The sequence below is a fragment of the Salvia hispanica genome, chromosome 1 (genome assembly GCF_029641045.1).
Source record: "Salvia hispanica isolate PSC_SH4W2 chromosome 1, Shi_PSC_v1, whole genome shotgun sequence".
NCBI lineage: Eukaryota > Viridiplantae > Streptophyta > Magnoliopsida > Lamiales > Lamiaceae > Salvia > Salvia hispanica.
The window spans coordinates 43,968,912-44,112,724 of record NC_142692.1 but is presented as its reverse complement, the minus strand read 5'-3'; the positions used below and the strand labels follow the sequence as shown (position 1 = coordinate 44,112,724).

Below are 143,813 nucleotides of genomic sequence, written 5' to 3'. Positions count from 1 at the left end.
GATAAATTGGACGACAAGATTGATTTTTTGTGTGGAAGACTCCTTTTTGCCCACCATGACTTCCTCTAAATCAGCTGTCGTTTTAGTGTTAGGAAGCAATTTAATTTTTTGTGTGGAAGAATCCTTTTTGCCTCATCTATTGTTGAATTCTGCCGCCAACTTGAAAGGTTTCAAAATGAAATGAATGAAATCCTCAATTGTTAAATCTGCCGCAAAGTTGAAATTTCCAGAATTGAATGAATGGATTTGCCGCCAAGTTAAATTCAAGTTTATTTTGCTTCACATAATTTTACGCTTTACGTAATTTATGAATTTATGGTTTTTCACACTTTAATTAAATTAACAATCAAATGGGTCTTTACAATTATGTTTTCTGAATAAGTCATTAACTTAGAAAATGACAAAATCATATCCTAATTTTCAAAAATTTTAATCCAGCATATTATTAATTTAAAAAAAATTTGTTGAAATTGTCAATATTTTTAATTGTATATTTTGAGAATTTTTCATATTTCTCTCTCTTGCTTAAAACTTCCATTTATATTTTCTCTTTCTACCTTCATTTTCCTATCTTACTTTATTTCTCTCTCATACTTAAAACACCCACCAACCTTTTCTCTTTCTACTTAAACATCTTAAACAAGATTGCATAAAATCCCGTGCCGTCCCAGAAAGGGGTCATCTTCCCTGGGACGGAGGGAGTAGTATAGTGGGTTGAGGTTTTTGAAGGGACAGAGTGCACCCAACGACCCCTTTCTGATAAGTTTCATGATCTTCTAGCCTCTGAAGTCTAGTCGAATCCTCTGGACCTGTTAGATCGAGTGACACATATCACGCCGCACCTGCACTGCACTCTAGGCCTCTCTCAGTTACTTTTGCAACATCTTGCTTCGACTAATCTACTTTGAACATTATTAAAACATTATGAGGTTCCGAGCACAACATCCACATCAAGTCTTTCGACAGTAATGTAAACTTGCAAGTGACAACCTCCTTATAGTGATCAAACACTAACAATAAAATCATGTCAAGTAGTGTCCACCTTTGAGCATCACACTACTTACACAAAAACTGAATAATTGTCACGTATTTATCACCAAAAGTATGTGTGTATCTCATGCCAAATATTAATCTTCCTTTGAACCGACTAATATTCGTATTAAAATACACACATCAATAAAGGAACATGGGATGTACCAAAATTATTGTATTTAAAACTTTAATTGAATTCTCAAAAGAATTCTTAATTCCCAATTAATTAGTTAATTGAGATAACGTGCAAAATAAAAAATTGCACGATCAATTGAATCATTTATTCACATATTCCATATAACTTATGCATAAATTTTTGCCAAGAGGAAATTCACCAACATAAATACATTAAACAAAATATATACACCACCATATAATATATATGCAGAAACAATTTTCCACAAAATTTCCATATAGTTGATGAAACAACAATTGTCAATTTTCATATAGTTGATGAAACAACAATTCTCAATTACCATTTATATAGGGATATGACAATATTTAATACTCCACATAACAAAGGAAAGAATCGATTTGTATAATATTTTAATAAGACCATATTGAAAAGATTTGCACATAATTGAATACTGAATCTCGGCCATTCCAAAACCACAACAAAACATGTCTTGGAACGCGTGCAAAGCAATATCACATGAAGAATTCCCACAAATTCTGAATTCGCAAGCACAGAGCAATCAACAATTGAGAAAATATAATCCATCATGCTCTACTGTAATTTAGAGTAAAACTCTTTTACAAACTAATAAGACATGATAGGCGTGAAAATCATAGTCCATAAAAACAATCAAGAGATTGCGGCGGCTGTATTCATTAATCAAAATAAAATTTGATACGGATGCGCAACACAAGATCACATAATACATCCAATCAAAAATTCGCGATAAGGTTGAATTTTCAATTCATCGGCAAGACAGTTAAAATAAATCCACCGAAACACAAGTCCTAGTTTTCCTTTTCTCAATTATCAGATAATCATCAATAGAGTCACATACCACTTGTTGTAATAATTGAGTGAACAAATACATAAAGCTCTCTATAAAAATTAACCGAGAACGACGGAGAAGGAGCATAAACTGTAGAGCGGAAGCGTACTTTGATCCATAACGAATTGAAACGCAGAATTGCTTTGCAGCAGCTATGGATATTCCAAACGAACGAATTGAAACACAGAATTGCTTTGCAGCGGCTATGGATCTTCCAAACGATCCAGAGACGTCCTTCACATTAGTCTGCTAAGTATTTACAGATATATTGAACGTTCTTCTGACGTCTGGGGATCCTAGCTTATATTTATATTAAATATGAACCCCTTTATTTTCTATTTGATCCCTCATCAAATAGAAAATCTCATATGGTATATACACTTATTTCCATAACAAAATAAATACACTTTAGCCCAAACTTTAATCTTTATTGGATCACTTTAAATTGACAACTGAAAGATAGCCATACACATTAAATTAGTCATGTGGAAGCCCAAAAATTCTAACACGTGGTTCTCTTTCTTGATCGCTCATGTCCGCCGCTAGGCCTTCCGCTTCCCGTTCATCGCCGCCGCTCACCACCCTGCGTCCTCCTCCCGCTTCTTCCTCTCGCCTCAACTCACGACGCCTCTCATTTTCCAATCCCAAGTCTAATTTTTGTGTTTCTGATAGAACCTTGTTCTGCCGGGATTGAACACACACGTTTGTAAAGAGAACGAAAGGAAGAAAAGCCCTAGTTGAGGTGCTAGGAGGCGATTTCCGCCAGAACCGGGAATGAGAATAGAAGTTTATTTCATATTTCTCAATGCATAAAAGAGTACATAGACCTCTAATTTATAGAATACTAACTAGACTCAATAAAAATAAAGATTGCATAAAAATAACTAACTAAAATAGAAGATATGCTAAAATAAAATAAAATCAAAAAGATATGTTGGAGATCTTGAGGGAGATATATTTGACGAGATTCACAAGATCGAAGGCCCTATCAACTCTCCCACCGTTGAAAACCACCTTGCCTTCAAGGTGGGTCATGAATTACGAACATAGCAACACCGTGTCACCGCAGTGGGAAGCAGCCACCCCAGATTCAACAACACTATATGTAACTTGGATGGTTTCAACCCCCTTGAAAACACTCGGGTCAGATATGCGAGCTCCGTTGTCTCCACCAAATCGAAGAGTAGCACAACTCCATTCGCCATCCCCATGATATGACACCTCCATTGGCTTGGAATCCATCAAATCCAAGGGTATATTCTCCACCTCAAGAGTCAGCGGAAAAGATGATAGAACTGACAATGTGTCAATTTGCTCACTCAATTCCTCAAAATTTAACATACCCTCCTCCACTTCAAGTATAGTGCTGGAGTCCAAAATGAGAGCACCTTCATATATTAGCCCAACGGAAACAACATTGGCGTAAGTAGCCTTGGAAGATAACTCTTGATCCATGAGGGATGTGCCTAAAGCATTGCTATTATCAAACACCCATACCACAGTTTCTATGGGAACATCTTCCAAGGATCTCGGGGTGATGGAAAAATTCTGAGGAAGCACCGCAGTAACTGAAACTTTGCTGGCCATTCAGGAACCCATCAGTCTCCAACTTGTGGTAAAGCTTCCATCCAAACCTATCGCAGCATTGCACGGAGGGATCAAACGACCATCAGAGGAGAGTTTTTGCTTAAACTCCTCAAACTCCTTGGAGGTTGCATGGACTTCCCCATCTAAGTCTGCTACAACAGCAATCCGGCTTCTCTCCTCTTCAGACTTGAAACCATCTTTAATGATTACATTATTTCCAACCTCATCCAAATCAACACCCTGGCTGTATGTCCTTCATCTCCATCAACAACTTTATTTTTTGCACAAGGAAAACATGGATCATTATCAATTCCTCCAACATCATTCTCCCCACCCAAACTCACATCTTGAAACTGTGCCGTAGAGTCAGGAACGAAAGAAATAGTGGTCTCTGGGCTTACATAATCTCTATCGGCCTCTGATTCGTAACCTTCTTTACCATGATTCAAAGCAGTTTCATCACCTCCACTTGCTTCATCACAGCAAGCGAATTTCTGCTTCCGAAGAAGACGAGGATTGAGTGGAATCTTGCTGGCCAAAGCTTTCTCGCCTCCGACGAATGACGACAGTTGCATGTCCACTGAAACTTGCTTCAGGTTAGTAGCTTTATTGCGCGGTGGGATTGTGCGACCATCGCCGACAATCTCTGGGAGATGATGTCGCGTTATTGGCTGTTGGCCCGAGGCAACAAAAGGAGCAACACCATCATCAGGAATGACATCGTTGCTAGGAACATCTGGATACATAATCTCATTCGAAGATGGCGCAAAGTGGCGACGAAGCGCTGCTGCGTCACCTGAAAGTCCTTAAGTATAACGTACCTCTTCCTTCAAATTACCATTGCCATCTTTGCAATTCTGGAGCTGCATTGCAACGTCCATGCCCAAATATGCCAATAAAATATTGGAGACTTGGAACCATCAACGCACGAGAAGGAATCAACATCCCTTATCTCATTAACTGCAAACGATGCAGTTTGCTGCTCAAACTTAAAGGGAACAAGGGTCACAATATCATCTCCAGATTTAGTCTTGTTCGAGCTATTTGTATCCAAGCTCCCATAAAGTATAACCTCTTTATTGTCGTACGGTTCGGTAGTCGTCTCTAGTTGCTTTACCTCATCTACTAGCTTTACCTCATCCACTTGTAACAGTCATGTAGCAAATTTTGGAGAAAAATGGTGATGAAAGGCTACCACAAACTCCTGCCAAGATGCCACCGGGTTGTTCTTCTCAAAGTAATGAAACCATTCGAGCGCCGGAGAATCTATTAACAAAGACACCAAGTATATGCGATCTGATTCTTCAATTAAGGAGTAATCAAAATACCTTTGAATACCATTCGATCCACCCAGCGGGATCGATTCCTGAAAAACGAGGTACCTTAACACCAAGCAATAATTCCTGGCGTTTTATGGCCTCGCGCAATTGCTGCATCATGATGCCGAGGTCTTGCATGATGGACTCATGGGCAACGCCATTCAAATCCTCCGCAGGTTGCCTGGTTGTCATGTTGAGTATGAACGGGGGAAGAAAACCGAATGAAAGCACCAATTTGATAGAACCTTATTCTATCGGGATTGAACACACACGTTTGTAAAGAGAACGAAAGGAAGAAAAACCCTAGTTGAGGTGCTAGGAGGCGATTTCCGCCAGAACCGGGAATGAGAATAGAAGATTATTTCATATTTTTCAATGCATAAAAGAGTACATAGACCTCTAATTTATAGAATACTAACTAGACTCAATAAAAATAAAGATTTCATAAAAATAACTAACTAAAATAGAAGATATGCTAAAATAAAATAAAATCAAAAAGATATGTTGGAGATCTTGAGGGAGATATATTTGACGAGATTCACAAGATCGAAGGCCCTATCAGTTTCCCCCACGGATTTTATGTGAACTGCGGATTTTAGGGGAACTGTTTATCAGTCCGACGTTGAATCTGTTCCGGCGAGTTTCCTCAGTTTGATAAAATTCCGAATTATGTATCACATCTTTGTAAGTTTTTTTTTTCACTTTAACTGAACGAGAATTTCGTTTAGATTTTAGGGAGAAACATCAATTTGAAGCTTAGTTGTTACGATTTCACGATCAGCGAGAAACTTCCGCATTGAATTACTCTTATTACTTATTGAATTGAGATATTGTAGGGATCAGATTAGTCTAGATTCACTAATTACCAAGATCTCTTTATTCTTGTACAAGAGAGCTCAGCCACACTCTCAACCACGTGGCTGATATTACAAGATCTTGTATAGAATGGAAAGTATATAAGTGATTGGAACCCTAACTATTACCAGGTTCTCAACTGTAAGTGTAACCCTAGCTGGCTTCACCAATTACTTCAGAACCTGCACACTCAAAGAAACAGATCAGTAACATCACACAAGATCCTTTCGGATCAAAGAATAGCTGAACAAAGAACCCAGAATAGATCGAAGAACTTTGGCTCAGAACCTGCCAAAACCACACAGATATATTCGACCAGAACAAGATCCAAGGGAGCACAGAAGGATCGGTTAGAGTCCACCCTCACACCACCAACACCTTCACCAGACAGTCCCCTCACACCAGATCAAGTTCTATCGAACACACCTCGAAGTAGAACACTCAATCTCCACCAAACCCTAGTTTTCTCCATGACACAAGCAATCGAAGGGATTGCTTTCCCAGCTCACTCAGAAGGTTAATCTCTCAAGGAAACCGAGATGAACCACACCTAACCAACAGAGAACTCATCGGAGAAGAGAGGGAAATGAGAGAGCAGCACATCGAGAGAGAGAGAGAGAGGGGAGAGAGAGAGATAGAAAGTGAATAATAAGAAAACCAACAGGCTCACTCTCACATATCTAGAAGAACCCTACAGCCAACGGTGTAGAAGTATGAGCCGGGTGAAGGGGACACATGGCAACATCTGGTGCAAGGAGTTAAGTCATTGGGCTCAGCCCAAGTAATTCAATTCGGGCTCAAATAAAATAATAGCCCAAATAGAAGTCCACCATATATCCAACAGATATGATTATTCTCGTTTCCCAGCTTATTGGCTAGTGGGGAATTTATCAACTTGTTTACTCTATTGCTGATGTTTTTAGGTTGATTATTTGATGCAGTACACTGGGGGAGCTAGGATGCGCCCCATCACTATTCTCACTGCATAGAACAGTGGCAGGAACACGGTTGACGTCTCGTCTGGCTGATAATGTCCGAGCTTTCTGTGAGCTGTCCCATGGTACCCTCTGCCGTTCTTGTCAGGATCGCTAATAGTAGTTTCTTTGTGAGTCTAATGCTACTGTCGTTAGGATTGTGCTGCTGGGTAGATGCCTTGTGGATAAACTGAAACTTTCTGTTGCTCTAGCTAGTTACCCAGCCGATGGTTCTATATGTGAATGTTTGTGAACCAAAGGATGTAGTTACGATTTGTTTCATGTTACGTTGAACAATTAGGATGTATTATTAGTCACAGGGAATCGAACGATGGTAAGATTAGCTGATATTTCATTGAAACTCTAAAATAATCATCTTATCTACCACCTTGAGTTACTTTTCATTTTAGGATATCCCTCTTTAAATTACACGTTTTTAAAAAAATAAATACATCACTATATAAATTCTCAGGGTCAGAAAAATATACGCAACACTTGAGTATTTATCGTACTCTTCAACTAAGAAAATTTGTATCCGCCACCGAGGCCCAAAAGAAAATTTGTACTCCCTCCGTCCCACTTTAGGAGTTCCGGTTGAATTCGGCACGAGTTTTAAAAAATATAAATGAAAGTTGGTGAAAAATGATAGTGGAATGTGGGTCCTACTTTTTTTATATTAATTTTATAATAAAATGTGAGTGAAAAAAGGTTAGTGGAATGTGGGGCCTAATATCATTTATGAAATATTCCAACTAGGACTTCTAAAATGGGACACTCAAAAATGGTAAACCGGGACTCCTAAAGTAGGAGGGAGGGAGTATATCGCAATGCTCTCACAGTTTCAATTGATAAATTAGACTTTTCAACATAAAGCCCATTCAATGAGAAATTGTTAAATTAAACTCTTGAGCACAAAGCCCATTCAATATGTACATTAACCGAAACGAGAAAAGCCCATTCAATATCTACTTAGCCTAAATAAAAAGAGACGCCTCTCTCTCTCTCTCTCAATCTCAATCTCAATCTCAATCTCAATCGGCGCCTCCTTCTCTCTCTCTCAATCGGCGGCTTCCGGTGAGCTCCGGCAGTTCTCTTTTTTAGTTTATTTAATATGATTCAAGTATTCTAATTTTGTTTCTGAGTTGGTATTTGTAGATCTTTCCATCAATAATTTCACACAAATCTATTTTTGACAGATTTATGAAAAAGTGCAGATTAGGGCAAACGAATCGTTTAACCTTGTATTTTGATTATGAAAAGTATCAAAGATTTCATTTTTTTTTATCCAATGCTTGTTTTGTAATGGTTTACACTATTAAAGATTTGATTTTTTTTTTTGGTGATAGTGTATTCTAATTTGTGCTTATTGCCAAGCCTGTTTCCTTTTCTTGTGTAGATTTGATTGACTCAATTGCATCCCTTTCTTGTGTAGATTTGATTGACTCAATTGCATCCCTTTCTTGTGTAGATTTGATTGACTCAATTGCATCCCTTTCTTGTGTAGATTTGATTGACTCAATTGGCATAATGAGTAAAATTGCCAAAAAGAATCGTTTATCTGTAACAAAAGAAACGAAACTGAGAGATAATTTGTTTGCAAATCTACCGGATGAGATTATGATAGAGATCTTACGAAGACTCGCCATTAGGAGCGTTATGACGTGCAAGTGTGTTCTTAAATCATGGCGCCATCTAATTGAGGGGGATGGCTTTGGGATGTCGTATACTCCGAAACCAGGCCTGTTTTTTGTGTATGGAGACATGGAAATGCGGTACGTTGTCTGTGATGAGGCCTTAAAGCCACTTTTCCGATTCGGTTCGCCTTCTCATTATCAATTTTCTACTGCTCACTATCGTGTTATGGTTGCTTCAGCTAATGGTTTGCTTTCAGTCTGGGATCAATGGGATAACATTCTATTTATATGCAATCCAATGACTCGTGAGCATGTCGAGCTCCCTCCTCTATCTAAGCACGATATAAGTTATTCCTTTTGGGGATTTGGAGTGAGCAAAACAAGTGGCCAATATAAGATTGTATACATTGATAAAGATAGTTGTTGGGTATACACTCTAGGAACAGGGTCGTGGAGAAGCATTGAAGCAATTGATCCATGCATTTTTTTGCTGGGTTTTGATAGTGCTGCATTTTTTAATGGAAATCTTCACTGATTGACATATGATTCGAAACACAATCGTTTTATTTGTTGCTTTGATTTGGAAACTGAGCTCTTTACCTGTTTTTCTCTTCCTCGTGAGTTTAATTGTGATGCATATATCTTCAAGCGGATATATATTTTTGAGGGTCGGCTATGCTTATGTGGTATTTTAGATTTGCGCCATATCGTTATTTGGATGATGAACATCTATGGAGATGATAATTCTTGGATAAAGGAATATAGCTTTGATGTGCCCGCAGAATATTCAAGAATGCGCGGGCTCAAAGTCTTGGTGAATGGTGAATTGTTGATCACAATACCAGGTTTTCATATGTGCACAACTCGTGATTGGCTATTTTTCATCAACCCCAAAAACACTGAAGCTCCGGTGGCATATAAGACATATGGTTTGGAACAAAAATATTCATCCAATATTGCTGCTTATACCCCAAGCTTAGTTTCGCTCACCACCATGGGTTGTCATAACGTTCAGCCATTAAATTTTTTGTACTATTAGTTAAACATATAATAGTTTGTACTTATGTATTTTTAGTTATATGATTCTTATTTTTGCATAAATCGTAAACTTCTTTGCTATATAAAATTTGTCATCGTTTATTATTTAACAATTTTCCACATTATATTAGAATGGTTGTGATTGTTAGCTAACAAAAATTGCATCTTGTATTTTGTTAGTTTTTCATTCTTCTGTAATCTGTACTCCATATATCTTACTACTGCCCTACTTTCTGTTAGCAGTATTTCTTGATCCTTTCATTATTGTTTTTAATAGCAACTTTATATATTTGTCCCATTTATAATTTCAATTTTAACTCAGTTTGTCTAAGGACATCAATTTTCATAGGTTCCAATTATATTAATATAAACTTTGATTAAGTTTATTTTACAGTCTAATTTTGAAAAAAAAAAAAATTCAATCATGGTTCGGACTTTGAAAATATGTTCAACAATGTCAAATTTTTGCTAAACTTTTGGTTGTTTTTATAATAAGATTTGTTCGATTATGCAAAAATTTTATACTCCATCTGTTCCATGTTAATAGAGTTATTTTTGTTTTTTGAGAAGTTCCATATTAATTGAGTCATTTCTATTTTTGGCAAAAAGTAATTCTCCGTTTTACTTTATTTTGTTGCATTTTGACTTACGGCTGTTTTAGACTTTTTTTAGTATTGCATTTGCATTTTTGCAGCACTGTAACGCCCACAAAAATATGATTTACTACAAAGTCTAAAATGGATAAACTAATATTTTTTGCTAAAGTAAATAATTTGATACGATGTTTAATGGAGTAGTTTCCATATTTGGAATTATTTAAATGTCTGCATGTAGAACACCAACTTTCAAACCGGTATAGGTGGAGCCTCTCCCTCCTTACTGAGGCCAGACCATACATGTTCGAAACAGAGACAAACACAAATTTTAAAAACCTCAAACTTGGAGCCTTCCTCTTCTTCCATCTCGACCACATCATCGTCATTGATTTCGACCTCGTTGTGGCCGCACTTATACAGGCAATACAACACTTCTCTTAACGATGGTAATCGAGAGAGGCGATATTCTTAGGGCAATTCATATCGGGAATGCTTTGGGAGAAGAAGATGTTTTTGTATTTCAGTGATTGATTTTACAATGTAATTGACACCTTATTATATAGGTGTAAAAGTAGACTATCTATGGTAAATACAATCAATCTATTCTAGGAATATATGTAATTGTATCAACCAATTATTTTTGCAATCAATCTGCAATCTTTTCTCCTTTTGATATGTCTTGACACTCCCCCTCAAGTTGAGCAATGGTATCTCCGATGCTTAACTTGCCCAATACCTCTTTGAAGACTTTTGGGTGAACGGCTTTGGTTAGTATGTCTGCAAGTTGTTCCTCCGAGCGGACATAGGGGAATTCAATAATGCCTCCTTCCAGTTTTTCTTTGATGAAGTGCCGATCAACTTCCACATGTTTGGTTCTGTCGTGCTGTACTGGATTTTCTGAGATACTAATGGCTGCCTTGTTGTCGCAAAACAACTGGCTCTTCCGGGTAGGTGGAAAACCAATTTCTGTGAGCAATCTTCTTAGCCATAGGATTTCCATGAGTCCACTTTTCATTCCTCGGAATTCAGCCTCGGCGCTAGATAGAGCTACAACCTTTTGTTTCTTGCTCCTCCAAGTAACCAGGTTTCCCCCGATGAAAGTAAAGTAACCTCCCGTAGATTTTCTATCCACCGGATTGCTTGCCCAGTCAGCGTCAGTGTATCCATCAATTTCCAAGTCTTCTCTCTTTGCGAGGAATACTCCATAGCCTACAGTACCTTTCAAATAGCGTACGATCCTCAATGCGGCCTCCATGTGATCAGCTTGAGGTTGGTGCATGAACTGACTCACAATACCCACGGCATAAGTGATGTCGGGTCTAGTATGTGAGAGATAGATGAGTTTTCCTACAAGCCGTTGGTACCTTTCCCTTTCTGCAAGCTCTGCTCCTTCCTCTATTTTCAAACCATGGTTGGGAACCATTGGAGTGTCAGCGGGTTTGCATTCGAGGAGACCTGTTTCTGCCAACAAGTCTAGGACATACTTCTTTTGCCTTAGGAATATTCCGTGTCTGGATCTCAACACTTCTATCCCCAAGAAGTATTTCAGTGCTCCCAAGTCCTTCATCTCGAATTCTTTGAACAGATTTTCCTTCAACCTCTGGATTTCTTCTACATCGTCACCAGTAATAATCATGTCATCAACGTAGATAATCAGACATGTTACCTTGTTGTCTCTCCTTTTTGTGAAGAGCGTGTGGTCTGACTGGCTTTGTTGGAATCCATGCTTGAACATTGCTTGGCAGAATCTTCCGAACCAGATCCGTGGAGACTGCTTCAAACCATATAATGTTTTTCGTAGGCGACAAACTTCTCCTCCTCCAAATTCTTCGGAGAATCCTGGTGGGACCTCCATGTACACTTCCTTGGTCTTTTCTAGCTCTCCATGGAGGAAGGCGTTCGTCACGTCAAACTGGTGTAGTGGCCAGTCTTTGCACACTGCTACAGATAGTAGTGCTCGAACAGTATCCATCTTTGCAACTGGGGAGAATGTCTCTTCATAATCCACTCCATACACTTGAGTATATCCTTTTGCCACGAGTCTCGCCTTGTATCTCTCGATTGAACCATCTGTTCTCCATTTTATGGTGAATATCCACCGACATCCAACTGGCTTCTTTCCCTTTGGCAGCGTACATTTCTCCCATGTACCATTCTTTACTAGGGCATCTATCTCCTTCTTCATGGCTTCTCTCCAGTGTTTATGTTTGTTGGCTTCCTCAAATGACTGTGGAATATCTTCTTCCTCATATAGGGCGGCTTCAAAGGCCCGATCCATTTCTGATAGGTGACCTTGAGCAATATTAGATACTGCGTATTTTGCCTTTCTCCCTTTCCAGTCTGGTGAGTATCGTCGAGGCGGGATTCCTCTTGTCATCCTGTGGGGCAGTTCAAATGGCTCTCCGGTGTCTCCACTTCTTCCACTAATTTCACACTCCTCATTATTGCCCCTATCAAGATTAGTATGTTCCAAGGGCATATTATCAAGATCTGAACCGTTTACCTCAGGAATCGAAGGCGGGGTTGACGGCTGGTCAGTGTCACTTTGTTCTTCGTTCTGTATTATAGGACTTGACGGCCCGGCGATGCCGCTAACTTCCTCAGGAGGACCAACGTCTGTGACAGGGCTTGACTGTGGCTCTCCCCCCAATTGGTGGTTTTCAATATCTGGTAGCCAATCTAGGAGGTCATTATTTGGACTATTGTCTGAAAGTTGTGTCTCCCCCTGACAACTGGATTGGCCGTAGAAGTATTCTCCTTCCACAAAGTCACAATTCATGGTGGTATGTATCTTACGGGTTTTTGGGTCATAGCATCGGTAACCTTTTTGACTTTTGCCATAGCCAAGGAAGACACATTTGAGGGCGCATGGATCAAATTTGGAACGTTCATGTTTAGGAATGTGGACAAAGACCGAGCAGCCGAAAACTTTAGGCTCAAGAGATAGAGAAGATGGGATTTCGAAGTGTTGAGAAAAGGTATCTAGAGGAGTTTTAAAGTTAAGGATTCCGGTAGGTAGGCGATTTATGAGGTAGACTGCTGTAGCTATAGCTTCAGGCCAAAAGGATTTTGGTATTTTGGATTCAATCAAAAGGGCTCGGGTAATTTCAAGGATGTAACGGTTCTTTCTTTCGGCGACCCCATTTTGTTCCGGAGTGTAAGCACAAGAGGTTTGGTGGACTAGGCCCTTTACCCGAAAAAAGTCTTGCATTTTTTTGTTGACAAATTCCCCCCCCCCCCCCCCCCCCATTGTCTGATCTAAGGATCTGGATTGTGTGGTTATACTGAGTTTGAATAAGGTTATAGAAATCTACGAACTTATCAAACACATCATTTTTATTTTTCAAAAAATAGATCCATGTCATGCGAGAGTAATCATCAATAAACAACACAAAGTAACGGAAACCTTGTCCCCCAGTGATCGGAGCAGGACCCCAAACATCAGAATGTATTAAAGCAAAATGAGATTTCATTCTTGTATTGATCATCTTAAACGAATGTCTATGGTTTTTGGCCAACACACAAGTATCACAATGAAAAGAGTTCAAAGAAGTAGCTAAATCAGGAAAAAGTAGGCGCAAATATCCTAGAGATGGGTGCCCTAACCGACGATGCCAAAGCCAAGCCTGTCTGTCTGTCGGTCCGGGAGTCAGCATCATCGCAGTACTCTGTTGGGCTATCTCATCCACATAATACAGCCCGCATCGCTCAGTGCCACGCCCAACTATCGTCCCCGTCTTGATATCCTGCAACATGCAAAATTGAGGTTGCATTAGTAATTTACAATTTAGCTCTTTAGTCACATGGCTAATGGATAGCAGCTTATGAGATAATGATGGAACATAAAGACAATTGGAGAGGCATAGTGTGGGCGAAATATTTATTGTGCCTGCCCCATAACTTGTGCTAGGTCCCCACTGGCGGTTGGACATAGGATTTTTTGGAAGTAGAGATGGATACAAAATCTGAGGCTTCAAACGAAATTGTATCTGTGGCCCCACAGTCAAAAATCCAGTGAGGGTCTTTTGGGCCTGAAATGGATGTCGAGGAACAAGCTAAGGCGTCGAAGGAGTTTCGACAGGGTATAGAGGGCTGATATTCGACACTTATAGAGGGCTGGGGTGTAATGTGCAAAGTTTTTGCAAGTTGGGGTTTAAACTGGAATTTTGTAGAAGTTTGGGGTGGGGTTTGGGAGGATGGTTTATGATTGGGGCTAATATGGGATTTGTGAGAATTTGGGGGTGGAAATTTAGGGGATATTTTGGATCGGTGGTGGGTTCGGGATTTTGGGTTTTGTTGGGGCGGGTTTGTAATTTTAGAAAGATGGGAGTATTTATTTCGGTTTTTAGAAACCGAAACCCTAGCCGCCTCCCCTCTTTCGTCTGTGGGAACCCTAGCTTCACCTGCCGACCCTATTCCGCCGCTCCCTTCGCCGGTGGAGTCTCCGATTGATGATATTTTACCTTATGTCCATGTCCTCGCTACTGAGACAGATGCAATTGTGGGTTTCTCCTCGGTTTTGATCTCAACGCCGCTGCTGTTGCCTCTGCTGCCGCCCGCCGGATTTTCGGTGTAGGTGGCGCGTTCGAGAGCAACTGCTGCAGAGGCTCTTCCCCCTCCGTTGCTGCCGCCGTTTCGGCCTGCATTTCGGGCTTGCCTTGTCTTCTTCATCTCTTCCCACCACTCCGGGAAACCGTGGATGTGGAAACAAGTATCCCTGGTGTGTTTCTTCCCTCCACAATGGCTTCAAACTAATTTACTCTTATCTTCGTCCCTCCGATGGCTGGGGTTTCTCGGTGGTTGGAGGTGTTGTGAAATCGGTGCTCTGCTCCTGTCGAATACAGCGAGGCCTACTCCGATTCCAGATTCCTTGGTTTCTGGGTTGAGTAGCTTCTCGTTGACGGACTCCCGTCTGACTAATCCGTATGCTTTCCTTGCTGTTGGAATTGGATCCATGTTGAGGATCTCCCTCTTAATTTTGCCGTATCTGTGGTCATCTAATGCCCATACGAACTGGTACAATCTGTGCCTTTGTGTGTTCTGGTTGTATTTTTCGATGCTGGACGGAGTGTCCATCGGGTTTGGATCCCTGGTGTCGATTGAAATCCAGAGATCTTGAAGTTTCTGCCATAGATTCTCCAGTGATAATTCTCCTTGTTTGATGCTGTATGCTTGTCGATGCAGGTCTGAAATTTGGAATTGGTCGGCGCCGCTTCCATACGTCGTGGCCAGACTATCCCACAAGTCGTAGGCCGTTTCGTATTGGGAGACCTCGTTGACGAGGCTGGCGTCGATATTGTTGATGATCCAGTTGAAGCAGCAATCATCCCTCTGCTGCCATCGGTTGTAATTGGGGTCTGTCGGTGGGGGAGCGTCTGGAACTCCAATTATGTGAGAGGCCAGACCTTTTCCACGGATTCCCCTCATCATCAGTTTCGCCCATAAGGGATAGTTATCCCCGTTGAGTTTTTCTGCTAGACGCACCTCGCCTAGTGATTCAATAGATGAAGGCTGCTGGTTTGGGTTCTTTTGAGACATGCTTAGTCTCATAAATTCAGCAAATTGTTCTGGTGAAAGTGTTACGGGTTGGTTGTTCTTTGGAGGGTTATCAGATTCGGAATCTGACATTTTTGTTGGTTGTGTTTTGCAGGTTTCAAAAGGCCGGGGAAGGTATTCGAGACACTGATGATACTTTTCTGAGTCTCACGCTCGAATAAACCTGCTTTGATACCATCTTAACGATGGTAATCGAGAGAGGCGATATTCTTAGGGCAATTCATATCGGGAATGCTTTGGGAGAAGAAGATGTTTTTGTATTTCAGTGATTGATTTTACAATGTAATTGACACCTTATTATATAGGTGTAAAAGTAGACTATCTATGGTAAATACAATCAATCTATTCTAGGAATATATGTAATTGTATCAACCAATTATTTTTGCAATCAATCTACAATCTTTTCTCCTTTTGATATGTCTTGACAACTTCAATTGCTGATAGCGATCCAAAGATGGCATAGAGGAAAGGGCTGGCTGCGTAGCCGGAGCAGACCAACGAAGCGAAGCTGGGAGAGCGGAGGAGCATGACGTGGGAGAGGGCGAGGCGCATTGTGGTTGGATGGGTGGTGAGTGGGCTATTTTGCGCCTCATCGTACTTGATCACTTGAAGGAATGTAGTCAGTTTGTGGAAGGATTCTGTGAATTCCGACATTGGAATTGCTACTTGCTATATTGCTAATATGATTCTGTGAATTCAGTTTGTGGAAGGATTCTCGGATATATATATACAGAGTGATTCAGTTTGTCAAACATTTGAAATTTCTTCTGAGTTTTCTCCCACCTCCGATGTGATGTGATTCGTAGTCCCAATATTTTGTGCATTAATAATTAATACTCCCACCGTTATTTTTCTATTTCGGCAAGTTTCTTCATAGTTGAGTCATTTCTATATATGGTAACTTTTTTATCTTTCTTACTTTACTCTCTCTACTTTATTCACTTTATACTTTATTTTCTCTACTTTTTCCTCTCTCTTACTTTTTTATCTATTTATTTAACACACTCAATATTCCTTTCTAAAACTCCGTGCCGAATGTTATGGCGAAACGGAGGGAGTACTATATGGAGTCCAACTTTCACAATTAGCCTAAATTTTGTGCATTAATAGTATATGTAGTCCAACTTTGTGGAAGGAGTCTGTTAATCAACAAAATGATGGGATATATCAATATATATACACACATGACACATGGTTTGGTTGATATTAGTAATTTCAACGGTTTGGTCTGGCGGGAAATTTCTAAGACAAGGGTATATTTAATTTCGAACGGTTTGGTTAGGCGTGAAATTTCTTAGTCAAGGGTATATTAGCAATTACCTACATTGTCAGTGCTCCCAAATTTATTATTGTCAAACAATGAAATTTCTTATGAGTTTCCTCTCACAGTCGATGTGATGTGATACGTAGTCGACGGATTTTGGAGTTGGAGGATATGTGCATACTGATATGCGATACTATGTAATATGGATTATGTTATATGATTCATTGCTTCTTTGAAAATTCTTGGGTTTTCTCATTTGACCAATTATTTTTGGTTATTCAAGACTCATACGTCATCATTTTTTTTTTCCCATGTTAGACTATAAATATTAATTTATACTATTCATCATTTTAATTATAAATTAAAATAAGATAAACAAGTATATAACAAAATAAATCCTAAAAATTTAAAATACAAGAAAGGAAAAACTAATGCATCCTTAAGTGACACCAAGGGCGGCAATCATATCATTACGAAGATGTGAAGGATAATGTGAGGAATAAATAGGTAGTAGTATTTATAAAGATCATTGGAGTTGTTACTTGCTATATAATATGGAGCACTCAATCAACAAAAAATAGATATATCATATACTCTCTTTATTACATTAAAATAAAATATTTTTATTTAGAAATTGTCCCACTAAAAATGAAATATTTACTAAAATTAAAATATCATCATATTTAATTTTTTCCAATCTTATTTTATTATTTTTATACTTAACTTACAAAGTAATAGTACTAGATAGAATTCTGTGCCAAAAATAAATTTAATGGTCCAGGGGAAATATACCCCCTTCGTCTAGAAAAATTATGAGTATCATTTTGCACCATCCACTAAAATTATACTAATTTCTAAATATAAAAAGATTAAATAATTAAATACTACACTTAGTCTATTTTTTGGCACAAAGAAAACGTTTTTATAATCGAAAGTTGGAGGATGAAAGGCGTGGTGGCCCATGGCCGTTATTGTTTACATGGGGCAGTTGGAGTGGTGGGGAGGGAGTAGTATTAATTACTCCCTTCGTCCCAAGAAAGATGACCCCTTTTTTGGACGGCACGGGATTTTATGCAACTTTATTTTGTGTGTTAGGTGGAGAGAGTAAAGTAAGAGAGAGGGAATAAAATAGAGATAAAGGGGTTTCCATAAGCAATGGGTCATCTTGATTGGGACAAACCAAAAAGAAAAGTGGGTCATCTTCAATGGGACGGAGGGAGTACCATATAATCTTACGGCTAAATGTCAAAAACGAAATCTGCTTTCAAACCTAGTGTCTCATTAAAAATGAAACGTTTTGCTTTTATGGTTGTCCCATTAAAAATGAAACGTCTCCGAAATAACTCTATCTCTACTTTTTCATCTCTCTCATTTTATTCTCTCTTCATTAACTCACAAAATAACACTACATAAAATTCCGTGTCAATTTTCAAATATTTCATTTTAAGTGGGATGGAGAGAGTACTGTCTTGTTGTGTTGAACATGCTTCTTAAATTTCTTAGATTGTCTCATGCGACCAAATATTGTTAGTTATTTAGACTAAAAATAACCGCACTAGAAAATGTCTAAAGACTAAAACAGCCGTAAGTCAATATGCAACACCAAAAGTCAGACGGCATACCGCCAATTAAAATTCTCTGGTGGCTTAAATGATGTTTAAAGATGACGACGCACACGCACCCATGAACTTTTGATTTCATCATCCATCCATTCTATAAAAAATCATGTGACCTATATATTGTTAATTGCCAGCTGAATCAAAAAAAATGTGAAATATTTTTTAAAAAAATAATCCATCCACTGACGAAGATCAGAATTCTAAGGCTGCCAGAATATTTTTGAAAACAATTCATTTACCTTAAATAATGAACACAAATTTAATCGTTCATTGCCTGCCGAATCAAAAAAAATGTGAAATTCTCCTTTGTCACAGCCAAATTATGAAGTTTTAAAAATCTCAATTATCAGATAATGATGATTTTTCATGGCAAATGTGATGGAGTATCTATACACATGTAAATTTTGTCGACGTACCTGCCTTTTTCTTTAACATAGTTCATGTTTAGGAAGAAAGTCCTCTCAGTCGCTTAAATCATTAACTCGTCTTTTCAATTTGGTCTTAAATAGCATGTGGAAAAGTCTTTTTTAAGAGAGGATAATATGCTAATTAGACTTTTAAAAAATAAATCAACTTAAATAAAAATATAAAATGCATACATCCTTTATGGTGTTCATTTTATATTCTCGTTCATCCTTAGGCATTAACTACATCAGGATATTTTATTAATCCCGATAATTAATTCAAAACACTAAGTTCCTTGAATTAATTATTCGGGTAAATAAATAAATCGAAGATTAATTGGTCGTCTTAGATTTAAGTAATCGACCCATCACGTTAATTAGTTGGAACCATGAAATTTGCCCAACAATTAATTCCTCCAGTCATTTACTACTGCTTGAAAAGAAAGCCACCAATCCTGGCAGCCCAAACTAGGATAATTAGCCCATCATCCGCACTGCGCGCTATCTCTCTTCATGCGCTCCTCCGTCCTTCTCTCGGCCTATGTCCCTACACTGAATCTCCCTCGGCGCCGTCGCTTGTTGCTGCGTGCGGGAACCAACGCAGAAATAGACATTGATAGGAGCTACTATTTTTCACTCAACTTTACTCCTCCCTCTCTAGAAATGGATAAAATTTGAATAACACTTATTTTAATGTACAATCTATACAATATAGGGAGTTTTGGGATATTTAGGGAAATATCCTTTTAAAATTGATGTTATTATTTAAATAAAACTATACGATTAATGGATATTAATTGAAGTTAGTGGGGAGTTATTTAAAGCTAATAAGGAGTTAATGAGTGGTTATTATCTATAGTAATTTATTTATATTTACCAATTAAGAAAACAAGTGTTCGATATAAGGAACGGAGATCTTACAGGATCAGCCCATTTTGCAGCTATGGCCTCTGATATCTTCCTCTTCTGGGATTGGTACTCTTCTGGGATTGGTACTTGAAGATAGCCGTTGGGTCTGCGATGGTTGGAGGTTTAATGGAGCTTTTCATGATCAAAACTGGTTTTTGTGTGAGATCCCTCCTTCTCCCTTCCATCTTTTGTTTTCCCACTCACACCAACACACACATGCATTAATTTTGTATATTTGGTCAGGAAGATGTTGGAATTATTGATTTTCTTTCTGATAGAACGAGAGGTTCTATCGATGCAAAAAGAGTACGCGTACGACGGAGATTGATCGGAAAATATGATAAACACACCTAGTTGAAGTTCTAGGGTTTTCGGAACAAGAATGAGAATAGAAATTTATTTCATATTTCTCAATGATAATTATGCTAAACAAATGACTAATTTATAGAATCTAAATTACTCAATAACATAAATATAAAAAGATACGGACTAAGGATTTGTGATTGATGCACAAAATCCCTAGAGACTTAGATAAGAGATATCTGTGATATCGTTGGGATTTGGTAGGGTGTGAATCTAGGGTTGTTTCATCCTTGCTGGGCTGGGCTGCTTGAGATTGTTGTCGACGGGCTGATAGGGTGAGCATGGTTGGATGGACTCGAGTCCGAGTCCCTATCACTTTCCCTAGTCTATTGTTGGTGATTTGGATACCTTTTAAATTAGGCTAACGTAAAAGAACGTGAAAAGATAAGAAGGTGTCCATGCTTTGATTATGCTTCCAGAGTTTAATCTTGAACATGAAATTGTTGTAATGATGCACTATTGGCGTATTGTGCTCAAGTTTGGACCATCAATTTCTCACGGCATTTCTCCCATCCACGACTCTTTCCTTCCATTGAACCGGCATTTGCATGTCAATAATCTCTTCATTCTATTATGTTAGTATTGGTTTTAAATTTTAATTCTTATGATTTTCGTTTTCATTTGGATTTGATTGGTTCCAATAAGAAAAAAAAAATCGAATCTTTATTAAAAAAATTCGCTCTTCAGAATTGGATGCTACTGAGATCACCAAACGAAGCAGAATGAGTTTTCCAGATCCCACACAATCACCAAATCAGTTCGTATCACCGTTGTATTCCGGCGGCGACGCTGCCACATACTGGCCGTCGTTCTGGGCCGGCTCCGACTATTACCAAATGTAGCAGCATCCTGACAATGGTGGTTAAATCTTAAATGTTCAGTTAGTGTATCACATCTTATGCTTTGATCTACGGATGATCATTTTAATACATATTGTTGTTTTTTTATTTTATTGTAGTTTTAGGTGGGGCGGACAGCTTTAAAATGACAAACGAGTTATTTTACCTATGTGTTCTGTTGAAAGTTGATTTTAATTTTTAAGTTAACGTAGTGTATAAAGAAATTTTAAAAATAATGAATAATTATCGATTGTTTAAATTCTTTATTGTGATAGAAATTTATCTTCCTATTCCATGATTTAATGTTTATACATTATATTATGTGATTTTTTCCAAATTTATTTTGCTTCAATGTTGATTTGTATAGATTTTTTATTCTCATATAACTTAAATTGTTGGCCATATTGTTCATTGTTAATATTAATTCTAATTTTGTTTAATTTGTATTAAAAATATATTAATCTGTGCATAGTAGTTAGTATAATAAAAAAGAAATAGAAAGAAAGAGTGAATAAAATATTATCAGTGTAGAATATGGCATAGGAAAAAATTTCCTTAAATAAAATATAGTTCATCTCCATTTTTGAAAAATATAAATTATTGAAATGATATCAGTCTTAATGCACAATTGATCAAATAAAAAAGAAAAATATTAAAAGAGCAAACAAAGTATTAATGGACCGTGGAATTCGTTTCCTAAAATATAAAATTTTAAAAAATTCTATTTTTAAGGGATGACTAAAATAGAAATAACCTATTGTACTATTTTTAAGAGATAATATAAAAATTAAAAAATTTATCTAGTACGAAAGAACAAAAAACGGGTTATTAGGGGGCTTAAGCCCTTTAGAGGACTCCACGTCCGGCCATGGCTGCGTGTGGCGGTGGCCACCGCTGCTGCCTCCCCTCGTCGACTCCTCTGCACCGCCAGAGCGCCTCCACTAGAACAGTCGCCGCCGAAACGTGCTCACAAGATAAGTCCTCCACTTTTGTAACTTTCATAGCCACAGGACTAGTATCTCACCATTTTGGTGAACTTGAGCCTTTTTTCTTGATATTATAAGACTTGGGGGTGAAATTAAGTTGTTGGTTTTCTTTTTCTGGATTGCATAGAAGATATAATTGTGACATTGATACCATAGATTTGGTTATACTCTGTTTTAGTTTTCTTGTGTATTTTTGACAGCTTGCGGTTGCGGACAAGCTATGGGGTGGGGTTAATTAGCTAGGGCTGGTTGTCATTTTGAAATTCTATTTTCATGAGATCCAATGACCAATATTATTATTTTTTTATATGATGAATGCAAAAAATGAAACTTGGAGTGTTTGGGTTGGTACCTGATGCAGGGAAGCTACTCTCCCACTCTTCTTCTCAAAAAAACGAAAAAAGATTGATAGTTATGTGAAAATTTCGTGCTTCTATGGTAGTGCATGTATATGTATATACACGTATATATACATAGTGGAGATTGGATCTGAGCATAAATAAAGTTTTCCGGAAAAACTTGCTAGGGGAAAGATGGCATTCCAAAGTTGGTTTCTCAATCGAGTATCTCAGTGGGTAAGACAAAACCCGATGAAGTGGTAATGGGTGCATGATACGAGTACAGTTGAGAGAGAACGGCAGAGCGAGGATGAAGATGCGGAGGTGGCAGAAGTGGTTCAGGTCAAGGCAGTTGCACGAGGAAGGCCGATGGAGAAGAGTCCGAGACCGAGGAGGCAAGCGCGCACTCCGGCGCGCTATAAAGACTTCGTGTCTTATGAAGAAGTGTCTGTTTTAGTTTATTTGCTTTAGTTTATTTTATTGTTATATTCTTTATTTTTGATAAATTAAGTATTTTGGATAAATTAGATTTGTTAGGTTGAGTTGAGCGATTTATAAGCTCCATTGTGGGTTTTCTTTGTTGGTTCTTTCCCGGAATGCATAAGAGAGTTGAACCAACCCTAGGTTCCTTAGTCTATAAATATGGGAGCATTATTCATTAATAATATCAGAGAAATTTCCCCAAAGTTATCTTCTTTTTTCCGTTATTTTCCTTTTATCGTTCTTGAACAAACCCTAGCTAGGGTTTGCCTTGGTTGCTCGACGGAACCGATTCCGCGAACGGACCTAAAACTCCCCGTTACGAGTTATCATCGTAACATCTGGTACTTCATTGTCGTACTCATGACGATCGAGAAACCGAGTGCAAGCGCGACGGAGCAGTCGACTCTGACGTCCGAAAGTCTGCCTCCGCCGTCGTTGACGGTGCTGTCATCGCAGCTGGAACGGCTGTTGTGGGCCTACTTGAGTCCAGATTGGTGGCAACTGATCGCGACACTTTGGAGACCCTAGCGATCTCGCGCCCCATGCCAGCCCCACCCTTTTCTTGGCCGCCCTCCACTCAATTATTGACGACGTTGCCACAACCACGGCCTGTGACATCCGTCGTGCTCCCACAGCCCTTCGTACCGCAGCCAACATCTCAGTATGTCGCCGGTTTTAACATTCCAAGGTTGACTATTCCGAAGCCTATACCGATGATCCGGCCGGAGGTGAGAACTTCACCAGAATCACTACGCCTAATCGGCACCAACCAGCCGTGGTCGTCCGATCGCCAGCAGTACCGGCCTCCAGTTCCACAACTTCAGATGGTCAAACCAAATTCTTGTTGGGGCCCTCCGCCGCCGCGTGTGCAATTTGGGAGCAGCCACCATGACCGGGATAACTCGAAGGTCCGTTTGGACCCTCCACACTTCGATGGGTCAGACACGAACAATTGGATTCGCAGCATTCAATACTACTTTGACCATGTCGGTATGCCGGACAATCAGCGCCTCTACTACGTCATTCCACTGTTTGATCCTCCGGTGGCCGACTGGATTTGAAGCTACTGTTCGAGCCATGACCAGGTTTCGTGGTTTGATTTCTTAGATGATGTGCGTAGACGTTTTGATCCGACATGTTACCAAAGCCATATTGGCCTCATGTCGAGATTGACACAAACAGGGTCCTTTACGGATTACCAAACAGCCTTTGAGGCATTACAGGACAAGGTTGTGGGGATTCCAGACCACATACTTTTGGAGCTTTACATTGCAGGGTTACGCCAACCGTTGCAAGGCGAGATTCAGCTGCACCAACCGGCCTCATTAGCCTCGGCTTTCGCCTTAGCCAAACATTTGATAGCTTGCAGGCCCGAGCAATTTGAACCTCCTCCGCCTTAGCCGCGTCGACAGTGGATCAACCGCGATAACAGAACGGGTGGCAGCTCTGGTGCCCAGACACCTACCACGGTTTCCACAACTTCACAACCTGGAACTAAACCAGCCGGAACTTCATCTCGGCAAGGTGATTTGTCCAAATTACCGATCGTGCGGATTTCAGCGGCAGAGAAGGCTGATCGCACGCGCCGGGGCGTTTGCTGGTACTGCGAGGAGAAATGGGTGCCATCACATATCTGTAAGAGCAGGTTTCTGGCCTACATGGGAGCCGATGATGATGAGGATGATGAGTCACCGCCGGACAGCAGCACGCTAGAGGACGGCGTTATTTCCGACGATCTGTCGCATATTCGGGCATTGGATAGTCACACGAGGGCGAAGGCAATGACGTTGGAGGGTACGATTGCTTCCTCAAAGGTGACGGTGCTGGTAGATATTGGTAGCACGCACGATTTCCTACATCCGCGAGTGGCGGAACGGTTACACCTGCCTCTGATTAAGATTCGGCCATTTAGAGTATATGTAGGGAATGGCGAGTCGATCCTATGCTCGCATGTCAGCAAGGCTACAGAGTTAATCCTGCAGGGTAAACAATTTTTCGTGGACCTACACATCTTACCGGTACACGAACTTGACGTTATCCTTGGGATGGAATGGTTGGAGTCTTTGGGACGGGTGACTCATGACTACGTTCGGAAGTCGATGGAGTTTATTAAAGATGATAGGCGTGTGGTGCTGCAGGGGGTGGCGCGACCACCGAAGCAGATTTCGGCGACAGCATTGGCTTTGTTTATGACGCTCACAGCCGGTGTCGAGTTATATGAGATGGTGGCTATAGACGATCATGCGGATCAGCGGATAGCAGCGGATAGATTGGTTTTTCCAGACACGGTTCCGGCCCAAATATTAGAAGTTTTAACGACGAATAGTGTAGTGTTCGACATTCCAGTCGGCCTCCCCCCAGAACGGCCGTTCGATCACAGGATTCACTTAACCCCTAGAGCGAAACCGATCAATGTACGGCCCTATCGCTATCCGTACTTTCAGAAGAATGAAATTGAGAAGCAGGTACGCGATATGCTGGAACAAGGCGTTATTCAACGGAGCCACAGTCCATTTTCGTTGCCGGTCCTCTTGGTTCGTAAAAAGGACGGATCTTTCCATTTTTGCATCGACTACCGTGCCTTGAACAAGGCGACTATACCGGATCACTTTCCAATACCTACGGCCGAGGAGTTGTTTGATGAACTCGGGGCAGCCAAATTCTTCACTAAACTGGACCTTCGCTCCGGATACCACCAGATCCGAATGCGTCAGGAGGACATCTTTAAAACGGCTTTTCGAACGCACGACGGCCACTACGAGTTCTTGGTAATGCCATTCGGCCTGACCAACGCTCCATCAACATTTCAAGCGGCAATGAACAATATTTTCCGGCCATTGCTCAGGAAATCGGTGATAGTGCTCTTCGATGACATCTTGATATATAGCCCGGACTTGACGAGTCACGGTGATCACCTACGCGCGGTATTGGGCATTTTGGCGGAGAACGGGTTCTTTGTTAAAGCCTCCAAGTGCGCGTTTTGCTGCACGACCGTGGAGTACTTGGGCCATTTAATAACGGGCGGTTGTTTAAAGACCGCCCCCGGAAAAATAGAGGCGATGGTGATTTGGCCTGTTCCGTCGACGCCGAAGCAACTCAGAGGTTTTCTCGGCTTAACCGAGTATTACCGCAGGTTTATCGCGCACTATGCCTAGATTGCCGCCCCATTAACTGACCTCCTCAGGAAGGACGCCTTCGTGTGGTTGCCAGTCGCGGAGAGGAGTTTTGCTGATCTGAAAAAGGCAATGACCGAGGCGCCGGTTCTGCGACTCCCAGATTTCAACCGGACATTTTGTGTAGAAACCGATGCTTCGGACTTCAGGATCGGGGCGGTCCTCCTACAAGACGGTCATCCGTTGGCGTTTTTTAGCAAGAAGTTGGGACCGCGGCAGCGTAGCGCTTCGACATATCAAAAGGAGTTGTATGCAATTGTTGAGGCGGTCCAAAAGTGGCATCAATATCTGCTGGGTCGGGAGTTCGTTATTCGCACCGATCAGAAAAGCTTGAAGGATTTGCTGCAGCAAGTAATCCAGACACCGGAGCAACACTTGTATGTTCGCAAGTTGATGGGATACAAATTCTCGATTGAATATAAATCGGGGGCATCGAACAAGGCGGCGGATGCATTGTCTCGGAGGGATGAGGATGCGGCACTTCTGGTGGCAATAGCACAACCGATTCCGGATCTAATCGCCTTGCTGAAACAAGAAACGGCGACAGACCCGGAGATGTTGGAGCTGCAGGAGGCGATCCGGTCTGGAACTGCAGCGCAACATTTATCCTTTTGTGATGGCTTGGTGTATCACGGTCGGCGAATTTATGTGAGTGCAAAGTCTAAGTTTAAAGAGGCACTGCTGTTCGAACATCACGATACCCCGCAGGCGGGTCACCCGGGCTTTGATCGGACATTGAGGAGACTGGGCGTGGCTTTCTTTTGGCCGAAAATGAGTAGGGATGTGAAGCGTTATGTGGCAGCCTATGTGGAGTGCCAGACGACGAAGTATTCGACCCAGAAGCCTGCGGGTTTGTTACAACCTCTACCGATCCCTTCGCAGGTTTGGGAGGATGTTTCTATGTACTTCATCACTTGTCTGCCATTGTCGAGGGGTTTCACGACGATCATGGTGGTAGTGGATCGACTGTCAAAGTATGCGCACTTTGCTCCGCTGCCTGCACGCTTCGATGCATTGCGCGTCGCCCGGCTTTTCATCGACACCGTGGTAAAGCATCATGGGTTCCCAAAGCGGCTGGTTTCGGATCGCGACCCAATCTTTCTCAGCGATGTTTGGGATGCAATGCTCACTTTGAGTGGCACGAAGCTCCATTTCTCGACAGCGTACCACCCTCAGTCGGATGGTCAAACGGAGGTGCGCAATCGCGGCCTGGAGCAGTACTTGAGGGCTTTCACGGCCGACAGGCCTACAAAGTCGGCGAACTTCTTACCTTGGGTGGAATTGGCGCTCAATTGCGCTTTATGGGAGGCACCCACCGGAGTTGGTGGCAGCGAGGCCCGCGGCAACGACGCCACCGTCAGTGGCGGACTTGATTGTGCAGCGCAGGGAGTTGTTGGTGGATTTGCGTCGTAATTTGGTAAGGGCTCAGCAGCGTATGGTTGCCTTGGCGAATCGACACCGGCGTGATGTCTCATTCGAGGTGAGTGATAAGGTGCTTTTGAAACTGCAGCAGTACCGTCAGCATTCGGTAGCAAAACCTCTCTCGGCTAAACTTGCTAGGAGGTTCTTCGGACCCTTTGAGGTGACCGAGAGGGTGGGGCCAGTGGCTTATCGGCTGAAGCTTCCGGAGGGAGCCAGGATACACGATGTCTTCCATGTCAGTTTGCTCAAACCTTTTGTGGAAGGGAACCGGGACTGTGAGGATGCCGGGCTGCCGGAGGAGTTTGTGGGATCACAGCCGGTCATGAAACCGATTCGGGTTTGGGAGCGTCGTGTAGTTTTGCAAAATGGAGAGCCGGTGGAGCAGGTTTTGGTTCAATGGCCAATTGAGGGGGATGAGTCCAGCTCGTGGGAACCTCTGGCGGATGTGGCGAGGCGTTTTCCGTCCCTCCTTGAGGACAAGGAGCCTCTTATCGGGGAGGGGGTTGATACGAGTACAGTTGAGAGAGAACGGAAGAGCGAGGATGAAGATGCGGAGGTGGCAGAAGTGGTTTAGGTCAAGGCAGTTGCACGAGGAAGGCCGATGGAGAAGAGTCTGAGACCGAGGAGGCAAGCGCGCACTCCGGCGCGCTATAAAGACTTCGTATCTTATTAATGTGTTTCACTCAATGTGTAAAGTGTTTCACTCAAAACTCACCACAAGCACTCAAAAAGATATCACTTAGTCAAAATAGCTCGAAAGGGGCTTTGAGAGGGTTGTAGCGGGGCTTACGGACCTTTTGAATTGCATCGGATGGATCCTAGGGGTCCTAAGCTTGATGTAGAGAGTGAAACCATGCATTTGAAGTGTGTACACACTTACAAAAATCAAACCAAAGCATGATGAACTTATGATCTTTAGCTTTGTCGCACGTCAACATTTTCTTCTTGCTTTTTGTGCTTTTCTTTTCTGTCCCGTACTTCTTCTTCATCTTTTTCTGTTTCCTTTTTCTCTTTCTTTTCCTTTTGTCTTGTTCTTGCTTTTCATCTTTTCCCCCCTTTTTTTTCTGTCTCATACTTTTCTTTTCTTTTCTTTTCTTTTCTTGTTCTTTTGCTCTTCTCTGATCTTCTTTTTCTGTTTCTTTTTCTTCTCTCTTTTTCTCTTTTTCTGACATTTTCTTGATCTTTTTCTCAAAAGGTTCTCAAGGCAACACCATTCTTCATCTTCAAACGGGATAAGATTCACCACATTCGGCTTGACTGAGCAAGTGTATAATATGCATAGTTGGGGTGTGGATGTAGGCATTCATGTGGCTTGGGAAAAAATATAATCTGGGCTATGAATGAACAAGGCCTAGGCTTCAAAATGGATCATTAGGGATAGCTCATTAGGTAGGATTATCAACAAAATTAAGGCTCAAGTGGCTATCCTAATTCCCTCTAACGTTTTCCAAAATGACCAAGCGATATCCAAGATTGTGCAAGTCACACACACTCAATAACACTCACAAAAATATAGTAGAAAGTATTCTACTTTTAGAAACAAATACCAAGGTTAAACAAATGAGTAGTGCTCCACTATTCCGTCATACAAACGTCATCCAACAACCCATTATTTGGAAAGAGAACTTTGCAAAACAACCGCATTCAAGCTCGTTTTAAGGGAAGATATTTTGAAAAGCCTATGCATCAAAGCTTGACTAAAAACAGAAAAAGTTTTTTTTTCATTTTTTAGAAAAACTGACACGTTCTTAACAAACTGTTTTACACAACTAAACGAAGAAAAACAACACACTAACAACAAATGATCCCCCTCCTCACACTTAGACCTTGCTTGCCCTCAAGCAAGTTTGATTAAAGTGTTAGGAAAGAAACCTGCTAACAACACGAAACATTTACAAATGCCGGCAAGGCCACAACACATGCATCAAGGCCGACAAGCCCACAATATATACAAAACAAGGCCGGCAAGGCCATAATTACAAACTCTTTAAAGAAAACACATACATCACACACATAACACATATATACAACAAATAGAAGAGAGGGTTGGATAGAAATCACCTCCCCCGCATAAAGCGGGGGGAACGGGCTGTTGTGGCAGCGGGCAGTGGATCAGGAACCTCCTCGGGTTCACTCCCAAGCTCAGGTGTTGGCTTCGCGGCTCCTCCAGGTTTGGCTGCTTTACACACTAAGGCATTCAGATTGCCATGTTCAACAAATGGGCAGGATACATATGTTCTTCCGAAAAAGCATCTTCTAATCTTGCCTTCCAATCCTTCCAAGTAGAAGCATTCAACTTTCTTTTAGGATCCCTATAGAGTTTGGAACCCTTCTCTGAACTCATGTAAAATATGCTAACATTGGGACTTATACTCATGTTGTCATCGGCCGAAGTCCAACCAATTAGATCCTTAAGCCTCTTCAAAACCTTGGTTAGCTCTTTTTCTTTATTTTCCTGTGAAAGCTACTATTGATGATCATGAGAATGGTCTTTTTTTCTTCCAAATATTTGAGCTTTGAAGGAAATGCATTTGACTCCAACTTAGGTGGATGGATCTCCAATGGTAGCAACTCTTCTTTTTCCCTCGTGTTGGGCAGGTCCTTCTGACTGGGCAGTTCCTGCAGATTAGGTAGTTTACATCTCTCGGGTGGGTTTGTGTAACTCCTCTTCTTGCACCAAGTCATTATTTCAGCTTCTATCTCCTCTCACTAAGCCCTTGAGTGTTGAACAACTTGCATTCACTAAGTTCTTCAAGCTCAACTTTTTCTTCAATGAAGGTTAGTGGATACATATCTTGCAACAACTCGGCTTCAAGAAAGTCGGGACCTTTCAACTCTTTGATCAAATTTTCACCTTGGCCATTTTCCAACTTACTATTGATGATAACGGGGAGAGTGTCATCTTCCCCAAAGAAGACATGCTTAAGAATGGCGGACGGCGGCTTCAACTCCCATTTAGGTGACCGAACTTCCAACGGCTCCAATTCTTCCTCTGCCCTCAGACTGGGCAGTTCACCTAGATTAGGCAGCTTGCTGGCAGCCTTCGCATGCTCCAGTGTGTTGCACCACTTCATGATGGTCGCTTCTGGTCCCAAAGGTAGGGTTGTAGGTCCATCGGGTTGAATGATGATATTCTCTTCAATCTCCTCATCGCTATCCTCTTCATCTTCAAATCAAGGAGTCACCTGACTTGGGCAGTGTGTTGCACTGGGCAATCTGGACCCCTGTTCCAATGTTTCTCTCGCTTCGCTGTTTGAGTTGTTGTTGAAATAAGCTTTCAACTCTTTCCCGAACCTAAGGGTACTCTGATTAAGATTCTCCTCTCTTGATGGTTGCACTTGAGCCGGAATTCCTCCACCATTCCCACGCATATCATTGATGGAAGTTGCCAATTGTTCCATTTGGCATGCAAGATGATCAAGACTAATCATTTGCTCATATTGTTCATCTTGCATCTCATGCACCACATTGTAATTGGCTTGCAAATTGTTTTGCATGAGTTGCTGCGATGTGATTACGTCCTCCATCATTTCTTCTAAGCACTTTGGTGGCATTGGCGGATGATTTGGTTGATATTGGTCGAATTCTTGTGGCTGGAAACACGGAGGGAAACCACTTTGATCCGGAGGCCAATAAACATGATTTTCATCTGACCCTTGGAAAGCTTGGTGATATACTTGTGGTGGTGGACCTTGATATTGTTGGTTTGGATTGGTCCATTCAAAATAGGAGTAATCACCCCAGCCATGATCGTAAGAGTCTGTGAAATGATCCATGAAGCCCTTTAATTTCGCACCACTCTCATCATTGTCTCTTGAATTGGTTTCCTCCAAACTTTCTGACACTTCAAACTGGACAACTTGAGGAACTGCCCTGCTTATCTTCTCAAACCGGCTTCCTCACGCAGCCTCTTCATCGTCTTTTTAATTCCAATATCGGACAACAACCTCGGGGAAGAGGACCTGCTCATAAACTAAAAGAAAAAAGAAAAAAAAAAACAACAAACAAAAGGAAAACAAGTCAAAAGCTATATACAAGAAGTGTAGAAAAACATAACAAGACAACAACACTGTTCCCCGGCAACGGCGCCATTTGAGAGGAAGGAATTTTGCACGCGTGTCGTAGGCGCGTGTTCTTCCTGTTCAACAATACTTATACGTTCCCACTTCCCATAATACTATTAATTAGTATGTGGTAAGTCGGATGTCGATCCCACGAGGAACGGTCGTATCCGTTATGTAATTCAACACTTAAGAGTTTGGCGATGCCGCCACGCTTTAATTTAAAGAAGGAGGAAACTAAACTACAGAAATTAAACCATACTTACGAACATAGTGGGAACTAAAGTTTAAATAAGGTAACAATGCAAGCAAATTATGAATTTGAGACAAAACAAATAATCTGATACTTAAACTGGGCAAGTAAGTAAACTGGGCAGTTTAGCAGCAAAATCAGAACAGTGGCGAGAAGAATAACAACACTTTGTAAAATAGCATTTTCGGGAATAAAGGGAACAAGGGGAAAGGAACCAGCTTCTGCCACGAAAAATACTAAGTAAAAGAGGAAAAAAGAACTAAGTAGAAGGCTGCTAACTAAATTCTAAGTGTTCACTCTAAATGAAAGCTAGAGAAGCTAATTTACTAGGAAAGAGACACTTAAAAGGTGGGATCTAAAAGCCTACTTATCTAGCTATTTTGGAGACTTCCTAAGGTGACTAAGCTGACATGAAAAGCATGAGAGAGAGAGTTTAAAACTGATTTTGGAGGCTCCATGTCAAAGAGTGAAAAGGGATTGTACTAGTTGCTTGCTATGGGCTATTATCCAATGGTCAAAAGTAGTAGACAACTAAACTAAACAAAGGATAAAAGGATTAGCAATTTGAAATCAGATTTTTGGGTTCCTAAATACACTAAGGCACGAAAACTATGAGAAAAGAGAGACTAAAAGACTGCTACACACTTAACTATGTTAAAGAAACATAAGATCAACAAGTTAACTACCTAATTATGCCTTGAAAACACCAAATAAAAAGCTGAAAATTAGCAACTTGGAGAAGATGAACAAGCTTAAGAACATTCAACAATGGAGGATAGAAATAACTAAAGAAACTGCAGCAACTAAAACACATTAGCTAGCATACAAGAACAAAGCTACTAAGCAAGGGAAAATCACCAACAATTGCAACTTAAATTCACAAACGTTTTCTCCTCTTTTTTTTTTACTGATTTTCGAAATTAAAAGGATGGAAAAGAAGGATTAACTAGCTGACCTAAACACTTAGAAAAGATCAAAGAAATAAGATGCAAAAAGAGAAATTTAAACAAGCTAAGCAAGTAAAACTAAACTAGCAACAACCACTATTTCTTTTTTTCTTTTCTTCAATCAAAAGCTTCAAGTAGAATCAGCCCCTGCAAGACCCTTTCAAAAGCATAAAAAACTTCAAATAAACAAGAAAAGGAATCAATAAGGACAAAGGCTAGCTAGAGAATGAAAATAGTAGAACCAAGGCAAGATTTTAACTAAATGCTCAAGAACACCAACAACCAAACATAAATGCTAAACACCTAGAGATTTAAATACACCAAAAGCTCTTTAAGATCAACCCAACAACCTTAACTAGAGAGTTAAGATGCTGGAAAATGAGTACAAACAAGGATCTAGATCATTCAAAGCATTAAAGCACTACATAACTACAAGCTTCACCCCATGGTGAGCAAAAGTGGCAATGGCTGCCTATGGTTCGAAATTTACTTCAAGGATGAGAGAAAACTAAGCTTAGAGAGAGGAAATAAAAATAACTAAAGCTAGCTAAAAGTGGTCTTCCCAAAAGTTAGGCCAAAAGATAAGTTTTGCTGTTTTTTTTTGTTACACATCTTCCAACCAATCTGATGTGGAAGGCTTCTCCACTCCCAATGATGGTAGTTGGCTTCTTTTGCCTTCAAAAGTGTCTCTTGTGGCCATTGGTAGCACAAATATTTGTCAATTTAACTTTGAAATGCGACTTTGAAGAGTTGTCAGCATTGCTCGGACACTGGCCAATCCATCAGACTGGGCAATTTGTGTCTTGTGGATTCCTTCCTTCTCCAGATACTCAATTTGTATCCAATTTGCCTCTACTTTTGCATGTAATCCAGAATCCATTCCATTAGCATGCTCGTCGGACCACTCCATTCATTTCCTGCCAAAACATGCATCTTTATATGCAAATTTTCAACAATATAGCATGAAAAGTGACTCCAAAATGGTGACGAATGCTAGTCTATCACATTTCTTTTACAGAAAAAGTTCTTTTGTAGTAGTAGTATATTACCCCTTCGTCTCACAAGAATGTGCACTCTTTCCATTTCAGTTCGTCCCACAAGAATATGCATTTTCTAAAAATATAGGATCATCACTTAATAAAATCTGTTATGGGATGGAGGGAGTTCCATTATCAAAATCTAAAATTATTAAATATGTACTCCTCTAGTTCGTGAAATGTTGTCCAATTTTGTCATTTTGGTCTGTCTGCGAAATATTGCCCATTTTGCTTTTTCTATTTTGTTGAATATTTGTGGACCATTGAGTTTTGGACTTACATATTAATTAATTGGGCTGGCCCAATCCAATTAATATTTGAGCCCAAGTTTTTGGTGCAGGCCCGATGAGTTAATTGGCCCGTTACTTACCTGCTTACTCCGATGGCCGCCACGTAAGCAGCTCCACGCGGATCTAGGGTTACAGCCGTTGGATTTGAAGTGTGTTTGTTAAGTGATAGCCTGACCTCTCACCTACCTCATTCAACTCATACGCTCTATTCTCCCTCTCCCTCTTCGAGCTTGCTCCGCCTTGTCTCTAGTTTTCCGCCGACTCTAGTCGGAGTTTTCTTTCAAGCTTGTGTTTCCACCGATGATTCTCAGTTCCTAAAAGATCTATTGGTTTAGTTTGAGTGTTAGGAAACTTCTTCGGTTTCCTTCTCAAACCCTAGGGTTCGGTCTTCTTTCTGTGGCTGATCTCTTGAGCTTGGAGGTGGTGTGGTGAGAGATCTGGGTTCGTGACTGTGTTCAGAGAAGACTTATGGTGGTTCGCGTGTTGAGGAGACCTACTGTGGTGGTAACCGGTGAAACCTAGGGTTTTTGGGGTCCTTGTTCAGTAATACTCTCGTGTGACGATTGGCTGAAGCTTTGGGGAGGTTCTTGGCCCGGTGTAGTCGTCTGTTGCGACTTGAGCCATATTCTAGTGCTTGTAACCTTGTCTTGCACGGTTTCTTTGTGTGTTTAGATCCTACGGGATCATTTCTTGTGTTACTAACATCTCTATCTAAGTGTGCAAGGTTATTGAAGAAGATGAAGACTCAAGTTCTGTGTTATGCTTGAACTTAGTCTAGGGTTCTTCAATTGTAATCTTTGTTAGAGTTTGTATACTAGAAATCACGTTTCGAGTGATTGAATACTGTAATACTCTTATTTTATTTTCCAATGAATAAAACAGATTATTTTTGTCATAATGTTGTTATGTTTTACATTTAGTGGATGTTAATACATGTTTAAATGTATAAGTTAACTTAACAAAGTCTAAGTCTTTGTTTTAGTAGACCGGTTGTGGGCGTCGTCCACTTTAAGGTAACACGGTCAGTTCTAAACAAAGAAAAAGATGAATTTCACAACCTAGATGGAATTTGACTATCCATCGAGAAAGTTTGCAATGTCAGTCCGCATATTTCTAAGCCTTACTGAAATAAGATGACATTGGTGTGGTATAGCACTGAACGGATCTAACAGCAAGACTTGTCCTTGGGCTATCTACTAAAAGGCGAGGTCTTGATAATATTTGTTTCTTAATCAATGTAGGTTAGCATTGAGCATACGGTATTGATTATGCATTACTTTGACTTATCAAAAGGTGCGGGTTTTTCGTAACCCAATGATCCTGATATATTGGGTAGTGGTGATCAATATCTAGCGGTGCTAGGATTGCTATTATATTGAATCGTGCGCGAGGTGAGTCTCGTTTGATAATGTTCTCAAGAGGAGCGCGAAACAAGGTTTTATTATTCGGAACCTAGCTAGTTGGAGTTTGATTACTCTATGAATATTAAATAAGCGTTTCATGTTAAGTCCACTCTTGGAATTAATAAGAAGTTAATTAATTAAGTCCATAGCAGACATTAATTAATTAACGGACATTTTTATCTTAAGCGCAGGAAATGAAAGTTAAACGGAAACCCGGATTACTTATAATTTCGGATTTGGATGGGGAGAGTTCAATATTACTTCTATATTGGCTGCTCGTAATATTCCAATTATAACTTATATTAAATTTGTGGGTTCAATTTAATTAGTAAAAAGTAAATTGGATGAGCCCATATCCAAAACCTTCCATAGATCCTTGTCTGGGCCCAAAAGGAACTTAATATAAATAGGAGAATAAAGGAGACAGAAATAGGAGAATAAAGGAACCAGAGAGAAGATTTGTGGTCTAGTATTCAAAGCGTCACGTGGAGAAGCTGCTAGCCATCTTCAATTCTTTGGAGAATTAATTAGGTATTTTTCTACTCCGTAGAAAAGCATGTTTTAGGTTTCAATATTCTAAAGCATGATTAATTCAAGTTATGAGCATGATACATGTAAGAATCACGCGAATAGATTTTGTCTAAATAATCTTCTAAATAGATCTGATTATTATGTGATTTATTGGTGTGATTAATGATTGCTAAATTATGTTAATTCATGCAAATTAATTAGCGTCCACCAGCGCTTCCGCTGCCAGTTCCTTCAATTGGTATCAGAGCCAATCTTTGGCTCTGATTATTTGGATTTAAATTTCGCGAAATTCATGTATGCATGTCTTATTTGATTACGAAGCATGTTCTTGTTATTTTGTTATTTATTTTATGCATGAAGAACTCAAGAACATTCGAATCATAGAACTTGAATTATTCGAACGCACGAGATGTGCGATTCGTCGGCGCTTGCGCCGGGACGAATCGCACTACATGCGATCGGAGTAGGGTTGTCTAGTTGAGTTGGAGCTAGGGACGATCAGTCGGCGGCATGCAGACGAGTGCGGTCTCATGCACGCCGCCGGGAAGACCGCCGGTCCCGGCGAAATCCACGAAACGTGACCGATCAGTGGGAGCTTCAATGTGATCATCCGGCGACGTGAATACGTGTGTGGGCACGTCCACGCTGACGGCGAGACCGCGGCGGCGATTTTCTCACGGCATGAACGGTGATCGACGGCGGTACAGAGCGAACGAGCTCGCTGCTCGTCCGAGAGCAGCAGCCACTCTCCGCCACGCTAACCCTAACCCTAACCCACCTAAACCCTAGACCGCGCAAGGCACGACCGGAGCAGCGCTGCCGAGAGCGGCTGTTGCTGGTTTGCGCCAGAACGCAGCGGCGGGCGGAGGTCGCCGGAGCAGCATCTTCGGAGCTGCTTGGTGTGCGACGACGAAGGAAGGTGATTCTCGGGGTTTTTGCACCGGGTAAAAGGGAGAAGGAAGCGGCGCGCCAATCGGCGCGGCCTGCCGGCGGCGGTTGGGCGGCGAACGCGCCGCTCCGGCGAGCGTCTCCGGCGGCGTCTTCAAATCTTCGGCGTTGATGATTCGTGCAAACCTCGAGTCACTAGATATTGACGAAAGATTATTTTAATTGATTATTTAATTCCTAAATTAATAGATATCATTAAAAATAATATTATTTAATGAAATAAAATATTTTGGGAAGATTTCCCTAGATTTTAGGAATATTTTGATTATTTTCTATATCTATGAATATTTTATATCCTAGATGATATAGATAAGAATAATTTAATGGTTTCCTAATTATAATATATATCTAGAATATATTAATAGATAGATATATATAAGATTACATTAAATAATATAAAACTATTTTCTTCCTAATCTTGAACTTGGAAATTTATATGAATTTAATCTTTCATGTCTAGTTAAGATTATAAATAATGTACTTTATTTTAGATATATCTTATGATATGACATGAATAAGAATTAAATTCTAGAATAAATAAATTCCTAAACTAAGATACGAAAGATAATAAAATATTTAATTATTCAGTCAATTAAATACCAACAGAATTTAATTAGTCTTAATCTGCCTTAAGGCTAAAGGATAATTAATGAAAAATCATAACTCAAATATCTAAGCGATAATTATGAACTAAAAGTTTATATATGGTCTCCATCGATTGGACTGCTAAATTTTGTGAAGCTGATTTTCTAATATTATCGCAACCTACAAAGTAGGGACAATAATCCTACGAAAACAGTAAGTTCATAAGGGCGGACTTCTCACATTATAAATAGAATGAACTAGAAAGTGGTTCTCAATATTATTGCCACCTACAAAGTGGGGACAATAATCCTAAGGAACTGCGAGTTTCAGGGTTCAATCAGAATTTATGAGATAGCTTGGTTTTGTTATCAGCACATGGACATTGTTATGGGAGTGTGTTGTAGAAATAAAATACTGTAATGCTAAATCTGATGGTCGTGCTTAGGCAGCATTAGGCGTGTTGACCTCCAAAGGAGGAAGATATTGATGTGTCGGTGTTGTGACCAGTAAACTTATCAAAATTTTAATGCGTATGAACCTCCAAAGGAGGATACAATTTATTAATTTTGCTGTTGTAAGATTTTGAAAAGTTTTATTGTTAATCTACTCAATTTCCTTACATAAGTTTATGACAAATAGTAAATTCTTCTGTTTGCAGTGCAATAAAATCCGTCAAAATGTCTTTTAATCCTCTTTCTGCCATTCTCAAAGAAAACAAACTCGAGGGCCAAAATTACATCGAATGGAAACAAAACTTGGATATCGTTCTCACAGCCGAAGAGTACAAGTTTGTGCTCACTACTCCACGCCCAGCAGTGCCGGCAGCTAACGCCACACAAGGACTGCGAGATGCGCATAGACGGTGGCATAAGGCGAATGAGATGGCTAAGTGCTACATGTTGGCTTCTATGTCATCAGTACTGAAGCATCAGCATTCAGCCATGGAAACTGCCGCCGAGATTATGACAAATCTCGCAAATCATTTTGGTACTCAGAATCGAACGGCTAAGTCTCAAGCCTTTCGGAGTATCATGACGAAGACTATGAAGGAAGGCTCGTCAGTGAGGACACATGTCCTCGAGATGATGAGCCACCTCAACCAGATTGAGGTTTTGGGAGGGACGATCGATCCCGAGTCCCAGGTTACTATAATCCTTGAAAGTCTTCCCCCTAGCTTCCAACAGTTCAAGCTCAATTTCAAGATGAACAAGCGGAATTACACTTTGGCAAAGCTGTTGACTGAACTTCAGTCGGCGGAGGACCTCATGGTTCAGGCTAAGGTAGCTATACTGAGTTTGGCGCCTAATTCCTCTGGCTCTAAGCCTCGCGCAGGAATGAAAAAGGCACCGAACCCAGTGGCAGCTAAGAATGCTAAGGGAAAGAAGAAGAAGCGGGGTGACAAGAAGCCTACTGGAAAGTGCTTCAAGTGTGGAGAGAAAGGTCATTGGAAGCCAGATTGTCCTAAGAAGGGCAAGGCTACAGGTATGAACCATGCTCTAGTAGTCGAGTCATGTTTGGCTTCGACATCTACTCATACTTGGGTTATTGATACTGGAGCAACTGATCATATATGTTTTGATCCTGACTTAATGCAGGTGACAAGACAGTTACATGATCGTGAGATCGAAGTCCAGCTGGGCGACGCTACTAAAGTGGCGGTCGTTGCAGTGGGAGACGTTTATTTGCGTTTTTCTAGTGATAGATTTTTGATTTTGAAGAATGTTTTGTTGATACCTTCTTTTAGAAGAAATTTAATTTCAGTTTCTAAATTGTCTTTTGATGGATATTCGATTTCTTTTAATGACAATTGCGTTATTAAGAAAGATGGGTTCTTATATCTGTCGTGGTATCATGGAAAACAATCTGTACACAATCACTTCTACACAATTTAATCAACGTAAATCAGAACTCAATGCTACATCGAAAATTTCTAAGAAAAGAAAAGAACCTTCAAGTTCAATGAATGATACATACTTATGGCACCTTAGACTTGGTCATGCCAACGAAAGAAGAATTCATGCGATGGTTGATCAAGATCTTCTCAAAGGTCTTGAGAAGGAACCATTTTCGAAGTGTGAATCCTGTCTCGAAGGCAAGATGACTAAGAGACCTTTTAGGTCAAAGGGGAGTAAGGCCAAGGAAGTACTTGAGCTCATTCATACTGATGTGTGTGGACCAATGTCAACCGAGGCAAGGGGGCGGCTATCGATACTTCGTCACCTTTATAGATGACTTCTCAAAAGTTGGATACGTCTATTTGATGCGCTACAACTCTGAAACTTTTGACAAGTTCAAGGAGTTTAAGGCTAAAGTAGAGACGCGTCATGGTAAGACTATCAAATGCTTGCGATCTGATCGCGGAGGCGAATACCTAAGTGCTGAGTTTTGGGACTACTTATCAGTAGCGGGAATTCAATCCCAAACGACTGCGCCGGGCACACCCCAGCAGAATGGCGTAGCTGAAATAAGGAATAGGACCTTATTAAATATGGTCCGCTCGATGATGAGTTATGCACGGTTACCTATTTCGTTTTGGGGGCATGCTTTGCTTTCGGCAACCTATCTCTTCGACCACTTACCTTCTAAATCAGTTCCTACTACCCCATATGAGTTGTGGAATGGGCGGAAGCCCAATCTGGAACATCTCAGAGTGTGGGGGTGTCCGGCCCATGTATTGGAAAAGGATCCAACTAAGCTGGAATCTAGGACGGAGGTATGTGTGTTTATAGGATACCCTAGAGGAACGAAAGCTTATGAATTCTATAGTCTCAGAGATCAGAAAGTGATTGTGAGCACTCATGCCACATTCTTAGAGGAAGACTATGTAATGAATCATAAGCCCAGCAGTGAGATAGCTCTTGAAGAGCTAACTCAAGTCACAACTTCCATTAACCAAGAACAATTACCTAGTGTAACAACAAATCCAGAAACTTCAACTAATACACTAGATGTTGTAGTGCCGCGCCGCAGTGGGAGGGTCTCTCATGAGCCCGATAGATACATTGGTTTGGGTGAGTGCATGGATCACTCCTCGGACAGCAATGTACTTGATCCCTGGAATTTTGCAGAGGCGCAGGCAGATGTCGATCATTGCGAATGGGTGAAAGCAATGGATTCGGAACTACAATCAATGGTAGACAAAGACGTCTATGATTTGTCTGTCCTACCCGAAGGCTATACTGCCATTGGGAGCAAGTGGATATACAAACGTAAACGTGGACCCGATGGACGAGTTAAAGTCTTTAAGGCAAGACTAGTGGCTAATGGGTATACCCAAAAGGAAGGCATCGATTACGATGAGACCTTCTCCCTAGTGGCCATGCTCAAATCGATCCGTATACTTTTGTCTATAGCAGCTTACATGGATTGGGAAGTATGGCAGATGGACATTAAGACTGCGTTTTTGAACGGGAGTCTTGAGGAGACCATCTACATGGAACAACCCGAAGGCTATGTGGTAAAGGGCAAGGAACACATGGTTTGGAAGCTTAAGAAGGCCATTTATGGCCTCAAGCGAGCATCTAGATCATGGAACCAGTGTTTCGATCAAACTGTTCAAAAGTTTGGATTCGAAAAATGCCCTAATGAAAGCTGTGTATATAAGAAGGTTGAAAAGAGAAATGTTGTGTTCTTTGTTTTGTATGTAGATGACATTCTTCTAATTGGAAACAATAAAAAGATGTTGTCATCAGTGCGAACTTGGTTGTCTAGCCAGTTCGAGATGAAAGATATGGGTGATGCGGGACACATTCTCGGTATCAAGGTTCTTAGGAACCGAGCTAAGAGAATGTTGTGCTTATCCCAAGAATCTTACATCGATACAGTACTTAGACGCTTTAGCATGCAAGATGCCAAGAAAGGTTTTCTACCTTTTAGACATGGCATCCATTTATCTCAAGAGATGTGTCCTAAGACAGCATCTGAGATAGCAGAGATGAGAAGAATACCATATGCCTCGGCAGTTGGTAGTCTCATGTATGTTATGCTTTGTACTAGACCCGATATCTGCTTTGTTGTTGGCATGGTAGCAAGATATCAATCAAATCCCGGCCAAGGACATTGCACTGCCGTAAAGAACATACTCAAGTACCTTAATCGGACTAAGGACTATGTTCTTGTTTACAATGCAGCCGAGCTCTGTCCTTTAGGATATACAGATTTAGATTTTCAAGCTGATGTAGATTCGAGAAAATCAACTTCCGGATATGTGTTTACCTTAGGAGGTGGAGCCGTAATTTGGAAGAGTGTAAAGCAGAAATGCATTGCAGACTCTACCATGGAAGCCGAGTATGTGGCCGCTTCGGAGGCTGCAAAGGAGGTTGTATGGCTTAAGAACTTCCTTCTGGACTTAGGTGTGGTTTCGAATATGCCCAAGAGCATCACCATTTATTGTGACAATTCTGGTGCTGTGGTAAATTCGAGAGAACCACGGGCTCATAAAGCGAGCAAGCACATAGAGAGGAAGTATCATATTATTCGAGATATAGTGCAAAGAGGAGACATAAAAGTGGTCAAGATTGAGTCAGAAAACAACCTGGCAGATCCTTTCACGAAGGCATTAGCGGTAAAGCCGTATGAAAGCCATGTTGAAAGAATGGGAGTTCGACTAATTCAAGACCTCAATCCGCTTTCAGTATAAGTGGGAGAATTTGACGTTAGCACATTTTGTATACTCGAAAGTGTTTTGAGTATAAGTGGGAGATTGTTAGAGTTTGTATACTAGAAATCACGTTTCGAGTGATTGAATACTGTAAAACTCTTATTTTATTTTCCAATGAATAATACAGATTATTTTTGTCATAATGTTTTTATGTTTTACATTTAATGGATGTTAATACATGTTTAAATGTATAAGTTAACTTAACAAAGTCTAAGTCTTTGTTTTAGTAGACCGGTTGTGGGCGTCGTCCACTTTAAGGTAACACGGTCAGTTCTAAACAAAGAAAAAGATGAATTTCACAACCTAGATGGAATTTGACTATCCATCGAGAAAGGTTGCAATGTCAGTCCGCATATTTCTAAGCCTTACTGAAATAAGATGACATTGGTGTGGTATAGCACTGAACGGATCTAACAGCAAGACTTGTCCTTGGGCTATCTACTGAAAGGCGAGGTCTTGATAATATTTGTTTCTTAATCAATGTAGGTTAGCATTGAGCATACGGTATTGATTATGCATTACTTTGACTTATCAAATGGTGCGGGTTTTTCGTAACCCAATGATCCTGATATATTGGGTAGTGGTGATCAATATCTAGCGGTGCTAGGATTGCTATTATATTGAATCGTGCGCGAGGTGAGTCTCGTTTGATAATGTCCTCAAGAGGGGCGCGAAACAAGGTTTTATTATTCGGAACCTAGCTAGTTGGAGTTTGATTACTCTATGAATAATAAATAAGCGTTTCATGTTAAGTCCACTCTTGGAATTAATAAGAAGTTAATTAATTAAGTCCATAGCAGACATTAATTAATTAACGGACATTTTTATCTTAAGCGCGGGAAATGAAAGTTAAACGGAAACTCGGATTACTTATAATTTCGGATTTGGATTGGGAGAGTTCAATATTACTTCTGTTGTGGCTGCTCGTAATATTCCAATTATAACTTATATTAAATTGTGGGTTCAATTTAATTAGTAAAAAGTAAATTGGATGAGCCCATATCCAAAACCTTCCATAGATCCCTGTCTGGGCCCAAGAGGAACTTAATATAAATAGGAGAATAAAGGAGACAGAAATATATCACAATTTCAGCACTGAAATTTTCGAAAATTCCCCCCCCCCCCCAGCTAAGGAGATTTTCGATTTCCACTCCTATTCACAAAAGGATTTCTTCTGTCTTCTTTACTTAAGTCCTAGTATTCTGGTGAGATCAGCCCACACTGATATCGGAGTACAGTTCGGGAACCAGAGAGAAGATTTGTGGTCTAGTATTCAAAGCGTCACGTGGAGAAGCTGCTAGCCATCTTCAATTCTTTGGAGAATTAATTAGGTATTTTTCTACTCCGTAGAAAAGCATGTTTTAGGTTTCAATATTCTAAAGCGTGATTAATTCAAGTTATGAGCATGATACAGTATGAATTACGCGAATAGATTTTGTCTAAATAATCTTCTAAATAGATCTGATTATTATGTGATTTATTGGTGTGATTAATGATTGCTAAATTATGTTAATTCATGCAAATTAATTAGCGTCCACCAGCGCTTCCGCTGCCAGTTCCTTCATTCTCTTGTATCATATTAGTGTTTAATTTTAGTATCACACTTGTATTGGCTTGTACCTCTGAGATTAGTCATCTCAGACCCAATCAATAAAAAGAGGTCCAGATAATTAGTGAATCCTAAGTGATCTGATCCCTACATATTTTTATAAGTGGATCTCACTATCCATTAACTCATTACACTCATATTCTACCTTCTACTAACTTCTTCTACTCATTTTCTTTACAAAGTCAATTCTTAAAATTCGCTTCTAGACAAATGATAACAATATTTTGTGTAACACTAATTTTGAAAATTTGACAGGCGCGCTATAGAGTGTACATACATACTCCTGCCCCTGCGCTGCGAAGCGCTGTATCATCTTCTCAATGGCGGACGTCCCGCACGCCCTTCCCGGAAGCTTCTCTGACATTTGACGGGAAGGGCGCCATTGCGGATGCTCTTAATGTAATTGTCAGTTGCTATAATATGGAGTACTTAATGTCTCCACTTTAAACTTTACCTATTTACCATATCAATTTCTTTAAATTTTGTGCCCAAAAAAATACCTTAAATACCTTGGCGACTAAAGTACCTTGAGACGGAGGAAGTATATCGAAGATTAATTAGTAATCCTCAGATTTAACTAATCGGGCCATCACGTTGATTAGTTGAACCTTTAAATTTTCCCAACAATTAATCCCGCCAATCATTTACTTAGATAAGCCCACTTGAAAAAGAACCACACCAATTCTGCCGGCCCAAAATAGGATAATTAGAACTTAGCCCATCATTTCTTTATTTTTATTTAGCTCCATGGCCCAGGTAAAAGAGTCCAGCTTTAAAGAAGAGGAAAAGAAACGGTGTTTTCCTCTTCCCCCAACTCCTTCTTCTCTCACTTTCTCCGCCTTTCAACTGCCGGCGGCGGCGCTACGCATCTCTTCTGCATGCTTTACACTTTCAACAGCCACTTGGAATGCGTAAACACACGAACACTTTTGTAATCTCAATCTCATTTTCCACTTATTTTGGCTCATTAAATGGATCTATCACACTTAACAAAAGAATGAAAGGAATGATCATTCAAAAGTTAGTTAATCATTGTTGGGTTTGAATATATAATTAATCTGTGTTTCTGAATTGAGTTTCGAGGATTTGGATACTGAAATTATATTTAGTAATGTTATCAGATTGCATCTGTGGAAGGGAGCATGAAGCTATGTTTAATTTTGTTAATTCAATAATTATACTATCTTATACAATCTTTTGTGACTATAAAAAGTCAAGAACTGGATCCAGATACAAATCCAAATTTAATCCCTTATAGTTATAATTATTTACTTAAACTCCAAAATAAGATTAAGTGAACATCACTGTTACCACAACAAATGCTTTGAATTAAATCTTATGTATGTAAATAGTTCGGGACACTTAAGGTCAATGCCTGTCTGTATCAAGCTCCAAAACCCAATTCTCACATAAATAAACTGTAACAGCCCGCTCTCCTAGGGTACAATAAATGCGGCAACTGCTACCAAACGGACTCGAAGAAATGAACAAGGCTAGGGTTTCATTTAAAGAGTGTTGACCAAAAGATTAGAAAGAACTATCAGAGTGTTTAAAGAAATAACTTAACCTCGAAACTCGAATAAGAAAAGGAAGGTGTAATAAATGACGTTCAACAATGTCAAGAGTATGACATAGTTTTCCAAGATAAAAACCACAAGATGGTCTAAAGCCTCTAACTCGAAAGGAGAGTGCAACATATTCGAAATAAACATAAGTGTATCAAAACTCAGCGGAAAACGACCAAGAGAAAGAATAGCTATGTATGAAGACACAACTACGCTTAATGTTTCAAATATCCATCTTAATTAATTATCATGCTCAACACCCGCCACCGCTCGTCGTCATTCAACCTGCACATAAGGAAAACACATGCAGGGCTGAGTATTTTGAAATACTCAGTGAGCTCGTTGCCAAAACATTTTATAAGTTATGCCACCCTTACCAAGTGAACTCGAGTTTTACAATTTATCAAATAAAATATCATCGAGTATCACAAAATATTTTCATAGATTGGCCAATCAAATAACTCCCCACTTTTCTCATCAAATTCCACAATTACAATCTTTTCATGGTGCGGCGAAAGTGTGGCCACACTTTTCACCCACGAGACCGGCCGACTAGCAAGGACGGCTCCCGATCCCCTCGTGTACACAGCCTGGTAGGGTTTGCGGCCCATACTCAGACCCGAATTCGTATAACATATCCACAGCCCTAGCCCAATGGAGCGAACTCACAAACTAGGCATCAGGCGCACAATATCACAACAAAACAAACATAGGTATGGCATAACAGTTAAACCACCCTTATAACACCAATAAATATTTTTGCAAGAAGTAAAAGAGTTTAAGAATAAAACCCACCTCGATTGCTTAGTTTTCAAGTAGTTTCGCTTTTCCGTTATCCGGCTTCGCAACCAAAGTTTCACCTTTTAATCACATAGGCACATATCACAAATTAGGTTCAATACTACTCTTACTCATGCATGTCTCATTATTTTTCTCTCTTCCCAACGATTTATCTTATCATCACTAATTAATCAAGATCATGTTTATCACACAAGATTATTTAACTATCAAACGCACACTACACCACACAACAACACACACACACACGCGGCACACACACGCCACACACTCACGGCACACACACACATACACATGTTCCCACATCCCTTTTTATCCCCCTTTCACTCAACCAAGATGCATGAGGGTTCAAGAAGACCGATTAATCGGTTAGAAGAAGAAAAAGAAGAAGTAGAAGAAGAACAAGCATAACTCTTAAACAAAAATACCTTTTTAGCAAAAACAATCGGTAGAAACAAAGTAGAGACTTGATTCTTCCAAGTTCTTGGATTAAACTTCAATTTCTTCTCAAAGGATGCAAGTTTTATAGAGTAAAGTAGAAGAAAATTGAGAGGGAGAGTTGAGAGGGGAAGGACGAAAATTTAGGAGAGGGGGAGAAAAAAATGAGGTTAGGGTTAGGGGTTTTGGCTCTTATTTATAGAGTCCAAGAAGATCTTTAGAATACATGGTAAGATTCTATTCTCCACAATTAAATAAATAAATATTATGGAGTAGGGGAGAAGAATTAACAAAAATAGAATAGGGTATCAAGACATGAAATCTTCGAAATATATGGCTCCTAATTAGCCAAGATTTCGTTTTGGTATATTTTACGGAGTAGAATAAAATATCACGGAGCAAAATAAATAAATATAAAAAGGAATCCTCCCACTTGGAGAATGAAACTAGGCGTGTACTATGCTTTAATTAAGGCATGCGATTTTTTTATATTAACTAGAATAGGGTAAGGCAAGATCTCTTAAAGTATGGAAAGATTTGATAGAATAATTAAATTCTAGGTATGGAAGGAAATCAAATAAGGAATCAATAAAATAAGCAAAATATTATTTCCTTCCCAACATGGTGATTTTCGAAAATCACTATTAAATAAAAGGGGGTTTTCGATTTTTCCTAGAGATAAGGAATAATTGGGTCTTGGATTTAATTTGGATAAATATCCCAAGAATTAAATTAAATCCGAAAAAATAGAATTTCTTCTTCAAAAATTCAAGGGGGTCGAAAATGCAAGAATTGGGTGGCAAGTATTTATGGAAATTTTCTCTAATATTCTCACTCGCCCTTAAACAATTAGTTTACCACATAAATCACACAATTTAATAAGTCACATGCCACATCATAAAATCAATAAGTTTGACTTTTCAAACTTTCAACGCAAACCCTAGACTCAACTTGGTCATAGCATCACATGCAATAAATGCATTCACGACTCCACGTCATCACTAATAATTAAAAGGGCTCTAAAATTAGGGTTCGGAAATTCGGGATGTTACATAAACAGTGTTATGTACTTATGTATTATTGGTAATAGAACGTTGAGATTAGTACAAGATTAAAATGATTTTACATCCAACACAAATTCCTTCACAAATACTAGCAAAGTTCCCATCAATGATCAAGCTATGCATACGATGTTTAATGGAGTAAATGTATTCCATATATGGAATTATTTAAATATGTGCATGTAGAAGCGCCAACTTTCAAATCGGTATGGGTGGAGTGATAGGCTCTGGATCGCCTATTGATGAAAGAGCACATGAAACTTGAAGTAAAAGAAACGAGGCAGAACCCTAGTTGAGGTGCTAGGGTTTTCGAAATCACAAGAGGGAAAAAATGGTTCTATCTTTATTTTTCAATGACTCGATCTATGTATAGAATTCCCACGGCCTGCTTAATTCGACTTTACGACACCGGAAAGAATCTAAGAAGATTTAACTCTGCCTGCATGGCTTTCTCGGAGCATCATTCTGGAAGAATTTAGCAAGTTTCCCGTGGCCAGACCATACATGTTCGAAACAGAGACAAACCCAATTTTTAAAAACCTCAAACTTGGAGCCTTCCTCTTCTTCGATCTCGTTCATAAACAGGAACACCACTTCAACTGCCGATAGCGATCCGAAGATGGCATAGAGGAAAGGGCTGGCTCCTTGGGGGAACACGAGGGTGGCGACCGCTGCGTAGCCGGGCTGGGATAGCGTAGGAGAAGGACGTGGAGCACGTAGTAGACGACCAAACTAGAGAGGGCGAGGAGCATTGTGGTTGGATGCGTGGTGAGTGGGCTAATTTGTAGCTACTCACTTTGTGGAATGAGTCTGTGAATTCCGACATTGGAATTGCTAATACTTGATCAACAAAAAGATGGGATATATATACACATGGAAATGATGGAAAGGCGTGAAAATTTTCTATTCAAGGGTATATTTGTGATTTCGTACCTACCTATTTTATTTTGTCAAACATTGAAACTTCTAATGAGTTTCCTGTCACCGATATGGTGATGTGATACGTAGTCGAGTCGTCGACTGATTTAATTAGGAGATAGATATGTCATATCAGTATCCCGTTTAATTAGATTGTCTCATTTGACTAATTATTTTTAGCTACTAGTAGTATTTAGGTATCTTCAATTCAAGACACATGCGTCCTCCATTCTGTTTTTTTTTTTCAAACCACAACTTCCACAACTCAGCACCTCTTCTCACACCACAAATATTAATTTACACTATTCACCATTTTAACTATAAATTAATATACAATGAACAAATATATAACAAACCAAATCCTAAAAAAAAAACTAATGCATCCAAGTGACACGAAGGGCATCAATCATATCATTACGAAGATGTGAAGTATAGGTAGTATTTATAAAGATCATTGGAGTTGTTACTTGCTATAATATGGAGCACTTAATCAACAAAAAGATAGATGTATAGTATACTCTCTTTATACCATTCAAAATAAAATACGGAGTACTTCCTCCATTCCCTCGTAGTTGAGTCATTTTTCCATTTTGAGATGTTTCTTCATAGTTGAGTTATTTTCATATATAGTATTTTTCGCTATCTTACTTTATTCTCTCTACATTTTTCTCTCTCTCTCTTACTTTTTTATCTATTTATTTAACACACTCAACATCCATTTCCTAAATTCCGTGCCAAAAAGTTTCGCCTCAACTATGAGGGAACGGAGGGAGTAGTTCTTTATAAATTGTCCCAAAATGAAACATTTACAAAAATGGAAATAATATCATATCTAATTTTTTCAATCTTATTTTATTCTTTCTACACTTAACTTACAAAATAATATTCACTCTGTTTCACAATAGTTGAGTCATTTCATTTTCTGTACTTTTAAAATTTTGATAATAAATGGAGAAAGAGTAAAGTAAGAGACAGAATAACGTAGATAAGATTCTTATCAACATTATTCTCTCTATTACTTTACTCTCTCTATTTTAACTATTAAGTATCATTTTTTTAAAACGAGTGCAAAAAATAAAATAACTCAACTACCACATAACAGATTGATTCTAAATATGGAAATTTTAAATAATTAAATAGTACTAATAATATGGATTTCACAATCTACTAACACTACTTCATCATCTTTTATTTCTCTCTCACTTTATCAATTACTCCATCCGTCCCACAATAGATTTCATACTTTCCTTTTTAGTTTGTCCCACAAAAGATGTCACATTTCCTTTTTTTTGAAAAAGTTCTCTCTCACATTAATATAAATATACTCCCTCCGTCCTAAGGGTTATGACCCATTTCTTGGGCGGCACGGGATTTTATGCAAATTTATTTTGTGTGTTGAGAGGAGAGAGTAAAGTAAGAGAGAGTGAATAAAATAGAGATAAATGTGTTTCCATTTTAAGTAATGGATCATCTTAGTTGGGACAAACTTAAAAGGAAAGTGATTCATCTTCAATGGGACGGAGGGAGTACTATTTTCCCTCTTCATCTAACACAAAACAATATCACCTAAGATCCTGCGCTAATCCCCAAGTGTGTCCTTTTAATTATGGGACGGATGGAGTATTATATATTAAAATCAATATCAGTTGGTCTATATTGATTTCCCATGGTTGTTATTGTTTACAAGGGCATATCCGCACATGAAGTTGGAGCGGTAGGGAGGGAGTAATTGCTAACGAGGCTGCATGGCTGACATTTTAATTGACGAAATGCGTAATACTAAGTCCAAAATGAAAATCTTCTTTTCACACCTTACTGTCTTAGATTTTCAGTTTCATATTTATTGTGTATAACATGCTTCTTAAAAATTTCTATATTGTCTCACGTGACCAATTATTTTTAGTTATTTAAACTCAAAATAGCTTCGTTTAGCCATTCGCATCATGTAAATGTTACATAACTTTTTATTGACATTACCGAAAATTTAAACATGTATAGATTTATCATCACATTTGCAATGAAAAATCATCATGGTGGGATATTTGAGATTTTTAAAACTTCGTAATATGGTTGTGACAAAGGAGAATTTGACATTTTTTTTTATTTCACAGGAAATTAACAATTTAATTTGGGTTAATTATTTAAGGTAAATGAATTATTTTTTCAAAAAAAATCTGGCATCCTTAGAATTTTGATCTTCGTCAGTGGATGAACATGTCAATATGTCACAATTCACTGATATTTTATAAAATGGATGGATGATGAAATCTAATAAAGTTCATGGAAGCATCATAGAGAGGAGTTTATAGTAAATAGCAGTATGCTGTCTGACTTTTTTGTGTTACATTTTGACTTACGGCTGTTTTAGACTTTTTTTAGTGTTGCATTTGCATTTTTGCAGCACTATAACGCCCACAAAAAATGATTTGTTACAAGTCTAAAATGGATAAACTATTATTTTTGCTAAGGTAAATAATTCCATGCATTCGTGTGTTATCGAGAATTCCAGGCAAAAGTATAATTAAATTCATATTATATATGTTTATGAATATTCAAATATTATTGGTTAATTTTACGACTAGTTTTTAATAAATAACATAATACTACTTCTCTGTGTATAGAAAATATGTAATCAATTTTTTGAATGTTAGGTTTTTAATAAATAACATAGGGCGTTTTCTTTCTTTTTTTAAAGTCTTTTTTAGTAAGAACAAATATCAATTTATCTGTTGGACAAATGAAAAGGCATCAAAAAAATTGTGTCGTAGGCGTCGCAACGACCTTTGGAAAGCAACGGGTGTTATATTGTATGGTTAATTCGCTTTTCGAAAATACCTCAATCCATTAAAAGGTGTTATTTTAATTAGAAAAATTGAAATACTTCCGGTCTACGGATTAAAAATGGACCCAACAGGAATACAGGACGCGCTAATCGCTTTGATATACATTCTATTAAAAATCATGTTAATTGACAGGGGAGTGATCAATTGTTAACTCATCATTTAATTGCTAACTACAACTAATTTAAGGTCATAGGATTTTAAAAAATGTGTGGTCTACAATTTGCCACGTGTAATTTTCGTTTTTATTAATTAAATCGAAAAAGATAAAAAAAAACTCCAAATTAGGGTTTTGGATGAAAATTTCAATATAGTGTTCTAAAAATATAGTGTTCTGAAAATATCAACACAATGCTTTGAGAATGTCAACACAATGCTTTAAGAATGTTAACTCATTGCGTATATTGACATTCTACATGTATTATATTTACATAATTTATATAGTATGTTGACATTTCTGCTTGTACGAAAAAATTAAAAAGTTTCGAATTTTTTTTCAAATTTTGACGTCGGAACATATGCATGTATGATATCGTTGGAATCCTTATGAAATTATCTTTAATTTGATATATGTTATATGAATTTAAAGTTTTGGGATTTCTTTTAAAAGTTAGTTATAAATAAACATGTAGTTAATTGACATTAATACTCCTATTAATATTTTTTGAAATTAATCCTATGACCTTATTGACGTTTTTCGTTGATCATATTGACATTTAAGAACTAATGATCTAAGCCCTTAATTTGAACTAGTCTTAACCCACGTGCGATGCACGACGGAATATTCTTTTTGTCATACAATTTTAAATTGTTAATCGATTAATTAAAATAAGAAACAATATAATTATATACGATTTAAAATAGAAAAATATACTACTATGTAATAAAAATTCAATAAATATATACTCCTCAATTCATTTTACACCTAAAGACATTAACTTAAACATATTTAAAATTGAATTGAGACAAACACAATTATTTGGACAATGATAAAGAGACTACATTAAATGTTGACATTTTTGAAAAATATGTTTAAAACAATCCTTCATATTTCTCTACTAAAAATAATAAATTGTGTAAAGATGAAGATAAATACTATGTATGTTTGAGTTAAGGATGTTACAATTCTTCTCTCTCTAAGAACTGTAAGAAATATTGGGATAAAATTCTGGAACCATATACACGCGGTACTCTAACTTTTGTAATCAAAGGAAAAAAACAACAATAAATGAAATGGAAATTACAATGAAAATTAGTCAAGAAAAACCATCTTTCCGCAAGACAAATTACATCACGGTTAGTGCTCTCGGATTGACATATTTTTCCCAGAGATGAAAACGACTTCCTCCTAACGTATATAACATCTCAAACCTGCTAGGCACCTATAAACTTGACGGGGCTCCAAAATCGAGTAATACAATGTTCCTAAAATGTGCAATAAAATGTTGAGAGCTTGAGAGAGAATGAAGAATGTTTTGTTAGTGTGTATATTGTATTTCATCCACAATTCTATGCCTTTTATAGGTACAAAATTAGTAAATGAGAGATCATGGAATTAAAACATCATAAGTTTAAAATCAAGACAATATAGGTTACAAAATTTGTTAAATGCTCATTATTCTATTTAAATATTTGTAACCACCAATGAGTCATTGTAGTGCTTTAAGAATTAGTCAAATGCTCATTAAAATATCTAAATAAATATTCATGAGTTACTTAAAATATTTAAATTGGTCCATAACTTATAAATATTTCAGAATAAGGACAAAACATATAAATATTTCAAGAAAAGGCCAAAACTCGCCTTTTATATATGTATAGATATCTAATAGCTATTATTTAGTTGTAGTTAGCAATTAAGTTATGAGTTAGTACTATAACACTCCCCTGCTCTGTTGATAAGTTCTTATCAAGAATGATTCATTTACCTTAAATAATGAACGCATATGAAACCGTTAATTACCTGCTAAATAAAAAAATGTCACATCCAAATTATGAAGTCAATTATCCCATAATGATGATTTTTCATGGCAAATGTGATGGTAAATCTATACACATGTAAATTTTGGTGATGTCTTGAACATAGTTAGTAGGAAGATATTTCACCCATTCGCTTAAATCCATAACTTGATTTTTCAATCTGGTCTCAAATCATTTTTAAAAGTGGATAACATACTAATTAGACTTTAAGAAAATTACTTAACTTAGAAATTAGAATGCGTACATCCTTCAAGGTGTTCACTTTTTATTCTCATTCATCCTCAGGGAATTTTTGAAGCTCCGTACATTAATTAAATCAGGATATTTAATTAATTCAAAACACTAAGTTCCTTGAATTAATTATTCGGATAAATAAATAAATCGAAGATTAATTAGTAATCTCAGATTTAACTAATCGGCCCATCACGTTAATTAGTCGAATTTTTAAATTTGCCCAGCAATTAACCCCTCCAATCATTTATTAGATAAGCCCACTTGAAAAAGAACCCCACCAATTCAGCCGGCTCAAACTCAAGCAGGTAGAAATGGGTGCAGTTGACGGTGAGTGTATTCAAGCAAACTATTGGGAGAAGAGAGGTTCTGGTTATAGGAGGAGGAAGGACATGGAATCGGCTTTAATATTGATCGAAGAGGTCGTCCGGAACCATCGGTGGAACCGTCTTCTACTGCTCAATCAGGGACGGATCCATATGAGCATCACAAGAGGAATTGTCCAGCGGAAAAAAATTATTTATACTTTTGATTATTAATTTTGTAAAAATTTTGAAATACATCTATATATGCCCTTGCTCAACTTCTTAAAATATCTTTATATATATTTTTGCTCCACCTGTATGGAATTTCTGGCTCCATCCCTATTCAATCGAACCTTGCTTCGCATTAAATATGGGGAAAAAAAATCGTGAACTCCCAGCAAGGTGCCCAAAATAATGGCCTCGCATTGCATTGTTTCCTAACATTCAACCAAATCCAATGTGCACGTTACCATAAACCCAATAATATAACCATACAAAAAAGTGTGGAAAATAGATTAACACAAAATTCATGAAAAGACCACAAACATGCAAATAATTGTGGAAGCTAACTTCTTACTAAACAATATAAAGTTAATTAATAGAGGACACAATTTTCCTTTTTACTTTGTAGATGTCATATTTTTTTTAATAAAAATTATTTTGTGCATTAATATATAAAAATATATTTTCTACCATCACTTAATAAAACATGTTATGGTATGGAAAGGGAGTGTTAAACAAGTATGTTGAGAAGGTAACACTAATTTTGAAAATTTAATTATTAAACAAGTATTGATAAGATAAGTTAAATTTTGAAATTTTGATAAGCGCGCTATAGAGTGTACATAATCTGCCTGCGCTGCGACAATGGCTTGGCGCGGTTCTCTTTCCCGATCGCTCATGTCCACCGCTAGGGCTTCCGCTTCCCGTTCATCGCCTCCGCTTCGTCCTCCTCCCGTTTCTTCCTCTCGCCTCAACTCACGACGCCTCTCCTTTTCCAATCCCAGGTCTAATTTTTGAGTTTTCCCCCATTGATTGTAGGGGAACTGCTTATAATCTGTTCCAGCGAGTTTTCTAAGCTTGAAAATTTCTGAATTATTATCACATCTTTGAAAGTTTTTTATTTCACTTTAACTGAACGAGAATTTCGTTTAGATTTTAGGGAGAAACATCAAATTGAAGCTTAGTTGTTACGATTTCACGATCAGCGAGAAACTTCCGCATTGAATTACTCCTATTACTTATTGAACCTGAGATATGATTATTCTCGTTTCCCAGCTTATTGGCTAGTGGGGAATTTATCTACTTGTTTACTCTATTGCTGATGTTTTTAGGTTGATTATTGGATGCAGTACATTGGGGGAGCTGGGATGCGCCCAATCACTATTGTCACTGCATACAACAGTGGCAGGAACACGGTTGACGTCTCGTCTGGCTGATAATGTGCGAGCTTTCTGTGAGCTGTCCCATGGTACCCTCTGCCATTCTTGTCAGGATCGCTAATAGTTTCTTTGTGAGTCTAATGCTACTGTCATTAGGATTATGCTGCTGGGTAGATGCCTTGTGGATGAACTAAAAACTTCTGTTTCTCTAGTTTCCCAACTGGTAGTTCTATATGTGAATGTTTTGTGAACCAAAGGATGTAGTTACGATATGTTTCATGTTATGTTTAACAATTAGGATGTATTAGTCATAGGAATTGAACAATGGTAGGAGTAGCTGATATTTCATTGAATGGAACACAGGAGTGACCGACCTTTTAGGTTAGAAAATTCAAGATATATTTAGTTTTTTCTAAATAAAATGAAGGTTATAGTAGCAAAAACTATCATAAGTTAAGAGTTACTATAACATATCCGGTTATGCAAATACGAACTGATTATGTAACAATCAAAGTATAGCTTACTAAGAGATATTTTCGCTCAAGTAAACTAGTGAAATGATATCACTAGCATTTAATAAATGGAGTTAAATTAACGAGCATTTTATACTTCTGTACCCTCTTTTTCCCTTTTTAATTTCTTCTTAAATATAAATGCTGGCCGAGAGTTCAATATTGTAGCCTTTTGGGATTGAAGACAGTTCGGTTGTAATTGACTGTTACATAATTATCATTAGGATTTTGGAGAGAAAGAACCAAGACTCTTACCCCAAGAAAACTTACCTAAATGTGATTTTTTAGATTAATGCATCTTTTAGTGGATAAGGCAATTATTTGGACTGAGCTTATATATGTACGACAACCAGTATTCCCTTGCTTTGCCATAAAACTTTTTGTTCGATTTTCTAGATTTATTTAGTTTTCCCAGAAGTTATTTATCTCGATTTAGGTTAGGCCTGTAGTTTGAGTTGCCCAAAAAGGCTACAATGCTCCAACTTATGACATTCCCTATAGTTCATTAATACTTGGTAATAAGCTATGCTTAGTTCTGAATATTCACTCTACTGGTCAAGTTAGTTTATCAATGTGAAAACCTGTCTTTCTTAGTTTCTTATCTGATCCAAATTAATCGAAGATTGAATGTGTGGTCTGTGTGAAACCTTTTCTGTTCACTTTCATTTCAGGATTATGATTGCTGAAAAGAGGTGGCTACGTGTGGATAATATCTACTCCTGTTTAACCTGTATAATTGAGCTTTGTTTCATGTTTTGTTTTATGTCTTTGACTCATCAAACCACATAAATGATAAGTAGAAAATCGGTAGGAAGTTAGGAACTAGAACAAATAGTGCAGCAGCAATATATGCAAGAATATTTACTTCCATAATCTCATTGGCTTTTTACCCAATTATGCGACATATTTATTATAAATAAGCTAATAAGCACCACATGTATACATAATTACTTATTTCAGCTGTTAGTAGCATCTGACCTGAATTTGTAAACTCATTGTGCAAATTACTTAATTTTAGCAATTGTGGATGAGAGGAAATTGGGCAAAGAAATGAGAAATGGGCATGTTTGCTGTAGGACTTTTGCATGACATGGTGCCATTTATAGAACTGTTCTGGGATTTGTTTTGTCGCCTTTAGGATGTCTGTTCAGCTCCACTACATTAGTGATGGAAAAACAATTGGCTCTACATGCTAATGCTTCTTGAAGTGACTAATGACTCACCAAGCATATTATAAGCAGACAGCTTCATGTTCTTCTAACCTAATTTCATTTATTTTAGGTAACACAGAACCCCTGCAGTGGTTATCCCCATTTTAATATGTCAAGTGTTGCATTGTTGCAGGTACCTGAAAATATTTGGACCAGAAGAGCCGGTGCTCAAATCTCGGACTTGGTTAATAGGTGGTTCTGCAGGAATTCCCTTTGGGGAATATTGAAATTAAATTAACAATAAGCTTCTTCATGTTTACTCTAGACTATTTCAGGTAGAGTCTAAATTTAAGACAGTTTGGGCAACTGAATACTTGTGTAGTAGTACTTGAAGTTGCCCCCACTCACAATTTAATTCATAATAGTGGTGCTGTCGGGCCGTAACCGTCGGTTTTGGTTCCACATAACTGGTCCTACAAGGGTTTCGGAAGTTCTTGTTTTGAACCGAAACATTCAATTCTAGTTAGGTTTTTTCTTTTTTAAGTGGTTGTCCTATTGCAGACTTATTACTTGTGGTTCTAGACCCGGTTAAAAAAAATCAACGATTTTTTCTTTTATAAGCAGTTGTCCTATTATAGACTTTTTTTTCCCTTTTTTAAAGAATCTATAATGGTTCTCTATTTATTATTGTGACTTGAATCTCCGGCTTATTGATTATAATGGAATTATTTTTACCAACTAAGATGTATTATTTCATCACCGTTGTCCTAATGCAAACTTTTTTTTTTCTTTTCTAAAGATGATCAATAATGGTAATTGGTAAATTCTTGTGTTGACTCGAATCCTTGACTTATTGGTTGAAAGTATAGCGTCTGATCAACTGAGACGTGCTTAATCGTCTCTTCCTAATGCAAACTTGAATGGCCAATAATTTTGGGGCCACATGAAAATGATGTAACATGGCATTAGGTTGGAATAGTAAAAGCATCAAAACTTATCCTATGACAAAGCTTTAGTCGGCCAAACACAAGTACTAAAGCATCTTCTTCAACTGGTCCTTTCAGATGCTGTTCATTCGTCCTCTAATGTATCAATAATTCACAGGATCTCTGTGTTTGAGGGGCAACTCGAGATTCTTCATGCTCGATGTCGATTTTCGAATCTCTCCATTGTGCAAAGCAGTCTTATCATTCAAGTAATAGCAATGGGAAAGGAATTCAGTGGGATGATTTAGCAAAATTATACAAGGATTTATGTTCAACAATATATTCCTATTTTATCCGATAGGAAGAATGACCTTGAGATAAGAAGGGACGACGTAATCAAAATCTATTATTCTCATTTCCTTCCACATGATAGTTCTGAGATTCGACTTTGGTGATTCTTCTGTAACCTATTTTCTTTTGAAGTTTGAACTGCTCCTATGGCAACCAGTCCTAAAATAGGAATTGAGTATTCGGTTAGTCGGTTATCAGTTAAACAGAAAAATCAAAATTTTGGTTCTAGTTAGTGTTTAAGGTGAATACACCATACACCAATTTGCACACAGATGTTTGCCTTTAAGAGTAGGGCACATCCTGGCACTAACAGAATCACATAAAATCATGGTACATAAAATTTGCAATCCTTCCTGTATGCATAGACAAGAACTGCAAAGTAAATTGTCACACCCTAAAAATTTTCAATTTCCAAGCAAAAAACATAAGTACTATAAAATTCAAATTAAGGTGCATTTGTCACATGGTAGTGGACACCACATCAGCATAGGATAAGAAATATATGCTGTGTTTGTGTGTTTGTGTGTGATTAGAGGCTTCAAGCCAGCGTAAAACACACTCAATGGGGAATAAAGTTGATAAACTAGACATGGAAGATGGAAGATAATAAGCTTTCTAAGACATAAGTTGAAAAGTTACAGTTCAAAGACACCCCACCTTGATACTCATGTTCTCATATAAAACTAAACAACTACTGCTTAAGATACCCACAAATCTTTTTCTTTTAAATTTTCCTACTATTTCAAACATTATTGCCAAGTTTCCAGACCCACCACTTTCGGTAAGACTTTTATGGATCGAAAAATCGAAAATACACACAGTGCAATATAATTCCGGAACCACTAGCTCCCCACATATATAGTTTAAATCAATCTTATTATTCACTCACACATCCATTATAGAGGGAACACATTTTATAGGTGGGTTCCATCTCCATTATATTCCATACCTACCTGGCCTGAGAGCTTTTAGAAACAAACTCATGTCAAACTATGAGAAAAACATGGAAGAAAAGTTACCAAAAGAGATCCAGAATAATAGCTGAAATCTATTCCAATAACTTTTGTTTTAAGATCAGGATTTCTAAAGCAGACCAAGATAACATCATATGGGAATTCTTTATCATCAATCATATAAAGTTGGAAAATATTTGAAGTTGCTCAAATCATGGCATAATGGTAGGCATAAAAGAAAATCATAAGGATTTGATTTGACTTTAAGTGGAAATGTTATAGGAGTGGCAACATGAGTTTACTTTTAACTGATCCAATAGAAACAAACTAAAGTTGAAGTGCTTTCAAAAGATAAGGAGAAAAAATGGCGAGTGGGGAATCTCAAACTTGACAATGGCAAAGATTAAACATGACGTAACCACCCCCCTTGGGAAGACCCAAGCATCACCCGGTGGGGACAGTGATGAGACATATGATAGATCGAAGCTTTCTTATACCACAATGCTTCATCAGTGTCAGTCTCATATTATTCCACCCCTCATATATAGAACCAATTTCAGAGTCAAGAGAAAGGATACAACAGATTACCTCCATTCACCACTGTGCTTCCAACGCCGGCAAGTGATCTGAGAAGGAATTGGCTGCTGTAACAAACTACGATGCCAAGTGAAGAAACTGGTGATCAAGGCACGCCACAAGTGAATCCTGGAGAGTGGTTGAACTTGAGCCTCGGAGGGGAACCACCACGAGCATCCAGAGAATCTGAGGTACAATCAAGACTGGCTTCAGCCAAGGTTTTCTCTTGCAACTTCTGCATGCGAAAATTCTACAGCTCACAAGCATTGGGTGGACACCAGAATGCTCACAAAAGGGAAAGAGGCGCAGTACGGCATTACCAGTCACACAAAATGATGGCGATGATGGCCCTGCCCGTGCCTATCCGCACTTCCATGTTCAGATCACTAGGGGTCCAAGCCCATTCCCTTGTGCACAAACCTGGCAGAGATGGAAATACGACTGTAGCCAGATTTAGTGAGGCTGACACAAGATTTGGAATAGCAAGGCAGCATGGCACAGTGGAAGGGGCAGCAGATTCTATGTGGCCTGGAAGTTTCCGACCGGAACCCCAACAACCAGAGCAGAAATCATCCAACTCAACAACTATGCTCGACTTAAATCTCAAACTTTAAAGCTTCTGTTTCTGTTAGGGCAAATATTTTCTAGATTTTATTGTAAGTTTGTAACCTATGTTTTCAAGAGAGTTGCCAGAAGATAAGGCTTACTACTTGAAGCTCAATGCATCATTACAAAAGTTATTACTTTTAGTTTCCTGCTGAAAAAGAACTTTTAACTCTTTATATGTGAACTAGTGAGTAAATAATTACTGGCTTCTATAAGATACCTCTATCCCTAAGCACTTCTTGTACTGCATGTTTCCCTGTCAAAAGTCCACTATGTTCAACTGGTGTGTTCACAAATGAAAGAAGAGTGTTAACAGCAACATCTATTTAGCTGCAACAGGTCCTAGTGTGCTTGTTAATTTTGTCTTTTACATCATATTGAAAATTCTAGGTGCAGCAGCTGTTTTCGTGATTGACCTCACAGAAATTTGTTTAATGTGATCGAGTATCCATTTATTCGGCATTTCTGAAGGCTTCTGAATAGTTCCAAGCATAAAATACCACTGAACATTATATTGTGTGAGGGTATATACTGTTGTTTTTTCTCATCTATCCTTCTCACATAATATACACAGGTAATATATGCCCCATCAACTACACCCTCAGAAGACTGATTATTTGGTCTGATTGATCTATATACTGTCAAACTTTAATTACTGATTTCATATGGACTTGCAAATTATAACATTAACCCAAGACATGTTGTAGGGGTAGGCATTGTCAAGGAAATCAATAGGAGTGCAATGAATACATTCATCAATCTTTAGCATCTCTGAGCCACATAAAATTAGTCTAAACATATAGGTAGGTAGCAATCATCAGTATAAGTCAATAAGGATTGTGCTTAGAAGACTGAAAATGAGATAATCAAATTTACAGCTGAAGGAGCACCAACGCAAGCTGGCAGCATATGGATCCCTAACCATGATACCATGATATTGACATAGGAGTGCGAAGCGAGATAAATCATGCCAGATGAAAAATACATGGGGTTGGTTTCTCAATTCTCGAATCCTCAAACAGTACTATAGAACTGGTAATGAACAAAGGCTCCAATAGTACTATCTGTATTACGAATAAGCCACTTGAGTATATCATCGACTTGAATAGAATGTGATGAAATAATTATTGGCTTCATAAGAAAGTGTCATGAGCATCTTTCATGATCAGCTTAGTTGTAATATGTAAAAAACTAAACATGCTTCCTCTTATGAGCAATGGCTGATGTAAATAACTATAAGATATTGCAGAGAACTTACATCATCAGTTATATTTTCACATTCTCAGGCTGTAATGATCACATATTGAACTCATAAGCAATTATGGGTGGTTACTTAAGTGGGAGCCAATCCTCCACCTTTGAGCTAGCTTCGGGTGATCTCAGGGCTTCCATTCTGACTGCTAACAATTTAGCCCAACCAGCCGGCGCTTGACATGTATGGAAGAGGGCTAGTTGGGATAGAGTTGCATGACTCAGCGGTTCGAAGGCAGCTTGCCTGGTCGATCGAAGGCTACGGGGAGTGTGAGTCAACCGTGGACGTCCAATCTTAATGGGGGTGGATTGTTATGATGACATTATGATCCCACATCAAACCCATAAGAAACTACAGGTGGGTACTTAAGTGACAATCACCACTTTTGAGCTAGCTTTTGGGGTGAAGTTAGGGCTTATATTCTTGAGTGCTTAATACAGATAAAGCTCTCATTGCCAAAAAGGTCATTTTCTCTCTTACAGGCAAGTTGTGCTCCTATCCACACTATCATAATGCCTCACCATATTTGTCCTTTCTATGCAATTTTTCTAAGCAAGAATACCATACACGTGCAACACGGACTGATTTCTTTCCATTACCCAGTGACTGCAACTTTTACCAAATATTGAAGAGATAAATTAAAAAGAAAAGAACAGAAAAACCATGAAAAAATAATTGAGAGCGGAACTTTCACATCAAAGTCTCATAGTTTCCTCAAAACAAGTTTGAAATCTACATCACATATTGTTCTAATTTCTTCAAGAAGATTGACAAGTCTTTCTGTAGTTATTTAAATAACGGTAAGTCTTGTTATAGCTTACAGTATTTATTTTACTATAAGCTTTTGGGTCTTGCGCATGGCCATTGGAAGCCTTTCACTGATGCTACGAGGATCCGTGTATGCAGCAGAATTTGTAGGATATCCTTTCTGCAACAATTGACAGAGTAACTGTCAAAGGAGTAAAAGGAGAATATCGTCTTTACACTTTGAGGACATATAAGCTAAAATGCAGAAAAGAAAGTAATACATTAACGAATGTAATGGATCAAAACATGGACCCAAGAAAGCAGAGAGAGAAATCGATAAAAAGTTAGCTGAGTTTAAGAGGCTACTCAGAGAAAGCATTGTATATATACAGCTCAACTAAAATAGAATATAACTCACAGATGACAAGGCTTTAAAGGTGGCTTCTCTCCAGCAGATTTCTCTTAGAATAACTGGTACTGTACTCTCCCTGAAACTACAATGCATACGAGTGTCCCTCAATCTCATGAGCACCCCGTCAACTCTGAGCTGTAAGAAAATACCCAACAGTAAAGAACAAACAATTGTAACACAGGTTGTACCGATATTCTAGTCTAAAAAATATACCCCCTAAAATTATTTCTACTATCGTATAAGAATCAGAATTAAAGGAAAATGGATTATACTTATTAACTTTGCGTGCATTTCTGGAAACTCGGAAAAAAGAGAGAATATATACAGTACTATATGTTGTCTGCTCAAGGACACGTGAGAGAAATCAAAAGACTAACCCAGAAGCGCAAGAGAACTAACCATCCACTTGGCATAACTCTCTGCAATATTAACCTGTCAGTCCTTTCATACAGGAATGAAGAAGATAACAATTTAGAAAAGAAAATATTTTACCACTTTAACTGTCAAAAGAGAGATGCCATTATCAGCCAATTCATCTTCATACAATACGACCTGTTAGTAAATTAAAGATGATGTTGGCCATAGCTTGAAAAAACTAAATCAGAAATGAATTCCATTAAGGATCTGGTGTAAAAGCTTCAAGGGCATACTTCATCGTAGAAAAGAATGGATTCTTTAGCTGATAATGCAACCATGTCAATTTGTTCCTCACAATCTTCCCAATGAGGACTGCAGATACTTTCTTCAGGAGGTCCTCTTCCAGACTAATCAACAAAAGACACAGCCTCGAAGGATTCAATTGAGAAAGGAAGAGGTTTACGCAAACTATAAAAAAACATGAAAAAATAGCAAGGAATCCATTTCCTCAGGAGTCTATATAAAGTTGTACCCAGACATATTAGGAGCAAAAATAAACAGCTGAGAATTAGAGATAAAGTGGCTAAAATGACTGATTCTTTTGCTATCTCAAAAGCAGTGACAGCATCAAAACTCCATAAATGTTTGAATCCTAAGTAAACAAAGCACAGATGCATCAGAGAAGAAGTCACACCTCAGGACTTTTTTCAACACCAGCACTTCCAGAGTATGGTGTTGTGAACGTGTAGTCATAATCCAGTATCACCTGATCAGTAGGCTGGCTGTTGGATTTAGAAAAACAAATTATGGTAAGATGAATATTGAAAGATATAAAGTGGCAACTAGTTCGGGCTGTTTATCTTAATAGCTAAGTTGGTCCCTAGTCTGGTGTTTTTTTCCGTTCAATCTGTTGTCTGAACTGTTTTAACCTATAATTGGCATTAACCGTATCTAAAATGATTCATGTCAACCAAATATACGTAGAGCACATGTACATGTACCAGGTCAAAGGCATGCTATTCATCATTGAAGCAGTATCATGGGATAGTTTAATCATTTTGAAAGTACAACCTCATAGATTCATTCTCACATAAATATTTCCAGAAGTGTGCTGTATGATATCTAATCGAAAGATGGATACATACGACAACTATAATTCAAGAAAAGGAGCAACCATCAAATGTCCTATGCTGATCATGTAAGACTTTTCCAAACAATTCATAAATTAAAAAAATAAGTAATAGTAAAGACTTCTCCTAACAACAAACAATTCCCCAAATTTCCAAAATGAAAGTAGTTAAAGCTAAAGACATGGATACAGGATAAGGGTAGGACCAATAGGCGGACTCACCAAAAACATAAGATATAATAGCGGCATACGGAACGTATCTTGCGGCATAATAAAATGGTTGAATACACAATCACAAGTGAATAGATGAAAATACATACCACCGGAATTTCCAAAGAGCTGCTGCAGGAACTTCAACTGGAGGCAATGCTTCCAGCTTCCAGCCACAGAGAGCATCAAATGCATTAAAATGAAGTTTAATGCCACTTTTGACATGCTTAAGAATCAAACAACTCTCACCAAAAACCATCTCTGGCAAATGGGTCGTCTGAAGCTTCTCTTCCCATCTGCAGGCACAGAAGGTGCTTGTAACATTTTGAGGCAAGCAAGCTATATCTTTGGAAAAAAAGTATGATATGGTTCATCATGAAGCAATAGTTTGTATCCAGTAGACCACCAGTAAACCCTTACCCAAGTTCCATTCCCCGTGCCATTTTAGTATTACTAGTTTTGAGAGGAAGACAGAAGTTGACGATTTTGTGTCAACCTTAGAGAACCAAAAAACAAAACTGTTCTAGAATATAAGGAAATGAAACCAAAATATGAGAATTTTTTTTGTCATATTTTAGTGGTCCCCACAGTCTTTTTTCATGTTCTGTAGGGTAAAAATATGGGGAAAGTCATACAATATGACAATACAATACAATAAAATATACAATACAATACTTTCATAGGAGTAATAAATTAGAGAGAAAATGAGAGAGGAATGGTCTGCTGTGGGTGATGTCTAATGAATGAAAATTCCCTCTATTCCCATCAAAGAGAACACACAATTAGTAAAAGATGCTGCACTAGCTCAAATTCAATCGGAGAAAGTAGTACAAGGATGATCTCTAGCATCGAAATTGGAAAATCAACGTAGTCTAATTTTGCAAACTAAACGTACTAGAGTTTCCAACTCAAATATATTTCAGCCTAATCATGTAACTCAAATAAAAAAAACTTAATTCATCCACATAAAAGCAAAGCCAACAACGGAATCATTCTCCGCAGGAACATCTTATTTGGTGATAAATGTTGTGACCTATGGAGTGGTTTTAAAATAGGTTGCAGCAGTTCACTGACAAATAAACAATCAGAATTTGAAGCAATTATCAGTAGAAAAGGGTAAGAAAGTACTGTTGGAGATGAGAAGAGTTGAGAATTGAACGCTTGGTGGTCTCGATCTCCCATCCATGGATGAGGAATCCGACGCGTCCGCCGTCGAGTGGCAAAGCGCCGGCCACCTTCAGCTCCCGCTCGTCGCTTTCCCACTCCATCTCCGATCACTTTTAAATTCACTTTTCCCTTAGTTACAAAACAGAAAAAATAAAAATAAAACTATATGAATAAATTAAAATAACATCATTTACAGTAGTATTAAATCACATCGTATACACTTCTATTGTTCAATACATTATGTTTATTTTTCTTATACTATATCTATATATAATATTTTCATATTTAAGCAATATTTAATTTAATTTTATAGTACTACTATCTTACTAATATATTCCTCAAATGCCTTTTGAGTTTGCCTTTTGGGATACTCTCTCTCACTACACTGCACTCCTTGGAAGCCGTTGAAGAAGCGGAGGTGAAGATCCACATATTTCCGCCGCTTAGAGCACTCCCAATGGGGTGGCGAAAAATCGCCGAACATCGCTGGATTATCGCCGGCCGTTATGGTGAAATCGGCGATAATCCGGCGATAATCTTACCGTTATTTCGCCAACCGGCGTTTTTTCGCCGGATTATCGCCGAGCGATCGCCGGCCACTGTGGGCGACGCTCGGCGGCGATATTTAAATTTTTTTTTTTTTTTTTCCGGCCCAACGGCTATTTTTACATCCCACCCCTATAAATATTTCCTCCACTTCCTCCATTCATCACCCACAATCTTCATTCTCTCCATTTTCAATCTCTTCTCCCAATCTTCAATCTTCATCAATCTTCCAAAAATTATGAGCTTTTGGAAGAAAAATTCCCGCTCTGGTAAGGGTAAGGGTAAGGGGAAAGAGTCGAGTTCACAAATTCCCAACACGGATGAAGCAAACGAGCAGTGGATGCACTCGTTGTTGGCGATGGGTTCTCCTCCCGGCCAACTTCCATACGCGGGTCCGTCTCCTTTGCAGACTCCTCCGGCGCGGAGACTTTCTCCGTACTTCAACTCTGCCGGCAGAATGCCCTCTCCAGCCGACGATGTGTATCGGCCCCAGTTCGACACCCCCGGATCAACCCCAGGCGACCAAGAATCTCAGGCCGCGACACTGAGCGCGGAGGACTTCGAGGTGGAAGAAACGCCCACCGAGCCGCCTTCTAGGAGCGGGAGGGGGAAGGCGCCGGCGTCGTCGGCTGCGACTGATACAGGTTCCGATGAGAGGCCGAAGCGGGTAAGGACTACTTACACTCTGCAAGAGTCCGAGCTGATAGCCACCTGCTGGGCGGACACGTCACAGAACGCGGAGCGCAGCAACTACCAGACTGAGATCATATTCTGGGAGCGGGTTGCCGCGAAGTACAGGAGCCACAAGACTGGCTCAATGAAGGACCATGGCAGCGAGGCGATCCGTCGGCATTGGGAGCGCCTCATGAGGGACTGCGGCCACTTCAACGGTATTTATTCTAACTTGTTGGCGAACATGCCCAGTGGCCAGAACGAGCATATGGTCCGAGATGAGGCCATGCAGAGGTATTGTGGCAAGTACTTGTCGAAGGGATTCAAGTATTGGAACATCTACGATCAGCTGAAGGATCTCCCCAAATTCCGGACGGGGATGCACGTCGCGCTGCACGGGAAATCGGTGCGCTCGCGACTTAGCGTTTCGGAGAGCGAGGGGAGCGCGACCCACATCGACTTGAGTGGGGATGGTCCGCACGAGCGCCCGGAGGGAGCGAAGAAGGCGAAGGGGAGGCGGAAGGGGAAGGGCACAACGTCGGAAGTCGAGTCGGAACCCCACATCGACTTAGAAAAAGCCACTTATTCGAGCAATGTCGCCAATCTGACGCAGATGTACACGCTGTACTTCACCGGCGGCGGGACCCCTGAAGAAAAGGCGGCCCTCTGGAAATGCATCCAAAGCCTGCAGATTACGATGGGCCTCGATCCCGACGCCCCTCCGGCCCCTCCGTCTTAGTTTTTTTTTTAAATCTTTGTTTATTTGCGTTTTTTATTTGTAGTTTTTTTTTTTCTCGTTGTATTATATTTTCCAATGATTAATACAACGATGAATTGTTCATTATTAGTCTATTTATTAAATACATTTGTAGGGAAAATTAAATAATATAAAAAATAATGATGTAAAAATGAAATGTTGAGTTAGGGAGAAATAAGGGAGAAATAAGGGAGAAACCAATGTAGCAGTTGGCTAAAAACTGGGGATAAAATGTGATGCTGATGTGGCGCTGATGTGGCAGGAGTTAGGGAGAAATAAGGGAGTGCCATTGGGAGTGCTCTTACAACAACGTTTACACGTACAAAAGTTGATCGGTATCCTTGATTCTACGTGTATAGCCCTTCCACCGTTCTTGAATAAGGTTGGATCTAACAAGTGCGATTTGTGTGTGCAATCTCAGATCCGGCCGCTAAGCGGAGGGGCCATACTCCAGCGAGGACATAATCTTGGGTAGTCGACTTTTTCGTTTTGCCGCTTTAATCGACGGAAGAGGTAGAAGAAGGAATTATGAGTAAATGATAGGGACATATTCGTCTGAATGCATGGAAGAGGCTTGCGTGTTGTCATCCAAATATAGAATACCAAACTCTAGGCCTGTCAAATCGGGTACCCGCGGATACCCGATCCGAATTTTTCGGGTACCCGATCCCGAAATTCCCAAAATCACATACCCGATACCCGACCCGATTTTTATTTCAGATACCCGGATACCCGACTCGGGTATCCAGTCCCGAAAAATCGGGTATCCAGTCCCGATTGAGATTGTGACTTTTTTTTAAAAAAAATTTACTATAAAATTTTAGAATTTATATCATATTATTTAGTTAGAATAGGGGCAGTACCTAAGGGGCATGCACCTGGTTGGACTAGAGCTGGTTTTGATGTGGATGGCAGAGGTACCTAAGGGGCATGCACCTGGTTGGACTAGAGCTGGTTTTGATGTGGATGGCAGAGGTTGAGAGTGAACACATTCCTTACCAAATTGTGGCACTCGATTATTTTTTAAAACCCATGTAATATTTGATTTATCTAATATGAATAAACTTGTCCATATTTCAAAAAAAAACTATCACAATAACATCCTCCCTAATAAACATCACAATTCAATAATTCAAAAGTTCAATCATTCATCCACAATCACCTATCACAATTCATAAATCTAAATCACTAATATCTTACTTATATGCTAACAAGTATTAACTAAAAGATAATTAAGAAATTAAATTACATTTAATTATTAAAAAAAATATAATTTATTAATTTTAAAAAATAAATCGGGTATTTCGGGAATACCCGATCGGGTACCCGATACCCGATCATCCAAAATTCTTACTACCCGATCGCGATCCGATACCCGAAAAATCGGGTTTCGGGTATCCAATTATCCGACATTTTCGGGTTCGGATATCGGGTATCCAATACCCGGTATCCATTTTGACACCCTTACCAAACTCCCTCAACTATTTCCTACTTGAATAGATGAGCCTATTTTAATTAAGTCAACATTCATTTCTTACTTTTCTAAATAGAAAGAAACGAACAAGCCCTAAAAGTAAAACTTCAATATAAAATACATATTCAAACCAGCAAGCTTTGATATAGTAAATCTTTTTGTACAAATAATAGTAGTATATAAATAAAAATTAGGCTATTTTTTGTATCTTTAAATAAAATAAATTAATGATCAATTCCTATCTTTAAATATTAATTATATCTCAATTTATTTATCAGTTTTATATTATTCTAATGTTTTCAACTTGTATAGATTGTAGTAACAAATTTCACTCTAATGGTTGAATCGGTCATGTAACTTGTCGGATACTTACCAATAATTTTGCTGGAGGAAAAATTTCATTTAAAAAAAAAAATAGGAGTAATAATTTTTATCTTTGATATAAATAAAAAAATGGTGATAAAATCAATAAATTAGAAAACGATACTAGTACTAAACATCACAATAGATTCAATTATTACTTAGTAGCATAGAAAAAATCATATAGCCCCACAAAATCAGTCTTTTTTCGAATATTCCAAAAGTATAGCCCACTTTTTCAATTGGAATTGTATTACAACATTTTGTACTAAACTAATCTTTTCAATATTTGAGAAATCGCATAGAGTAGCTAATCAAAAACTAATGATATTCATTTCCCCAGGTGTAGAAGCATACATACAATTACAAACCTTCCCTTAACGTTGCAGAGCAACCTTCCTCCTTGATTTACTATCCAATCTCCGCTCAACCAAGACGCAAAAGACAAAGTTCATCACATTCTCCGTTAACCTCGAGTCCAGCTACTGATTGAATTTTTCCATAAGGCAGCTTTCCTTCCTTCTATATATGCCTGTGGTTGCTGCGGAGTATCTTATAGACCAGATCATGATAATTCACTCGAAAAGGTATGCTGGAACTTCAGCAGGAGGATTCACTGATTTTAGCGACGAAACACATTTGAACTGATCCATGGAAATAACAGAATGTGAATCAGACACGACAACTTCATGAGTCGGATGTAATGTACTTCACTATTGGCATTTGAAAAGGGGAGACAGCATACCTTCTGGTCTGAATATTTCAGTCGAATAGCACGCGCAGATTGCTCGCTTCTGAGTAGCAAATGGTGAAGTCTCAGGACGCACTCTTTCAGTTCACATGCTTTATAACCTGTACGACGTTGTAATGCCAGCGTCTGCAAATGGTTCCATCAAATGATTACGAGAGTTCATTTGTCACTAATACAGTTGAAGGCTTCAATGGCAGCACTTGAAATAGTACAGCTTACCCATCGAACTTTTGGCTGCAAAATGATTCTTCCAAGAAAGATGGCTGATGCAGCAACCATTGATGGAATGTAGCGAGCACAGCCATAATCCAGTAAACTAAGCTCAGCAAGATAACAGCACAAAAAGTCAAACTCGACATCGGAGAACTGTACCAAACAAGAGCATCGTCAGCATATGAAATAAGTAGATAGTGATAATATGAAAAGAGTTCCAGTGCATAAGCCTACCATGGGTGTCTCTTGAGCAGCTTTAGTAAAAATTCTGCAAATAACAGGAAAAAAGGTAACATCAATCTTAGTGATGAGTGATAAGATACGTGGGGGGAGGCGGGAGAGCATCATTTATGTATTGTTACCTTAGAAAAGTTTTAGTAGTTGGGCCACCCTGCTCAAAATCTAAAAACCTAAACACTTCTCTCTCCATTTGAGCAACCTGTTACACAGTCGAGAGTAAACAAACACAACACACTTACAAGTAGACAACTGTAGGATAAATTCATCTGACATAACTCACCTCTTCTTTTATGTATGTATTATCAGTTATGTAGCAAAAGTCCTCAATGTTTGGGGGACTGATTTCTTCATATTTACTGCAATTTGCATACAACGGTTATTTGAAAATGCACATAGAGTACCAGGTAAAGTACATCAGGAAATCATGTGCTTACGCTGCAACAAGCATGCAAGATACTCCAAGAAGCTGAAGCTTACTCCTCGACACTTTATGTGCGGACAGGTATCTGTCAATATAGTTTACAGAAAGATAGAGGGTGTCCGAAACAAGTTTGTACTCTTCGGCAACCTCCACCAACCAATCAACCAGAATCGCTCTCATGACTGGGTTCATGTCATCCTGAACCTTTTCGATGTAGTTGGACAGTGGTCTCCTTTTTGCCTCAACCTAGTACACACATTTCATAACAAGGCAACTATCAGCTTTACGAATCAGAAAATCAGCAAGATATAAATATCGACCAGAAAAAAAAAAAAAAAGGAAAGCGCGTAATTGTTAACTTCCGCTTCGTGTATACAACAAAATCAAAGGCATAGTGGTATTGAAATCAAAATAAAACATATGGCAACGGAATAAAGTTCAGATCATATTTCACTAAAATCAGGAACTGCCATGGACTATAAAATCACAATCAGCCCGGATAATAAGAGTGAGTATAAAATGGAAAAAAAAAAACAAATAAACCAAAGTTCCAGTCGTCAGCGATTTAGGGCTTCAACATTATGCAAATCAGGAAAAACATTAAAATCGACAATCAAGATAAGAAAAGATATTCACTCAATACAGATCAACATCTGCTCAAACTAGAAATCATGATCTGCAACGATCCATTCCAAAAAAAAGCCTAAAGCTTCATCATGACAAGCTTACATACATCCAAAGCTCAGGCAATCCAAATTCACAGGATAACAATAAAGAGAAAACAAAGAACAACGAATAATTTCGAACTTGTTTCGAAATTCAACAGCAAAAAAAGTAGAGTACCTCCACAGAACGCAAATACTGTAACATCGAAGGAGCAAATCCGTATCTCCGCGGCTCGTCGGATCCCGATCCAGGGCTGACAGCCACCTCCTGGTTAACTTCATTTCCCGTCTTATCCAGATCGGATTCAGGTTTCAGCTTCCGGATCTTCGCCTCACTCGAATTTTGGTTCGACTCAGTTACATTAGAAGATATATTAGTTATCTCCCCTAATACGACCCGCTTCTTCGTCATCGGATTCTCTTCGTCCCCAGCTTGATTCGGCCGTTTGCGAGATGCTCGACTCCTGGTCTGAATTTGATTTTCTCCACCTTCCATTAGGGTTTTGTTTCTCAAGTTCAATTAGGGTTTCGGCGGATAATTGAGCTCTTATTTTTGTGGAGGTAAGAGTTGATTTTAAAGAGGTTTTTGGAGGGGTGAATGATAGTGAGGAGGCATTTCATTTGCGTTTGATTTGATTTTGGTGAGAGAGAGGGAGACAGTGATACCGCCATTTCCACAATTTCAAAAAGCTTGTTTTACCGCGCTGTGTAATATCATCGCCACAATCCTTTTATATACTGTCCTTAATAAGCCCCTTCCATTTTTTCTATTTCTTCCGTTTCAATTTAAGTAATGTTGAAATTTATAAAATTGTTCGTTTGATAAGTTTTTCAAAAAGATTTAGTTGTAATGTGTATACGCTTTTCTATTTGCAAAACTTGAGATAGACTTCATGTATGCTTTTACCATAAGTTCTGAAATTTGCCAGAAGTGATTTCTCAAATTTGGTTTTAGCAATGAAGATATTAGGTGGGGTCCATGAGCACAAAGTAATGACAAAGGTGGCACAAACAAAAATGTAACCAAAAAAAAACACACCAATACAAAGCTCAAAATGCTCAATATGAGTAAAAAATTTGATAAACAAAATACTATTCATTCACCCTCCCTAGTCTGTAATAAACTGATCTTGTTTCTCAAGAAAAATGATGCTGGACTATATGGATCCATAAGTTTCACAGGCCTTCATCAATGCACAAAACATCTTTTGTATAAGAAAATTAGTTTCAGAACGGATAAGTTGAGCTTCAACTTAAGGTTTCATCACCAAGTTAAAAACTTTTACTGACAGACAATTATTACACCATTCTCTGGGTTGAGACCATGGATGGAGCCCAAACTGGTTTGGATCCATGAGGCAGGCGGATCACCCACGGCCCGGCTGTTGAGATGAAACAGCATTCGAATCCCAGGTGATGAGCTACAATGTAACTTGTTAGGACACAGAGAAACATGGTAATGTCATATGAGTTCTGTGGAAGTCGAATATGTTTTGCAAGGAACATCAAAATGGATGATCAAGAAACAGCGTTTGTGCTATGAAGTTGTGCGCTCTGTATATTTCCTAGCCCATTCAGCTCATCGCCTGGAGCCTTACCCTTCCTCTTTTTAGTTTCCGGGTTTTCTGAAGAATCTCCAGTTACCAACATTTCCTCTCCCGGTTTCAAAATATGGTTCTGCGTAGAGATCGCACTTGATTCTGTGTTCTGATGGGAAGGCGTGCCGCCATCAGCACCAGTAGATGGTCTGTGATTAAAGCTCCAGCGTGTATTATCAAACCATTTGCGAACCTTCACAAGAGACATTCAGTTTAAATACAACAAAGATGCTAATAACATAAACCAGCTTAAACTAGAAGCCAATACAGGACACAAAAACACGGACACACCTGTCGAAAATCAAGCCCTAGTTCTTTTGCCAGATTTTCTTTCGTAGCTCTGTCAGGGTATTGGTTCTCATTAAAGGCTGCAAGTAATCTCTGTACCAACACAAATCCATCATTGAAAATAACCATCAGAAATCCCTAAAACTAAAAGAAACAAACAGCTAAATAGTGTTGCCATAATTGACTCTGCAGGTATGTTTTATTATCAAAGATACCACATACAATTGGCATACAACATTTAGCGCTGCTGAAACAAGTGACAGGTAAAAGGGCGGGAACTTACCATAATACAAGATTTTGTTAACATATTAAGTGAAACAAAAATACAATTGATAGCAATATTAATGAAGTCATGTTAACAGAATTACCACATAACATGAAAAAGATACAAATGCTGTGAGTTCTACTAATACTTTCTACATTTATAATTGGTCGCATACCATTACATTATTTGGAACAACCTATATTTATTAGGGAATGCAACCAACATATTTAATACAAGAAAAAACCTATGGGTGGTGAATGGAAGAATTTCAGTTACAAAGACCCAAATTAAGAATTGGAACAAACTTACATAGAAAATACACTCAACGATGGAAAAGAGTGACTAATTAATATTTGCAAAAAGCAAGATATTACACTCGTGTTTCAACAACTTAGTGAGAGTTTGTAGATTTAAACGTAATTTAGAGAGAAAGAAATGAATGTCTAGGGATATAGATTTCTGTAGAATTTTACGTTATGAGTTTTTAACTAAATATTGTGAAATAGGAGTACTAAATTACCCCTATAATTGGTCAAAGCTAAGTGTGTCCCACTGCCCACCTGGCAGTTGGCCCTACCTCTAGGTTCATCCATGGCTGGAACAATCAACCATATGCAATTAGGTGATTGATTACATCACACCTACCCTAGAGGGCGGAAAATGTTCGAAAAACATATCACGGAAAAATGACAAATGTTATAATCAGATGGACTGCGACATTAGTAATGCTTATAGAAGCACACGCGTATTCAACAACTACCTTTGTTGTAGCTTCTCCAAGCCGCCGTTTCTGAGTTGATTTTTTAGCACTTGCACTAGCAGAAGCAGCTTCGGCTGATGGCTCAGTTGTGCGTCCATCAGAATGATTTCTCCGGGTTCTTTTAGGAATATGCTTCTCTATTTGGTTTTCATCCACTTTGTGTGTATTACTCGGTGTAACAGGAGTTTCATCAAAAAAATTCACCCCGTCACGATCAACTTTCGTTCTCTTCCTAACGATATCATCAAAATCCTCATCGCTTGAATCAGAAGCAGAATCTCCATATGTTTCCTTTGAGAATTAAATCATCATTTTCCACGAAAGGTAGCCGAGAAATAAAGAAAGTGTGTCAGACAAGTAATAAATTAGAATACCATAAATAAATTAACAATGAGAATCATTAAAAAAAACAAATCTAAAGAAAGACATTGTTAGTCAATATGAAGCTGATTAAGATCAAGTAATGTAAATATATTTCTTTCTAGCTAAAATAGAGGAACCCACAATTAACTTCAACCTACCATTTAACTCTTGATGACTTTTACGTAGTACTACTAAGGTAAAATAGCACTTAGTGAGTCAAATTGGCAAGCAAGGTTACTACATCTATTTTTCATAAATGAAAAATAAACTACTTTACCACTCCAAAAGGTCCACACAAGAGTAGGACAAATTTTCGTTACCTAAGAATTAATTTAAAGAGACGCATAGGACAAAACAGAAACAATTAGGAAAAGAATTGTGTCTGGGAAAAGAAGATATGGAAACCATTTCTTCCATGTGGGGAATGAAAGAAAATTAGGTGCTTTTAGGTGCTTTATTAAACCCGATCAGATGACATATAGCCTCAGCCAGCTAAATTGTAATAGTGAAATACTATTTGACACAAATTAAATCCATAGCCAAATGACCCGCCTCTAGCATTAACCACTCTTCTCCTTCTAGCAATTCCTTATGCACACTCTAAAAATCAGAAACTAGAACTTGATGTATTTGGTCAACCTAAACTGTAATAAAGCCTGGTGAAGAGCAGAGTTGGAAATAGGCTTCCTCCATTCAGGATGAATTCTTTTTTTTCAATTAAACCTTCTGCACTTCCATCTTCCAATTTATCCATATTGTTTACTTAATTTAATTATGACAACATCTAACTTTTTTTCATCTTCACTATAATACAATCATTAATCAAGTGCAGCCTTCTCCATCAACATAACAAGAATGAAACAAAAATCCTAAGAATTTTACCATTTATGTAAAGCATAAACAGGATAGATATAAAATAACGGATGCATTGAGTTGAGAAGCATTGACAAACAGCTCATGACTTACGGCCCCAGCCTTTTCCATTATCTTGAGAAGTATAGTCAGTATTGTTCTTAAACCTCATATAGCAAGATTTACTTAATTTTCCCTCTTGACAAATACAACCAAGATATTGTACTTTCTCGCAGCTAAACACGACAAAAATATCTAACATACCAGTTACCAGAACTCGATACTCAGAAGTTACAATTTGTCAGGTACTGAATTAGATTCTACAGAAATAAAATTAAGTACGAAAGAAAAACTCCTTCCGTCCCCTATAAATAAAGAAATAAAGACTTTGGGGACGTCACTGGTTTTAATGCGAAATTGGTAAAATAGGAGAGAGAAAGAAAAGTAGTTGAAGTAGTTTTAGTGGATAGTGGTACCCACATCATTTGTAGGGTAATGTGTGGTGAAAAAGATTACAAATATAGAAGCGAACTAATTTTGGTGGACGGACCAAAATGACAAAAGAGGCCTACTTTTGGGTGGGAGTACAAATAAACATGTTGGATAACCAAATCGTAGTTTTTCTTCTCCCCTTGTGCATTTGATCAGAAAGCAGAAACTAAAAGAAATAGCATGTTCCCTGGTGCAGGTGCAAATAGCAGCATCATACAGATTTTTAAAACTGTCAAATGAATATCCTTCCCAAAAGTAACATGGTTTACCTTTCATCTTCTTTTTCTGAATATTTTCTAAATATTCAGTCTCATGTTGGTTAGCATGATCATTAAATGTAACTAGAATGAAAACTAAGTTAAGTCCTAAGGTTCGCATTGTAAAAACACATGTGAAGAACTCTTTGGGGAAACTCTACCAAGCAATAATAAATGCTCGGAACCAGTGAAAATGGATGCAGATGCAAGCAACCTTGGATACAACTCTAATTAAATGACCCACTGTAAAGTGTGAACAGCTAAAGCAGTGCAAGAGTCATGCAAAACATATAAGTGAAGAAATAAGAAACTGACATCATTTAATTTTTTGTAGTCCAGCCTTTCTACATGTCTCTTTCTGGACAGAGGTTCTGCACTAGCCTCCGCAAGGTATGACAGCTCATCTTTTAGTGATTGCCTCTTTTTCCTACCCACGGTGGAAATCTCTTCACTAAAGCCTTGTGACTTTTGTGTGTGATCTTCACTAGTGGCAGTCTCATCTTCAATCAGAGCTCTAAGGTCCTCTGAGTCAGAGCTAAAATCCGAACTTGAATTATCCTGCTTCACCTGATTATCTTGATTTGGAGCAGAGGGATTGAAATCATCATCTTCTGAATCATCAGAAGGAAGTCCCAGATACTTTTCATTATTATTAGAAGCAGCTAAATCATCAGGTGCAGTAAAGGAGCTAGATTCATCTGAACTTGATTCATTTCCTTCAACCTTCTCCGAACTATCAGGCTTATCAGGGTCATATTCCTCATCCTCAGAATCATCTGATGATAACCCAGAACTTTCATCCATTTTCTTGCCTGATGCAGCAGCAGCAGCTTCAGGAAAGATCTTCTGTAAATCGGAGCAATGAATAATGAGTAACAAATTTAAATTTTAACGATTAAAGAAAATCATATCTGGTACAGACTAGACCTCCCAACTGTCAATGATAGAAATTTTTTTTTCTTGAACATCCTTAAGCATGTCAATGCAATCAGCTTTACAATCACATCCAGGGCAAAGCCAGCTTTCGTCGCCTGGAGGAACTATTCATGCACATACCAAAAAGTGAAGTAAATAAAAATGAACAACTGGATATGGAAATGATAAGAGAAACAAAATTGACTCAGTGGCGTGACATTACTGTCTGCTTTTAAGAGAGGTGGTTCCAGGCAGAATTGATGGAATCCTCGTTCGCAGGCACCATCACAAAGAATGATATCATTATCAAGGGTCAGATCCTTAGAGCCACATTTTGCACAGAAAATCTGCACTCAGAAGATACAGCGCAAGATTCTTATAAGCCCATTTTCAATAATAAAGGTTGAAGCCAATTCATGAATAGAGAAATATAACCATGAAAAGAAGCATTACTCTTGGCAAAAGTTAAACTAACATTTTCCTTAAGCAACGCACACCTTAGATAGTTCTCTCCTATCATAAATGGAATGGCAACCATAACACTTCTTAGTGAGAGAGCTAAGTATGAATATATTTTTTGACAGACCAAAAACTGATACATAGCAGCATCCATCCCTACCATAATCAGGTTTTGACAATTTATGTACATGTGCGAATCTGTATGGAAATGAGTTAAGAATTAAGATCATTCTAGTGGGAGAAACAAGATGAAAAGGGTCAGAAACAAGCACAATTTAACCTCAATTGAAGATCTCAAGCAACAGTACCCTTTTCTTATCCACGCTTTTAAATGATATGCACGAGAACTATTCCAATCTATCTAGAGTCCTAGGTCACAATCTCTCCTATTATTTTACCACCCCCAGACTGAATCCCAAAGCCCGATGCTATTCATACACTTTCTACATAGACAGGTCAAAAAGTTAAATCAGGCACGCTTTAGGAAGGTTTCAAGAAACAGAATAAAGTGGTCTGTGGCATTGGAGCAGTACACATCTTGCATGGACAAGATTTCATACTTCAATGGAACTAAGAAATGCAAGCAAGTATCAGTTAGTGCAAGTTATATAGAGAAGGACAAAAGTATAGCTACTTCCACCCTACATCTTCACTGTCGATCTCTCCTCGTGCATCAAATAGAGATTCAGGAAGCTTTCCCATAACAAGTGACTGATCAAGGCTCTGAAACAATGCTCTTATCTTCAATTTGAAATTCAGAATCCGGGATTTAGCCTTCTCGAGCTCCTTTTCTGGCTTTAATTTTTCCAAGCTGCAAATCCAGATAGATAAGAAAAAAAATTCTGAACAAGAGAAATCATGTAGAAGTAAAATAAAACTTGACAAGCAAACATAGTCCACCAAAGTTTCAATTAATCTACAAAGTTCCCAAAAAATGCTGCTACATACTGCATTTTATGATCTGTAAGGTTTCATTTTAACTATTGAATCATATGATACCATTTTCCATGAAGAGCAAATAACTACTTGTAGTATTTTATCTTAAACTCAATTCCCCACCCATTGAGGTAAAAATCCACAGAACTTCATCTTATTTTAATACAAATGTCATATATTGTTTGCTGCATAAGGACACATCTACAGTCAGACACAGCTTCAACAAAATAGTGCAAAAATTAAAAATATACAGACAAATACAACATTTACCTTTGCCCTCTCCAGCCTTCAGCAGAATAAGCATCAATTAAGTTTTGCTCGTAGCTTATCTTGTGCAACAAATATCTTAGATGATTTTTCTTTCTAGAGAACTCACTGACAGTAGTTTTCTGCATATTCTTCGGTTTTCTTCCCCTCTTTTTCTTTTCTATATTAGCACTGCCTTCGTTAACAATCTCAACAGCAACAGGCTCGGGAGCCTTAGGTTTTTCTTGTGATCTTGAACGTAAAAGCAATGAGGTACTTGACGGACCTTCTAATTCAGTTTTTCTCTTTCTTCGTTGCCTGGAAGACCCTGTACCATCATTTTCCAGGATAACAGCATCATTGTCATTAGTAGCTTCCACTTTCAATGGTACTAACGCTCCACAGCCAGGTTTAATAAAAGTTGTGCCTGGAGGTATGCCCATGTCTTCAATACAACTGAGCCCATTCTGGGATGTAACCTCTAAATATTCAGAATCTAGACATATCCTCACATTTTCCAATGTTGGTTCTTGTTTGTGTGCATCTTCATTATGGGAAATCTCTCCGTTACTTAGTCCTATTTCCCGAACCTCATGTGATTTTTCTTGTGCTGAAAATGGCAGCTTTTCAATGTGTTGAGCTTCACTCATCTCATTATTCTCCATTTTTTCACTGACACGTCTCTCGTCATCCATTCTACAGTTGTGCGGCGGATCAGATTTTTGATCTTGAGCTACAACTAAATTTTTTGCCAAATTGGGACTTTTTTGCCTGCTACAACTAAATTTTCCAATTCTTATACAGCAAGTTGCTTAGAAACATTTGAGTCCTCTACTCGTCGTGCCTATTCACTTCCTCTACAAAAAGTTTCAATCTCAATCTTGACGAGTCGCCAAAAAATGCCGATGCAAACAATTCTCTTCAAGCATTTCTATCTCGACATCATCCGCAGCTAGCAGAAAACCAAAAACGACTTGAACAATAAAAAACTTCTCATGCAACTTCTCACTTCCCTAGCTCCTGAAATTCAAATAGAAAAAAAAAATACGAACATTACTTTAACACATACAAATGCTTGAAGAATACAAACATATCCAAACAAATTACGCAAAATTAAATAGATTCAGTACACTAACATGCGGATGCGGCCTCGGATCAAGTAAACAGCTGAAAGCCTAAGCTAGGGATTTTTCAATCAATTTACTAAGATTTCGGATTTTTTTTTCCACAAAACCAGCTGAAAAAACAAAATTAATGAAGAAAACGACATAGATAACGGAAAACAAGAGGAAGAGTAAAGTTAATGGCTCACCCGAAGACGCCTCTCACCGCATACAAAATGTGAAACCGCCTCTATCTCTCTATCCCTCAATTTAGTGTGTGTGTGTATTTGTGTTTGTTTGCGCGCTTTAATCCTCCAAATCAGCTTCCACTCACTGGCAAGCAGGATTCGCGAGAGAGTAATTTTAGAAGGGCAAATTTGACTTGTCCCCGGCGCTAACATGCGCTTGTGGGGCGCACGGAGTTCTAGGACAATGGACACCGATGATTCCAGAGTTGCATCGATTCATTTGGGCTTCTGTAGTTGGACCCATTATAAATGGTCCATTATTAGGCCCAAAACTCATCCATGAATATTCTTAGGCCCATTTGATATTTGTAGCTGTCGGGCTTAGGCCTAGGCCCTTTGATTCATATTTGATTGAATTGAATCATACACAACTATTTGATTAAATTGACTTTTTATGGCTACAACAAATTGTCCCATTGTAAATTTATCACTCAGGCATATTTCTCGACTCGTCTCAAAATAAAAGAAATACTCCTATGTGCTTGGCAATTGGACAATCAAGTAGCAATAGATTGAGTGAATCTCAAATTGGAGTGTTTTTCGCCTAATTCATTTTATTTATTGATGTAGCGATTTTCAGAAAAAATTTACAGAGCAAAGGGATGAATGGATTATTAGATGACTTGACTTGACTTGGTGTCTAGCAAACATGTAGAGTCGCTTGCTAGACGGATTTGAAAAGACATGAAGAGGGCCTCGTACAACTCGGGGTATAGCCGAGCTAAAGCTGAGGACCTCTTCAAGTCTGCTTAGTAGGCCAATTAATCTAGAAAACTATAATAATTATAATTTTAAAGGTCCTATTATAAAATACTACTACTGTCATATAAACGTGCACACATTTTTTTTATGTAGAGTGTAAAAATGATGCTAAACAAAATAGATTAATACAGTATTTACATGTGTGTATATATAAAAATTTTAAAAGTATCAATCTTATTTGTGATGATGATGTCCAAAGGTTTGAAGTTTCTAGGAAGCTATAGTGGTCCAGAATATAATTTAAAAGCAAGTAAAGATGAACTACTACCATAGTATAGTTGAATAGTTAATAGGCACATCATGATCACTTGATTAAAAAAAATTAACCACTTGAAAAATGTACTCGAGATTTGAAATTTTCAAAATGTTGAGAAGTCGAGGTCTCCAACTACTGTATTTAATTAAATAGTTACATATGATGCATAAGCTTGAATATTATTTGAATCCATTAAACTACTTAAAGACCCAATGGGAATAGTTTTGATTATAATAATAAATTATCTATGCTACCACTACTGTAACACCAGTCAATAACCAACACCTATAATGATGACTAACATCAAATTTAATACTGCAAAATTAATTTTTTTAGTAAAACTAATACAAATAACCCTGTTGGTTGTTGGAAATACCATCGAAAAAAAACAATAATCGTACTTATATTTTAGTATTATTTTTTTCAAAATAAATTAAAGTTGAACGTCGAAAAAGTTTACCTTTCATCTATGAAGAAGTTAAGTATGTAAGTAAATGGTTTGGGGCTGACAATTTTTGATATGACACGATAATACGACACGGACCCGCACGAAATTAACACGACACGAACACGTTAAGAAAAAAAATAATTATTTTTTATTAATTAAAAAATTATTAAACTTTAGTTTTTAGTTATTTTTGTTGATTAAAAATATTATACTTTAATTTTAATTAATTAAAAAATATTATATTTTAATTTTAATTAATTAAAAAATATTATACGTTAATTTTATTAATTAAAAAATATTAATTAATTTTTATGATTTTTAAGAAAATATTATGCTTAGATTTTATTTAAAATTATTTATTTTAATTATTTAATTTTATTATATATTTAATATTACTATACTTTAATTTTATTATTTTGATTAAGAAAATAATTATTTTAATTTGATAATTTTTTATTTTATCGTGTAATATCATGTTTAAATCGTATAATAACCTCATGTTTTAGTCATTATCGTGTCGTCTCAAGCTAACTTACTATTATTAACAGAGAGTTGGCTTTTTTGAGTACACGATAACACGCACGAACCCGACACGAACCCGTTGGGTTGGGACACGATAAGAACCCGATAATTTCGGATTGAGTTGGGACACGATTGGGTTGGGTCGATAATGGGTTGACACGATAACGACCCAACCCTATAAAATAGACATAGAGTTTATCCTATAAAATTGTTTGAACTTACGATAAAATTAGTTTCACATATGAAAACAAATTAGTCTCATAATATTCTAACCTATAATTTAGTAAGATGAAATCATATGTCAGAGAATTTTTAGATCAAATAAGTGAATTAATAGTTTTTTTTTCCCATTCAATGAATTTATTTTATTTGAACCAATTTTGGGTGGATAACAGAAAAACATTCTTGTCGGTATTTGTTGGGGATTGAAAGCGATTACACAGCTTAAAAGTATTTATAACTGATTAAATTTCATGATAAAATTCATTATTTCACATCACACAAACATGCTTTACATGGAAAGGTATGTAATTATTGGTCACTGCGACTTGTGACATAAACAGGAAGCATCACTGAATTTATAACCCCAATAAAGTCTAGTGACTTTACAACCACCATTTATTTTTTATTTTGTTTCATTGTCAATGTTTAAAGTATTTGGATAATCTAAATTGTTTATTCAATCAGTAAATTAAACAATATATTTTGAAACTAATCGATAAGTTTAAGAAGTTCTACAAGATCCCACCACGAATTTAGGTCATCCATTGTTTTCACATGATATTCTATTGGAAGTGTATTATATTAAGAACTTTTACTATAGGAATTAAGAATTAAATCATAGCATGATTATCACTGTTTAAAAAATAAACAAGATTTTAATATACAAAACATTATTGTTTTGTTGTACATATTAAAAATATTCATATACTAGATATGTATTAGTTCGAATTATATTCATATTTTCAATTTTTTTAGTATCACCGTACATATATTTTATTTTCTAGCTTGTTAATTTTGAAGAGTATGATCTCAAATTATATATGTTCAGATCTCTAATATTGTATTGAACCATTCATTTATGCCAGTCCGCAATAATTTGAAGAAAAAAATAAATAAATGAAACCTTTTTATTTACCGACAATGATGTCAGTAAACCATGATCATGCACAATCATCGGTAACCGACGATGTCGTTCAAAATATGAAGAGCCCGGCACGACCAATTAACATTGGACAAAAGGATGCCGATATCCATCAGCCATTATTATTGATAAAGAACTAATTATCAAAAATACTTTTAACGAGCAGTGGCGGATGGCAACTCATTATCGGTAAAGCAAATTATCGACACAAAAATCTTTCAATAAATCATGATTTTTTGGAAGTTGTATATATACATGGAAGGGCATTATAGATGGTATTTGTATGGCGAAATTAACTACACTTGGCACCGCATGAATCTTTTCAAAAGGAAAAGGAATACGGTTGGTTAAAGATGCAGAACATTTGTAGACAAGCTAATAAAACCTAAACTTTTAAATCTGTATATTTAGAAGGTGCATCTTTCTATATGCTTAATAAAATATTTACCCAAAATTGACTATAGTGAAAATTCTGTGTCACTTCTTTAGGCTTAAAGAATCTCACAAAAGTATACTACTATAATAATAGAGGCGACAAAGGTGAAGTGAGAGTGAAGATTCGTAGCAAGAAAGTGAAAATATTTCCTTTTTGACTGTAAAAATGTCCCCTTTGCGGCTTTACCGCAAGCCATTGTTGTAGGACCAAAACGATAAGTATGACTTACCGTTTAGTCTTTGCCAGAAATAAGCTAGAAATTACTATGAAAAACGTGCCTAATTTAACAAAAAAATTATGTTCTTTAGAGGAATTTACCAAGAACTTTCATCTCTCTTGTTTCACCTCTTTAATTTTGTAAAGCAAATTTAGAAATACTATGTACGTATACAGTATACACACACATACAGAAACATGCATAGTATAGAATATAGATCATATATATATACTAGCAATATGTTCCCATAATGCTACCATTTATCCACTAAAAATACATCCATCAATATACAGTACACTAACCATTTTCCTATAAAGTGTGTTGATCTAATGTTGTATAGGAGTATTATGTTTCATGAACGAAATAAGCATTAATTAGGGTGTCTACATTAAGCATTAATTAGGATCTCTAGCTACTTGACCTTGAAATGGTGATACATCTGTATCCAACAAATTTACGATACAATCATGGAATACCAAATCAATTGAATTATTATTTTCTTATTAATTAAGGATGTTAATTAGCTGGTAAAAGAAAGTTCTCAAATTCTTGGAAATTTAAGATGCATAGGCTTCGTGTTCTTGCTACCACCATTAAACATGTACGTTGCTTAGAGTTTCTCATATATGTTGGAGAAGAGTCTTAATTATCAAGTGGTCATGGTCCGCTCACTCCGTCGAATCCAAATGCCATTATTGTCTAGATCAATCGAACCTTTTGCTCTATCGTTGGACATACGTTATACTCGTTTATACTTGTTTTATTTGAAAATTGATATTTTAATTTGTTCTTAGGACGAATTTTCTTTTTTTTTTTCACATTATTTTTTCCATTGAATTTTGGCCGTTAGGGTTTTAATGAAGCTCAACTTTATTTAAATGTACAGTTTGTGCCTTACAAGTTCTACCTTTTTTTTTCAATTCAAATAAAGATTCAAATCAATAAAGTAAGCAAAAGGTGCGATAGACACAAAATTGAGTCTAAAAACAACCAAAAAATCAACAATACTTATTCAACTAGCACCGCATGAATACCTATCAAACAACATCAACAAGGCAAAAGAGAAACATTTTCAAAATCTTGTCACCATAAACCGACACACATGAATCAACAATCAAACCAAAGACTCCCTTCAAGTGAGACAACCAACGAGAGATCAAGTAAGTATACATGAGTCCACATGATGTAAAAACGTCATTTTACCTCACAACCTCTGGAACTCACATCACTTGTTATTTCTCTAGTGTCACTAAGTCATATGTTAAAGCACCGACTTTTGATCCACGAACGAAGATCCCTAAACCTAAAAGTTTTAGGTTTGTTCGTTTCTTTATTTTACTAGGTTTGTTCGTTTCTTGATTTTACTACCTCTTTCTTTCTTCTATTTTGAAACTAACGTCATCAAATTCATTCAACGTATAACTATTTTGCCAAAAGACCCAAAAATGATAGACACCACATTTTATATAAGAATTGATTTCATACAATAATACAGTAAATCTAAAAAATCCCTGTGAATGTCAACTAGAGACAAGATCTAGGATTAAATCCAAAACAAATATTGATGGGTAACAAACAACACAATATCTCCACACAAAATGTAGAAAAATAGAGATTCTCATTGGCAAAGATACAAGACAAAATGATAAAAAGGATGTTTCCTAGACACCGATTGGCTCGATACTTCGAATGGTCACTACCCCTCATATCCTTCACGTGCAAAAAGCCTTCTGCCTTGCTAAGTTGAACCTTTTGACTACTAAGAAACAAACAAAAACATAAAGTTTACAAATTAAATTTAAAAAATAGGGGAGAGGGAATAATTATAGTGTAAAAACGTGAGACACTCTCCTCAAAATTTGAAGTTTCCATCAAACAACCTATATTGCTCCACGTTTGTCCCATTTAGTACAGTGCGATATGTATAAATAATTATATACGTGTATATCCTTTTTAATTTAGTTGACCATTATTTATTAATTGTTATTTTAGTATTATAATTATTCCTCTACTCTCTTCGCAAAGCGTGTGTCTAGCCAATTTGTTTCCTCAAAACTGATTTGGTCGATTTTGTATGATTCGAATATTATTATTGAGAATCTTTAATTCCTTTACTCGGATTTGAAAAACATCATATATGTCTTTTTAATTTGGTAAAAGAGGAATAAATAGTTCATTCTCATTTTGAATTGGATTGGATTTAACTAATAAATAATTCATTTGTTGCATGTACTTGTCACATACTCGTGTGCGATAAAATCATGAATGGTGGAATTATTGGAAGGAAGAAAGCCTACTTGTCGGTTGGAATGGGTTTTTGGTCTACTACGTATTTAGAAAGAAGAAAATGACTGTGATGTGCCACAGGGGTATATCTGGAATTTAAGAATTTGATTTAGTCTTGGTCATTCTTCATAGTAAGTACTAATAATATTTATATAATATATATATATATATATATATATATATATATAGAGAGAGAGAAGTGATCAATGTTTAACTAATTTTAAGTCCATAACTAGAGAATAAATCCCAGCCACACATTTTAATACTTCAAATTAATCATATGGCTTAAGTTATCCTATTGCTTAAATATAGCCCAAGGGCATTTTTGTAATTCAATATTACTAAATCAAACTTATGATTTCTTCACCATCACCATATTTTCATGATTTTCTTAGCTCTTCGCAATTCACGATTTCTTCCAAAATTCACGATTCCTGATCGTTAATCATCTGGATTTGTTCATCATGATTCGATTCCAGATTTCAGATTCATCACGATTCCAGATTTGTTCATCTCGTTCGTGATTTCCATATTTCTAATCGTTCGTCAAGCATGATTTCCATATTCGATTCCTGATCGATCGTCCTTCGTCAATTCACATGATTTGATTCCATATTTCAGATTCATCACGATTCCATATTTGTTCATCTCGTTCGTGATTTCCAGATTTCTAATCGTTCGTCAATCATGATTTCCAGATTCGATTCCTGATCGATCGTCCTTCGTCGTGAATTCACATGATTCAATTCCAGATTTCAGATTCATCACAATTCCAGATTTGTTCATCCTATTCGTGATTTTCCGATTTCTAATCGATCGTCAAGCATGATTTCCAGATTCGGTTCCTGATCGATCGTCCTTCATCGTGAATCCTTCGAGGTACTGCAAAAAGATGAAAGACAAAACAAAACAGAGGCAGTGAGAATCTGGCAGAAATAGTTCACTTTGTAGAATGTTTAGTTCACTTTTGAATGATTTTTAATATCTGAGTGAAGAATATTGGTTATAGTGTACTGTTTTTTCATAGAGTGAAGTATATTGCCCATAAAGTGAAGTATATTGAGCATATAGTGAACTATTAAATGCTTATAGTGAAGTATTGAGCATACCTTATGGTGTACTGTCTTTTCATTCCGATAAAATAAATATGATTTTTAATATTTCATAAAGTGAAGTATATTGAGCATAAAGTGAAGTATATTATGCATAAAGTGTAATGTTCTAATGATGTACTGTTTTTTCATATAGTGAAGTATATTGGGCATAAAGTGAAGTATATTGAGCATAAAGTGAAGTATATTGTGCATGTTTTATAGTCTACTATTTTTTTCATTTTCAGGAATATATTGTGCTTATAGTGATGTAAATTGAACATGCCTTATAGTTTACTATTTTTTCACTACAATGAAGTATATTGTGCGTATAGTGAACTATTATATGTTTATAGTGAAGTATAATAACTTTACAGTGAATTATAGTGAAGCAAATATGCTCTATAGTGAAACAAATATGCTCTACAGTGAAGTAAATAGTCAACATAATATTTAATTTAATTAAAACGGATGAGCTTTATATAGAATATAATGACAAATATTATGAACTATATCATTTTCATACAAATGGGCATGAACGCTTGAAGTTTACAATAATTTTTCCACATCTATCTCCAAGTTGTTACTTCACTCTAAGCATAATCTGTTCACTCTAAACATAATATTGAATTTAAATGAATTGAATACGGTTTACAATGAACTAAATGAAACATGTTATGAATATATCAAATTGGTACATCTTCGCCTTCATAGACCAAGCTTCCAATCATCATCTTGGCCTCTACTTTCGTTGCTCTAGATCTTTCTCTTCGTCTTTCTTTAAGTATATCAACAGCTTTCAAAAGATTAATAGTTGTCCTGCCATTTATAGAAACTATAAGCATGGATCACAAACACTTCACTTTAACCATGAAATACTTCACTCTAAGCACATTTCACTTCACTAAAATGAAAGGTTAATTAAGTGTCACTCTAAATCAATAACAACACTTGTGCCAATATAAAAAATCCTGGAATACTTCACTCTGACCATGTTTTACTTTTGGAAAAACAAAGCACTACAAGCATAGATGACAAACACTTCACTCTAACACTGGAATACTTCACTCTAACACTGTTTTACTTCACTAAAATGGAAAAACAAAGCACTACAAGCATAGATGACAGACACTTCACTCTAACACTGGAATACTTCACTCTAACCATGTTTTACTTCACTGAATTGGAAAAACAAAGCACTACAAGCATAGATCACAGACACTTCACTCTAACACTAGAATACTTCACTCTAACACTGTTTTTACTTCACTGAAATGGAAAAGCAAAGCACTACATGTATAGATGACAGACACTTCACTCTAACACTGGAATACTTCACTCTAACCATGTTTTACTTCACTGAATTGGAAAAACAAAGCACTACAAGCATAGTTCACAGACACTTCACTCTAACACTGGAATACTTCACTCTAACCATGTTTTACTTCACTGAAATGGGAAAACAAAGCACTACAAGCATAGATCACAGACACTTCACTCTAACACTGGAATACTTCACTCTAACCATGTTTTACTTCACTGAATTGGAAAAACAAAGCACTACAAGCATAGATCACAGACACTTCACTCTAATACTGGAATACTTCACTCTGACCATGTTTTACTTCACTGAAATGGAAAAACAAAGCACTACAAGGATAGATCACAGACACTTCACTCTAACACTGGAATACTTCACTCTAACACTGTTTTACTTCACTGAAATGGAAAAACAAAGCACTACAAGCATAGATCACAGACATTTCACTCTAACACTGAAATACTTCACTCTAACCATGTTTTACTTCACTGAAATGGAAAAACAAAGCACTACCAGCATAGATGATAGACACTTTACTCTAACACTGGAATACTTCACTGTAAACATGTTTTAGTTCACTGAAATGGAAAAAACAGAGCACAATAAGCATAGATCACAAACACTTCACTCTAATAATGTAATACTTCACTAAATGAAAAACAGAGCAGGTAGTTGTTACTCACGATCGGAGTCTACGGTTGTTGTTTTTCTTTTTTTTCTGTCGATCAAAACCTACACAAAACATAGAAGTAGTTAACTGTAAGCTAACATTTGTTCTGTTCAATTTGGATTCCATTATAAACTACTACATATCTCACTTATTAAAAATTCTCGGCGTTTGGATTTGCAGAATTCTCAAAACTAAATCTAGATAAGAATGAGAAATCTAAATCAGAAACTAGTAGAACAACTTACATTTTGAAAAATCTTTCTATTTAGATTCATTGTTTGACTATGGATGGAGGCGACGGCGATTGCAGCGATGATAGATGGAAGCGATGGCGACGATGGATGGAAGCGACGACGACGGTGGATGGAAGCGACGACGACTATGGATGGAGGCGACGGGAAGAGCAGTGATGGCGGGAGATGAATTCTGCAAATGAGAAATTAATTCAATTGTTAACCCTAATTTTATTAGTGAAATGTCCATTATACCCCCGCCTTGTATAGTGAAGTAAATTTGTGATAGAGTGAACTGATTTCTCCTTCAAATTCGAAAATCTCATGTGTTAAAACTAGCCCTTGATTTTCTTGATCCTGTGGCTGTGATTTGTTCTCTAGTTATATACTTAAGGGGCACTTTCCCCATATCACTACTCTATATATATATATATATATTCTAGGAGGGTATTGATAAAGCAAACTCCTATATTGTATAAACTCTAATTTATGATTTGAACCGTTAAAAAATATTAATAGATGACAAAATAGTAGCAATAGAAAATGTCAATACAATATCAACACAGCATCAATCGTTGACACTGTGTTGATATTTTCTGTTGCTACTATATTGTTATCTATTGACATTTTCTAACAGTCCAGATCATAGTTTGGAGTTTGTATAATATTTAGAGTTTGCATTTGATTACATTCCTATTCCGGGACTTATATATTCCTAAACTCTACATTAACTGAAACAAATCTATTTCAATTATTTTGATAAGTGTAGTATTATAAAATGCTCAAATCAAAGCAGATAAGTCCCTCAAAGTCAACAGATAAAAAAAACAATAACAACGAACTCTAATAAACCAGCTCCTCATATTATCACAAGATAAAAATCATTAAACTAAAAACAAAAAATAAGCTAACTAAAAAAATTTATATATACTACTAGCTCAATAATTAACTATTCTTAGATTTTTTTCGATTCTTGTATTCTCAATTTAGTAAGGTTGGACAGCCATACATATATCAAGAAGCACACATATCAAAGCAAGCATCGCCGTTACGTTTGATTTCTCCCCTTTCGCTCTAGAAATAGTTCAAAAGATTTTTTTGTTTGCAATATAATAGTTGTATTTCTAATTAAAGAAACTATATGCTTTAATTCCATGGCAAAATGCATATGTTTTCATAATGGTGAGAAAATCCTAGCATAATTGTCGGTACTTTAAAATGTATAGATTTTCTCGAAAATTAATTTTATATTCTTTCAAAAAATTTGTCATTTTTGCAACTCAAACCATATTTATCATGAATTACAATAAATGCTAATAGTACTGTGCGTATCATGTACTATAGAGTAAAATGATAATTAAATTATTAATTACGTACGGATTTAAAACGTGAATTAATTTTACTTAACTTGGTTCTTTGGTCCACAATATTTGAAGTCATCATTTGCGGCACAGAAATTGTAACATGGGATAACAAGCTTTATATTGCTTAAACATAGATGATGGAAGCATGTGTATATATTAATGATATTAATGAATTAGAGGCAATATTAAGCATTGATAACTCAATTAGTTTAGTATGTTGTAGTTTAATTTCGAATAACACTCCATGCACACACCTATATTGACACCAAGATTTGAACTAAAATGTGTCATTAATTAATTGCAAGCTGCAGCTTGGTCATTTGATTAAAAATATATGTCAACTATCCAAGTTTGATTCAACAGCCAAACTTTAAGAAAACAGTTTATGGTTTTCTCTTTATTATGATCAGTTTAACCTCTGATGACACTTAAATCTGTTGTTAAGTAAATGAGAGTGTTAAGTAAATGAGAGTGGAAAAGAGGGTCACAACTTCTAATCCACTAACAAAAATACAAAATATAATCTTTTATTCTCCTAATCTAATTTAGTTCAAATTCTTGAAAGATAAAAAAAAAATAAAAAAAAATTGGTTATCAGACAAAAGGTATCTAGCGGCGGACCCAATGACTATATACCCTATTCTAATTTGTTGTTTTTGTTGCAAATACTCCAAATCAACGATAAAGTAACATAAAACAAAGAGATCAACAATTTTATGTCAAACCTGCGAAAAAGAGTTCCAAACAAAAACAAAAAGCGTATCGGTGGCTCCTCCATTAAACTTTCAAAATATATGTGTATTCTAATTGGGTGAAAATTCTTAGGTGATGTTCGATTTGATGATCAGACAAGATTAACTCATATAAATGTTGTTTAATGGGATAGATAGTAGTATATGATATTAGTCTTTGTCGAACTCTAACAATTTTCCACAATAACCTAACCCTAAGAAAACTAAGGTAACAGTGGAAAATTTAAAATTGTTAAGCAGCGTTTGACATTTGACTAATAAACATATTAGTACAATATAAGGTTTAAATGTTGTTGTGTTTAATATGAACAAGAAAAGTCCTTGCGTGCATGAAGGGGTACGTTTAGTCGAAGAAAAATTATTAATATCTTGAATTTAACCAATTAATCTTGGAAGTATACTTAACTATTCATCACCCTAAGTTGATTATAATTCCTTAATGGGATTTAAATTGAAAAGTGAGCCAAAATCATTGACTTTCTACACCATTTTTCTTGGAATTTTCGTACTTTAAGTCAAACAAGCCGAATTATATAACCAAGTAAAACAAGAAATTGCACATTTTTTGTACGGTAGTTCAACTCGGCATGAAAAATGTTTAAGTCTAGCTAGTTACTATACTATATTAATGATCATCACAATTCAAATGAATTTTAAAATAATATACTATATATATATATTTATGTAGCCTCATGGAAAATATGTAACCGAGGACCTAAATTTTGTGACATATAGTGCTTTTATACGATATAAAAAAACAACATTATTTATATGAATTCATGAGTTATTATCATCACCATAGTTACAACAATTAGTGTAATTCTTTTTTAGCTACACGTAGTACGTACAACTAAACTATCTTTTTCAAATTAAATATTTAAAATCTATTGACAAAAAAAAAACGTGTATAAATTTTCATATTAATTAGAAGTACATTTTTTGTTACTTGTGTTATTCGGATATCGATTTGAGAATTTTGTAATTGTTTGCTATGTGGGTGTGTGGCTTGAACCTGCTGCATGCTACAAGATTGATATATTTGCAGGGCTGAAATTGTAGTGATAATATTATTTATTAGTATTTTTTTAATTTGTTATATTTTCAATTATTCTTTTTTATTGAAGAAAATTCTCAGAATCAACGTACTACAAGAAGTTAGTGAGCTAGAATTCAAAGTAATTCGAAAAAACGATCCAAAAATCTAATGAGACCCAAAATCTAAATAAAATTCAATCCAATCACAATGAATAACATTCCAACGAGGTTCTTATAGAATCCTTGTAGGCAAACAAACAAGAAAAAACATTAATTTTACTACTATTTGCATTATCACCGTTTTGAGACTCTGGTCGCCATTTTCATGCTTTGAGCATTTTTTTTAAAATATATTTTTTTTTATATAAAAAAAGAGTGCCATCGTCTATAATTTCATGCAAATTCACCGCAAAATCGATCGATCTTGTCAGATCTTCCTACCTAGATGTTCTACTTCATTTGATATCTGATCATATCTCTTACACCATCTATGATTTATATACAAGTTAATTAATGAAAAACTAAAGACAAAAGGCTGTAATTGAGAATCCCAATTTCAATTCCAAATGCATTTTGACCAATAGCTTGGCTCTTTTGCAACTTAAATTATCTGTCCAAATTTAACAATCATGTGCATTTAAAGCACAGCCCGCAATCAAAGGTATATTTCTTGGCCAAACCAAAGATTATGGTTGTAATTTTATTATGTGATTAGTCGGTTGCATTATTAGGGCGGTTATTAATTAATCGCCTACATAATTGCAGTTATTAATATTTTTAAAAGGCCTTGTCTGAGTTAGTTTTAGACTACTAGTTGTACAGTTGACATCACTCTTTTAATAATCACTCACCTTCCTAATTTATTTAGCATTTTATTGATGCTAATGGTGGTGTGATTACTCATGTTTCCTCTGCAATTAAGGATTAATCAAATCTAAATCAACCTTCTAATTAGCCGGCACTTTACGTTAATTATTTTAAGTACGGCAAGTATTACGTACAAAAAACATTGACTCATTATTAAATTTTTCTCCACTAATTACGATTCTTAGAGAGAAAAATTCTTTAGGTATACTATTATTAACGTTAACTTAGATTTAATCAGTACATATTTAAAACACCAAACTGGATTAATTTTAGTGCATAGTAGTATATGAGTATCAAATAAATTTAGAGTGAATTATATAGGAAACAATTATTGGGTGGAGCTCATGTGAGAGAAATAAGATAAACAATATTTATTCTGGTCAACACACAAATGATATCCATCGATATTAATTTAGATTACTTTGTATAGACAAATCAAGATGAAATGCGTATCTAAATAATCGAATACTACAATCTCGAAGAGTGTACTAGCTGTTATATCCGAAAATTAGAAAATGGAGTACTTCTTAATATTTCAAGTCCACACTTTATATTTCGAGACCTCAACTTAATATTCACGTGAACTGAAAATATATAGTAGTACTGTATATACTCTCTCAAATTAGAAAAACAATTCTAGAATGTGAAAAATGCATTAAATTGATGTTAGTCTATACACATATATACTAGATTGTAATCCCCTGAGATATGGTCTGATCATACACTATTCCCAAAATCCTGAAAATCGTACAACAGAAATAGATAGGTTGAGGTGTTGAGGAGGAAACATAAGTGCTGTGGAGTCAGAGGCCGATTAATATGGACCAGTAGCTAGCAAGGTCAGTTGATCCCACTTGGGTATGTCCTGCCAACGGATTTTGCATTGACGTTGTCGATAATTATGATTAACGACAAATATTTGGATTTTACCGATAAAAAGTATCCGTCAATAAAACTCACTTTTCGTGTGGCGTTGGGACAGACGATGAAGAAACAAGAAAAATGACTATAAAAAAGAAAAAAAAAGGGGTTAGACAGGGCTCCATTCCGCCCGCATATATATGTATAATTATTGTAGCAACAATGTACTCCTGAGATTGAGTGAAGTAAATGAAACCTCTACACAAATTCCAGGAACTCTGCTGGAAATCACCCTCCACGTGATTCACTTATTTTACTATTCTACAACTATTTTAAAAATTATTATTATACATTTTCTTTTGCATGGATCTGGAATCATAAACTATATAATCACTCCACCTTCATTAAATTTCCACAGCTATACCAAATATGCATACTCTTTATAATCCTCAACCCCTAGCTAACTACTACTAGTATATACTACTATATTTATAGGAGCTACCATTTACATTATAGTAGCTCAGTTGAAAATACCTATCTATATATATTTAAACATTTTATAACGGCTGTCGCATTTTTTTGTCTAAATAGTGATTATAAATGTTTATTAATTGCAGAGAGTTTGAAGATTTTGGATTATAAGAGTGGTGTTGAATTAGTTTGGTTAGATAGGGCCACCTAATTAATGTAACGCATATAACAAGTGATGGCCGCCAGCTTTTATAATCTATATATGCATGAACGTATATTAACCTATACTTTTATATTTTATTTTTCCAATTATGAAATTAGAGAAACCACATGAATTTATTCAATATAATAGTATTTTTTAGGCGAAAAGGCCTATCATATCAACTATTAACTACTAGTGTTTCATCAATTCGGTGCATGGCATTGTATGATTATAACATTTATTAACAATCCAACCGTTTGAAATTAAAACTAACTAATATTACCATGTAGATTTGATTAAATGCGTGACTCTAACTAATTAGCTAGCATTACACATTACACGGAGAGGGAGAGAGAGAAATATAAACATGATGAACAATTGAACATGAATCTGCCTCATAGATATTTCTAACCTCTACCTATATAAATAGGTAGATGCATATCCCCACATTGCCATTTTAGGTTGAGCATGGGTCTATTGTATCACATACAATTAGCTACACCAACTGTTAATATAACCAAATTAATAAAACATACTGTAACACACTCATTATTAATTTGTCATCTCAGACACATCCCAACTATACTCATAGCAAAAAATTGGCAAGCGACATTGCAGTAGCACAGAAGTTGTTTTGAACATAACTTCAACAAAAATTATCCAAAATTATTAAACATCAGACTACAATACATGCAAGTAAACAAAAGCATATAAACACCACGCATCTCCGCTCATTATTTTACAAAAGAAATGCCATTAGCCAAAGCAATTGGCGAGTAGCAACAACAATGAGACAGTACAAAACAAAAATACATGCAAAAAAACAATATAATCACTCTAAAAAACAAGTTAAACGTCATATTCAAGATCACTATATAAGAAAACATCAAACTAACGCAATAAAACATAAATAAATGAACAACACACGTCTTGATGTCATCTGATACCATCTACCAAAGGAATCTGACACATCCCCACTCATACTCATATATTATAAATTTATGAACCCTAATATTTCTTACTAAATTGCTTCAAGAGCAACAAAATTGTGTGTACCTAACTGCTACTTTGTCCATGTTATGAAACAAAACAGAGTAGATAATTAGTTTAATGCAAGGCTAATGTCATGCCTCCCCCCATAATGCAGTAAATAAAGAAATGATCATAGCAACATTAGTTATTTAATTATATTATTTAATTAAATGAGACATGCAATATGTTGGTGTGGTCTTATGTCACGAAGGCTGTCTGTCTGCAGCAGTGGGAGTTGCCGAGGCCGCCGGCAGCCCGTCGCTGTCGCGGACCAACATCTTTACCGGAAAAGGGCCGCTTGGTTGGATCCCTCTGACCGCTGACGTGGCCCCCCCGTGGGCCCCACCTTCACCCCATCCATGCAGCCGGGGCTACGTGTCCGGGCCCCACCCTTGTCCCCTCCTCCCACTGCATTACTCTATTTACCGAACTACCCCTCCCCTCATCTTTTTCTACTTCTCTTCCTCCTTTTACCATACAGCCCTCCCCCACGTTTTTTCGCCCCGCTGACGTGGCACGTGACGTGGCGCCTCTGTTCCCCCCTATATATACCCCCTCCCTTCCTCCATTCTCTTCACCACCATCTTTCCTTCAAAAAATTAAACTACTCTCTCTAGTTTCCAATAACATTCTGTAGTCTCTCTCTCAATATAAAATTCAATCCCTCTCTCTCCTCTCTAGAAAACAAAAATGGCGGTTGACTCGATTTTGTCGTCTCCATTGGGCCCTCCGGCATGCGAAAAGGACGCAAAGGCCCTTCAGTTCATCGAAGAGATGACTCGCAACGCCGACTCCGTTCAGGAAAATGTGCTGGCGCAGATCCTTCGCCGGAACGCCGACACCGAGTATCTAAGGAGCTTCAATCTCGACGGAGCCACGGATCGCGAAACCTTCAAATCCAAAATCCCCATGGTCACCTACGAAGATCTCCAGCCCTTCATCCAGAGAATCGCCGACGGCGACCGCTCCCCCATTCTCTCTTCTCACCCCGTCTCCGAGTTTCTCACAAGGTAAATTTCCCCCTCTGATTCCAATTATCACAAAAATCAACACGTAATTGAAGGATTCATCGCTAATTAACGTCTAATTGAACAGCTCTGGAACTTCAGCCGGTGAGAGAAAACTGATGCCGACGATTAAAGAGGAATTGGACCGTCGCCAGCTTCTGTACAGCCTCCTCATGCCGGTTATGAACCTGTGAGTTTTCAGCATAATTAATGGAGTAGTATAATTTAATTTGGATGGGGACGAGTGATGATGACAAAATGCATGTATGGATGAAACAGATACGTGAATGGACTGGACAAGGGGAAAGGGCTCTACTTCCTGTTCATCAAGTCGGAGACAAAGACACCGGGTGGGCTCCTGGCCCGACCCGTCCTCACGAGCTACTACAAAAGCGACCACTTCAAGACCCGGCCCCACGACCCGTACAACGTCTACACCAGCCCCAACGAGGCCATCCTCTGCCCCGACTCCTTCCAGAGCATGTACACCCAGATGCTCTGCGGCCTCTACGACCGCCTCCATGTCCTCCGCGTCGGCGCCGTCTTCGCCTCCGGCCTCCTCCGCGCCATCCGCTTCCTCCAGCTCAACTGGCGCCAGCTCGCCGACGACATCCGGGCCGGCTCACTCAACCCCAAAGTCACCGACCCGGATATCGTGACCTGTATGGCCCGGATCCTCCGACCCGACCCGGAACTCGCGGACTTCATAGTCTCCGAGTGCTCCAAGGAGAAATGGGAGAGGATCATCACCAGAATCTGGCCCAACACAAAATATCTCGACGTCATCGTCACCGGAGCCATGGCGCAGTACATTCCGACGCTTGACTACTACAGCGGCGGCCTTCCGAAGGCGTGCACGATGTACGCGTCTTCGGAGTGCTACTTCGGGCTCAACCTCAACCCGATGTCGAAGCCTTCCGAGGTTTCTTATACCATCATGCCAAACATGGCCTACTTTGAGTTCCTGCCCCATGAGGCAGCGCCAGCGCCTGTGCCCCCGCAGCTGGTTGATCTGGCTGACGTGGAGGTGGGGAAGGAGTACGAGCTGGTGATAACGACGTACGCGGGGCTGTACCGGTACCACGTGGGGGATATCCTCCGCGTGACGGGGTTCCACAACGCGGCGCCGCAGTTCCAGTTCGTGAGGCGGAAGAACGTGCTGCTGAGCATAGACTCGGACAAGACGGACGAGGCGGAGCTGCAGGCGGCGGTGGAGAGCGCGTCGCGGCTGCTGAAGGGGTGCGAGACGAGCGTGGTGGAGTACACGAGCTACGCGGACACGGCGACCATCCCGGGGCACTACGTGGTGTACTGGGAGCTGCTGGCGAGGGAGGCCACGGCGGGGCCCACGGGGGAGGTGATGGAGAGGTGCTGCCTGGAGATGGAGGAGTGCCTCAACTCGGTGTACAGGCAGTGCAGGGTGGCGGACGGGTCGATCGGGGCGCTGGAGATCCGGGTGGTAAGGAACGGGACGTTCGAGGAGCTCATGGACTACGCCATCTCCCGCGGCGCGTCGATCAACCAGTACAAGGTGCCCAGGTGCGTGACCTTCACGCCCATCACCGAGCTGCTCGACTCGCGGGTGCTGTCCACGCACTTCAGCCCTTCCTTGCCACACTGGGCCCCCGACCGCCGCCGCAGTTAGGGGAATTTCGTGAACAAGTCAATGCCGAAATGCATCAGAGAATTTTTTTTTTTTTTTTTTTTTTGGTAATTGTGATTAGGTGTGTAAAGTAGGAAAGCAATAGGTGTTGTGTGGTGCGGTTAACCTGTGAAAATGATGGTAGTGTTTTCAGCAGGGGTTGGTTTCTATGCACTGAACTTGTTTATGTTTCTTCCGTTCAAGCAACGATGATGATGAGATGGGATAGTTATGGAATTTTACCTTTTTCATTTTCTTAATCTGTTTTTTTTTGGGATACGGTTTTAACAATCCTATCCTTCCCTTGAAATGGGGATTTTAATTTCGTCACTATTCGGCCATTATGAGAAATCAAATATTCAAATGCATCACAGCAACCACTCACAACATGAAGAGACTAATTACATTGGTTGACATATATAGATGTACTTATCTTTATCAATCAATAAATTTAAAGCATTGCAAGTAATTATCTTAGTATTGTGACTTACTTAGAACATCCAACAACAAACTAACTCAGTATTTTTCCGTTATATTCACGAGCCTCAGTAATATTTTTTACTTAACATTTACTACTTAGAATATAGGTCGGACATTGAGCTTTTTCTTAACAAGGTTTTGAACCTTGGTGCCAAAAAAGTGGAGTAAATCAATAGTGTAAAACAACAGTAAATCTTTGAATTAGAAAAATAATTGTGCGACTCTTGAACCTTAGCCACAGCTTGAGCCTTCGTCTATCTTCGACAATGGCGATAAGCCCTCTAATTCAACTGTATTTGGGGCGACTCGGCCTATGAACAGGTTATGCTCTTGCTCTTAACTAATTTTAAGATTGATGTGAATAACCGTTTTATTATAATAAAACAACCTTTTATCATAGAATGTTTTTTATTCTTCTCTTCTTCCTTTTCCAAGGTATGCATTTAACTCGATCGTAATATATTTAGTAGTCCATGCATTATGGACTTTATTATCTTGAATTGAAAAAAAATATTTTAGATATTGTAAGCAAATGTATTGCTTTTATTCAACATATGACCCATATATTTTGTATTTCCAACAGCCATCACATTATGATTCAATTATATAAATATGTTGTTTAATTATAATTTATTCTTGTTTTTTTATTTGCCGGAAACGGCTATTAAATTCTATACACATTTTAAGGTTGAAATGAATTAAAGAAATTTCACGTGGGCCGAGATTTAGATATATAGACTTTGTGCATGCCATGCATTCAACATAGCATGTGAAGTTTTTCATTTACTTGCATTTTCTATTTCAATTCATTAAGCCATGAATTCTTCAACAGCTAGAACATAATACCCAAATTTAGCCTTCTAGCTAGGTTATATCTTTGGATTATTTTAATTTCCAATATTTTAGTAATGTGAGTAGTGCATACTAGTATAAGAACTAGCTAGTGCACCCAACATGGGGTGTTGATTGATATTAATATTATAAAATCGACTTGTTATATTAATAATTGAGTACTAGTCCAAAATTTCCGAGACATAAATTAATTTGAGGGCACCTACTGCTCTATATTTTAGACTCTCACATCTAACTTTATAATTTTCTTTATTTCTAGACTTGACTTGATGTTGTCATAATTAGATAGTAACCACTATAATATGTCTCCTTACTTTAATTTATCACACGTTGAGCTCTATGGAATCTGCCTCGTATGTACATTTGAAATCATATTGCAAAATTAAGGATGAATTATATACTACTGTTATAGTATATTAATAATTACTAATATAAAGAGTATAAGTATGCAAAACTATCTCATAATTAAGCACATAAAAAGACTAAAAAGTTGAGGAGACAATACATAACCTTACTAGACAAAGCAAGATCAATTAAAAGTACAAGTCAATGACTGCTGGGTAAAAGTTAAAACTAATTATGTTAATTTGGTTGATTCGAAAAGACGAGTTTAATTTTGGATTCCATTTTCATCTCATTCACCAATTTCCCAGTGAAATATGAGTAGTTTATCTTATAAACAGACAAATAAACATAATGAAGCCTTTATATTAACATATTCAGAATATTGTATTTTAGTTCATGTCACAATACCACGCTTGCAATTCGATAATATATGTGTAAAAGTGCGTGTTCTCCTCGTTAATTATCATTACTTTTGGCCAATTAATGATTCCAAAAGAAAACTAAGAATTATGAAATCGTAGTATATTTCTAATGCCATTACTTACTCATTAAATTATAAGGTTTCAAATGCATAAGATCTTGCCAGACACAGAGTATTGGAGATAGCATGTGGCTGCAATTAATACACAATTTCTGGAAAAAAAAAAAAGAAATTAATGTTGTTTATGATACTCGATCGAGCAATATAATGATGAAATAATCTTGTTGACAATTTTTTGAGGGAGTTGATTACTAATACTATAAAATATTCATTTGATGATTGATATACGACCGTCAAAGCTGCCCATTGGAAAAACCTAAACCATAGTCTGATATATTATGTTCCCTCTCTCATCTATATTTCATTTAAAAATTTGATTCAATTAATTATTAATTATAAATATATTTTTAATATGATTTGCATATTAGTAGTACTTCCTCCGTCTCTCAATATAGCTGAGTCTTTTTTTCACTCATTTTGAAAATATGATAGTACTAACAAAGATTCTTACTTTACTATTCTCTACATTAATCTATTTCTATTTTAACTATATATTATTAACATTTAAAAATGAGTGTCGAGAAGAAATGTAGTAGTACAATACTTATTTATTATAGAGGGAAGGTGGGAATATTTTACTTCAAAAGAAATATTTGGTTGCTTAGAATTTGGTTCCATCTCTCGAATATTGCAATGCAACAAGAAAATAGGAAATGAGACTTATGAAAAAAAAATTATTTAGTTCTGCTAAAATGTGTGTAAAATTGGAAGAGGGTGTCCCCTACTTTAGGCTGCGAACCGGACATGAAGAAGGCAAACTTTAATAATGCCGGCCACCTTTGTTAATTTTTTCCGAACAATAGTTTCGATCATTACCATAAAAAGCATTCAAATCAATGTCTTTTTTCTCTGCTGTCTAGTGTTTCTCCACTCATTTTTAGTTAAGTTCATGAACATGAATCATAAGAAATAAAACATAAAGTAGTGATTGATTTCCTAAGTCGATTGCCACTAGCTTAAGTCCATCACTACTAGCATGATTTTCACCTTATTGACAAGATCGAAGTTAAAATGATCAAATAAGGTCATAATTTATCCAAAATTTTTTGGCGTATTTTACTGGATTGTTTTTATCCATAATGTAGTAGTATCATTTAAAGTACGTGACCCCTAAATTAATATGAGTATGTTGTGTGTGTACGGCCTTCTCAGTCTTATATACTCCCTCCGTCCCCAAAGAGTATGAACTTTGGATTCGACACGAGTTTTAATGCATTATTAGTAAAGTAAGATAGAGATAGATAGAGAAATTTTTTTAAGCATTGTTAGTGAAGAATGAGTCTCACCTTATTAAAGAGAAGAGAGTTTCTAAAATTGAAAATTCATACTCTTTGAGAATGGACGAAAAAGGAAATAGTGCGTACTCTTTAGAGACGAGGAAGTATCATGCATGATGCTGATAATTAGGCTAAAAATCCTTTTCAATTTCAGACTTTCTAGTCTATGTCAACTGGTGCAATATATGACGTATTAAAATTTCGAAAATTGTCATTGATACAATTTATGCTTTGGTTTAATAATTGTTTATCTTAATGAGTTTTGTGTTACTACTTTATAAAAGGTCTATGGTAGCGTAGATAACATCATGATTTGTGTTGGCCGATCATTTGCTGTTTTGTTGCATTTCATTTACTTTTTCTACAAAGATTTTGAACAGAGTACTTGTTTTTTTGTTTAGATGTTAATTTTGTAATTTTTTGTTGTTAATTTTGTTATGAACTGCTTTTATATTGCTACTCTGTTGTTCATTAATTTTGTTTACTCTTGAGCATTTTTTTATACTTCATTTGTTCTATAAAAGATATCACACTTGCATTATGACACGAGATTTTAAGAGGTTTTGTTATGTATGTTAAGTGGACAGAATGTAATTTTTATAATGTGAAAGAATTTTTTCAAAAATAAAAATCTGACATTTTTAGTGAGAAACTGAAAAGGAAAATGTTTAAAAATCTATTTACAAAGGAGATCTACTCTATATATCTTCGAATTGTTTTTTAAAGAAATTATTTTGAACTGTTAATTGCATGTAATATGTCGGCATATAGGTCTACTTAATTGGGTAGTACTATTGCACAAATAACAAAGTCAAATTTGTAACCAATCTTAATGTACACTTATGCTGTTATGCACTACGTTCAATTTTTATGTAGTATTTGGATAATATAATTGAGGTAGTGAAATATTAACGTGGAACTCCCAAGTACACTAGTAGTGCTTTCATGAAGTGATATATAAGACTAATTAAGGTTTCATTTACTAATTAAATTCAAGTATTTATGTTTATAGGTGACACTAATCACAAATGATTAACCATAATTTATGGTAGGATATGATGGCATTATCTATGTGACATTTTTTCTTGTTTGTGCTGAGATGGATAATGGTTACGGATAAGATTTTCAAGTGAGATATTTAGGGGTACTAACTATGCTTGTCAAAATAATTATGCTCCATTCATCATTATAATTATTTGGGATTATAAATTGGTCATTTCTAGTATGGTTTCACTCAATTCATAATCACATTTAGTTGCCTATATTGATAAAGCCAAATTTTGAGTTGTTTAGACTTTAGCTTTTTTTTAATCATTTCATTTGACAACGAAAAATGGTCATAATTCATTTCGAGAAAAGATAAAGAAAGAGATGTTGGAAGGCGATTGACAATTATTTAAACAACTTTTTAGAAAATGGACTTGTGCATTATCCAAGATTTAAAGCTACATAAACTTTTCAAAGAATTTAGAGGGAATCTAACTTTGAAATTATGATCAAGGGGGATAGACAACATAAACTTTAGACTGTTTATGAATTGCAAAATGAACTTTAAATTTTTTGAATAATATTCACGAGCTTTATGAATTATCCATTGGGAGTTTGCCGACATGCAATTCATATTTTTGCTCTTTCATATTAGAAATGTTGATGAGAAAATAAAATTAAGAAATCGTTTAACCAAGCCAAGCCATAATAATGGTTAAAAAATATCTCTTTGAATATTGACCAGATTTATTACATTGCAGTCCATTGTAAATTTTATTTATGATTTTAAGGAAACGATTCATGTATTGTCCATTACTAAGGAAACAATTTGGAGTTTTAGTTTTTATCAAGAAACTAAAGTAAAATAAGTAATAGAATAAAATCTGCTTATGTGAAATAAGTTAATCGAATACTAAAATCGGCTTATCAAAAATATATAATAAGTAAAATTGGCTTATAAAACTTTTTATTAGATTTTTTTAAATGAGATTATTTTTATATAGTGAAATGGAGTTAGTGGATGTGAGGCCTATTACAGCTTATGGAAAATTCTAAAAATTCTAACTAGAACTTCTGAAGTGGGACAAAGGAAATAGTATTTAAATATTGATTAGCTTTTCTAAAAATATACTACTATAATATTTAGCCGTCTTAATTGAGATGATCGTTTCTTGATGACACATGATTTTAAGCGGAATTTTTTAGAGTAATAGAGGTAAAAAAAAGTTTAATATTTTAATGTAAATAGATATATTATTACTACTTTATTCTAAATATGGAAAGATGACATTTTCATTGGAATAAATTACAAATATATATGTACATTTTGAATAGAGAGTATATCTTTTAAGTCAAAATGACCGTTTTTTTACAAACAAAGTTAATAAGACATTTCAAGCATTTATTGAAGAGTTGCAAGGTTGCACCGAACAATTTTGTAGTATAAGCTTTTTAAAACCCTTGTTTTGTAAAAGGTAATATCCTGCAATTATACTACTACACTATTACCATTTAGCATAGATTATTAGAAGTTTAGGACAACATCATTTATAAGAGAATGGAATAGATATGGAATGCAAATGGAGGGTTTGACTATGAGTTGCTAGTTGGCCCATTGGGCCCGACAGCAGTAAGACCATTAGTCCACTTAAGGCCTACATGAGCCCAATTTTGGCGCATGTGACGTGGCAAGGGCTAGCACCATGCACATGCCATGTTCTCTCGTCCTCGAACCCAAAACTTGATCGATATTTTTATTTTGAATGCAATTTAGTTGAAAAAACGTTTTCATTTTGATTGCAGGTTTAATATTTCCATGGTTAAAATGATCATTCTTTTATACTCTCTTTCTAAAGTATCATTAGAATTCTACCAATAATAATAAAAAAAAGAAGTAATGTAGGAGTAGATTATAAGAATTTTAGGGCCACATTATTTATAAGGGAATGGAAATAATGTGGAAAGCAATGGACATTTTTGACCATGAGTTGTTAGTAGGCCCATTGGGCTCGATAAGACCATTACCTCAAATTAAGGCATGTATGAGCCCTTATTATGCATGTGTGGTCGACATAGCTCAATAATGTAAAGCACAACTTAGGTGGTGTTTGGTTTTAGATAAAATAATATTAAGATATAATTTAGGATTGAGTTGTGTGATTATTTTAGTCGATTAATTATCCTATGATTATCCATCTAGGATCTAGATTGAGTTGTGAGATTAAAATCTCATGAACCAAACACACTACATAATTAATCTCGGGATACATTCTTGCCCTAAACTTAGTTGATAGACACGCTTCTCGATCAATAATTAGATCCGAGTTGTGTATGTTTTGTGGCCTGCACTATAATCATTAATCAACCTTAGAGCACTCCCAATGGAGTTCCCTTATTTCTCCCTTATTTCTCCCTAACTCCTGCCACATCAGCGCCACATCAGCATCACATTTTATCCCCAGTTTTTAGCCAACCCCTACAATGGTTTCTCCCTTATTTCTCCCTTATTTCTCCCTAACTCAACATTTCATTTTTACATCATCACTAATTTAATTGTTTTATTTTTATATATAATAAAGCTAGCTTATTTAATTTATAAAGATAAATCAAATAAATAGTAATAAAGTTCGTTGTATTAAACACGGGTACACATTACAACGAAGAAAATTAAAAAAAAAAAAAGTACACGAATGGAAATAAAAAATCAAAAAAAAAATTCAAAGAAAAAAAAATTCAAGGGCGGTGGGCGCGGTTTCTATTTGCCCACAATTCTTCGATGATATCGTGTTGTAGTGCTTGATGGGCCTCCTTCTGGTGTATGTCCATGAACGCCTGGAACCGTTCATGTTCGTTGTGCGGTACACCCTGGCGGGCGGACTCGGTTGAGACACCGTGACTCGATGATGCAACACTTGGGTCGTTGGTGACGTCGAGGACGCCTTCGTGTTCATCTTCGATGATCATGTTATGCATGATGATGCACGCATACATGATATCGGCAATATCCCCCTGGTAGAAAAAGCGCGTCGGACCCTTTACCAGTGCAAATCGCGATTGGAGCACCCCAAATGCCCTCTCCACATCCTTGCGCGCAGACTCTTGCGCTCGGGCAAAATACCTTCTTCTATCTCCGAGTGGGCATCTGATCGTCTTCAGAAACACGGGCCATTGCGGATAGATGCCGTCAGCCAGGTAGTACCCCATGTTATGCACATTGCCATTGGCCGTGAATTCGATGGAGGGGCCTAATCCGTTGATCCGCTCGTTGAAAAGGGGCGAGGAATTGAGAACATTTAGGTCGTTGTTCGACCCGGCTATACCAAAATAAGCATGCCAAATCCAAAGCCGTTGGTCGGCAACGGCTTCAAGAATGATGGTGGGATGCGTACCTTTGTAGCCGGTAGTAAACTGGCCTCGCCACGCGGTTGGGCAGTTCTTCCACTGCCAGTGCATACAGTCGATGCTGCCGAGCATCCCCGGAAAGCCGTGGGTCCTCCAGTGCCAATCCAGTAGGAACTGGCAGTCAGCTGCGTCCGGCGAGCGAAGGTAGTGCTCCCCAAATATCTCTCGCACGCCCTGACAGAAATTCTTCAGGCACTCGTTGCCAGTCGTCTCGCCGCATTGCAGATACTCATCGAACATGTCGGCGGACCCTCCATATGCCAACTGCCGGATGGCAACAGTGCATTTCTGTAGGGGCGATAGTCCGGGCTTCCCTGCTGCGTCTCGCTGGAGCCGGAACTCGGGGTAACGCGCGGACAACGCATTAACAATGCGCAGGAAGAGGGAGCGGCGCATTCTGAACCGGCGACGAAATACATCTGCCGGATAACGTGGTTCCTCCGCGAAATAATCGGCGAACAGCCGATCGTGCGCACCAGTGTGGTTGCGAGGGATGTATCGGCGCCGCCGGCGGATTGGCCGTTGGGGGGGTGGCTGCTGCATTCGAGCGATCTCGCTTTGTATGCAGCGGGAGATATAGTTGTTGATTGGGTTGTTGGCGAAACCCGCTACATCCCATCCGGTGGGAGCGGGAGGTACCTCTTCTTCGGAAGAAGAATGTGATATTTCCTCGTCGGACTGAGCACGAGACGATGAATCAGAACTCATTTAATAAAGATGGAGAGAAAAAAGATTGAAAATTTGTGTGAATGAAGTTTGTGGGTGATGAATGGAGGAAGAGGATGAAATATTTATAGGGGTGGGATAAAATAGCCGTTCGGCCAAAAAAAAAAAAAAAAATTTTAAAAATCGCCGATTATCGCCGAGCGTCGCCCACAGTGGCCGGCGATCGCTCGGCGATAATCCGGCGATAAATCGCCACTCGGCGAAGCAACGGTAACATTATCGCCGAATTATCGCCGACTTCGCCACAATGGCCGGCGATAATTCGGCGATAATCGGCGATTTATCGCCGAGAATTCGCCACCTCCATTGGGAGTGCTCTTAACACTTGAAAAAATTAAAAGATTGTGAATTTGATTATTTGTATTCGACTAAATAAAATGTGATGTAAATAGGGAAATAAATTAGGTAGTGTAAAGTATATTGGGCTGATAAAATATACAATGACCAGGTTGGCCCACAACAGCTCGGCCCAGATTTTATTTTTATCAGAATTAAGTTTTGTTTAGAGAGAGAGGATTGATTTGAAGTATTGATCGACTTCGTAGAACGAACCCTAATCAGTGGATCTAATCTACTCCGATTGCAGATTTTTGAGGTGCATTTTCCTTCATCGATTCAAGTTTTACCAGTTAATTTGATTGCTTTTTGCACATTTTTTCAATATTTTCCTTTAATTTGAAGCGAGTGCGATGGCAACTTCTAAAAGCGCTTCAGCGGCGCTTCGCCTCAGCAGATCGGCGGCGTCAGCCTTCCGGGCGTCCAGCGCCGGCCGACAGGTTCCCCACACTCCATCTGCCGCCGGCCTATTGAATCGCGCTGCTGCTATCGGGCGCCCCCGTGCCCAAATGTTCCCCAGTGGCAGCAACATCTCTTCTTCTACTCTGTTCTCCGCCTCATGCCTCAACCGCGTGGCATCCCGCCCCTACTCCTCTTCTGCACAGGTGCGTATGGTTTCGTTTTCTAATACTCGGAAATGCATCATCAATTTCGTCAGAATTTCAATTTTTTTAGATGGTAGGGCTCAGCTGCTAATTTTGCTGTAAACGTTGGTTGAGTCATTGTGAGTTCGCTGGAGATGGCATTCCGAATTCGTATGAGCTCTTCTTGCGGTTTTTTATGTGTTTGGGCAGTTTGTTTCCGTTAATTATCTGGAAAATTTGTGTGATCTTCTATTGGAAATATATTTATTGTCTTACAAATGTACTGTATTAGTTTTCGGATTTGAATTTGCTACGGATTAGTAGGTCGAGTTTAATGAGGTGACACAATGTAGATCTATATCTGTCAACTAGGTTATTGAAATCAATATCTGTTTCTGCTTTTCTGGCCGAAGATAAATTGTTTGTAATGCATATACAGTGAAAATAAATTGTTGTAAAAGATAAATTCGGCATTTTCATAATGTCGAACAGCGACAGGAAGCATAGGCTTTAGTGGGATTTGCATTTATAGGTCTTTTATCCTCATTACTCCAATCCAACCTTTCAATGGAATACGAGTCAAAAGCAGAAATCGGCTTAAATGATATGAAATGATCAATGGACTTGGAATATCTCAAACTTCTAATCCATCTTAGAAATAGGAGTAATAAATTAGTCTATATACTACTTGTATTAATCTAGGCTGGTATCAAAAGTAAATTCACCCCTAATCTTCTTAGATGCAAAAGTTCAGAATTGTTTTCTGTGCAATCTCACAATTCCATGTACGCTGCATATCCCTATCCTTCAGTCAGTCTTGTCTTATGCCTTTTGACTCCACTTGAGCATTTGCTTCTTTCTCATGCTTCGTTATTGATTGAATTATGATACACGTTAATATCATGAATGAGATCCCTTGCGACGATGATTATTTTTGGCCTAAGGATCTACTTGTCCTCGCTCGTCATAGTTCTCAATTGTCATGGAAATTCCTTGAGATTATGTTGCACTCATGTTGCTGAATTTTTTTCGCTAACACTTGGTCTTTGTTTCCCACTCATTAAGCATTAAGTAGGCCTGCTGCGTGATTTTTTTACTCTATACAAAGTTCATGGTAACTGTTGTAATAGTAAATGTTGGCTATTTTTCCAGATCCCTGGAACTAAAGCTATTCGGTCCGTACTCTGGCATATAAATGACGGCATGGAAGAGGTTCTGGCTGATTACGTTCACCATGAAATGACTCGAACTTGGATCTCGATCTGTTTGAGACTCTTCGTTATAATCATGACTAAGGACGTTGTCGTTGCTGTTGCTGATCTCTAAAAGTGGAGCTGTCTACCTGGAAATGTGCTAACCAGATTGGTATAATATTCCCGTCTTTAGCAAGAAAGGAAATGAATAAAGTGAACCTGTGCTCTGCTGAAGACCGATCTGTGTCTCAAAATGTATGAATTGTTATTAAGATGCAGATTAGCTACTGCTAGGAAATAAAAATGATCATACAAAGCATGTATGTATGAAGTTATGGTGTGATTTCTACTCATACAGTTGCTGCATTGGTTTGCAACATTCTTCTAGTTTGGTTGGGAATTGTTATTGAGATTGGCTCGTCTATTGAGCTTCTTAAAATCGGCAAGAAAGGGGACTAGTTCCTTGTGTTTAGAACTATCATTAATGATTGATAAAAACATTTTAACTAAGATGTAGAGATTATTATGCCTACAAGTGACCAATAATTTTAAAGAAATAAATATTGACAAAAACTCTTCATAGGATGAAGTTGAACAATTTTCGGACACGTGGTCATATGTAATGATCTTTTGTCAAATGCCCAACTAATCTAACATCCAAGACAGACACCCCCATATGATGTGTAGACAATTCTTAATCTCAATCTTAAGCTCAACACGCAAATCGAAGCCCAAAATAGATACACACTTCTATAGGACACATAAACAAAGCATGGTGAATTTTCCAAACTGCCATCCATGAGATGACAAAGAAGCATATAGTCATGCAGTTGCAGGTTCCTACTTCAACTACTCAGAATCCGATGCGTACGAAGTGGCACCATGGCGGACATTTCTGGTTGGAGCTTTCAATTTGGATAGCTTCCCTGATGATTCACCCTCGAAAATAATGACGTCTGCTTTTGCTATCCTCTCTTCTAGTTCCTCTGTGCTGAAGTCATCCCTCCCACCGAGCTCATCGAAGCCCACCTAATTCCCATTGCAGGATAATCATGTCGTTAAGAAAGATATTATTACAAAGTTTGAGCTTAGGATGATTAGCGTTCATATATAACTTACCACATAGTCCTCCACTTTAGCGTTCTTAACAAGAGCTAGGGTTGGAAGAACAACTATCCGGAGCTTCTCACTCAGATATTGACTTTTCTCAGCATTGAGTTTTATAAATCGTGTTTCAATATGTTGTTTTGCCAGTATAGCCAAATGCTTGTCCATAACCTGCAAAAAATAGCTACATTCAGTTTAGTGCCAACTCTTCAAACCCACAAGGCATGTCATGCCACCTACTTTTAGGTGACATTGTCAAATGTGATTCATGCTCAGAACCGAGAATCTCCTGCAGTAAAGGTTCAACAACTAAAGAAAAAAATGAATAGGAGTAAAGAATAATCGAGCTGTATAAATTGCCAACTCATTGGAGTTAGTGATAATAAGTACATCTATGATCTATGATACTGTATTTCTCATTTCAACTCATGAGAACCAGTAGAAAGGAAGCTGGGAAAGCTGAAGTTCTATCTTGTACACTGCATCTAATTCAGTTCAGGAAGGAATGATGTGCAAACATGGACTTTGAACACTCATCAGCTAATTTACTATCCGAGGAGAGAAAAGGGTTGTTTCACATATAGCGGTACCAAAAACAGTACCAGCTTACTGTAACCAAATTCGAGGGTTCCTTCAGCCATAGGGCGGAACTATTAGGCTATGCTTCCCATGGAAACCTGACTTATTTATCGGTCCCTTAATTCATCCTCTGGTCCCATCCTATGCCAACCTTTGAACCTAATAAAACCAAAAAAATGTCCTTGGTGGGACATAAACGTTCTTAAACTCCAAACCTTCCTCCAAGAGGATGCTGATTAGATTCGACTTGTTTCCCCATTCAACAGTGGAGGATGTGCACTGTGGCTTAAAGATGGTTTCCGGGGATTTTGAAGCAAATCAGATGCTCTCAGAGTCAAAACTCTCCTAACAAAATCTAACACTCTTCACACACATGAGAATACCAGAATTTTAGTAGGAAAATCATAGCTGAAAGACAACCAAAGCACAATCAACACAACGAAACAAACAGATCCAGAAATTATATAAGACTGTAAGCGTATAATTAAGATGATAACAAACCTCAATTCCTCATTTGCTCTACTTGTATTTAATGCAAAACAAATAAAAGAACTTTAATTGGCAGTATACGATCTAGAACAAGCCAACTCATCTGCAAATGGTATAGTGCAGCTTCTTCATATTCTCTCCAATGCCACTCCACACAAATTGAATTAAACCAAATTTCAGCATTTGAAAACATAAATTCTTTCAAACAATTCTATAAGCTAGCACGACTTTGCTGACCAACACACTAACCAAACAACAATACCACATCACTGTGTGTAGTTAAAAGAGCGAGAAATTAATGTATACCTTGCAAGGCCAATTTTCGCGATAAAAGTGACAGACGACGCGTTCACTAGCCTTGACAATAGAGAAAAACTCTTTCTCGTTGTGGATCTCAGTGTACTCGCCATGGCCGAGTTTGATCCAACGGCTCCTCTTCTCCGCCATTTTCTTCATCTGCTGCAGCCTCCGTTCCCTCAAGGCCTCAATATCGTCAGGATCCAACCGATCCAACGCTGAGATCTGATCATCTATCTGTTCCTCCACCGCCTTCGCCACCGACAGAACTTGCTGCTCCAATATCTGAAAAATTAAACAGAAACCGATTCAGAGAATTCGGATACCTAACATCATAACAATCAACAATTGATCCGTGCATACCCCTTGAACTATTGAGTTATCCATGGTTGAATGCTGGGATCGAGCGGAATGCGAAGAATGGATTATTTGGGATATCTTCCGAAAATGAAATTTGAAAATTTATTCAGCTAGATTCCACAAATTGGGCACCTTTTATTCATGATGTTGGGCCTAAATACGGTTTAGCCCAGATTGATTTCATGGGCCTAATTGGATAATTTGAATTTTTTTACTACTAGTCCTAGTTATTTGATAAATTATTTTTTATATTTTGGGTGTTTGGCTTAATCTTAGTAAACCAAATCAAATCCCTATCTCTAAAACACAATGTACTAGGAGTAATAATTAGTACTATGCACAAGAATTAAGGAAAGGATGTTTGATAAATTAAGTTGCCGAAAAAATAAAGTAGATGAGTGAAGACATGGTAAAGTATAGGAGAATAATGTAAAAGAGATTAAAAATAATTGATTTTATAACAAAAGAAATAGTACTAACACATTTATCATGATACTAAAGAAACACAAATTGATTAACTTGGGACTGAAGAAGTAAAATATTACCTCCGTCTCATTTTTACTTTTGAGTGAAGCGTTTTGTGTTTGGAACTTAGGCACGTAATTTTTATACTTCCTCCGTTCTATAATAACAGATGCTTTTCTTTTCGGCACGGAGTTTAAGAAAATTTATGCTAAGTGAGTTATGTAAATAGAGTATAAAGTGGAAAATAAAAAAGGTAGAGAGATGAAGAGAGAAAAAAAAAGTTAGAGAGAATAAAGTAGTGTGGAAAAATGTGTTGACTTTTACTAAAAAAAGAAATGACTCTATTACTATGAGTTTTAACGAGTATTATTTAATAAATCAAATTTTATACAATATTTGATTTAATAAATCATATTTTTAAATCCTGTGCCCCAAAAAAATATCCCAATTATCTTAGGATGGAGAGTATTATTTTGTGGAGGAATGATATGCTACATACCTTATGTAGGCTCCTTATGTGAGCATCACTCTCGCTTGACACACGTTTAGTGTTGTTCGTTTCGATTTATCTATTTGGTTTGATTCTAATACATTAAAAAATGTTATTGCAATTTTTAATTTCACAAAATTCGTAAAAATCAAGCTTAATTTATTATTTTATTCATTTATTTGAAATTATAGAGAAATCGAGCAAATCAAATTTTGATTTTTATAAATTTTGTGAAATTAAAAATTGTAATAACATTTTTTAATGTATTAGAATCAAACCAAATAGATAAATCAAAATAAATAATGCTAAACGCGTGTCAAATGGTAGTAATGCTCACATAAATAGCTCGCATAAGGTATGTAGCATATCATTTCTCTTATTTTGTGGGTAAGTAAGTTTATTTTTCAAGCGCTTGAACTTAGTTTATGTCAAGAACTTAATTGAGAAACACTAATTTGACGTAGGACTTTCTTTTAGTACTATAACTTAAGTTATAGTAGTACTGATAAATTTGGTTAGTGATTTTTTTGTTAAATTTGCGACTCTACGCGCACGATATGTGCGACTGTGACACAGTACTGAAGTGCAATTCATCCCGGTTCCACTAGATTCGAGTTTTTATATTGGGATCGATTTATGGAAATTTATATTTAGGCAAGTCTTGATGCAAGCCATATTAATCTCACATTAAATTCGTCAAAATAATTTGGTTTTTTTTTGTGTTAAGAAAACGAGTTAATGTTCAATCAATTTCCCAGCTAAAAAAGCAACCAAAAGTAAAAAACAATTTTCACTTGTAGTTAACGTTACTACTATACTAGTTAATTAAAATAAGGCAATACATATAGTAGTACTACTTAAAGAGACTGGGGTAAAAAAAACAAAACAAGACACATTTATTGGTAAGAAGATGAGAATAGAAAATCAAGGGCACTTGGGTTTGCCCTTGGAGTTGAGGAGGTCGCGGTAGCAAGGGCACTGGTGCTTGTTGCCGTAGGTGCCCTCGGGCACGCACTTGCACTTGACGCAGCAGATGCCGCAGTATTTGAGACACCGGTCAGCTACCCCTGCCCGCGCGCACCGCGCCTTGCAGTTGTTGCTGCAGTAATTTGCATCTCCATCTACGTACGAAATTCAGATTCAAATTAAATACTACTCCGTGTAGTATCAATCATCAAACAAAATCAAAATCAAAATCAAAATCAATTTAGTTTTAGCACTCACATGAATCTGCAGAGACGAAGGTGTTGTTGAACAGGATACACACCATTACAAGGCACGCCACCAACGGAGTCTTCATTCTGATTTGGTTTTGGTGAAGGTGATGGGGAAATGGAACACTCTAGATTAGTTAGGGGTGGCTATTTATAGTTGGAGGGGTAAGAATAGCGGGGTGAATTACTACTTCCTCTATTCCATATTAACATAGTCATTTTCACATTTTGGTAGTTCCATAATAATAAAGTCGTTTCTCTTTTTAGCAAAAGTCAACACATTTTTCACATCTACTTTACTCTCTCTCTTGCTTTATTCTCTCTTCATCTTTTTCACTTTACACTTTACTTAACTCATCTAACATAATTTTTCTTAATCTCCGTATCGAAAAGAAATGCATCCGCATAAGTTTTCTAAAATGCAGTACGCCATCTTGGATAGGAAAATAGCAGAGTAGTATATTAATTTGGACAGCTGGAGTTGTAGACGCGGTTTCTGAAAACGTGAGACGGTGCTATCTGTACTTACTCTTTACTCTTATGGGATCTTCTTGTCGCCTAGTGGAATGCCAGATATGCAAGCATGCATCATAATACTAGTATTCACCAAATTCCAGAAGGAAGGTGCTCGATAGCTTCGAAATTCTACAAATTTACATATAATCAATTTTATTTTATTTAAGATCTTTGTGAATTGTGATAATTAAAAACATACGGTTTTGTATAATTGATCATTTACAAGCAAATCACCAGTTACATTTGCTGATGTAATATGCTACTCCGATGCACCCATGTTTTTCAGTGGATTGCCAAAACCAAAGGTTTACACTCCCAAGATAATAATGTGAGCCTCAATTATTCAAATGAAAAGCATTGGATGGTGGAAAAGGCGTATGTAAAATAAAATGTAGAATCTATAATAATCATTCATAGTCCATTTTCAAAATTCCACAAAATGAAATCCAATTCTAAACTCTTGTAACTTAATTTATTAGTACTATCAATATAAGGTTTACTAGCCTTAAATTTTTAGTCCAAATATACAAAATCTCAATACCTAGTTATCTCATATTCTGTTCTTTTCAAAGTCGGAAGAGAAAAAGCTTTATGCCCTGTCTCACAATTTAATTAAAAGAATATGACTTCTATCTACTTTAAAAATAATTATATTACCCCCTTTGAAGAAATATCATTGTTTGGTCATTTTTTGAACTTGTAGTCGTTACCGTTTATTTTCAACAAGATATATCACTATATTCCTTTTTCTTTTATACTAATGAAACTTTTAAAATGGAAAAAAATATGGAGTAGAAAATAAATTAAAAATGACAAGTCAAAAAGTAAGATGTAAAAGTTGCAAGAGGCAAAATGACTGTAGTGATTAAAGTTTAAACAGACCACACTTTTCCAAATCTACAAACTAGGTGAAATTTGAAGGTAAACAATTAGGGATGGCCTATTTGTAAATATGAGTAGTTTATCTCAAATAAATCTCATGTACAAATGCCACATACAACTTAGGTCAAAGAATGACTTATGATTCAATCACTTTGAAACAACCTAAACTACAGCTGAGGCTAAATGTCATATGTTTAAATCTCACTCACCTGGTTATCCAAGTAATGTTTATCAATCCTACGTAATTCCGAGGTTATTGCACACGAACGTGAGTTTATCACGAGCACAGCTACAGGTTTATGAGCTTGCAAGTTTCAGTCAGGTCCACCGCGATCAAGCATGTCGACCAAAGTCATCCTTCTGGGGAACCTTGGTGGCAACCTCAAAACCATGGGATCCTCCATTGCAATAGGAAGATGCGTGGCGCAAATGACAATCCCCCCTTTCTTCCTATGTTCGTGGATGATATACTCGAGCAACTTCACGCCTTCAGCATCCAGCGCGACTGAAGGTTCATCAAGCAACCATATTGGCCTGTCCATAGCTAGTACCCTCGCAAGTTGCAGCCTTTTCCGCTGCCCCATGGACAGCATTCTTGCTTTCTCATTAACTAGCTTCCCCAGCCCCATAAGCTCTAGGGCAGGCAGTGAATTCCCTTCCTTTCCTTCGAGAAGCTCGAACCATAAAACATTATCCAGGACTGTGAATTTATCCTTGATGCCATCTTTGAGTGCGAGCCAGTTCAGCTGAAGCTTGTACTGATGGAAAACACCCGATTTAGTGATGTCGTGGCCATTCCACAGCACCTGCCCAGCAGTTGGTTTGTTGAAGCCAGCTAACATGCGCAGCAAAGTAGTTTTTCCTGAGCCATTGGTACCGGATAGAACGAGAGCTGATCCATCGTGAACAGTTGCATTGACATGGCGGAGAATCTGTTGTGCATTTCTCATGCAAGAGACATTGTCAAGGACAAGCCGAGGAAGAGGAGTTTTCCTCAGAGTCATTAAAGATATATAGAGTTTGTGTTGGATAAGCCAAGGGAGACTACCCGAGGGCTATAGCTGCCATGTAAAACCACAAAAAAAGTTACCTATTGACACTGAAAGTAAGAAAAAACAAGTAAAATAGATGATAGATTCTCAAATTCTTTTCGTAAATAACTTAGGGCTATAAAAAAATTTCCATCTGAAGTTTACACATTTTTCCATTTTGGCATCTAAACTATCTATTTTTCATCAATTTCTCGTCTAGAAAAATAGTACTGTAGATGAATTCTATATTCATACAACAAGCTTATAATTAATTCCGAAGCCTGGAAATGGTGGTAGTGTCTATAAAACTCCATCTTAATTTGCAATTTTTCTCCTTAAGAAATGTTAAAGGAAAAGTGTAGAAACGCACACTCTAAATAGCAAAACTGCAAAATGTTTTTTGTGCTATATATTATACTATAATCAAAAGGAAGAACATATCAGAAGCGGAAAACAAACTGAAATATTCTCGTCTCAAATGACGAAGAGGCAACAGAGACTCCCTTAAACTTTATGAATATTGTTTGAGCATACATTCAAGTAAAAATTATTTAGTCACAGTCTCACATGTTTGAGTCATGACACAAATATTTAGTCACAGTCTAACATGAATGATAAATTTCATAAACCAACAGACCTTACCATTAGTAAACAGAGCAAAGCATAACAAACCTTCCTACACAAAGCTCACATCCATATCTCTTTCTCTGCCTAAAAGCCAAAATTTCCATTCTCTCCTTCCCTACCCTAATCATATGATGACTTGACAATTGAGATTCGAGGTTAGACATTCAATTTGTAGTTAATGTATCAATATTAGAATGATTAGCATCAGAATCTATTTTTTCCTTTCAAAAACATTTCATAGGAGTACTTCATAATGCAAAAATCGTACTCGTACCCCTAATCATAGATTTTTTGTATTCAGATCAAATATAAATTGTAGAATGGTCCTATGGTGATCAGATTTGCTTAAAAGCGAATCATGATACCAAATATATAACTCTCATTCCTAGATTAATTTTTCAGTTCTCACCTTATACATTGATTACCGCAACAGATTTTTGGTTATTACTGATAACAAGGCAAGAAATTGAGCATTTAATCTAAACTTATTTTTTTGCGGATTAGAAAATTAAATAAATACCGTAGAGAAGAAGTTGGAGGAGGAGAAATCTTGCGAAGAAGAAAAATGAGGCGCGGAGGATTGATTATTAGTATTGACTCCTCAATACTAATAATCAAGCTTGGGAATTAGAATGCTAGATTAATTATGCAAGGACGAAGCTACTGCAGCTGCGGCGGCGGCGATTCCGCCACACCGGATTTCACAGAGGTTTTTTTAGTGAGTGAATTGCGAGAAGAGATGAAGGTTTTGGGTTTAAAGTTTGATTAAAAACTGGCCCAATTATTTTTTAGCAGTATAAAGATGAGATTTGGGCCTCAGTCACGGACTCAAACCCCACCACCCGCTGAGAGACTTTCGGCCTTAATCCGCAAGCCCGATCGAGCAGGATTAATCCGATTTCTCCTATGGCAGATTCAGAAATTAATGGATTTGGTAAGCCTTATTGGATTTGTGTCCCTATTAGGTTGACCCGTTAAAAATCCGATAATTTCGGATTGGATGCAAATAACATATTAAATTATTTTTACTATATAAAATATTTTTAAAAAAATATGTTTTACTTTAAGTTCTTGTAAATTAGGCTAAAATTCAAGTTTAATAGTGCAATGTTAAGTTTTAATCGTGTAATATCAGGTCATATCACAACCCATATTATATCATGTTGTTAACAAATTCGTACTGTCGAGTGCAAGTGCAGGTCGAGTTCAAATTTGAGTTTTGTTGAATTCAGATTAGGCCTTTATTGAATTAAGTCATTATCAAGTTGATATACATGAGACATAATTGCCATATTAGTCTGTGTATAAAAGCCATGTGAAGCATTAATAAATTAAAATGACAAGTTAAAAGGAAAGATGTGAAAATTGTAAGTGGCGAAATGACTCTAGTGATTACATGGAGAATTAGATGTTTTTTTGTCAATATACATATAAGATAGTAGAAGTTTGAAAGTAACCTTTTTGAAATGGCTATTTATAAAAACCGACCTGCGTAATTTGCAAGCTATTGCACATGAACGTGAGTTTACCTATTGGACACAGATAGTACCAGCTATATGTTAATAGTAAAACGATTTTACAGCATAAATATTTACAGCATAAACTCCTGGGCAGAATATGAAGTATGAAACCTCAACATCAATGAGGCAATACAGATTACAGATTAAGGTTAAGAGTAGGACTACTATAAGCGAACATATCAACCTCCCATCCCAGTAACCGAGTGAGATTGTTGCTTGTACGAATTCAATTTGTCGTTTTCTCCTGATTCTAGAAGATTAACCTACAAGTAATGTAACAAAGTCGGATAATATATTACGGATTACACCTTAGAGCAATTATGGGTTGCCAGAAAAGGAGAAAGATGAACGAGCAGGAAGGATGCAGACGGGTACCTTCACAATTTCTGAATTTGAGCTTGGTCGTATATAAGCAGCCAAGACGCTCATGCTAAAATCCTGTAATCAAGAAAAGAAACGAACAGTGGGGATAGGACTTTTCGGCTAAACTGCCACTATTTATGCCAGTGTCATCAGATCACTCAGATGACTAGCAGTCACAACAGAAAACAACGATTGCAAAATAAATACAGTATGTCGTCCTATATTCCCTTTTTGTCCAAAAATACAAAAAAAAAAAAAAATCAGTACAGAAGCTTCACATATTCCTTTTGATTCAACAACTTAACATGAAGGTGGTGAAGCTATGCTAATAAATATCTTAAAACACATCAGATTTATGAAAGCTGAACGAAAACTAGTAGTATTAGTGTAATTATTTATACTCGAAAGATCAAAAGTTAAGACATTGAACTACAGACTGATCAGAGTGCCTCAGTTTTAGTTAGAAAGTGATATATATATATAACACAGCGAATAGGAAAAATTACCCTGAAAGGATCACCCCTCAGCGATTGGACAAACATCGACGAGCCTGCACCTTTACCCTGCAAAATAAAATGAACTAAATTTTAAAACCATACAGATTGATTATATGATCTCAGTTATCATTGTAATAATGAGAATAATAATGATGGTTGAGAAGTGACGGTTTGTGATAGTAACCAACATATCCGATGGATCAAACAAAAACAATATTTAGCACCAGACATGCCTTTGGTTTCTACTGAGTATCCAAAATTATTTAAACCTTCCACTGGGGATTAATACCCTTGGTGTTTTTGAAGTGTCAATTAAATATATACACTTGATTATGGAGGAAAATCAAATGCTATGCCTCATAATGGCAAGGTAGATACTCACCTTCTAATTTAGCATAATTATCTGCCAACCCTAAATCTAATTCTGTACTTAGTAACTTTAGTTATAATTCAAAGACAAAAGGCCCACAGATTATATAATCAGCACTCTTCTAATCCTAGTAAAAACTTGTGAATTATACTGCAATCACCCTCAATAATAAAGCTCTAAGTAACCCAAGTTTCATGTAAAGTTTATATGCCATTGAACCCTTAAAGGACAATGACATAAATTACCATGCTCATTAGTGAAGTAGGGAAACAATGCTACAAACCTCCAATGATACATCCCTGAGTCGCCTCCCTGTGTTGGCGCAACAAACACGGACAACATGTTCATCACAACTTCCACTAATTACGTAATCTCTTCCATTCATGTAGTACGACCGAGTATAATTCTGAGAACTTCCGGTAGAAGCAATACCAAAATTCAGATGAAGCCGTCCATCAACAGCCAGTAATTGTCTAACCTGGTAAACACATATCCCACCCTTTATTCAAAATTAGCACAAAAAAATGCAATAACTTGTGGGGAACTTGACACAGTAGACAGGATTACCTTTTCCACTTTATAAAGGGCTGAGTTTTTAATAAAATCACTTCCACTATGAAATAAGTATTTTCATTTTTCTTATTTTTAGATTCTCAACTCACACCAATTCAATTCACATAGATATTTTTAAGAGTTATCAAGTCTTAGCTGCATAAACTATATGATCATTATTATCGTTTCCATTTATTTGTTCCATCAAACAGTAAATCTGAGTTCATTAACACAAAATCCAATAGCAATCAAGAAGCATCCATCAGATCTGTCTCTGTGATATGTTATTCAAATACTAAACTTTACCTCATTGTCAACTGCTGAAACGAGAAGATAATGATCATCAGGGGAAAAACAGACCATCACATTTCCTCGGGAGCTTGAAGCAGTGTAACAAGGCTGATTTGGCTTTTGTCTTATATCCCACATCTTAACATTCTGATCAAAAGATGATGTGGCAAAAAGAGATGGAGAATGATTTGAAAACTTGACAACATTAATATGCTCCTGATGCATATCAGCAAAATCTTGCAAACGTTTTCCACTACTAATATCATATAAAGCAACATTTTTTGAGTATCCACTTGCAAGAAATAGTTCGTCCGTTGAGTTGACATGAACAGATGTCAACTGGTCAAACTCATCAAAGATGACATTACCCCGACTCTGAGACATTGCTCCGCTTGTGGTTGGCATATACTGTATGTCATATAATCTAAGTGAACCGTTGTCAGAACCAGCAATGAGCTGAAATGAAACAGTTTGCTAGGGTGAACAAAATGGACAAAATGAAATATTAAGCTAGGATATGAGATGTTGTTTAAAAGGACAACTTATGCAGAAAACTTTTTGGGTTTCACTATAAAATGCTAAAAAGTTGAAAAATAACATGTACCTTAGATGGATACTTCTTGAGCCAGCATAATCCCAGGACACTATTCATAGCTCCAAGTGATGGAATGTAGCTAACTATCTTCTCACTCTCATGGTTTATTACAACAACTTCACCATCTAATGTTCCAAAAACCATAAGTCTTGAGTCTGTTGGATGATACTCAAACTGTCTTGGTCGAAAACTCCGTCTTTCATCTCTTGATAATCCACCCACAATAGAAAGAGGATGTAAGGTAGGCCATGATCCCATTTTGGCAACAGAAAGTGATCTAGAATAGAAATATTGAGATTTTGTTGATGATGAAGAGAAATTCTTCCTCGAGGCAGGAATAGAAGATGGGTTTGCTCTGATCTCACGCTTCTGCAATATGCTAACCACATTGTCTTTACTACGTCTGTTGTACGGAAGGTATTCAAAGTGATGTGTGAAGATGTCATTGGCTCTTCCCCTTTCATCACTCCCAATTGGCAAATTATCAAGAACTTTAAGGTTTGGCAATGAAGCTATCATGTATTCTCTGTAATGTTTCTCATAGCATATTGGAGATGGATTACGAGAGATGTACTTTTTGGAGGCAACAGAATTCCTGATACTCGAGTTGAATGAGCCCCCAGAAAATGAGTCCTCATCATGCGTGTCCAATGAGCCAAAAGAGATCTGCTACAGTATATGAGGAATTGTTATATTTCTTTCATATATCCCCTCCCTCCCTATGAAATGAACCATTGTTAAATGAGGCTCAACAATGGATAAATTAGAACCACATTCTCAATAATATCATATCTATTATTGTGTACCCAAAGAAACCTTTCAAATTACCTTTTTTGGACTCAAATAGATGCAGAAGACTATGATACTAAAGCTCGGAGATCCCTAACCCCCAAGAAAAGATTTAAGATAGTGATATTATACCTAAAAACCCTAATGTAGGATATGTGACCCCTTCCTCCCAAAAAAATTGATCAAGCAAGAATGTACAAATAGAACTCAAGAACAAAAAACTATTTCTTCACATTGGTTACGCAAAAACATAAACCTTCAATACCTCATTCTCAAAATCAGCCAGCTCACTCCAAGAAAGAGGAATGTTTGGATAGAGTTCTGTTGAGCCAAAGTCCCGATGGTGACCCGAAAAATCTACTTCGCTGTCATCTGAAGAATCAGTATTTGTGCTTCTGGCATCCATGTCATAATCATCCAAATCTTCATCATCAATATTTAGCTGTAAATTTGGAAGAGCATCATCACTGGGAGAAGGTAGTTCTATGTAAAGACCAAGGTCAGTACGACCTGGAACGATGCCTTCATTCACAGATGATGCAGAAGGGCACCCTGCATCATTACTATGCGAACAATTTTGAAATCGGAGTTCATCTAAAGAGGAGAGCTTGGATAAAGCTGCACTAGTTGTCCACAGGTTTGTGATTCTTGTTTCACATAATGAAAGTAATCTTAAGTTAGGCATAGAGGAAAAACAATCCTCCCGGAAACCAGAAAGTGAAGTACTGAAATCAAGGTTTAGTGTATGCATGTGCACAAATTTCCCAACCATACTTAGCTTCCGAAAATGAGAGGACTTCAGATTCAGGACCTGGCATGCTAAGCCCCGTTGAGAAAGATCTCTGCATAATAGATACATGCTGAGTTCAAGAATCGAGCAACAAATATCCATATCAATCAGATAGCAATGTCATTTATCTTTTTTATTTATAATATAATGATGTCACAGCATAATGAAGTTCTGGAAGCATAGACTCTTCAATTATCAATGGTTGCAAGCTCTATAACATTGCACATATATGGCTGATCTAGAGAATTCATATCCGTAAAGTGAATACATGGCAGTTGGATTTGCATTCAACATAATGGATGGAAAAATAGGATTTGGAAGATTAATCACGGCAGTTAGTTAGGAATAGAAGATCCTCATTCAGAAGATATAAAAAAATGGAGACATTCAGCCAGTGTGAAAAATCCTAAGAAGCTGACAAAACACAGGTAAAGGAACCTACAGCTAGTGGAAAATCCTAGTTTTTGGGAAGACGCATTGATAGATAGCTTAAGGGAGCAGCAAAAGTCATAGTATATAACTTGCACACAAGTATGATACTCAGAAAAAGGAAAATCATAAAACATGAAGTTGGCCAATCTAAACAGTCCTTGTAGACAAAGATGATACGATGGCGTTTACAGTTCTCATGCTAAGACTACAAAAGAACAACTGCAGCAGTTGAATGATGCTACGTAGCCAAAGTCAAGTGAAGCGCCGAATAAACTGACAAGGAAAAAAAAATTAAATTACTTACAGCAAAAATTCCCTCCCAAATGAAATGTCGCGGATATCAACCGTTCGAAGTTTTTCGTTGACAGCATGTAGCAATGGTGAGACATATTCCACACTCAACCCACATGCAGATCTATTTACCATGTCAACGGCATCGATCTCGGAAGCATCAATTTCCTTTAACAAGTAAAGAAGTGGGTAGAAATCAACATCTTTCAAGTCATCCATTAAAACCATAAATGTGGACATCTCATGGCGAGCCTTCTTGATTTTAGCCTGTACAAGAGAAATACACTAATCGTCCATTTTTTATGGATACCATAAGAAAATAGATTGCCAAAGGGCAGTGCAGAAAATATCACTAAGGGCTTAAGTTACCAGCAAACAATGTTCAATTCCATTAACATATAGATTTAGTCCTCTCATGAGATTAAGCCAGAAAGATAAATTAGAAAAATATAATAGTCTGAAAAGTATCCAAGTGAAGTGATTGCTCATTTATACGAGATAATTGAAGAAAGAAAACAGATTTACTCGATAAGATTTGCATAAGATGGTTGAAAAAGCATATTCCAAGGAACAGACTAATGATATTAGTATTTCCTTAGAACATCTCCAATGCATAGCACCATTTTGGAGTGAACCCTGCACCAAAGTTTATCTCAACTCCACCCATTTCCACCAAACATCACTCTATATGGAGTATTCTTTAAATTGTTCCTCTTACAACTAATGATTAATATATGGAGTATACTAATTGTTCCTCTACATTTTTTGTTATTGTTTCTGACTCACCAGTTGAACACTATGTTTCATATGAACAAGCAAAAAGGTAAACTGTAAAAGAGGAATTTATCATACAATCAAGAAAATACAATTCATCACATACGAGGTTGGAAATACCGATCTGTGATCTCACAACATAAAATAACTTCAGCTACATGCAGCTTAGATGTGAAAACTATTTTCCAAACAAATATGAATAGTTATTATATAGTGGCATGACTTCATAGCATAAATTACATCTCAAGCTAAGTTTGACCCCACGAAAGGCAAAAGAATACTGAAGAAACCTATCTATTTGAGAGCCTATATACAAAAAATCAGCCATTAACTAGTTCACACAAGGAAATTCTTATCAGTGCCCTCTACTCTAAGTATACCACAACTTTGTTGGTCATGTAGAGTTTAAAGGAAAATAGAAAATATAATACTTCCTCCGTCCCCTAAAAATAGGGACTTTGGGGTCCACCTCATAAGAGAGAAAAACTTGCCAATAATGGAAGTGGACTTATTTTATGGGACGGACCAAAATAGAAAAGCAGACTATTGTTTGGGGACAGAGGGAGTATCAATAATTTTGCCTTCGGTGGTCCACACACGTATCATAAAATTCGGTCCTTATAACGAGAAAATACGAATGCCTGTTTAATATTAATGATTCATTGCTTTCCTTGGCTTTACTCTCCTGAACATTTTTGTTTCGTTTTCGTATAACTGAACTGAGGTTTAACTTTAACGAATCCAATAGTTGAATTTGAATAGACTGTTGCTCTTCATACTAATTTGAGCCGTAGAGTTCAGGTGTTAAAGCATCAGATCAGTTTCTATTACTAATCACATCAACTGTTTACAAGTGTGTACTATACACTGTATACCAATTCTCACCAAGCACACAAGGCAGGAGATCGATCTAAGATCCATTTGTAAAAAAATAGTGATAGCACCTCATGCTATATCCCCCCATGTATATCTTCATTAAACAAATATAGTTAAAAATTAAATGGGATTAGCTTAATAAGAAAAGCTACCATGAGAACCTAAAACCATCCCAATCTGGAGTTCCTATTTACACAGTTCCGTCTGAACGAGGATCGGAGTTATATCGAAATTTAGCAGGCAATAATTTGACAAAAACACAATAATTTTAAAGGGAGAGATTGCCACAATTATGCAAAACCTTGAATAAAGCTGCCACAATCGCCTTATTTGGAGGAATGCCTTGCCTCTTACAAGCTTCAAAGTACCTACAATTGGTGCCAAAAAGATAACGAATCCAATTAAAAGAATCAAATAGCATTTAAAAAATACAATAAAAGGAACCAGGAAACACAAAGCACAAAGATTTTTAAAAAGGAGTAGTGCTTCTTGCTCTCTAACATTTTAAGCACATAGTTATCATAACTACTCTCTGTGTCCCAACTGAAGATGAAATACTTTCTTTTCTAAACTAAAAACACTATTATTTCTACTTTATTCTCTCTACACTTATCACTACAAAATAATCTTTGACATTAAGCCTTTAACTTCAACTTTTTACAGTCAACAAATATCACAATCACATCAAGTAATTAAAATTGAGATGCCCTTCCGTTCATGATCTAATTAAAATAAGATAGAAGTGTTTCATCGGTGGTCAATTTGGGTACACAAAACAATTTAATCGGTAGTCGATTTGGCTGCAACATAAGTCAACATACTAAAAATGCAAGAGCTTCTCCGCAATCAGACATCAAGTGATGGGGAAACTCACCCTTTCTCCAAGGTGCTGATATCGGTAGGCGTGGCCATCCTTCCAGAATTCCTACATATGCTCCAACGCCAATTGCGAATCGATGTTTTTTGCAGATGGTTATTACAAAGCAATAGTGCTAAATTCGCCTGATCTTCATAATTTTCTTTCTTTATTTCTTTTATTTCTTCTTCTCTTTAATGGAGTCATTTTTAGGCGCTTTTTCGCAATTTTGGGCCGCCTTGGCCCACAATACGTGATGAATACGCGTGGATTCATTGCTCTCTCTAGTTTTTTTTACATCTACTTACTACTACTCCCTCCGTCCCGCTCAAAATGACACGTTTTCCTTTTTAGTTTGTCCCAACTAAGATGACACATTTCTTTTTTTGGTAACTTTCTCTCTTCAATTAATACACTCAACCACTTTTTCTCACTCCTATTAAAATATTCATCTTTCTTTATCTCTCTACTTTAATACTTACACTCACCTTCTCTTTCTCCAATTAAACACTTTAACCAATAACTCCTAAAATCCCGTGCCGGCTAAGCAATGTGTCATCTTAGCCGGGACGGAGGGAGTACTAATTTATTTCTTTTATAGATTAATCATTAATATATAAAAAATCAGGTGATTATTATTTATTACCAAAAAAAATTCAGGTTGACCACTTTAGTTACTTGTTATGGTAAATTACGCATCCACCAATCTTAAATAAATGGTATAATAAATAAAATTAATGCTACATTAGATCAGGGTGTGCATCCAATTTTTACAAGAATGTTATGGTACCTAAGTTTTTGGGTTAGAAGCTAAGGATTGATAAAGAGTTATTATAAACCACTTGCATTAGATTTTTTTGATTAAATTATAGTAGTAGTCAATGACTTTAACATTTTCCGTGGGATTTCTATATATCTTAAAATTTAAATTCAATGCGTGCATATCTAATTATTAACGACGTTATTTAGATGCATGAATGTTTGTTTATGTACTTTTCGACAGTTAGACCAAATATGATTTTCCCCAAATTCGGTTCATGAGACAACGGTGAAAGATATTAAATTTGTAATATTAACGACTGATTTTTAAACAATCTCCTTGGTTTCTATTGCAATTTGTACTAAAACAATTACTATTATAATTCATGAGTGATCATAGATCATACTAAAGCTAAGAAATTTGGGCTTTAGTTGGGCTTAGTGTATAGAAACCCTATTAACGGCCCCACAAGTTGGGCTGTGGTTGTGTTTTAATGGTAGAAATTGAAATTTGTTAGGAAACAAATTTTGCTCAAAGAACAAAATCAACACATGGACGAAAACAAACACACTGTTTTTAGCTAAAATACTAGTAATAATTATACATCAAAATTTATTTAATTAAAATTGTGTTTACAACTGAACTTTGTCGAATGAAAAGTCACAAATACAAACTGATACAATATGTGTACAATACTACAATTTATTCATGTGAATCCACTTGAAAATATTAAGATCTTAAGTCTAATTAATTAACTTCAAAATTATCTATGTGAGATTCTCAAAATCAATAATCTTTGATCCAAATATAGTGATTAAATCATGGTCGGAACTTTACAGCTTGACGTCTGCGTGACCCAATAATAGAATGTTGCTATAATCAATTCTTTATTATCTTGTGTCTATGACATCTCCAACATGGAAAGAAAGGAAGTGCCTCTTTTTATAACATGCTTTAGGAATTGCGTAACCTTAACTCTTTATTTTAAGGTCAAAAGATTTGCAAAAAAGAAGAACCAGGTTTGATGCACCTTGTTCCCCATCATCATATGTCATTAAACAAACACTTGATTGATTAATTAGTTACACTGCTTTTTCACCCTGAAAAAGTATTAAGTAATTTTATTTGTAAAGGATTAATCTCATTCATGACATAGTTCAGTGTCAAGTTATTGTCATCAGAAATACTATGTATCAAGCTTATTAGTCCCTCTGTAGCAATGGGACGTAGTTTTTCTTTTTTAAATAAAAAAATTTGTTGATATTTCAATATACTGTGTTGATATTTTAATGCCATCGTGTTGACATTTTTAATATACCGCGTTGATGAGTTAGCAACTTTAAAAGTTAGTAATATAACGCACTTCTACTGTGGTATGCATAAATGCATATCGTTATTGTATTGAAATTTTCCGATACTAAATCACACTAGACTGAAAATCACAGCATACATATATGTTGAATATTGGACTCCTTGCTTTGGACTTCTAATATTAATTCATTGGGCTGCTCTTTTGCTGAACCCATATAAATAATTGATGGCCCAAATTAAGTCTGGCCCGGTTTCTTTTGCTGAGCCCATATAATTAATTGATGGCCCAAATTCAGTCTGGCCCGGTTAACTCCCAGACCTGCTGGATGCGTGACACCTGGCAACTCCACGCGGATTATGCACCACAGCCGTTGGATGTGTGTTGTGTTTGTTAAGTGAGAGAGTGTCTCTACACTTCTCACATTCGTTACGCATCTCTCTCTCTCTCTCTCAGAAACCTCCGCCTTCTCTCTACCTTCTCTCTAAGATTCCGGCGAGTTTAGCCGGAGTTCTCCTTCAAGCTTTTCAGTTCCACCGATGATACTCAGTCCTTAAGAGATCTACCGGTGTAGTTTTAGTGTTAGGCAACTTCTTCGGTTTCCTTCTCAAATCTAGGGTTTTGTCTGTTGTTTGTGACCGATCCCGAAGTGCTTGGAGTGGTTGTGAGGGTTCTTGTGTTCTTGGCTTAGTTGTGCGTGTAAGTCTGCGTATTGAGATGGCCGTGGTGGGCGTTGACCGGTGAGATCTAGGGTTCCACTGATCTCTGGTGCGTAGTTTGTTCAACGGTGTTATTCTTTGTGACTTGTAGTGAGGTTTGGGGAGGTCTGAGGCCTAGTGCAGTCACTGTTGTGACCTGAGCCATTCGTGGCCTGATTTTCTGACTTAGTTATTTCTTTGTGTTTAGATCGTCATCTTCTTGGGTGACTAATTTCTCTACTAAGTGTGCAGGTGAATTAATCAGATGGAGCTAAGTGCCAAGTCTGGTTGAAGACTGACTTAGGGTTAGGGTTTCTGATTAACTCTGATTTGTACTTAGCTTAGTGTGTAATCTTGATACCACATTTGTACAGGCTTGTATTTTTTAGATTAGCCATCTCAGACCAATCAATAAAAGAGGTCCCAATAATTAGTGAATCCGATCCCTACAAATATATCAGTATTTTTGGTATATTTTTCGCCCTAAATATTTGATATGTGTTGCATTACTAGCAGGCACAAAAGTTGGTATTTTCTCTACGGGAGGAATAAGCGCAATTTATATTAAAGAAAGTTGTATTTAGAGTAAGAATTCAAATATAGTTATATAAAAGTGATAAAACAGCATTCATTGACAGTTAGGAACATGGAATAGTGATCTAGAATATAGAAATCAATAAATCTCAATATCCGAAAAAATGCGAAAACAATGTCAACAGATAGTGACTCTACATTAATAGTCCTGATCTATACGACTACATTATTGAACTACTAGAATCTAGATCATGTTTTATTTCATGGTATGAAAATAAACAGAATTATTTAATCTATGTATGTATTCTTTAATATCAATAAAAACAAATAAGTAGCATACTTTACTCGCAATATGTTTCACTTTCCTAGATTTCTTTAATGCGCCATCTTGAATGCCACATGCTACTAGTCAGAAATAATGTTTCCATCTCTATTTGGAAATTCAAAAATGTGTTGATATTCTTTAGGCTCTTTGTCTAGTGTTATAATATAATCTACACTGTTTGAAACATGAACAATTACTACTCATTTTATATTTCATCTTACGATTTGATATATCCTTACTTCGTCCATAAAAAAATAATCTTATTTATGAACAATACAAATTTTAATGAAAAATTGATAAAATAAGTTAGATGGAGAGAAAAAGTGGATAAGCATGAAAGAGGATAAAAAAGTGGAAAAAATATGAAATAAAAACTTTCATTTTTAGAAATGTGACTTTTTTTTGGATATCTCAAAATGGTAAAAATGTGATTATTTTTCGTAGACAGAAAGAGTATTTGTTTAGTTTCTTACAACAAAAGATAATATTTTAAGCAAATTTAGAGCTAGTTAGATGGGGATATCTCGATCCTGAAAAAAATAACATATATTCATATATTCTACTATAGTATGCTACAAGCTTCCGCACATATTTATTTAATAAATCGATGTAATCATATGACCAAGTTTATTTTAGTGAATATATACATTAATATTTCTAATCAATAGTATTTGATTATTTTGTTTTGATATAAGTAGTAGAGATGTGATTTATTAACTTTCTTATATTATTTCTGCTAATTTATCAACACAATGTATTTTCAACACGATTATATTGAAATGTCAACATAAAACTTAGTAGATATTTTAGTACACTGTATTGATATTGGTATTTAAAATGTCAACACAGTGTATTAAAATGTCAACATAAATTTGTGTTAACATTTTAGTGTAATTGTGTTAACATTTTTAATACACTACAGTGGTGTTCGGTTTTCAAGATAAAATAATATCAAGATATAATTTAGGATTGAATTGTGAGATTATTTTATTTATAGGGGGTTAGCTATAACTAATTATCCCATGATTATGCATCTAGTATTGAGTTGTGCGGTTGAATCTCATGAACTAAACACACTACGAATTTAATTCTAACACGTGAAGTATAACATCTTAGTTGGAACAGATTAAAAATGGTCATCTTAAGTAAGACCGAAGAAGTATTAAATAGAGTATTTATCTAGTTTAACAAATTTAACCTAGTATACAAATGCATAAACATCGAATAAGTGCGTAAGTGACTGTCCCACTAAACCACCCCAATTTAGGCAGGTGATGAGGTTCTTGTTGGATTTTATTGTTCACATGGAATATATCCAATTAGTCTTTAATAGTATACACTATACAATACACTCCAAATTGTTTATTCAGCAAATGAAAATGAAGTCTTGAAAATGATGTTTTTTTGAAATAGTAGCATACTCACAAATCACAATGCACCCCAATTGTTAAATTCAGTAAATGAAAATGAGGGTCTTGAAAATGATGTTTTGATAATGCGTTTTGTACAGCTCGGTGCAATCCAATTTTAGACTAGTGATTATCACGAATTTATTAAAGGCAATTAGGCCCATTAAATAGAAATATTTGGCCATTCTACAAAATGAAAACATGATTACGACAGTTTCCTAAGTTTTTTGTTGCATCCTGCTTAGTCAACATGTCTTTTAGCTTTTTTTATTTTTTATTTTTTATTTTTTTGTAGTTGGGGGTTCCTTTTAAATATCTGTGTTTTATAGTGTCAAAATATATAATAAAATATACCTATATCTAAATAGTAGGAGCACAAATCATCTACATAATTCAACGAGAGCGAGGGACATTATTGGCTATTGCAATGTGTACAAATTATCTACATAATTGACAAATCACAAAAAATGTGTAGAGAGTAACTAACAATATATACTTAATCAATAAAATTATTTAGTACAGTACTTACATTTAACAAAACTAGCCCATAATTGTCAATCGGGCCGGTCCGTCGGGTTCTCGGGCCAAACCTACTCGGGTTGTGGGTTAATCGGGTGCGGGCTAATCGGGTTGTGATTTCTTTCGGGTTATAAAAGTTCAACCCTAACTCTAAAAGCTCGGGTTTCGGGCTAGCCCAGCGGATTAATCGGGTTGTTACCTATAATATTAACATGCGATCAATCCAATAAATCATGATTAAAATTACTAATATTCATACAATGTAAAACATTTAATTATGATATATTGAGATATATGCTTAAACAATCATAAACATGATCAAATACTAATATTTGATATCTTTTGTGGAATTTTAATGCATGTTTTAAAAATTTAAATATTTTATTTGGTGAATTTGAAGTTTTAAATTTATTTATCAATTATTATATTAATAAAAATTCAATACATATTTAATTATAAAATTGAAAGTTATTTTTTTAGTTAAAATTAATTAATGAAGTGTCGAATTAGGAGAAAAAAAATAGAATAATGAAAATTTTATCGGGTTTTCCGGCCAATCTATCGGATTTCCGGGTCTGGCCCTAACGGGTTGCGGGTTAATCTGGTGCGGGCTAATCGGGTTTTGATCTTATCGGGCTAAAAATTTCCGACACTAACCCTATAAATTTGGTGGGCTATTCGGGCCAACCCACAGGTTACAAGCTACATTGAAGTCCCTACCCATATTAATGTGAAATAAGAACCACCTAGAAAAGGACTCACAATCACAAAATCACACTTGTAGTGTGATTTTGTGCTACATTTTTCATGAGCACATGTAATGTTATTTTGTTCTACATTTTACATGGAAAATGAAAATGTATATAATATGTTTGGTTGCTTCGTGAATTTTACGTGAACTTAGAGTTTGAAAATGCAGTATAAATGTACCATGTCTTTCCTTTGATGGTAAATTTATCGTCAAAAAGTAGGAGTAAAAGAATTCATGGGAAATTTAATAACAATTTAGTGGTTCTACATTTTTTACATTGAAAACATTAGAAAATGAGAAAAATAATCACATTAAATATTTTATGGAATGAAAATGAAGAAAAAGAAATAAGTATACTATTCCATCTGTCTAATCAAATAGCCATCTTACATAAAAATAGAAAATGGGTGCAAATATATGTATTATAAAAAAAGAACACATGTCTTTAAAGTGCATTCAGTAATTAATTCTCCCAACTTAAATGAAGGACAATTATTATTTCTCTCGTCCGTGCGACCAAAATTATTCACAATCCCCTAGCCAATATACACCTTTTCTTATAAACGATACTACTACTATTATTTTATGATAATACTACTACTATTATATAATGAGATCATTATTATATAATGAGATCATGCAAGTAGCCATTCTAATTAAAACTTAATCATTCATTCATTCTAATTAATATTCTAAATTCCTTAATTAATTAGGAGCGCGGCATGCGAAGCGCTCATATAAAAGTGTGACCAAATGGAATTATCTAATTCAACATGACCAATATCATGGTTTGAACACAAGAATGGAATTTAAAATCAAACAATAAATTTTAGTTTAAACTTACTAAAAATATAATTTAAGATATTTATATATATATATATATGTGTGAAATTATGAATTGTAATTTAACTGGATTGATAACAAGTTAGAGAAGAATATTTTTCTGCTACATGCAACTTTGTTAAATATTTTTGTTACTCCTCATAGTATAACTTCGAACCTATTATTACATGAGGTTTTTCATTAATTCTAAACATTTATTTATGGCACTCACGTCTCGATCTATATGTTTGTACATTCGAATGATATCTTTGTTATTCAAGTGTCACATCAACTCGTGATTTAAACCATCTGTAATCTACATGCCATAAATTGCATGAGACCCAATGGTCTCACCACTAGTCATTTTAATTAAAAATTATATAATTAAAACAAATCACTAGAAAAGATTAATTAAAAAAACTTCAAACATTTTAATATGCAACTATTGTTGCCTTATGACAACACCTCATTGGAAGAACATTTTGGCTATTCAATTATGCTGACTTGTAGGCAGTCCGAGCTTCGTCTAGTCTTTACTTTGACGACGTAAGTGTCTTCAGGCCATTTGCAAGATTGATAAAAAGATGTTATAGACCGATAAAAGACCGGTAGATGTACAATTTTTAATATTATGGATATCCTTAGATGAATCACAAAAATAAATGAGAAACCGCTCAAATGAGGGCAAGGCGTTATAGAGTTTGTGAGGTAAATAAGGAAATAAATAGGAGTAGCATTGTTAATATAATTTGAAAGGATTACTAAATAAGAAGAATAAAAATATTTAGATAAAGATTCCAATAAAATTGCAAAATGAGCATGCGCACATGCCTCAGCTTTCACATTCCAAGGGAAAAGGAAGCAACACTGGAGAGCAGAGCTCACACACTATCTCTCATCTTCTCTTTCTTTCTCACCACAGCTCGCTTTCACCACTCTCTCTCAGTCCTTCTCTAACTAAAAAACACACTCATCACTCCCGCTTTCCCTCTCTCACTCTCACTACCGCCGAAATTCCTACTCCTCACGCAAAACTGGCCGCCGCCGCCCCATCACGCCATCCCTATTTCATACTATCTCACTCCTAGTCCTCCGCCCTACACCAAATCCGCGTTTCCGATTTCCTCAATTTATACACCTACACATAACACACTACATTTCATATACATATAACTGATTTGGTAGTTAGGGCACGGAAGATGGAGAGGAAGCAGGGGCATGGATTCCTCTCGGTGGTGCGCGCCCTATCTCCGGCGAGGTCGCGGGGGAAGAGTCCAGGACGGAGCAGGTCGCCGATGTCCGGACTTCTCCGGCGGAAAGTCGCCTCGAGCAACTCCGACTCGTCGATTGCGAGATCGGGCAGTTTGAGGCCTATGGGGGAGACGCTCACGCCGCTCATGGAGGGTCCGGATCCGGACGGAGAGGAAATCGGCGACTCCAAGCGCCTCGGCTCCGCCCTCGGCCAGTGGGTACGCGGCCAGCTCACTCGAAACCCCTCCGTAGCCGTCAATGACAGCGGCGCCGGCGGAACCGCCAGGATGTCTGATTTGCGGCTGCTGCTCGGAGTAATGGGAGCGCCGCTCGCTCCGGTGCACGTATGCGCCACCGATCCTTTGCCACATCTCAGCATAAAGGATACCCCCATTGTACGTATTATCCATCGTCAATTTCATTGTTCTCGTGATCTGCGTTTAATTCGAACATTGTTGAGATTTAGGTTATTAATTTTAGCCTAATCGCCCAAAATCATGGTGAAATTATGAATATATGTGTTTAATTAGGTTTTCACGATTTGGTAGGAAACGTCGTCGGCGCAGTACATAGTGCAGCAATACACCGCCGCTTCAGGCGGGCAGAATGTGGTGAGGAACGCCTACGCGATGGGGAAGGTGAGGATGGTGGCTTCCGAGTTTGAAACAGCATCAAAAGTAGTGAAGAGTAGGAATGTGAGTAGAGCTGCCGAATCAGGCGGATTCGTGCTGTGGCAGATGAATCCGGATATGTGGTATGTAGAGATTTCCGTTGGAGGGAGCAAGGTTCACGCTGGCTGCAACGGCAAGCTAGTCTGGAGGCACACGCCGTGGCTGGGCGCTCACACGGCGAAGGGGCCTGTCCGGCCCCTTCGCCGTGCCCTGCAGGTGAAAATAGTACCACCAATTTTGAAGTGTATGTGTTCACACACTTAAACTGATCTTGATCTTTGAAATGCAGGGGCTTGATCCGAGGACGACTGCTAGTATGTTTGCTGATTCGATCTGCATTGGGGAGAAGAGCATCAAGGGGGAAGACTGCTTCATTCTGAAGGTTGCTGCTGATCCCGGGACGCTGAAGGCGAGGAGCGAGGGGCCGGCTGAGATCATAAGGCATGTCCTGTTCGGCTACTTCAGCCAGAAGACAGGGCTGCTGATTCACATGGAGGATTCGCATCTCACCCGCATCCAATCCAACGGTGGGGATGCCGTCTACTGGGAGACCACCATCAACTCGTTCCTGGACGACTATCGCCCCGTTGAAGGGATCATGATAGCTCACTCGGGGCGGTCTGTGGTGACCCTTTTCCGGTTTGGGGAGATGGCAATGAGCCACTCCAAGACCAGGATGGAGGAAGCCTGGACGATCGAGGAGGTCGCCTTCAACGTTCCAGGTCTGTCGATGGACTGCTTCATTCCACCGGCTGACTTGGGGTCGGCCTCCATCAGCGAGCTCCCGGTGGAGGAGAGGGGAAAGGCGAGTAATCGGGCGAAAGTTGGTGTGTGGAAGGTGGAGATATGAGGGAGTAGTGTTGATAGTATTTGGGTAGTGCAGTTTCTAATTTTTACTAACACAGCAAGAAATAACAAACTAGGGCTGTAGTAGTAAATGGGTTTTTTCCTCCATGAAATCTGTGTTTGTAGCAGAGCTCATTTGTAAGGGCAAATGGAGGCTAATCTAATATTTTCTTAGATGGTGAAAAGCTTTAATATTAGTATCGGCAAAGCCATTGTGAATTTTCTTGTTTTTGTGCCTAATATAAAGGGCAATTAGCAGTTGGAAAAGGGTAATACATACTGCTTCAAGATTTGTGTGTTGCTTAGTTGAAGGAATTTCCTCTGTAAACATGAGATCTTGTTATGTAATACAGCAAGGGAAAACCAGTCTTTGTTTTAATCTTGATGAAGAACTAAACTGTGTGTATATGTATACAGTATACAGCTGTTTTTGGTTAGTTTGAGATATAGTGGAGAGCAGCATCTGTGTAGCGCAAGTTGTAAAAATGCTTTAATAATGTGGGTTGCTTTTCCCAATTCTCATTGCTACTTTATGGGAATAATTTGGTTTGACTTGGACCAGACCCCATAAATTTGATGACTTGCTAATTAAAAAATACTTTCATTAAAACAGAAATTCTTTTATTTTAGATCTGTCTCTTAAAAATAGAATTTTTTTTTTTAAAGAAAATTTATGCAATTTATAAGTAAGATTTATTTTTTATTGACACACTTTTCTTTTATATTTCTCTTTATCAAATTTGCATTACATCTCGTGTCATTTTAAATGTTTCTATTTTCAGGGGACGGAGGGAGCATAAAATTTAGTGAAATTTTAATATGCCTCTGACTAGTATTTTTTAATTAAATGATGCCAATATGAGTAAATAATAGTACTATTATTTAAATTATTTTCTCATTTATCATATCTATAGTATGGAAAAATTGATGATAAATTCAAATTTATGATTATTTTAAATGATTTTTCAAGTTACGTGGTGCATTAAAATTTAATCAAAGTTCATTAGTTTTTGACAAATTGCCCTAAAAAGTAACATGGGAGTATAGAGTTGAAGGAAGTAGATTGAACCTAGGCACGAGTTGCTGCTAAAAGCTTCCCCAAGCCCATGTGATTTTCATCATCACTCCCTCTCTTTGCTTGTGTTATAGAGTGAGAGAAATCACTTTGTACTTAGTAGGAGTACAAGGTTTCATATCAACACATAAAAGAAAATATGAAGTGGAAAGAGGTAGAGAGCATTATAGGCAATATTATAGGCAATGTGGACTAACAGGGCACAAAACATCAATGACAAGTTTGATATGTTAGCCAAGACCATAAATAACTTTTCTATTGCTTGTATTTATAATGGTATATTTAATTTGATTAATTGTATTCAAAATTGTGAACATGACATTTTTTTAAGACTGGTATGAAATAGAATCAATTGCAAAATGGTAGTAGTGGTTTATTGATAGTTTGGATTAAAAAAAAATTAGTTAAAAATTGATGATATTTTTTCTAGTAGTATATCATTTCACCAAACATTTGCTTCTATTAATTGTGCACTAGTAGTAGAGTATAGAGAATGGACAGGGAAGGTTCCACACATCGTGATGTTGACTGGTGCCAAGAAAAAAGGTGAATAATTACACATTTACAGCGTAAAGAGAACAATAATTAACATATGGGATTAAATGAGATAATATTTACAGCATTGACGATAAATTTTTTTTACCATTTGTGGCACATGTTAGACTCCCTCCAATTATTATTAATTAAGTCGTTTTTTTTTTTGGAAAAGTTACAAAACAATTAAAATATTTTTATTTTTGATAAAAAAAGTTAGAGTACTTTCCTCTTACTTTATTATTTCTTCACCCCTCTTATTTTATTCTCCTTTTAGTTATTTACCATTTATTTAAAGACTATTCTTAATCCGTATCTAAAGAAAATATCTCAATTAACAAGGAACAGAGATCCATCCTAGCGGGCTTGATTAGGGCAGGAACGCCCAGATTGGGGCGGCTCGATTTCAACCCGGGGTGGGTAGCTTGGCAGCATTGTGGTGGTCGCCGGGCCGTGGAATGTTCATTTTTTTTTCCATACTTCTATAGTTCTATTTTATGGTTGGTTAATTTTAAATTTTAATTTTTTTTTTTTTTTTATCAATTTCTTTATGTATATACTTATCAATTTGTCTTACCTTACATAAGATGCTCCACCTCAATTAAGTGATATACGAGTCTAAATAAAGCAATTTTAGGTATTTGATTAATGTAACGGTCAATATTTAATTTAATGTACTTTTTCAATTTTAATCAAGTAATTTGCAAATTATAACATTTATTTTTGAAAAGTTGAGTTATGACTGAAATGTTTCAATATATTTTTAGTTGTTATTCTATATATTTTTTTTAAATCAAATTTTTATAGCAAAGTATACTAGTTATTAGAAAAGTGCAACTTTTACTTTATAACGAACTACAAATTTGGTCCCTAGAAAGTGGAGTTCAGCACATTTTTGGTCTATGAACTTAAAAAAAATATCATCACGGATCTCTGGAAAGTTATTAATAACATTTTAGATTTTTCTTCACTTAATTTTTTTTTCATTTTTCCCATGAACTACTTGAAGGCATATACTTCATCTAAATTTATTGATATTTGATAAATTCAAATATAATGTTTATACATGTAGTATTTTATTTGTTTCATTTATACAAAAATACAATATGCATATAAATATATAATAAGTGAAAAATATGCAGTACATTTTTGTTAAAAAGAATTACTTATAAGGCTATTATTATATTTAAATATATGTCTAAATAATACTATTTAAAAATTAATAAAATATCTGTTCCAAGTTAAGATATCTCTCTCCTTATTAAAATATAGTAGTACATTTTTTTTCTCTATTTACTCCACCTAAGAATTCCTCCAAAAACTCCGTATCATTCAAGAATATGAACATTTTTAATGAGACGGAGGAGTATTAGTTTTCAATATATATTAAATATATTGTCATAAGTAACCGTTATAATAATAATAATAATATTATAGTAGTCGTCGTAAATGTGGTGTGCATACATCTAAAAATATGTAAATGTCTATATATAATTTTTTTTAAAATGTAATGTATGTATAGTATGCATATTATAATGATATATATTTAAAATTAAATAATTATACGTCCTTCGTCCACTTTTGCCATTTTTGTTCATCATCCATCAATTGTCTACTTTTGTTATTTTCTTCCATCCCATTAATTGTCTACTTTTCTTTTTACCATAAATGGTAAGTAGGTCTCACGTTCCACTAAATCATTTAACTCATATTTTACTATAAAATTAATATACAAAAGTGGGATAAATATTTCACTAACCTTTTCAACACACTTTATTTTACATTTTTTAAAACCCGTGACAGAATCAAAGTGGACTAGTATAAGATTTGAATTCCTAAAATAACAAAAAATTTAGTGTAAATATGCTTTTAAGTAGTTAAGGACAAAATACGAAAGAATAAGTAGAGAGGGATCTAAAATGTGATTAATGATTTTTTAGAGACTTGTGGTGATATTTTATCAAATTTAGGGACTTAAATCGTGCGAACCACATTTTTCGGGGACTAATATTGAAATTCACTCTTTATTATAATATACTACCTCTATACAAATACGACATTATACTAAATTAAAGAAAAACTAGATCCTAAACAATCACATAGCCAAGCGTGGCGAAAGATGCGACATACATATGCTATAGGTGCAACTAGATATTTCATTATCGACCAATTTAACCTACCACCTTAATCATAAAATTATTGCTGCAAGAAACAAATCCTAATTTCATTCTTAAACAATAACCCCATCATTTTCGAGGTTATTGACTGTTTCCTGCATTTTCAACTGACTCTGTACATCTAATGGAGTAGTAAAACAATTCTTTATTAATAAATTTGTACTACTACTACTACTACTACTAACACTACTAAATTACTCCTATTCTTTTAAGAATCACAAATTTTAAATATGCAAAATTCCGGTTCATCACTGCGTGATGTGTGTGTGCTACACATAGGTTGGGTAGTTTTGAATTTTGATTCCTCAATCAGCTAGTAAATCTTAAAACAATAAGATGAATTAAATTTATTAAACTCGATCTCCGCCTCAAATTTATCAAAATCTCGTTAGTATTAACTTATTCATTTCGAGTCACAATAATACTCCCTCCGTCCCGCTTTAGCAGTTCCATTAACTTTTCTGCCCTCTTTTTATAAAAATGAAAAAAAATTGTTAAAGTGGAGAAATGGTAAAGTAAGAGAGACAATAATGTAGCATAGACTATTCTCTATATTATTCTATCTCTTAATTTACCATTTTTCCTCTTTAACTATTTTTTTTTATCATTTTTACAAAAAGATGGCAGAAAAGTCAATGGAACTAAAGCGGGACGAAAGGAGTACGATTTAACATTGATTACACAAGCTACATGTATTGATGATTTGTTAATTACTACTATTAGGGGGTGTTTGGTTTGCAAGATTGTATCCCGGATTAAATTAATAGTGTGTTTGGTTCATGAGATTAAGTCCTTCAACTCAATCCTAGATGGATAATAATGGGATAATTAGTCTTAGCTAACTCCGTATGACTAAAATAATCTCACAACTCAATCCTAAATTATATCTCAGTATTATTTTATCTTGCCAACTGAACATCACCTTAGTGTACATACTATAGTATTTCGCTCTTGTTCTCTAAATAACAATTTGTTCCCACCAAGTAGACATATGGAGTTTGGAATTCCATGAATTAAAACAAGAGCTTCAAATATCCCACTTGATTTAATAATTCCAAATACTACATTTGACTTATTGAGTTTTATAGTTTCTGGGTCATTTATGGTGATGCCCAATAGTTCTAGGAAATGGTGCGAAATTGCTTGACAATTATTCAACATTAGAATGTGCACATTAATTTGGTCAATGAATACACCATGGAAATACTGTTAATTAATGAAATTAAAATCAAAATAATGTGTTTTGTTTGTGCGTGTAGAAAGTGTCGGTAGAAGAAATAAAATGGAGAGCGAATTAATGTGAGTGGAATAGTAATGAGAGCTGCAGTAATTACTACTACTAATATTTAATGCACTATACGTGTACTCCATATTTTAATTTTCTATCACAATATTCATAATTTAATGTTATTTTATAAAGATAAATATTTTAATTTAAATTTCAATATTTTCAAAAATGGGTTACTCACTGAACCTTTCACAGATTTCATAATTTAATGGCGTGTCTCCATTTTATAAAGATATTAATTAAAAATGGTTAATTTCGGTTAAAACATGATTAAATAATGTTGACCGTCAATTTTTTTACGTTCGGTTAAGTAGGACCGATTCGGGTCCGAATTTATTTGTGAGGGACCAAATAATCATAAAGATAATGTTAAGGACCAAATTGATAAAACGACCATATGTTAGGGACCATATTTGGCCTTTATTCTTGTTTTAATTTCAATATTTTCAAAAAAAGGGTTACTTACATAAGTTTTTGCCTATAATCCCATAAAATCCGTCGGTAATCAAAGTTATCGATGGATTATTATTTATTACAGATGAAGAATCTGAATTCGGTGTTGATAAACAAATTGCTGACAAGAGTTTTATCACTTAGAAATTTTTTATTTATGTACAATTTCATTTCCACTAAAGATAAAAATGACACTTGATTTATATATGGAATTTTAGTCACTGCATTTTATTATTTGCTGCTAGGATTATGAGTTTTGTAAATGCAGGAAGGCACTCAACAATCGATAGATTATTCGATTGCAAATTCAAATAATGTTTTCCTATTAAGTAAACTTAATAATTTAATTAATGATTTTTTTTTTCTAATGTACTGCATATAATACTACTTCCCGATTCGTTTTATAAGATTATGCATATCAAATTTTCAATTACTGAATAATGCCAATAAATAGGTAAACCACGACAATATATGAACGTAGGCTACAATTTTTGCCTGACGGCAGGCCCAATAACAGTAATCACAGTAATTATATACCGCAAGTATTTACATCAAACTCAAATCTAAAAGAATATTTCATGTTAACCTATTCTTTTTACTTTTTCAATCTTACCTACATATTTATTTAAATTACACATAAACCCCACAATACTTTATCAATAGTTTTCCAAACATAATTTAATACAATTTTTTATATTTATATATATTAAATAATGTGCATATTATACATTCAATAAAATATATGTATATAATAACAAATTCTACAAAATAAATAATTAATAATCATAATTTATAGTATAATATAAAATGAATCTTATATAAAATGTATTGCAAAATAATTAATAATAAATTAAAAATAAAAATTAATATGTCAAAATTGAAAAATTGAAAACATCTTTAATTTAAAGTAAAATATATCGTGTGTGATCAATGAATTAGTCCATTCACTTCACGATAACATTTTATTTGGGCAATTAAGATTTAAAAACATCTCTAATTTAAAATTAAATACGCCCATTTAAATTACTCCAAGATTTACTTTAAGATTGATTAATCTTTAAATTTAACAAAATATATTTAATTAGATAGCCCAAAAGCCCATATTTTAAGGAAGGGTTCAATTGCAATTTCGGATGAGTTTTTCTGCATATCTCTCATCTCCGTCTTCTTCGAATATCATCAAAAAGGAAGGGCTGAATTGCAATTTTGGATGAGTTTTGCGTCGTGCTACAATGCTACTCCAAGATGGAGTAGTACTGTTCAAACACTCAAAAAAGGACGATTTTGGGATGTGTTATGGGGTATAGTTAGAGCTCAATTTCACCCCAAAAAATGGGTTTTCCAGTAAGCACAGCCCAAAATGTGCAGCCACACACTATCTGTATTAGGCCATCTCCAATCATTTATACCAAATCCAAACTCATTTTTCTAGTTCTGTTACATCAAACAGTAATTCTACTCCAAAAGAATATTCCATATTCTACATCTTTTTAACTTTTCAATCTTACCTACATATTTATTTAAATTAC

The 143,813-nt window shown here is 36.7% G+C and overlaps 12 protein-coding genes and 3 pseudogenes across 19 annotated transcripts; 8 read left to right on the top strand and 7 right to left on the bottom strand.

Annotated features, from left to right (window-relative positions):
- The first annotated feature begins 7,740 nt into the window (after window positions 1-7,740).
- LOC148933888 (F-box protein At2g23160-like) lies at window positions 7,741-9,506 on the top strand (annotated as a pseudogene). Its single transcript, XR_016136771.1, has 2 exons — window positions 7,741-7,845; window positions 8,240-9,506. The product of XR_016136771.1 is annotated as an F-box protein At2g23160-like (transcript).
- Window positions 9,507-10,743: 1,237 nt separating this feature from the next.
- Window positions 10,744-11,516, top strand: LOC148933887 (uncharacterized; annotated as a pseudogene).
- A 15,892-nt stretch (window positions 11,517-27,408) lies between these two features.
- LOC148933886 (uncharacterized) lies at window positions 27,409-27,969 on the top strand. The gene has a single exon (XM_089061932.1). The coding sequence runs from the start codon at window positions 27,409-27,411 to the stop codon at window positions 27,967-27,969; it is 561 nt and encodes a 186-aa protein (XP_088918058.1).
- Window positions 27,970-54,691: 26,722 nt separating this feature from the next.
- Window positions 54,692-57,584, top strand: LOC125219118 (uncharacterized). The gene is made up of 3 exons (XM_048120995.2): window positions 54,692-54,862; window positions 55,208-55,368; window positions 57,094-57,584. Exons 1-2 carry the CDS (start codon window positions 54,723-54,725, stop codon window positions 55,356-55,358), a joined length of 291 nt encoding a protein of 96 aa, XP_047976952.1. The 5' UTR covers window positions 54,692-54,722; the 3' UTR covers window positions 55,359-55,368; window positions 57,094-57,584.
- A 2,067-nt stretch (window positions 57,585-59,651) lies between these two features.
- LOC125219117 (uncharacterized) lies at window positions 59,652-60,488 on the top strand. Its single transcript, XM_089063342.1, has 2 exons — window positions 59,652-59,897; window positions 59,988-60,488. The coding sequence occupies exons 1-2, from the start codon at window positions 59,790-59,792 to the stop codon at window positions 60,318-60,320; spliced, it is 441 nt and encodes a 146-aa protein (XP_088919468.1). The 5' UTR covers window positions 59,652-59,789; the 3' UTR covers window positions 60,321-60,488.
- Window positions 60,489-62,228: 1,740 nt separating this feature from the next.
- Window positions 62,229-65,821, bottom strand: LOC125219829 (TIP41-like protein). 2 transcript variants are annotated; one of them, XM_089063341.1, is made up of 9 exons: window positions 65,548-65,756; window positions 64,669-64,715; window positions 64,530-64,585; window positions 63,775-63,862; window positions 63,374-63,487; window positions 63,216-63,275; window positions 63,101-63,142; window positions 62,730-62,858; window positions 62,229-62,492 (listed from the first exon to the last, which is right to left on the bottom strand). In XM_089063341.1, the coding sequence occupies exons 1-9, from the start codon at window positions 65,603-65,605 to the stop codon at window positions 62,391-62,393; spliced, it is 696 nt and encodes a 231-aa protein (XP_088919467.1). In that variant the 5' UTR covers window positions 65,606-65,756; the 3' UTR covers window positions 62,229-62,390. The 2 variants fall into 2 exon arrangements, with proteins under 2 accessions (XP_088919467.1, XP_047977860.1); XM_048121903.2 differs by having other exon boundaries at window positions 64,530-64,715; window positions 65,548-65,821.
- A 3,758-nt stretch (window positions 65,822-69,579) lies between these two features.
- LOC125219250 (cyclin-A3-4-like) lies at window positions 69,580-72,419 on the bottom strand. The gene is made up of 8 exons (XM_048121173.2): window positions 71,864-72,419; window positions 71,034-71,266; window positions 70,880-70,955; window positions 70,722-70,798; window positions 70,594-70,627; window positions 70,366-70,512; window positions 70,141-70,272; window positions 69,580-70,039 (listed from the first exon to the last, which is right to left on the bottom strand). The coding sequence occupies exons 1-8, from the start codon at window positions 72,179-72,181 to the stop codon at window positions 69,971-69,973; spliced, it is 1,086 nt and encodes a 361-aa protein (XP_047977130.2). The 5' UTR covers window positions 72,182-72,419; the 3' UTR covers window positions 69,580-69,970.
- A 284-nt stretch (window positions 72,420-72,703) lies between these two features.
- Window positions 72,704-80,576, bottom strand: LOC125222187 (homeobox protein HAT3.1-like). 2 transcript variants are annotated; one of them, XM_048124678.2, is made up of 9 exons: window positions 80,429-80,576; window positions 79,141-80,136; window positions 78,580-78,745; window positions 77,699-77,822; window positions 77,488-77,600; window positions 76,876-77,406; window positions 74,597-74,887; window positions 73,575-73,664; window positions 72,704-73,476 (listed from the first exon to the last, which is right to left on the bottom strand). In XM_048124678.2, exons 2-9 carry the CDS (start codon window positions 79,809-79,811, stop codon window positions 73,204-73,206), a joined length of 2,259 nt encoding a protein of 752 aa, XP_047980635.1. In that variant the 5' UTR covers window positions 79,812-80,136; window positions 80,429-80,576; the 3' UTR covers window positions 72,704-73,203. The 2 variants fall into 2 exon arrangements, with proteins under 2 accessions (XP_047980635.1, XP_047980636.1); XM_048124679.2 differs by lacking the exon at window positions 80,429-80,576 and adding an exon at window positions 80,253-80,359.
- A 16,443-nt stretch (window positions 80,577-97,019) lies between these two features.
- LOC125217919 (putative indole-3-acetic acid-amido synthetase GH3.1) lies at window positions 97,020-99,346 on the top strand. The gene is made up of 3 exons (XM_048119495.2): window positions 97,020-97,447; window positions 97,533-97,634; window positions 97,724-99,346. Exons 1-3 carry the CDS (start codon window positions 97,128-97,130, stop codon window positions 99,087-99,089), a joined length of 1,788 nt encoding a protein of 595 aa, XP_047975452.2. The 5' UTR covers window positions 97,020-97,127; the 3' UTR covers window positions 99,090-99,346.
- An 8,812-nt stretch (window positions 99,347-108,158) lies between these two features.
- Window positions 108,159-110,219, top strand: LOC125222207 (uncharacterized). Its single transcript, XM_048124705.1, has 3 exons — window positions 108,159-108,291; window positions 108,378-108,637; window positions 109,769-110,219. The coding sequence occupies exons 2-3, from the start codon at window positions 108,386-108,388 to the stop codon at window positions 109,940-109,942; spliced, it is 426 nt and encodes a 141-aa protein (XP_047980662.1). The 5' UTR covers window positions 108,159-108,291; window positions 108,378-108,385; the 3' UTR covers window positions 109,943-110,219.
- A 136-nt stretch (window positions 110,220-110,355) lies between these two features.
- On the bottom strand, window positions 110,356-112,753 carry LOC125222206 (thioredoxin domain-containing protein 9 homolog). Its single transcript, XM_048124703.2, has 4 exons — window positions 112,645-112,753; window positions 112,291-112,566; window positions 110,929-111,087; window positions 110,356-110,838 (listed from the first exon to the last, which is right to left on the bottom strand). The coding sequence occupies exons 1-4, from the start codon at window positions 112,666-112,668 to the stop codon at window positions 110,659-110,661; spliced, it is 639 nt and encodes a 212-aa protein (XP_047980660.1). The 5' UTR covers window positions 112,669-112,753; the 3' UTR covers window positions 110,356-110,658.
- Window positions 112,754-114,396: 1,643 nt separating this feature from the next.
- On the bottom strand, window positions 114,397-114,966 carry LOC125224455 (peamaclein-like). The gene is made up of 2 exons (XM_048127857.2): window positions 114,821-114,966; window positions 114,397-114,717 (listed from the first exon to the last, which is right to left on the bottom strand). The coding sequence occupies exons 1-2, from the start codon at window positions 114,894-114,896 to the stop codon at window positions 114,521-114,523; spliced, it is 273 nt and encodes a 90-aa protein (XP_047983814.1). The 5' UTR covers window positions 114,897-114,966; the 3' UTR covers window positions 114,397-114,520.
- A 1,198-nt stretch (window positions 114,967-116,164) lies between these two features.
- LOC125218988 (ABC transporter I family member 1 pseudogene) lies at window positions 116,165-118,623 on the bottom strand (annotated as a pseudogene). 3 transcript variants are annotated; one of them, XR_016136780.1, is made up of 3 exons: window positions 118,387-118,623; window positions 117,882-118,001; window positions 116,165-117,269 (listed from the first exon to the last, which is right to left on the bottom strand). The product of XR_016136780.1 is annotated as an ABC transporter I family member 1 pseudogene, transcript variant X2 (transcript). The 3 variants fall into 3 exon arrangements; XR_016136782.1 differs by having other exon boundaries at window positions 117,882-117,986; XR_016136779.1 differs by lacking the exon at window positions 117,882-118,001.
- Window positions 118,624-119,409: 786 nt separating this feature from the next.
- LOC125222733 (transducin family protein / WD-40 repeat family protein) lies at window positions 119,410-127,043 on the bottom strand. 2 transcript variants are annotated; one of them, XM_048125505.2, is made up of 10 exons: window positions 126,881-127,043; window positions 126,308-126,374; window positions 124,370-124,623; window positions 123,109-123,685; window positions 122,064-122,723; window positions 121,475-121,915; window positions 120,900-121,094; window positions 120,256-120,312; window positions 119,762-119,824; window positions 119,410-119,649 (listed from the first exon to the last, which is right to left on the bottom strand). In XM_048125505.2, exons 1-10 carry the CDS (start codon window positions 126,916-126,918, stop codon window positions 119,566-119,568), a joined length of 2,436 nt encoding a protein of 811 aa, XP_047981462.2. In that variant the 5' UTR covers window positions 126,919-127,043; the 3' UTR covers window positions 119,410-119,565. The 2 variants fall into 2 exon arrangements, with proteins under 2 accessions (XP_047981462.2, XP_047981463.2); XM_048125506.2 differs by having other exon boundaries at window positions 122,064-122,720.
- A 7,786-nt stretch (window positions 127,044-134,829) lies between these two features.
- On the top strand, window positions 134,830-137,136 carry LOC125211370 (uncharacterized). The gene is made up of 3 exons (XM_048111121.2): window positions 134,830-135,635; window positions 135,789-136,127; window positions 136,201-137,136. Exons 1-3 carry the CDS (start codon window positions 135,189-135,191, stop codon window positions 136,759-136,761), a joined length of 1,347 nt encoding a protein of 448 aa, XP_047967078.1. The 5' UTR covers window positions 134,830-135,188; the 3' UTR covers window positions 136,762-137,136.
- Window positions 137,137-143,813: the final 6,677 nt, after the last annotated feature.

Bases quoted from the DNA above. Each gene is read 5' to 3' on its own strand.
- LOC125224455 (XM_048127857.2), bottom strand. From the start codon at position 114,896: ATGAAGACTCCGTTGGTGGCGTGCCTTGTAATGGTGTGTATCCTGTTC. The intron at 114,718-114,820 runs GTGAGTGCTAAA...TTTCGTACGTAG, and splicing joins CTTCGTCTCTGCAGATTCAT to ATGGAGATGCAAATTACTGC.
- LOC125219118 (XM_048120995.2), top strand. From the start codon at position 54,723: ATGGCTTGGCGCGGTTCTCTTTCCCGATCGCTCATGTCCACCGCTAGG. The intron at 54,863-55,207 runs GTCTAATTTTTG...TATTGGATGCAG, and splicing joins CTCTCCTTTTCCAATCCCAG to TACATTGGGGGAGCTGGGAT.
- LOC125219250 (XM_048121173.2), bottom strand. From the start codon at position 72,181: ATGGAAGGTGGAGAAAATCAAATTCAGACCAGGAGTCGAGCATCTCGC. The intron at 70,273-70,365 runs GTAAGCTGTACT...AACCATTTGCAG, and splicing joins TGCAGCCAAAAGTTCGATGG to ACGCTGGCATTACAACGTCG. The intron at 70,040-70,140 runs GTATGCTGTCTC...TCCATGGATCAG, and splicing joins TGAAATATTCAGACCAGAAG to TTCAAATGTGTTTCGTCGCT.
- LOC125222733 (XM_048125505.2), bottom strand. From the start codon at position 126,918: ATGGCCACGCCTACCGATATCAGCACCTTGGAGAAAGG. The intron at 126,375-126,880 runs GTGAGTTTCCCC...CACCAATTGTAG, and splicing joins ATCAGCACCTTGGAGAAAGG to GTACTTTGAAGCTTGTAAGA. The intron at 123,686-124,369 runs GTAAGTAATTTA...TCTATTATGCAG, and splicing joins TTTGGGAGGGAATTTTTGCT to AGATCTTTCTCAACGGGGCT.
- LOC125222207 (XM_048124705.1), top strand. From the start codon at position 108,386: ATGGCAACTTCTAAAAGCGCTTCAGCGGCGCTTCGCCTCAGCAGATCG. The intron at 108,638-109,768 runs GTGCGTATGGTT...CTATTTTTCCAG, and splicing joins CCTACTCCTCTTCTGCACAG to ATCCCTGGAACTAAAGCTAT.
- LOC125219829 (XM_048121903.2), bottom strand. From the start codon at position 65,687: ATGGAGTGGGAAAGCGACGAGCGGGAGCTGAAGGTGGCCGGCGCTTTG. The intron at 63,276-63,373 runs GTATGCCCTTGA...ATTTACTAACAG, and splicing joins CCATTCTTTTCTACGATGAA to GTCGTATTGTATGAAGATGA. The intron at 63,143-63,215 runs GTAAAATATTTT...TTAATATTGCAG, and splicing joins CTCTTTTGACAGTTAAAGTG to AGAGTTATGCCAAGTGGATG.
- LOC125222206 (XM_048124703.2), bottom strand. From the start codon at position 112,668: ATGGATAACTCAATAGTTCAAGGG. The intron at 112,567-112,644 runs GTATGCACGGAT...TTAATTTTTCAG, and splicing joins ATAACTCAATAGTTCAAGGG to ATATTGGAGCAGCAAGTTCT. The intron at 110,839-110,928 runs GTAAGTTATATA...AATGGGAATTAG, and splicing joins CTAAAGTGGAGGACTATGTG to GTGGGCTTCGATGAGCTCGG.
- LOC125211370 (XM_048111121.2), top strand. From the start codon at position 135,189: ATGGAGAGGAAGCAGGGGCATGGATTCCTCTCGGTGGTGCGCGCCCTA. The intron at 135,636-135,788 runs GTACGTATTATC...ACGATTTGGTAG, and splicing joins GCATAAAGGATACCCCCATT to GAAACGTCGTCGGCGCAGTA. The intron at 136,128-136,200 runs GTGAAAATAGTA...TTTGAAATGCAG, and splicing joins CCCTTCGCCGTGCCCTGCAG to GGGCTTGATCCGAGGACGAC.
- LOC125217919 (XM_048119495.2), top strand. From the start codon at position 97,128: ATGGCGGTTGACTCGATTTTGTCGTCTCCATTGGGCCCTCCGGCATGC. The intron at 97,448-97,532 runs GTAAATTTCCCC...CTAATTGAACAG, and splicing joins GTCTCCGAGTTTCTCACAAG to CTCTGGAACTTCAGCCGGTG. The intron at 97,635-97,723 runs GTGAGTTTTCAG...TGGATGAAACAG, and splicing joins CTCATGCCGGTTATGAACCT to ATACGTGAATGGACTGGACA.
- LOC125219117 (XM_089063342.1), top strand. From the start codon at position 59,790: ATGCCAAGTGAAGAAACTGGTGATCAAGGCACGCCACAAGTGAATCCT. The intron at 59,898-59,987 runs GTACAATCAAGA...GGTGGACACCAG, and splicing joins GAGCATCCAGAGAATCTGAG to AATGCTCACAAAAGGGAAAG.
- LOC125222187 (XM_048124678.2), bottom strand. From the start codon at position 79,811: ATGGATGACGAGAGACGTGTCAGTGAAAAAATGGAGAATAATGAGATG. The intron at 77,601-77,698 runs GTAATGTCACGC...GTGCATGAATAG, and splicing joins ACCTCTCTTAAAAGCAGACA to TTCCTCCAGGCGACGAAAGC. The intron at 74,888-76,875 runs GTCAGTTTCTTA...TAATTCTCAAAG, and splicing joins ACTACAAAAAATTAAATGAT to GAAACATATGGAGATTCTGC.
- LOC148933886 (XM_089061932.1), top strand. From the start codon at position 27,409: ATGGTTGCCTTGGCGAATCGACACCGGCGTGATGTCTCATTCGAGGTG.